The sequence below is a fragment of the Ambystoma mexicanum genome, chromosome 7q (assembly GCF_040938575.1).
Source record: "Ambystoma mexicanum isolate Mex_15411 chromosome 7q, UKY_AmexF1_1, whole genome shotgun sequence".
In the NCBI taxonomy this organism is placed as follows: Eukaryota; Metazoa; Chordata; class Amphibia; order Caudata; family Ambystomatidae; genus Ambystoma; species Ambystoma mexicanum.
The window spans coordinates 413,520,211-413,664,389 of NC_090941.1; positions in this window are offsets into that span (position 1 = coordinate 413,520,211).

Sequence of the window (144,179 nt, forward strand, 5' to 3'; positions counted from 1 at the left end):
CATACTCCCCACCTGGGAAATACCTCTCACTAGAAATTTGGCCACACAGGTAGAGTCTGGGTGCGTACATGGACCTGCTTCTATCCATCTAGAGAATGGACACACCACAAAAATTAGATACCTGTACCCGTTACATACTTGAATCATATTAAGGTAATGACATGCAAGTGCTGAAAAGGTCCATTGGGCCTTGGGATGACTCCTCTAATTACTTTTACTGTGTGCCCAGCCGTGAACTGTTGGCAAATTATACAGTTCACCATAAAAAATGCAAAATGCTCTGCTAAATTCGTTATGAACCAGTCTTCAGCAAGTGTTGCTGCTAGATTCTCCTTTGTCATGTGTGCTGGATAGTGTAATTGCTCCACCGCTATTTCTAACAGGGCTATAGGCATTACTGGTTTACCAGTGCTGTCTTGTCACCACAAGCTTTCGGAGGGTTTAAAGAACAACCTTGCCACTTCCAGAGGTTTTTCTCCTCCCGTGGTGCCTCCCCTTGGGATTCCAATAACTGTGTTTGTCCCATATTATTGCAGCTCTCAGGTTCACTCCGTGCGACAATCATTTTTTCATTCACATTTGTGACTTCTACATCCATGATCATCTCACTCTTGGATGGCATACGCTTGGCTTTTGTGTCTGCTGCTTTATTTCCTCGTGAGATAAAATCTGTCCCTTTCGCGTGGGCGGCGCATTTCATGACTGCTATGCCCACTGGGAGCTGTAGTGCCTTAATGAGCCTGTCCAAATGAGGCTGCGTGCTGCACTGGCGTACCGTCCGCTCAGAGGTAGCCCCTCATTTTCCAGCGCACTAAGCCTGCGTGTACTGTTGATTTCACATAGGCAGAGGCACTGTACACCGTTACTTCCTGGTCCGTGTAATTCTCAATCGCGAGCATCAACGCTAATAATTCTGCAGCCTGTGCTGAATAATGAGATGGTAATCGTGCACTAAGAAGCACTCGAAATTCTCCATTTGCTGTGTGTTTCATTACAGCAGCACCTGTATATCGTTGTCCATTGTTTTGATCAATTCTCGGGAAACCATCAGTGAAGACAATTTCTCCTTCTGCCAATACATTTTCTTTCACTCTGGGAATCTCATCTTAGAATTCTTCATAATTTGCCCAGTCATGTATTGGCTCTCCTTCAGTGACTGGTTCTGCTATGAACATAGCTAGGTTCACTATCTTGCATCAGACTATCTTAATCGATGGGTTCGATATGATCACTTCATAAGCAGAAGCTCTCTGAGATGTCAATGTGCCCTTCGGTTTCTATAGAATAGCGAATAGCGAGTGCTCGACGTACAATGTCATTGAATATCCCATCACAATGGTTGTAGTCTTCTCGATGGCGAACGCTGCAGCAGCTAAACTTTGTTCGTAAGAGAAATTACCTCGCATCACTGGGTCTAAATTTCCACTATAATATGCCAGGGGCTTGTATCCCAATGTGGTTTTCTGTGTGAGCACTGCCATCATAACGCTGCCATTCGTGTGTGAAAACAGGTAAAATTTCTCTGCATAATTGGAATCCCTAAAACTGGTGCCGTGCAAATGGCTCTCTTGAGTTCAGCAAATCCTTCCTCCATGGTCTCAGACCATTCAATCTTTTCTTTCATCACTTGTGCCTTCTTTAGGGCCTGTAGCAACAGCTTGGTATGTGAGCTGTTGTCAAAGACCCATGCCCTGAAATAATTGCAAATGCCTAAAACGCTCTGCATCTGCTTTATCGTGTGTGGCTTAGCCGTGTTCAGTATGGCTTCAGCACTTTCTGGGGTAACCCTTTTCCCCTCATGCGAGATCAGCTGGCCTATGTACTGCACTTCTTGTTGACAATATTGTAACTTCTTTTTGTCAACTTTATATCCTTTTTCAGCCAGTATAGTCAATAGCTGAATAGAATCTCATCTGCATCTTTCCTCTGTAGTGCTGCAAATTAAGATGTTATCCACATATTTTAAGACAACACTTTCTAATGCAATATTGCTTGGATCCATCTGCAAGACTGTTGAAAATAAAAGGAGACTCACAGTATCCCTGGGGTAGCCTCGTGCTTTTCAGACGCATTTGCCTGAACGTAAATGACGTCAGATCTTGCGAGTCTCGGTGCAATGGGATTGAGAAAAAGACATTTTTCAAGTCAATCACCGTGAAATATTTTGCCTAAACAGGTATATTACATAGAATTGTAGCCGGGTTAGGGACTAAAGGGAACTCGACTTCAACAATATCATTTATCGGCCTCAGATCTTGAATTAGCCTCCACGACCCTCCCTTTGATTTTTTGATAGGGTAAACTACAGTAATGCATGACGACTCTGGCGTCACTAAGATGCCCTGCTCCATCATAGCCAAAATTGTCTTAAAAATTCCTTCATCTGTCTCCCTGGACATGGGATATTGTCGTGCTTTTGGAAGAATTGCTCCTGGCTTCAGTTTGATTTCTGCTTCTCTGCTCCTTTCAGTAAGCCTACGTCATAGGGGCCTGTGGTCCAAACTGAGACAGGCACCTGGGCCATGTCGTCCTTGAAATATTCAGGACGGTTCTGTGTCAACATCATTCTCTGCGGCACTTCTCTTTTGATCATTTTCACCCAAAAAGTGAGGCTTACCTCAACTGCTGTTTCTCCTATATCTGTTTGTTCGTCAAACAGATTGTCATCAGTGATGTCAGTCAATCTGTACCCTACTTCAATGGTGATTACTGTGCACCTTCATCGTCACACCCATCAATCAAAGCCATTTTCCCTCGTATTGCAGCTGTGTGTGTCACCAAGGGAAATACGTGTCCCTTTTCCTTGTGCATAGGTATTCTTGGCCTAAATAGAAATTCATCTGAGGTCCTCATGGTTTTCTCAGTAAGGCCTGGCAGCACTGCCATTAACACATGTATTCCGTACGCAAATATTTCCGGCTCTAATGGTACAGCCCTCATAGCTGTGTGTCCTGCGTATGCTGTAATCATTTCGCATATGTTCAAAATTATTGACCTGCTGCATGCTCGATCCGTCTGTGCTAGTTATCATTGCCCCTTCAAGGGTGTATTTTGACAATCTCTTCTGCACTAATTTTGCTTCTTCACCCTTTCGTGCAGCCTCTTTTTTGCGATTCCGTTCTTGCAGTAGCCTGCAATAGTGTGCAATAGTCAGCTGAATTTCCGACCACAGTTTGGCCTTGATTCCTACCAATTTCTTGATCTGTTTCTGTACCGGCTCTGGCAGCCCTTGGTATAATATATGGTAGAACACAGGTATGGATTTCCCCAAAGATTCACGGGTCTCGAGTACCCACACATCTTATAAATTCTGGATGTAAATCAAAGGGTCCTCTGACTCCTTCATTTTACATGTCATTATGGCTCCCATGTTGGAAGTATCCGGATATAGCAATCGTAATGCTTTCCTTACCGCGGCTCTGCAATTGTTAAATGGAGCTCCGTCATGAGCGTTATTAACTGTGGTCACACAAGGATACCCTGCCCGTGTCCACGCATCATCTGCTCTATCACCAAGTATGGCGATTAAGAGATCTTTGATATCCCCTATAGCTAATGTACTCCCTCCCATAATTTTTTCTAGCTCGTGTATCCATTTTCCGGCTCCCAATGTCAACATTGGAAGCTTATTTATCAGGTTTTCCCGATCCATGTGTGGCCATGGAACATACTGTGGTCTTTTTCCACCTTTCTCGAGCAACGGAAATTGGGACGCATAGCTCTCTCCCTCTTCTCTCATTGTTCTCCTGTCTATTGCAGGAGTAATATTCCTGCATCGCCGCCTACCGGGCAATGTCCTTAGCGGGCTCAGATAGGGTGGTGGAGACAACCCCCTCTGACCATGTGATACTTCTTCGTGTCAGTCTGACTGTGTGGCTGATTCTGATGCCCTCGGTGCAGACCCACTAGAATCCAACCATCTTATCCCTTTCCCCCCTGAGAATCGTTTTTCACATCTTCTCTCTTGCTCCTTTTCCTCGTGCTCCTCTCTTTCGGTGTCAGACATTGTCTGTGCCCAACTCATGCAACTTCTTGCATCCTCTTTGTTCCTACTGATTTCCAACCTATTTAGTGACAGTTCTCTATTTCCACTGCTTTGGGAGACGTCCTCAGTGTCGTAAAGCTGAGTGCTCTCCAGGCGCTCGTCTTCCCCCTCCAGTTGGGGTACTTGTTCTAGCCCCATTTCATCATATATTCCATCAATCGTCTCTCTGATGCTTCTGGTGTTGAGGTCATTCTCAATATTTGCCCTAGATATGCCTGTACTGAATCGTACTCAGGTAAGAACTCTTCTATATCTTCCCAGTCTACTACCGGCTCAGGTTTTTTAACCTCCCTTTCCAGATATTCGAGATTGCGTGCTCTCTGTCTTCACTTACATTCTACGTCGTCATTGAATTCTCTGCGCCTTCACGCTTCTTCTTAGACCCTATCTTCTTCCTCTTTCTTTGCATCTCTACGTTCATTTGCCCTTCAGATTTCCTCATCCCTTTGTCTCTTTATTCTTTTCTCTCATAACCTTTGTTCTTCTTCTATCCTTCACTGCTCTTGATCATTGGCTGCTCTCTGTTTACGATCGCGTTGCCTTTCTTGTTCATCACGATATAACTGTTCTCGTCTCTGCCTATCTTTTTTCTTTATTCTTTCATCTCTCAATCTATTTTCCTTTTCCTTCTCTTTTCTCTGTAAATCGTCTAGCTTCTCTTTTTGTTTCACGTCATCTATGCCTTTACCATCGAGTTTCAATAAAATCTGACCTCCCATCCATTCATTTTGTGCGAATGCTACTCATCAGTTCTGTCCTCATTTCATTTCCATCTTTTGCCATCTCTCTCTGTATCGAGAGATGTACTTGCTTGTGTCTGGTTTTTTATCTTGTTCTCGCATCTCTCCTTGTCTTTTGAGACTTTGGAGGTGATATCTCTATCTTTATCTTTGTCTAGATTTTCATCACTACTTTGTGTAGGTGACTCATATGCCGGGTTGCTATACCCTTGTGGCTGCTTTAAGTTCCCTTAGCGGGTATAACCCTTCGTCCTTACTGTCTTCAATTTTCGTTTCAGAAGGGGCGGGTGGCGCTGTGGGCGTCTCACCCCCCTCAGTGCATACATTAAGTATCCAATCTACTGGTGGCGCCTCCTCTTTATCATGTTGGTACATTTTCCACAACTCTAGACTAGCTAGGCGTTTGTCTAACTTTTTGCCTGTGTATGTGGCGTGCAGATATGTTGTCATGTGCTGTAGGACTGTTTTAGATAACGATGCACCCTGGGGCCAAGGCATAAACATTTTGTTTGCGGTTCCTTTAACCCATTCTGCACTGTACTTTTTCAGTTTAGGAACATGTTTTGGCAACTGTTTGCATAGGTGTACTAATAGAGTTATGTCTTTCATAGTCAAATTTGTTCACTTTCGCTTTATACAACACTTGCTATGCCTTTCGTTACTTAAACAATTCCAACAATATGAGCGAGCACCAATCTTTGCAAGCTACAATGCCGTTTTTCCACAAAATGTTATATCTTCTATTTTACTCAATAAACAACAGGTTGTATTCTACAATATTTCAAGTATCCAATTGTGTAATTTATATGCTAGTTCCTCGAAGGAAAAATGTTCGTCCTATGACGTCACAACAAATAACACGTAAGACAGATGTGCACAGACTAGAAAAACTCCAGCTGGTTACACAGACCTTTGCCTCTAATTTTACCCCGACATGGAGTTTAAACTCATCCCTTTCAAAGGCGTCTTTAATCGCTGTGGTGACCTATTTGTTCCTCTTTATTCAGGACTCTGGATGTAAATTTCTTCTAGCCGCTATATTAAAGCATAGGAATAAGGCAAATCCTCTCTCTTCTCGGGTGCCCTCCCTGGTATCCTCTTTTACTAGCTTTAATCACCCTTTAAGTCACTATCTCCTTCCCCATATATATATATATAAATATATATATATGCATATATATATATATATATATATATATATATATATATATATATATATATATATATATATATATGCATATATATATATATATATATATATATATATATATATATATATATATATACATCCTACTCTACTTCTGCCACCCTCCGTTACCTTTCCCTCACTTGTTCTAAAGCATGCACTTTTGCCAAAATATTTATTTTAGTCTTTTTCACTCACCGTTCGCATGTTTTCTCTCTGGGTGCTCGGGATTGCCGCCTTCGTCACCGCCTCTCCTGCTGTTCGCTCACTCAGCTGCCCGTAGGAGTGGGAAGGGGTTATGTGGGGAACACAGTTCCCTTCAGACCTCTGTCTTCAGAGTCTATTTTTTACTCTAACCACTGTCTACGGGGAGCTTCACGGTCTACTCAGCCAGATGGCAAAGGACTCATGATATTACTGAGGACCTAGAGTTACTTTATGTCGATGGTCAATGGGTGTCTTATTCTAATCGATAATCGATAACCATCCTCTGCTACCAAGGGTGCTCCGGTACCCCCAACCGGCCCATAGAGTCGGGATTTGCCCAGAAGCACTTCAAGACAAGATAGCAGCACCCTAGATATGGATGGGGGTGCAGATTAATACTCCAACACCAAATCAATAGTGACAACTCGACGGTTTGGTAAAGGGAGACCGTTTAATGACAAGTACAAAAACCGGGGAGTCTCATGAATATCAGTGGATGCGTGATCTTCTCTCTCACTTCACAACTCCAACGATGTTAAAAAAAAACATAACATTTATTCTGAAAACTCGTCATCATTGATGCGTAACACTTATAAGTTGGCATGCACTTCTATTGGTTCAGGAAAGGTAACTTTAATATAGGTACTATATCTGTATATGGTAACGGAGTAAGGGGATTGGGTAAACACTGTCAGGTGGGGCTTCTAAGCCCGTCCTTCAAAATGGCTACTGTAGACCTCACTAAAAGTACAACGTCCTATTGGTTCTACTACCTATAGGACCCTTGATTACATAGTCCTTTGTTATTGGGTTGGAACCAACCCCACTCGTACTTTTTCACTTTGCTTAGCAGCACGCAGAATGGTCGGCCAGGTGCGGGGTGCCCCTTAGCTCACCCGGCATTCCTCCAATTACTGTTACAATCAATCATCACTTTGGTGGCCATGTGTCAATTATTTCACTGTGGTTGGCCTCGAGACTGCATTGTTTGTCTAGAAAGTTCTGATATCTTTATCTGGCCCACTGCCATGCATAGGTGTGAAGGTCTTGCTTCTTCTTGCTCGGCTGGTCACGTGATTCAGACACCGTGAATTTGCCTCTTCTTTATGTAATTCGTGTATTTGATTTTCGTTTGACCCACCACTTGCCTTCAGTGTCTTATCTTGACCTTTCTGAAGCAGGATATTCTGTTCTTAGTTTCAATTAATTGTAGCTACTGCTCGTGTATTCCACTGATACAACCTTGGTTGTCCTGGCACGGGCTGCCTCTGTCGAGTTTCGTTTCTGCCGCTTATTCTTGAACTTGCTAAATATGAAGTTCTTCTCATGTGTCCTTTAGTAACCTTTGGTTAATTCTGCGTCTTGTGCAAAGTGGAAGTATACTTATATAACATACTTCTTTTGAGGAAGATATGTATAGGATCTTTCTACTAAGCATAGCAAGTATCTTCACCATGCTCATGGCGTAAACTTCTTACATTTGACATCGTTCATTCACTTTAGGTTCATGATATCCCTGGCCCATGGCGTTTTCATCTCTTTACGTCATTCTCTGAACGCCATTTCTTCAATATATGAGTCAGTCCGGGTTCTAGTGTCGTCACCATTCGTCTTTCATTAAGGCCTTTTTGGTTTCTTCATGGACTGTACTTAGACGACCTTCATTTCGTTCCATTTGTTGATATGGTTTTCGCAATGGGTACTGTACTGTCCATGGTTTCCTTGATATCAGTACTTCAATAGGTGCTCTTCTTCTGATAGGTACTGGGCAGAGCCCCACTGCAGCTCTCTCCTGGTTTATTTGCTCATCATACGTCATATATTTCAGCGTGAACGTTCCTGGTACTTCAAAATGGGCGGTTGGAGTGCGGGCTGCATTTGGGACCTCCTCTACAATAGAATCCCCCGACAGTGCCTGGAGTTCGCTATATACACCAGTTGCGCATTTTCAGGAGTTTCAGCCGGATAGTCCCCCCACCATCCAGCAAATGCGTCACCCATCCTGTAGTACTTCATCAAATCTACAGCCATATTTCCATGTCCCTGCAACCATGTCTGTGGAGAAATAAACTTCCCATCTGAAAACATATCCGCCAATGCACGGTAGCCCAAACCTTCCCATTTTGTTGCCAATATAGTATCCCATGTGGGCCCAAGTCCCAGGAACTTCCAAAGAGGAAGTCATTTGTAAAACAACCGATCCGCCGTGGTTTTGGTACAAATGGTAAACCAGGCATTCACTGTAACCATCCCTGTAAGGGCAGTCATCCCTATATTTCCGGTCCAAGACCAGTGTCGTGGGATCAGTGTCCAACGCAGCCAGCTCCTCAAGTTTAACATGGGGTGGATGAGGATCCTCTCTGTACCAATATGTAGAAAACTGGGCTTAGGCAGCTAGACAGTATATTTCAAGGTGTGGGGCAGCAATACCGCCTTTATCATATGGGAGTGCCATATCTGCCCACTTTTTATGCACTGCTCCCGCATGTCATAGTAACTCTGCTAGTGCGCCATGCATCTTGGCAAAGAAGCGTTTGCTGGGACATCTGGGAACATAAACGACAGCATACAAAAGCTTGGGTGATAGTACCATCTTTACTAAGGCCAGCCTTCCCACTAACGTAATAGGAAGTGACATCCACCTAGCTAGTCTGCTCTCCACGTTTCGCTACTGCGTGATGTAGTTATCTTGCAGAAGGGAGGACTTTTTTCTAGACACCGTCACACCAAGATATTTAATACTATCTGAGGCCCATTAGAGCAGAGCGGATTTTCGCCTCTAGGTTCCTTTGTATACCTCGTCAAGGGGAACATTTCAGACTTTGTGTAATTTATTGTGAAACCCGAGTACCCACCCATTCCTGTAATATCTCGGATAATTGGATCAAGATTCAACTGTGGGTCTCTGACATATAGCAGCACATGATCTGTGTATACTACTTTATTTCTGCATTGCCCCTGAGGTGTATACCCCATTGTCTATGGCGGTCGCGTACCATATCCACCATTGCTTCAATAGCTAGGGCGAACAGTGTGAGGGATAGTGGGCAACCCTGCCGTGTGACGCTCTCCAGCTCAAATTGGTCCAATACACTCAAATTGACAAGAACCCTGGCCAACGGACGAGCGTATAAAAGCCTAATATACCCAATCATCACTGAGCCCAGGCCAATTTTGTGCAGTACCACCAGAATATGTTCCCATGAAACCATATTGAATGCCTTCTGAGCATCTATCGCCACTGCTACTGCTTCGACTTCCGGACTCAGTCTGGCCATGACATTAAACATGCTTTGAATGTTAAGAGATGTGGACCTACTTGGGATGAACTCATCTTGATCACGATGGATCATATGAGGCTTTAGTGGGAGCAAGCAGTTTGCCAGCACTTTTGCTTACATTTTGGTGCACACATTCATTAGTGAGAGATGGCAGTAAGACCCACATTCATTATGGGGTTTGTCAGGCTTAAGTAATACAGTTACAGTGGCTTCCCTCATGGATTCGGGTATCAGAGAATTGCTCAATGACTCTTCGCAGACCTAAATAAGGTGTGGAGCCAGAAGCGCTGCATAAAGGTCTGCCATCAGTCCATCAGGTCCAGGGGCTTTCCCTCTGGGGAGATCCCTGATTATCACCAAGCGCTCTTCGATCATAAGAGGTGTACTTATACTATCCCTAGCCTGTGCATCATCTAGACAGAACAGTGGTACCCCCTCAAGTAAAGAGTGTATGGCTTACTCATCGTGCCATCATCCTGCAGCGTAGAGTGTTCCGTAGAAGTCATGGAAAACCTCCAGAATATCTTGGTCTGACCATTTGGGAACCCCTTGCGCATCCAGGACACAGTCAATTTGAGCCTTCCCACGTTCAGCATTCACCACCCTAGACAAGGTCTTCCCAGGTCATTCTCCTTCCCCATATTTTTTAGCTGCTGCCGGTTCCGCAAAGTATTTGACTTTGCAAGTGGCATGAGCCCTAAATTTCTCCAGCTCAGTACATATTTGTGCCAATATCTTGGGATCTGATGAACGGGCATATTCGGTCTCCAAGGCCTTAAGTCGAATTTCACAGTTTTGTAGGTCCTCCTGATCATTTTTAAAACTCCAGTTTCCCTGGAGATCGCCATACCCCTAATATAGACTTTAAATGTCTGCTATTTCACGTCCTTTGGTGTAGCATCAGCAGCATTACAGTAGAAAGAAATTGCAATATCTGCCTTAATGTCAGCCTTGAAAAGAATATCTCCCATTGCTTCCGATTTGAAACAACATGATCTTCCCCGGGTGAGGGGCTTATCTATGCTCAGGCACAACACCACGGATGGAATGATCAGACAGGGTATGCAGAAGGATGTCAGCCTGCCCACTAGGAAATTGGATATGAAAAAAGTCAATGCATTAGGCCAGATCGTACACTGAGGAATAAAATGTATGTTCCCTGGAGTATGGAAGGAACAGGCGTCATACATCCCGCAAGGCCAGAGAGTCAATGTGATATGACAGAAGGCCCAAAGCCCTAGACTTATGCTTTGGGGCAGTGCCCGTTTTGTTCTGTCCAAGCAACATGTTGGTGGTAGATCTCTTTCTTCGGCTGGGGCCTCCCTTGCCCCTGCCAACTGCTGGCCGCACTTGTTATTGTTTTGATCCCATGTACAGCACTGCCTAATCCCTTTTCCCCTGGCACTTTTCCCTTCCCCCTCTCCTGCACTTTGTCTCTGTCCTCCCTCTGTTCTCACTTCCTTGCCTCGTCGCACCTTGAAACACTTGACTTGTGTATAGGCCCGTTACAAATGCCATATCATATCATATCATATTACATCATACCTCCTTGATCAAGTATTAAATCCTTGTCTAGTACCCCAGCTATTACATCAAAATATTCCAGGGAGTCTACATTCAGACCATATGTGTTCATAAGTAGAAGCTCAATTCTCTCAATAATACCAAGTACAACCACATACCGCCCCTCCTGGTCATTATGCACTATTTTCTCAGTGACCCTCAACGATTTATGAATAAGGGTCATCACTCCCATGACTGAGTCGAGTAGAAGGTGACGTATCTATTTTCACACCAGGAAGGTGCTATTCCACAACTAGTATTCGCCACAGTATGTGTTTCCTGAAGAAGGAGGATAATAGCTTTGTGTCTATTCACGGATGCCACAATTTTCCTTGATTTGGTGTATTTCCCCAATCCTCTGATGTTCCAGCTTAACACTGTGGTCTGCATTGCGTTAACTCACTCCTAAATGTGCCCAATTTGTGTCCCCGTCCAGTCCCCCAGCACACCGCAGTCCCACCCATCTAACTTCACGTGCCCATCTGCCAAGACATTTTTTATAATTTTCCACAAATCCTACCCATACAACCCCCACCAGGGCAAAGGCCGGACTGTAGCCCCAGCCATCAGCCCACCCCGATCCCACCCTACCCACCCTCACTGCCACCGCCCAACCTGCAGTGTACCACCCCCTCTCCACCCCTGTCCCAATGGAGACCAATCCCAAACCACTAACACTGTGGATACAAACAGCAAAATATTCCAAGCAATTGCCATGGGGCTAGCCATTGCTGTTAGGGCACCAACTTCAGGTTACAACTGAATCATATATAGCCTAGTGACAGTGCACATAGAAGTAAGTACTAAGTGCTCATGTGTCTTGGAAAGTGGTCATGTAAAGAAAGGACAGTCAGCCTGGCTGTTGAACCTCTGACGCTTCATTACTTGTGCTGCTCATCAGAATTTTGGCCTCGATGAATTTCAATGCCTCCTCCGATACTGTGAAAAAGTGTAGCTTCTCCTAAAATTGGAAGCGTAGGCAGGCTGGGAACAACATAGCATATTGGATATTTCGCTCTCGCAGCAACTTCTTGACCCCTGAAAACTGACAATGTCCTTGCTGGACTGCCCCTGAAAAGTAAGGAAAGATCCTGCAATTTGAGAGTCTAACAGTAGCTCCTTTTTGTCTCTATCAAGCCTGATCTCTTTCTAAGTAGCTCAAGATATTCACAATGATCCGCTGGGGAAAGCCACCAGGTTTCGATCTTTGGGTCAATGCGCGATGCGCCCTCCCCACCACAAAAAGGGTGACAAGTGTGGTTCATCAAGGAGCTCCTTAAGTAAATACTCGACCGTCTGCTCCATAACTTCAGAAAGACCATCCTCGGGAACCCCCACTATGCAAATATTGCTTCTTCTTGATCGGGACTACAGGTCATCACATTTACTCTTGACCAGCTTCATATCTTTCGTAAAAGTAGTCACTTCCCTTTGGAGCTTTTGTACGTTGTCTTCTGTAGCCCAATTCTCTCCTCAGCTTCATTTATCCGCAAAACCCCCTTCGCCAGTTGCGTACGTATGGAGGTAACATTCTCAGTGATGTCTTCTAGTTTTGCATTCACTGTGGCAAATCATTTAGTCATTGCCTCCATCATTTGTGTGAATGTTGGTGGGCAGCTCAGTGGTACTGGTGTCTTGTGTAAATTGAGGTTGAGATGGTGTCCCAGTCTCCTTGCGGGTGGGCTGCCTTAGTAAATGTAATCACGCCAGTCTTTTTCCCAGTGCCAGCCCCTCTCGGCATGCTGGAAAAGGACAGGGTAGCACAGGGGCAGATGGGAGAAGGAGTCGGAGCGGTGGGCCCAAAGTGCCACAGATCACTAGAGACGGCCAGCCGGGTGCCCCCAAGAGCCAGAAGCCACCAAAGTCGCACTGCTGCGCTATTAGCTGCGGCCCAATGTGATGTCACCTTCACAATTCAGTTCATCCCACCTCTACTAGGCAGGACACTGCGACTGCAGGCCAAAAGCACATAGAGTGATGAGACAACAAAACGCCCAGGGCCAGCTGATGCTTATGCCACCAAAATGCTAAAGATGATATGCTTATGGCAGGAACAACACATCTGGGTGAGAGTCTGCACGTGGGCAATTAATAGTTGCACCCTGGGGCCATGGTATAGCACCCCGGATCAGCACCACGGTCCAGACCAGGCCCAACAGATCAAGCAGAAGATGTAATTTGAGAGGCCAAACCTTCACACGGCTTCGTCAGCAGTTATACACGTATGTATGGGTAGTGCACCGGGTCACGCCAGAATGGGGCAAGATCAACTGGGCCCCAGCTCTCAATCAAGCTCTGACAGGGTAGGTGACAGCCATCTCACCGCTCACCAATATGCAGCGCTAATGTGTGCCCTCCTCGATCGTTGGGATCAGAGTATTTCTCCCTGCAGCCAAGGCTGCCAGTGCCCCAGGCAATTTCCCCAGGGCACTAGTGTCTCACCAAAGCCAGCCTCTCGAGAAGGATATATAAAGGTAATGGGGGAGGAGGGTCACCGCACTGTCACACATGCAGCCTCTCCATCGGAGACCAGCACAAGCAAGGTGCCCGCCTCTGAGCCGGAAGCCCCAATTCGCATCAGCACACCCACGGGCAGGCCGCCAGAAGCTATGGATATTCGCTGCAGGGATCCGTTACCAAGCTTCGGTTCAGCGATGCCCCGGATCAATAGGGGCACACCCAAAAGTGCCCCCCACGACTCTTTGATCTACAGTAGACCGGAGCTGTGGGGAGCTAGCAATAGCTAGGGAGCAAGTGACATAGAAAAGACACATTCTGCCATTAGGAATTACGAATTAAGCCATGAATCACTTCCTTTTATCCTATATGACCTTTTGCATAAATATAAGTATGACAGTGGAAGAAGGATGTCACTTTATTTAAAAAGTGGTGTTGTATGGTTTGGCTTTCAGCATAGGACTTGAAAATACTACAATCACTTGCTTGGATTCAGGTTTATGAGCAGTGAGACCACTTCCCTCTGGTAAATATTCTTGGAGATTAAAACAGTTCAAAGGTTTCTTTCCTTGGGTGAACATACATTCCAGGAGGCATTAAATAGCCTTTCTCTAAAAAACCCAAAGGGAAAGAGAAAACCAAAATCTTGATTTATGCTAAGAATCTGGTACTTAGAATGCTCACTTCAGCTTTTGAGGCAAGCATGCTGCAAGTGACTTTGGCAACCTTCTCTGGCATGGGGAAAGAAGACGAAGAAAGCTCACATTTTCAAGGGAACCTGTTTTGCAACCCTCATCAGTCCTTTGGTATTACCCTTTGCCTTTCTGCTTCCAGAATCTGAGCATTTCTGATTCAAGACACTTAGAGACAGTTGAGCCATGACTGAACCACCTGTAAGAAGCGGTACTTCTCAGACCTGACTGTTGCCTTTTCACTGAACGTCCATTGTTTTTCCGAGCCTCCAGGACCCCACTTGAGACACCTACTTCTAAGCCATTCCTCAGAGATCAATATTTTGATCCAATTCCCTGAATCAAGATGCTGGTACCAAATCACCTTTTTCTTTACTCAAGATGCCCATCGAACCGTGCAACTCACCTGCTGTATGGGCACCTCATTGAGCTGTCGCTGTTCATTGATGTGGTGCTCAAATCCTATCGACAGGAGTGCCTGGCCCTGGGTGACGGATGGTGCACCATCCGACCCAGGGCCAGGCACACCTGTCAGGGACACAGTGTTCTTCCACTAGGGACAGCCAGATAATTGTTCTCCAATCATTGTTTGAGTCGTATGATAGTAAAAACGACACTGATTTGTTCTCCCAAACAACCATTGTTGTTGTGCTCAGAAGACTGTTTTTTGTAACGGTTAGGGACTGTAGTTATTTCCTTTTAGTTATTCAACCTAGCTCTGTTGTTGCAATCCAAATCCTATCCAGCCAGATCACAGCATCAAACCATGACTCAAACCACACAAAGTTATGGATGCTGTCCAAACACCAAAAGGAGGCTATGGTAGAGCTTGAATGGACTAGAGGCCTCATACATTGCTTTCAAGATACATTCACCCCATGGCCTCAAAGTCTTGTTCAAACCCTGTACCTTAGCTAATGAATGGAACATTTGTCCCAGTTGCATTATACTTTCTAGAGTGTACAGTCTATATAGCTGTAGCCTGCTTTATCTGTCTGTGTACCTTACAGGTATGGGTGTGCAGTGTTGTTATTCATGACCTGTGCTTAAGTACTTGTTTTATGGAACCTTGCTTGGACAGTCCGATTCTTTTGGAATTTGCTGTACTATTTCTGTTTGGATGCTTCCATTTTGGACTCACATCTCTGAGGAGTTCAGCTCATGCTACCAATATAGAGGTGAAGAGGTAGACTATTTGCTTGCTAACTGTTTTTACCTTTCTGACTGAGAAATCACTTAGCAAAGTGCAAATTCAAATACACACACAGACGTCTTTGCTCTTCCTTGTTGGATTATATCACATATAGAATGTGCAGCAGGTGCCTAATATGAGAAGTCTCTTTGTTACCCTCAACTTGAGACATGGGACTCTGCAGGAGGGGTTCATTATTCTTCAACACAGTCCCTGTGGGAACTGTTGTGGCATAGTAGACTGTGCCCCAGATGGTCTGACAGAGCAAACCTAAGGATGAGGAAGCCATCAGTTGGGCCTGTTAGGCTTGTCCTCAGCACATGAGTGTAGTGCAGGTGACCGGAGACACCCTCTCCGGGGTCCTCACTGTGCAATCTCTTGAAATGGGGCCCAGCAGCCACTTAGGTACCATCTCAAGAGTCATCAATGTGAGCAACATTCAGGCCTTTCTCTCTCTCTCTCTCTCTCTCTCTCTCTCTCTCTATCTCTCTCTCTTTCTCTCTCTCTGTGAAAGAGAGATAGAGCGCGAGAGGGAGAGAGAGAGGGATAGATAGATAGATAGATAGATAGATAGATAGATAGATAGATAGATAGATAGATAGATAGATAGATAGAGTGAGCAGACTGTCTCCCGGGCTCTGCACATTAAGAACTAAGGAGATACATAGAGCTGTGGTGCTTGGTTGCACGGTCCACGGAGCACTGGACTCATGGTTGAAGATCTAACAGTGCGGGTAAGCAGGTAAATGAAAATAAATACGAAATGAATACACTACTTTTTGTCCAAGCTAATTCTTCAGTACCTGCAGCTGAGCGTACCATTGCGTTTCCCATTTTTCATGCATTGCAGCTGGCAGGGAACATTTTCTGGACATAAATTGCCCACGGGACGTGCAGTCAGATCCCCAAAACAGATACTTAGTCAAGTGGGATAGTGACCAGGAGAGGATCTGTGGGAGATCAAATACCCTTGTACGAAAGGGGAGCATTGTTTTCATAGTACATATAAGTGTCAACTTTTAACAATCTTACATAAACAAAAATGTTTATAAACTCACAATATCTTTTGAGGATTTATGTGTGTCCCAACGTTTTCTACATCCAAATTGTATTGGGGGTTTCCGGTTGTTGGCCTCTAAACATACAGGTAAAATCACGTTTTGTTTATTAAACATTTACCTTTTTAAAATACCTGAGTGTGCTGCACGTTGCTCCTGTCAGGATTTCTGATCTAATCCAAAGACTAAAATGGGCTCCCAGGGAAAGGATCTCTGTCTCACTTGCGAGTAGACTGAAGCCAAGGTACACCATTTTAGAATGAAATTATAGACGTATTAATGTGTGCTGTAGCCTTTGCCTACACAGAAACCCTAAACTAATACTACCAAATGACCCACCAGAGAGGAAAACCCTGCACTCTGGCCAGACAAGGGAAGCCTTGGGTGCGAGAAAGGTAATAATTCTTAGGATCTGGAAAATCAAAGAATTACAGCAGGTGGAAAACTAAATAGAGGATTTATCACAACTCGATCCAATGGAAAGAATAACCTTTCAAACTAGGGATGAACTGGAACTCTTTTCGAAAGATATCTGAAGAATACCTCCATTTGTTTAGCTGACTTGGTGATTTTATAAAGCAATGTCTCGGTAGGAAGCTGTAACCTGTATCTGAATGTTTCTGGACATATGGATATTAATTTTCTAAAACCTAACGTCAGAAATAACAATATAATTATAAAAATCAATGCAAATGCAATTTCAATCCCACGTTCTACCTACTGTACAGCTTCTCAAGAGTCTGCAGAAATTAACATGCCAGAATCTTCTTGAATGTGAAAATTGAGGGTACAGAGGCCTACACCAGAAATAATCATTTGTGAAAAAAGAAAAGAAGCAAAATTGACCTCCACTTAATCTGAATTATGTAAAAAGGCAGAGTGTTGCACTTTGCCGCAAGCCCTAAGAAAGCCAGATATCCAGTCTGTAACCAAATTTGACTTCCTTTAAATGTTCGTTTATTGCAGTATTATTCTGCAATCCAATTAACAGTTCCATAGGCCCCTAGTTGAGGAAGGGCAATTTGCCAGAACGCTTCCTGCAGACATGGTCAGAATATGTATTGACCACCCTTGAGAACATTGTGCAACCAAGAGACTGATAATAGAAGATCAAACAGGTCGAATAACATCAATTAAAGACACTCTTCTGCAGAGGCGTTGCTATGGGGGCTGAGGGGACTATAGCCCGGGTCTTTTGATTTTAGCCCCGGATAGAAGCTCAGGGGCTAAAAACAAAAGGCTATGGGCCTCATTACGACCCAGGCGGTAAGGGGTTTACGGCAGCGTTAACAGCGCCGACCCTTACCGCCTGAGTACGAGGTCCCTTAGCGCCATGGCGCTTTTAACACCTGCTTTTAGCAGGTGTTAAAATCCATGGCGCTAAGGGACCATGGAGTTAATTACGCCACCGTAATTTACGGTGGCGTAATTAACGCCTTCCCCACTCCCATTATGCCCTATGGGGCAAAAATGGGAATGGGGAAGGGTAAATGGGGATTGGGGACTTACCGCCCCGCCAAGGTCGGAATGGGGCGGTAAGTCCGCCAACCACCATGGCGTAAACGTAGTTTACGCCATGGTGGTAAAGTCACGTCCCAGGCGGTAACTTACCGCCTGGGTCGTAGCCGGAGTCCCGCCAGTCCCAAAATGAGCTTTGCCCCTGATCTTTTCCAGACCTAACAGCACCCCTACTCTGCTGCACAGGACAATTAGGGGAAAAGGAGCAAAGCTGAGGGCAGAACATATAGGAGAAGCAGCGATCATGAAAAGTAAATAAGAAGCTGCAGCATTGATCTGAAAAATATATGATGGCACAGTATTTAGATATGTGCAAAATCTTCCCTAGATCACTACAAAGGGGGTACCTCTGTGAGTATATTCGATTTTGGTGTCTTTATATTTCCGTCTGCTGGGTATCCATTCAGTAGAACAGTTTCCACCCCGCCCTTCACACGCCTATTCAACTTGGCAAGGCTATTGGCTTGTGGGTGGTAAAGTGCTACAATGTAATGCTTGACATATGCGCAGCTCAACAATCTTTTAATTTCATGTGAAACCAGCTGTACCCCATTGTCAGTTACAATTTTCTCATGTCGTCCTTCTCAGGTAAAGATTGTCTTGAGAAAGTTGACTGCAGTTGACGTAATCTGCTCCACAAATTCCACCTCTGGCCATTTTGAAAAATAGTCTATGAGGACGACAGCAAACCTCTTGTCCCTAGGTAATGCATGGAAAGACCCTTTAGAGTCTAGACCAATTTTTTACCACAGGCCCTGTGGAAGTCCAACTGGGGTCATCGGGGTGACACGGGTATGAGTGTCTTGTCTTTTCCCCAGCACTTCTGGCAGGACTTAATAAAACAGTCAATCTCAGCATCCAGGGCTGGCCAACAGAGTCTTTACAGGATAACCCCTTTCTTAAGGTGATGCCAGAGTGGCCCTCGTGGGTGCCTTGCATGATCCTTTAGTAATAATGCTGCTGGGGGAATGATACAGTGCCTGTACAAATGAATTCTTGTGCTGAGTTTGTCGGCAACTTTTAAGTATGGTTTGAGTTCCTCACTGCCTGCCTTTGCAGGGGGCCAGCCTTTGCATATCCTTTGCCTGAATGCATCTGTTGCCAGGTGTTGCCCGTCTGCCTCGGTCCAGTCACAATCTGAGATGTTCTTCTCATCTACAGCATCAACCATGAGGCCCATGTCTTACTCATCTTCGGACTTCACCCGGTTTATAGATCACCTCATATGTATAGTCCTGTATTCTGGCTGATATTTGGGCGAAATGGGGGGAAACTTTAATATTCCCACCAGCTGTTAGGATTCTAAATAGGGGGCGTCTGGTCCGCATGTAGTGTGAAGGGTACACCCCTTATGAATCGTCTAATGTGGCGCATTGCCCAGATTAGCGCCATTGGCTATTTATCAAGTGTGTAGTAGTGGGTTTCAGTGCATCTTAACGCCTGTGAGGTGAAGGCTACTATGTACTCTCTTTCTCTCACCTTGGTTTGGGACATTGCCAACCCCAGCCCCTTGTTGCTGGAATCCATCATCAGGACAGTTAGTAGAATATGTGTTAGGACTTCCTTGCTGTCCACAAAGGTGTTATACTAGGGGGAGCCTTCTGGAACATTTCACACACATTTTCAACAAGTCTCGGCGGGGTTGGGCTTTGGCTGCAAAGTTTTGAATGAATTGCAAATGGAATTCCCACAGATATAAAAATGACATGGTTTCTTCTTTTGGTGAATGTGCCTATACCGACACCATTTGCTGAGATAGTGTGTCCTAGGTAGTTGGCCTCTTTTCAAAATAGCTTACACTTCTCTTGTGTGCGGGTGAGGCATCTGTTCTACTCGATGGTGAGCACAGGCTTAAGATTGCTTTTGTGCTCCTTCAGTGTCCTCATGTAGACTAGAATGTCTTTTTGGAAAAAGATGACATCTTTGCCTAACTAAATAACTTGGTTACAAGGCATTGGAAAACGGCTGCTGTACTTGCAATGGTATAGAAATGTGAAGGTGCCGGAAGAAGAATTCATGAAGGTTGTCTTGTAATTTGATTCGGGGGTCAGTTTGATTTGATGGTAGCCCAACCTCAGAATAAGTGTTGGGGACACATGTGCACATTTTGTTAGGTTGACCATTTCCTTGATGTTTGGTAAGGGGCAGCTGGCTATAAAGATGTTCTTGTTCAATGATTTAGGTTCAAACATGAGGAATCTCACCCATTCCTAATATATAGGTTGGCACGATGGGAGCGATCTAATCTGATGATTCCATAAGCTCTTTTATTACATTTTCCTCCATTTTGTCCAGTTGTTGTTGAAGTTTTGGTTGGAGAAGTAACAGAATCTTCCTCATGCCATGCTTGATTAGGATGGCAGTGGATTTGAGGATTATTCAGTACTTGAATCCACATAAAATTCCCTCCTTTGTGTTGCAGACTATGGAGAGAACTTGATCCATACAACTTGTATTGAGGCTCATTTTGAAGTCACCTTGGTGCTTCCAGCCTAGGATGAGTACACTGTAGGCTGCTGCAAATGTCATCCTCCCCACCCCCATGATCTGTCTTTCCTTGTATTTAAGTCTGCAACCAACCCAGAAGATTAATTTAATTACAAAAAGGTTGTGTTTTGTTTTCTCCCTTTTTATGTTATTTATTTATTGTTTGCTTGTTATTTTATAGCGCCCACAGGGCAACAGGGAGGGAACATGGGATTGCAATACAATTAAAATATACAAATAAATTACAGTGGGGGAAGGGACGGCCAAACCTACTATGCCTTGTGAGTTTTCAGAACATGCAAGTACAGCAAGGAAGTACAGGAAGCATGTTTGGAAATGAAGGATGCATCGATCACCTCTAGGATTCTTGGGAAAAGAGCAGCGTTTTGAGCTGCTTGCAGAGTGTCCAATATGAATGTTCAAGTCTCAAGGAAGGTGGGAGGGTGTTCCAATTGTTGGCGGTGATAACGGTGAAGCTGGCACCCCCAGCTCTTTGAAGTCCAAATATTTGGGTGTTGAGGTGATTCGTGTGGGACGTGCGGGTAAGTCTGGCATCTGAGGTTTTGGTGAATTTGGAGGCTAGGTATCTTGGGGCAGAGTTTGAGATGCATTTTTGAGTTATGGCTAGTGTTTTGAAGCAGATGCACTCTTTGATTGGTAGCCAGTGTGCATTTACTCTGGCTGGCGAGATATGTTCTTTTTTTGCAATGTTCAGAGCTGCCTTTAGAATCTAAAGTTTAGATCATTGTTTTGTCTGATTGGAAGCTTCTTAAGGTTACCGGCAGATGTACATGTGAATAAGGCATTGCAGTAGTCCAATCTGGAAACTATTAAAGCTCTTGTGATAGTGAGGCAGCTTTCTGTGGAGAGGAACGGTCTACAAGCATAGATAAGTGTTGTGGTGTAGGCTGCTGATGAGGCAATACCATTGACGTGCCTGGAAAGTTATTGGGAAGAGTCTAGCTATACCCCGAGTGTTTTGATGGTGCTGGCTACCTGGATAGAGATCCCGTTGATGTTGAAAGTTTTGTTTGCCAGGTCAAGTTTGTTTAGGAGGGGTAGTGAGCCGACTAAGAGCAGTTTAGTTTTGTAGTTGTTGAGACGGAGCATATGTGTCACCTTTCATGCTTGGATAGTTTGGTATACTCTTCTCAATGAATCAGAGTCGGTGGGGTAGACACCCATGATGGCTAGGAGTAGCAGCATATTTTTTGCGTACTTTGTGTAAGAAATTCCCTGGCCGTCAAGTAAATCAAACAATGGCTTGGTGAATATATTGTACAGTGTGGGTGATGAACAAGAACCTTGGGGGACACCGCAAGGGACAGGGGTAGAGGAAACTGAGGCAGAAGTAGAAAGACTCTCATGGTTCTGTTTGATAAGAAGGAAGAAATCTAAGTAGTAGCCTCAGGGGAGAAGTGGACCTAGGAGTGGAGGTGTCGGCATAGTATTTGGTGATCTACCAAGTCAAAGGCGGCTGAGAGATCAAGCAGTAGGAGGAGGCTAGTTTGCCATCACCTTTGGATTCATCAAGCTGATTTTCTAAATTTTGTAGGTCTGTTTCAATCCTGTGGCCTGGTCTAAAACTGATTGACACAAATCAAGGAGGTTGTTGGATTCCAAGTGTTGTTGGATCTGTAGGTAGGCTGCTCTTTCCAATATTTTCAGAAGGAATGGTACAGTTGTGATGGCGTGGTAGTTAGTAGGGATGTCAGGGTCTACTGTGGGCTTTCTTTTTTAAGAGCGGTAGAACCTGGGCATCTTTTAAGTTGGCTGGCACAATGCCTGAGGAGATTGAAATATTGATGAGGGAAGAAATGAATGACCCTAAGGCTTCAGCGCAGTCTTTGATGACTGGGGCATGGCAGATGTCTCCTTGACATCTGGAGGGCTTGAGACCCTTTATGATTGTTATGACATTGCTTTCTGAGACAGGTTTGAACTTGAATAGCAGGACGGTGAGCTGGTTGACTTGGGGTTTCTGGTCAGGGAGGTCTTGGTGGTGGGAAATGTATTTATTTGTTGCTGGATTTTTTTCTTGAAGCATGGATATTTTGCTCAAGGCATGTTGTATGTTTGTACACAGGGTGGTGTCTTTGGTACAGTTGGTGCTGGGTGGGGCTGGGGATTCTAGTTCTCACAATATGGAGAAGAGCTTCCCAGTGCTAAAGTTCGCTTTGGCAAGTCTGGTGTTGTAGGTGGTGATTTTTTGTTTGGAGGATGGATTGTTTGTAGGCTTTTGTTGTGGCAGTAAATTGGGTTTTGTTTAGCTGATTGCAGTTATTGCTCCATGAAGTTTCTGCTGTGCATTTCAAGGTAGAGTATTTTCAGGTCTGGGGTGAATCATCTGTTGATGTGAGCGATGGGTTTGTCTTTTCAATTGGCCAACGGGGCTACTGTGTCAATGGCAATAGCCAAGGTTTGGTTGTATTTGTCAACTAGGATGGTTGGGTCGATGATAGGTACAGCTTGCTCTCTCAGCGGTTTCAAAAAGGGCAGAATGCTTGCATGGGTGATGTTCTGAAATTTCTTATTGGTATGGTGGGCAGCAGGTAGGGCTTGATGTGCTGTGCTTGCGGTCGGGGTAGCTGAAAGGTAACGATATTGTTGTCAGACCAGGGACAGGATATGTTGGATAGAATTGTGATGCCATAATTCAGGTGTGCAAGCCAATCTAGTATTCAGCCTTTATTTTGGCTGGGAGTTGTGATACATTGTGTGAATCCTGCGGCACCAAGGATGTTGGCTAGGGAGAGGGCATTAGAGTCGGTGTCGTTGTTGAAGCCTAAATGTAGGTCTCCAAGGAGTATGATTTTAGAGGTGGGTTTGGAATTTGCATAGAGGATAAGTGTAATTCCGTTCCGTCTTCAAAGGAGAGTAGAGGGCTGGGGGAGGGATCAGGAGGATGGTTGCTGTGGCTGTGTGTGAGAGAATAAGCTTGACAATTAGTATTTCCCCAGATTGTATGGTGTTGGTATCTGTGATGGTTAGGGAGTCCCTAGCTATAACAGCAACTCCAACACCTCTTCCATTTATTCTGTGTTTGCAGGAAGAGCCAAGGAGAGAGCTGGACCTGAGGCTGCATGAAGCCATGTCTCAGAAATCGATAGCAGGTCTATTTTGTTTGCGGTGATCAGGTCAGCAATGTCAAGTGCGTGGGCTGCCAGAGACCTGGCATTGGTTGATGCTCCTCTGATGATGTGTGAGTGCAGTGTGCTGTCTTCAGGATTAGGGTTGGTTATGTTGAACTGGACTTGGACTGTGGGGGCTATGGTTTTACAGGGTGGTCCAGGCAATATGGTAGTTGTAGGATGCATAGGTGAATTTTGAGTTCCTAGTGAATGAGGAAGACAGGGGTCTTTTCCTTGGTGGGCTGTAGCGTGCAATGGTATAGTGTTGTTGTGAGCCTGAGGCAGCATGGTGCCAGAGAGGTGAATGGCAGGTGTCAGATTGGACTTTGTTATGTTGGATGCAGCAATTAGGGCTGGATTTGGTAGTGTGTAGGGGTCTAGAAGGGTCCTACTAGATGCAGGTTTGGTGGGTGGGTGCCGTAGGTGGCTTCTGCGTGAAGTGTGGAAGGGCTTTGGTGTGCAGTGGGCATAATACTGTGATGTGGTGGGAGCAGGTTGCGAGATAGGGGTGTTTTGTGCTAGTATAGATCTCATTTAAAGAGTTTTTTAACAGCACACATTTATGAAAGTGGAATTTTACTGCATTTCCATCATCAATTTGCACGCACATCCCAACAGGGCTCAATACTGTATTTTCATTGTGAAACAGAGCGCACAGCTCAGCAAGGCATTTTACATCATTGGCATCAGGTAAAGGAACGCACAGCCAGCGGGGCTCAAAACTGTATTTTCATTATGAAATGGAGCACACAGCCTAGCAGGGCATTTTACATCATTGGCATCAGGTAAAGGAGTGCACATCCTGTGGTGCATGCCCCTTTAAGAGCATACACGCAGCAGAGTAAAGCAACTCTGCCATGTGTTTTCTTAATAAACGGGGCGTTGCCATGGCCACGACAGTGAGACCGTGGAGCCCAGACAGCAAGCATTGCGTGCAGTGTGCTATGTTACTTGGGGGCCTCACAGGGGCCGTATGAGTATTCTGGCGACATGCAACAGTGGCGATGAAGTTGAGGGATTGGTCTGACGCCGACCCGCTGGGCGAAGGTGGTGAAAAATGTGGGGGACATTTTCTCCATATTTACATGCTACGGAGCCGGCGAAGTCAATGCGATGGGCTGCCATTTTGTCCATGTGGTGGTGAGGGTTGTGACTCATATTAGGAGTGCTTGTGCACCTCCACTGTGTAATTTTCGGAACCCCCTTGCGCCAGAGGCTGCATTGTGCTGCTGATCAATCATTTTGGAGTGTTTTGGACACTTTCTACTGGTCGAGTGTGAGGTGAGGAGAAAGGGCAGGCCTAGAGTTTTTTTATTCTTTCAACTCTTCCCCTGGGACCCACCCCACTCAATTTTTGCAACTTTTGGCCTATTCGGCTAGGAAGGCTTCCCCATTTTTCATGGCTGTTTGGACATTGGTGGAGGGCCTATCAAAACAGCAAGCCCTATGGTGCAGTGGTGGCAAGTGACTGCACGTCCAATTTTTTGACATTCTGGACAGGGTGCTAGAAGACGCATTTTGTGACTGTGTGGATTTGGTGGAGGGGCAATTACCAGAACTAGCTCGAATGGGAGTGATGGCTAACATTGGCACGCTCAATATTTTAGTGCATTCTGCCTGGAGGAGGGCCATTTGTGAGTTGCGGCACCAGTGCTCACATGGGGTGCTCGCGCGCTCAGCACCATGGGTGACCAGGATGGCGGTGCAGGAGCACAGGCGGCGCCAGCAGGACCAGCAGGCCCAGTGGATGCTCATGCGCTGAGACAGCAAGGGGCGCTGACACCAATGGCCGAGTTTGATATTTCTGAGGCCCTGTCAAGCCTTGGACCAAGGTGGAGGCTTTGGATAGATCAGCTGGACATGTACGGGTAAGACAGTTGATGACAGCAAAGTGGCCACACTTCTATACTCGGCAGGACAGTGCATGACATTTGTCAGTCCCTGACACCAGCGGATGCATTGTACATGGGAGCTACGAATGCACTGAGCGAGCACTTCATGTTGTTGGCCAACGCAGACTATGAACACTTTGTTATGTGCAGTGCAAGACAGAAAGACGATGAGCCTCTGGACACATTCTATGGATGTGTGCACCAGATGTCGCTGTCGTGTGCCTGGGAGAACCCCCAGACCATGGTCATGAACCAGCTCATACAGGGCTGTTCATCTGGAAAGCTGAGAAAGCAAGTGCTGCGGGAACCGGGACTCACGCTGCCCCGCATATTGGAGCTAGGTCGGTGTCATGAGATGTCAGAGGTGCGGGTGTCAGAAATTGATGGGGCAATTTGACCAGGGAAGACAGAGGAGGTGTGTGCAGTGGGCCGAGATCAAGGAGGAAGAGGAGCCCGCCGTCCAAGTGGTGGCCAGCATGACAGATGTGCCAGAACCATCGAATCCTGCCTCAAGTGTGGGTATGATCTTCCACACCCTGCAGAGTACCCTGTCGAGGGGAAAGCCTGTGGACATTGTGGGGCACTCGACCACTATGCCCATATGTGCAGAGCACTGGTGCCAGTTGTGGTGTAGAGGGGGCCGGTAAGGGCAGGTCTCTTCAGACCACAGCAACCGCCCAATATTTCCCAAGAAGACCAGGGAGATGATGGTGTGGCTCACGTAGAAGATGAGGAGGAGGAGGAGGAGAACATTTTCTTTATCTCCAGCATCAGTGTGCTATGTGCCTCCATTAGAAGGCCACCACAGTGCCTCGTGAAGGTCAATGAGTCAACGGTACCGGTGTTGGTGGACACAGGGGCATCAGTCAACGTAATGGCCAGGGTGCACTGTGATGCCATGGTGGCACCGCCCACACTACAGAAGACCAAGTCGTGGATCTTCACTTTTGGCATTGAGCAATCCATTCCATTGGCCGGAGCATTTGTGGCGAAAGTTGTGCATGGAGGGTCGTCCATCAAGGCGCGATTCTATGTGATTAGCATCAGAAGCAACACTCTCCTGAGCTGTGCGGCAGCAGAAGCGTTGAGCATTGTGAGTTTCACCTATTCAGTGTCTGTGGAAGATGTACAGGGGCTTCTCATGAAGTACAGCCAGCTCTTTGAAGGAATAGGGTGAATGGCCGGCGAACCTGTGAGGCTGCACATTGATGAGTCATGCAGCCAATTGCACTCCAGCATCACAAAGTCCCATTCAATCTGCGGGACCTGGTAGACAAAGAACTGGACAATTTGGTGGCGTTGGACATCATCGAGAAAGTGGATGGACCTACCCCGTGGGTGTCACCAATAGTCATCGTAAGGAAGCCAAAGCAACCAGATTCGGTGAGGATCTGTGTAGATATGCGGCTCCTGAATAAGGCCATCAAGCGAGAAAGGCACCTCATGCCCACAATCGACAATATCATTGCAGAACTGCAAGGAGCGCGATTCTTTTCAAAGCTTGACCTATGGGTGGGTTTCCATCACGTGATGTTGCACCCGGACTCAAGATACATTACCACCTTTACCACATACAAAGACATGCACAGATACAAGTGCCTGAGCTATGGGGTGTCATCGGCAGCAGAGGTGTTCCAAAACATCATCTGTGGAGTCCTGGCGGATCTAGAGGGTGCCCTAAACATCAGTGATGATATTGTGGTGTTTGCAAAGATGAAGGTGGAACACATGGAGCAGCTGGTGAGGACTCAGGAGTGTTTGCAGGTGTTGGGGCTGACCTTGCATAAGGAAAAATGTGAATTCCTCAAGAGAAACATTGAGTTTTTTGGGCTCACATTCAAGGAGGGAGGTGTGTCACCTGACCCCCGAAAGGTGAAAAACATTGTGGAGGCAAAGCCCCCAGAGAATGTATCTGAAATCCGAAGCTTCCTGGGGATGGATACCTACTGTGGCCAGTTAATCCAGAACCTAGCCTCCATGTCGGAGCCCCTGAGAAGTCTCACCAAGAAAGAGGCATCGTGGCAGTGGGGTCTGCTGGAACAGGCCACATTCGAAGATGTGAAGGGAGCGCTGATGGCTGAGGACACCAGGGCTAGATTGTGGTAGATGCAAGCCAATTTGGTCTTGGTGCAGTCCTAACTCAAACGGACGCTAACGGGGAGATCAGACCAATCGCCTATGCGAGAAAGGCACTGTCATAAACAGAGCAGCGCAACTCAGAGATCGAGAGGGAAGCCCTAGCAGTCTTGTGGGGGTGTCAGCATTTTCGACTGTACGTGCTGGGATGGCCGGAGACAGTGGTGATGGACCAAAATCCCCTGCTGCCGATCATGGCGGGCTCGTCATCCAAACCTCCAGCCCGGATTGAAAGGTGGATGCTGGCGCTCCTGGAATATGGGGTCTCATTGGTGTATTGGCCCGGCAGTAACAAGGCCGCAGACTATCTGTCTAGGCATCCCCGAGGCAGGGCGAAAGGACATGGGGACATCAGTGGGAAGGAGGCTGATGAGCATGTGCGGCTAATTGTGGAGGCAGCAACCCCAAACGCAGTTCCGCTCCAAGAGCTGGAAAGGGCGGCAGCCGAGGATGAGTGCTTCCTAATCCTGAAGGTGGTTATTCGGCAAGGGTCATGATCACTGCCCCAGCACAGAGAGAGACACCCTTATTGAGATGATTCCCCTGAGGAATGAGGCCTTGGGAGAACGTACATGCAGACTTTGGGTCCATGGGCCGGAACACTCACTTCTTGGTGGTGGTGGATGAGTGGTCATGGTACCCCGAGGTCAAATTTATCAAATTGGTGTCCTTTGACAAGGTGGCCATTGCCCTAGAAAAGATCTTTGCCACCCACGGCCTGCCTCAGACCCTATGCTCTCACAACGAATCGCTGTTCCACGGGGACAGCTTCACCCAGTTGATGGAGGATTACGGCATACAACACCGGAAAATCACACCAGTCTAGCCCCATGCAAATGGCGAATCGGAGAGGTTCAAAAGGACTCTGAACAAGGTTTTCTGCATTGCTCATGGCCAGGGCCACTGACTGCAATGGGCGCTGTACCATTTCCTGAGGGAAATTGGGCCACCCCTCATGCATCAACTGGAATGGCACCAGTGGAAGCAATGTTTTGGAAGTGTCCGAGGGGTCTAATCCCTGAGGTGCGGGAGCGAGAACCGGACGTGATTGAGGATGCTCAGGTGGAGCATGAATGGAGACTCTGGACAGAGGTAGAGAACATCAAGAGAGGGCTCTGGGCCCATCAGCTGATTCTCGGGGATCAAGTGCTTGTGAAGAACGGGCATTCACAAGGCAAGCTTTCACTGACTTATGAGCCTGGTCACATGGACTGAATCGGATGGGACTGCCAATGTTACCCAAAATGCCTGTTTCTTCAAGAAGGTCATTGAGACCAGGCCAGAGGCGATCCAGAGAAGAGACGGTGTCGAGGTAGCAGACGAGGGCGGTGGCCTGGATCACCTTCCGAGTCCCCTAGGTCAAGGGGACGCAGGTGAGGAGCGCCCGATCCGGGAGGCGGGCAGGAGGCATCCCAAAGTGTCAGGAGGGGGAAGCCTGCCCATCTCAGTGACTATGTGTTGGACCCTTGAACTGGTGGGCCCAGCCCACGGGCTGTGTAGTGACTTGTGGGACTGGGAGGGAAGCAAATAAAGGGGTGTTTATTTCATGTGAGGTGTAATGTTTTGAAGTGTCTGTATTTACCTCTTTTGTTGTTTGTTATGAAAAAGGAGGAGTGTGCCCCTTTAAGGGAACACACTTGGAAGAGTGACGTAACTCTGCCACGTGTGTTCCTAATAAACGGGTTGTTGACACGGCCACAACAGTATGACCATGGAGCCTGCACAGCAAGCATCACATGCAGTGGGCTCTGTGGCTGGGGGGGGACTTACGGGGGTCGGATGAGTATTCTGGGGACATGCAACACATCCCAACGGGATCAACACTGTATTTTCATTATGAAACAGAGCGCACAGCCTAGCAGGGCATTTTACATCATTGGCATCAGGAAAAGGAATGCACAGCCCAACGTCGGCTCAATACTGTGTTTTCCTCATCAATCCGAGCGCATGGCTAAATGAGACTTAATACTGCTTTACATCAATGAGGCTCAATACTTCAATACATAATCCATGTGCATGCCACTGTCACAGTTGAATTTGATATTGTCTAACACAACAGGCCATCCCACAATGTTATGTTACAAGGCTTTTATACTGCACTAAATCAACACTTTAGTGGTCTCAGAACACCTGATGTCTGAAGGCTTGAGTGGTGTGCCCCCACCTGGGGAATTTCGACATTAGTCTGCAGAGGAAAAGAAGTGAGTGAAAATGAGAGGATTTTCTCTTTCTTCTTGTTTTCAGGCAGAGTTACAATCTTAATCCCTCTTCAAATTCACCATCTTGCTGCTTGGAAATAGCATCCACGACCTTCCCTGTACTTCTTACCTGCCTGCTGTGCAGCTGATTCTGAAAGACTGGAACGAGTACTGCCTTGTTATTGCCCATTTTTATTATCTGCTTCCTGTTGAATTAATTCCGGGTTAACATGGTAATATAGACCAGTTGCTTGGACCTCCAATTGCCTCAGTTCTCAGAGCAAAGGACAGACAGAGGTAAGGTTAGGAGCATATATATTTCTCTATTTTATTACTGTGCCCCCTGTTAGCATTTGTTTGCCAGTGGGGGCCACTATCATGACGCAAACGCAGCACACAAACACAAAATATATTCAGATCGAAATCCAACACATAGCTTCATTGAAACAGCTAGTTACATATACCTGCATACTCCTCAACTGCCAATCTTCACCTACACACACGCACATGAAATAAACAGCCTCATCAACAAACATACCCCCTGACATTCTCTTTCCTGCAGAGACATGGATAAAACCCCACAATGCACCTATGGTCCCTGACAAGCTCTCCCCATATTACCTCACCTAACATAGGAATGGGAAACATTAAAACCGATGGTAAAATAATTTAAAATGATTCACTGACACTTAGCAACTGCACCCACCATACACATTCTTTGATGCACTGGCAAACAGCTTCTCCCCTCCATCAAACTCACATCACGCACTGTCCACCTAATTTACCACCCCAAAACACAATACCAACAGTCACAGTGAATGGTCCAATTTCACTTCTAGCAACCACAGCTCCTCCTGAAAAAACATCTACCGTGGCAATTTCAACCCTTGTAGTTCCCAGCCAGAAAAAAAACATTCTGAACAGTATCATCATGCCACTCCCCCCACCCTCACCTAAAAAATAAGCTATCCAATACACATAACAGGCAACACTGTTGAACCTCTAATGTCCTGTGAACATTTGTTATCTGTGCAAAGATGAATATCGGTACCCACTTTGCCATCCCCTGCACACTCACTCTGCCACACAACATCCTCCGCCTGCCATACATCCTCAGAGCCTCAGCCAGCCAAATCAAACACATCAAAGACACAGCTCTCTGACCAATCATCCCCGTCACTTCACATCTATCCCACTTCACCTCTAAGCAGTTACAACACAACAATCACATAAGCATTGCACCAAATAGCACCCCTCAAAAAAACAGAAACCTTACAACTACCACCTCCCATGCATGGTTTAATGGCTCCCTGCTCATGAGCAAACAGAAAGCAAGGTGCCTAGAAAGAGACTGGCATAAGCACCCATGCCCCTGCAGCAGGACACCCCTGCTCTAGATACAAGATGATCACAGGCAGCCACAAATCTGACCACTAAGTCAAAGAGCTCCAATCAATGACCATCACACACAGAAGCATATAATATCAAGTCACACTCCAAAGCAGCATCCACCCTTACAACATCCAATAAATCTCAGTATGAAACTCTCTCATGGACTACTTCAGCTCCAAAATACTCAACATCAGACAATCCCTTCCCTCCACAGCGCCCCCTAATCTCAAACACTGAACCACATGGGACGCAATGCACACCATCAACAAAGATACCCCGGTCACCCTCACCGCCAAAACTAAACCAGCCCACTTCCTCAATGACACATGCCCAGCTCAGGCTGCATCAAACATGATCAACACCCTGGCTCCATACTGGGTCAATGTCATCAACTCTTTTTTGTCACACAACGTCATTACCTCTGTGCTGGAAACAGGTAAGATTCCCCCCTTTTCAAGAAACACCCCTCAACCCCACACTCCCTCGGAAATATAGCCCCATCACAATCCTGCTATATCTCCACAGAATCATGGAACGATTTGACACAAGCCAACTAGAACAGCACATCACCACAAATAAAGTCCTCAAGTGCTTCTAATCAGGTTTCTACCCCAGATACAGCACATAGACTGCAAATATCCGCAACCTGGATGATCTCCATAAAATCACAGACAAGGGACAGATAGTCCTTCTAGTCCTCCTTGACATTTATTCAACCTTCAATGATATTGGTCATGCCATCCTCCTAAACATCCTCTCCCACAGGATGAAATTGTCAGGCACTGTTCTCTACTGCTTTGTCTATTTCCTCACTGACGGGACCCAATTTGTCTCCATGCCCCTCTATTGATTAAACCCCATCCATGGGGTACTAGAAAGATCCTCCTGGTCACTCCTTTTTTTCTACCTATATGTTTCATCCCTTGGACACACTCTTAGCAACCACAAAATCTATTTCCACCAATATGCAGACGACATGCAAATCCTCCCCCTCACAACTCTACACCCGCAAGAACTGTCTGTCTGCCGTCATCACATAGATGGCCACCCACTTCCTCAAACTCAACCCATCCAAAACAGAATGCTTCCTCATCGGCCCCCCCAAGACAAAAACTTGACCTCACCTCCTGGATCAAAGAACTCACCACAGACCACCCACACATAATCCTGTCCAAACTAATCAAGTCTCTAGGCCTCGCCATCAACCCTCACCTATTCTTCATGCACCACATAGCCATTGTTACTAAATCATACGAGCTACAGCTACATCTCCGACGTAAGATAAGGTGCATCCACCTCCCTGATGTCTTGGCCCTAGTCTAGGCACTAGTTTGTTTTCTCTAAGCTGTAATAAAGAGAAATGCTATACTCACTGGGCTCCCCAACAACACCTTCACCCCACCATCCCCTGCAAGCCATGCAGAACTCAGCAGTCTGACGGTTCTACACTTAGCAAAACACTCACACATCATGCCCCCTCACAACTCCACTGCCACCCAATAATGCAGGGAATCACTTTCAAGGCACTCTGCATTGGATAAAAGGCCATCCACCACAAAACCCCTCCCTACCTTCAAAACAACCTGAAACCCATAACCCACACACACACCAGACAAACCAAAAATAATCTCCTACGCATTCCTCTCTGCAAGCTAATCTACAAACAAAAATCAAGCCTTCTCCCAATGGGGGCTTGGAGTCAAAAGTACCCACCCACCCCACATTCATGTTGCACCTTCCATCTTCACTCTCTGGAAAAGCCTCAACACTGACACCCCCTCCGACCCAACTCCTAACCAGCCAGACCACCTCCCCTGCTATCCTTTGCCGATTCGAATCTTTCTATCCTGTTCTGAAAACATTGTAACTTCTTTTCCTACTCCTCCCTTTTGAACTTTGTAAGGCATTCCAAGAACCTCGAGGTAGGAGCAGTGTTGTATACATTTTAAATATAATAAAATAAAATACATGGGAAAGAGTGTGAAATGCCACAGACATAGGGATTGGGTGATGAACAAAGTAAAAAGGAATATTTTGTGATCGCTTGGGTGCATGTGAATCCATTAAGATGTTCCACAGATTGTGACTGCAGAAAGAAAGCTTGCTGTAAGCGTGTCTGGTATCAGATTGTCTATGTGTAGTAATTTAGAAGAGCAATAGGCAGTTACTAAAACGTTGGTTTTTTGGCTGTGTGATGGGCTCAACATGTGCATCAGCCACCTAGTTAAATAATGATTGCTTTTTGACACAGTTTTACCTTTTACATTGCCCAATGGGGCAAACTCTGGAATTTTAATTTTGGGCTGCCAAGGATGCCAGATTTGTCCAGAGCAGACTGTGGTAGGTAAAAGTAGTTGGAAAAAAAAATGTAGGGTGGCCTGCTAAAAAATGGTTACATTCTAAGATGTGTTGCAAGCTTGCAACTAAGAAAGAGGAGGGAATAGTGCAGTCGTTTCACAGCCCAGGCTTCCAGTGCCTGTAGCTGCATGTCTTACATGACTATTTCTACATAGGGCTATGGAATGCTTGCTAATTGTTTCACGCCTAGAAACACTTGTGTACAGGCGCGTTATAAATGACTTATCACATCATACCATATAACGTCTTATGCCAGAGCAAGTTCACCTCACAGAACTAAGGTACAGCGTGGGATTCGCTCAGCCTACTGTATAAGCACCACCACACACAAAGATTAACAGGGAAGGACCACTTAGCCACACATGACAATGAACAGCCAGCCAGTAGTCCATCGGAGATAAGTGGATGGCCATGAAGATGCTCTCAGGTTAGGGCCTTTCAGTATGAAGGTTTCCTGCTGAAGATACAGCCATGGGGAAGCTGCTCGTCACTGGGTCCTGTCAGACAACTTTTGAGGATTCCTGGGACATTGCGGAGACTGTGTCCCTTGTTAGGTCGGCGCTGGGCTCTCTGGGGAATGATCTTCATACAAATCACCCCTTTACAACCACTTCTCTGAACTGCAGTTCACTAGTTAGGTTACTTGGTGGCAGTAGGTGAACCAGGAAACGGCTCAGTTTACTGGACAACTTCTTCTCTTTTCAGCATTGCCCAGGCTTTAGACCATTGGAAACCCTTTTAATAACAAAAGGCCGGAGTGAATGTATTTTAGAAATGCCAATTACCCATTTTTGCGACACCGTCAAGAATTGGCTAAATGTTTAATCTCTATTTTGGAAACATTTTCCTTACATTCTTTTCTTCTTTCGCTTCCAGACTTTTTTCCGTTTCTTCACCTTTTTTCCCACCTTTTATTTCCTTTCCTTATTGAGCATTCATGTGTATAGTCGGGATGGATATCCATAAGAATGTGGTCGAATAGGATTTTCCCTCGTTTTTCAATGTAATGACTGCAAACTGATGGGATAGCATTATAACCTGTCAAACCACAAATTAATTACACCCAAAGATGACTCCCAGATCTTTACCAGGAGCAGCACAAATTAGTATTTGGGCAAAGCCTTCGTAAACACTTTCAATACATAGGTGGGATTACATTAAAACCTATGGAAACCTACATTATTTAGCACCAAAATGGACTCCGGATTAGCCCTTTTTCGAGCAACAAGAAGTGCCTTTCAGTTCTTTCAGTGCAAACATTTCCAAATACATCTTTTCTTTAAGGGGGTTCCAGAGAGACCCAGAGGGAGTAGGAATCCATCACTGCAATGTTTCTATTATGTTGGACAGACATCGCAATGACACTTTTCACTTTGAATCTGCTTGGTGAAATCCATGGAATTTTGCACCCTGAACCTCCTTCTCCCTGATTCCATCAGTCCCTCCCCTGGTCTAAAACCAGTCCCTATGGCGGATGATATCCATGCATCCAGAGGCAACTACTGGTGTAGTTCCAGCTCCTGAACGGCCATCATGTCTATCCTTGACTCACACAAAGATACTGCGCATGCAGTGGGCTTCCCCCCCACCCCAATCACTAGAGTCATGATGAGCATGAGGGCCTCACATGATAGGAAAAGCAATGCACTTATTTTTATTTTTTTTAATTTTATATAGTTCATTACAAACTTTTAAATATTCAAGATAATCAAAAAGGATTAAAATACAAAAGAAAAACATTTTCACATATTCATAAACTTTCAAAACAATTCAACAAAGATTCAGATTTAACAGAAATCGTGTATTATATCGTTATCTTTCATAGTCCCCTGTCAAGGAGCTCAGATATATTTTTGTGAGCGAAAGAAAGTTTAGCTCAAAGATGGTCCGCCATGGTACTTTCCAGTTTCTCTAAATGAAATGTTACGGCAAAAATTAGTTCAAAGTCTGTTCCTTCTGAAATTACATTCCACCAATATTCGCCATTTAAATGCAACAGTTTTAGAATTTCCGGTCCCAGGTATGTTGTTCTTAGGTCTCTTAATTTTTTACAATGTAGTACTAGGTGTTTTAACGTTTCTTTTTCTGCCTTACAAAATCAACAATCTTCATCTGAATCTTTGTCTTTCCTTCTTATATTCATAATTGTTTTGGTTTGAGATAAGTTCATACGAAATTTCAAGAAGATGTTTCTTCTTTTATTGCATGGAAAATTTTGGAGATATTTTGGGAGAGTATTAACTGCCCGTGCTTCAGGAGCATTTTCGAGCATGCATCTGTGGAGTGATCTTTGGTCTTGGTTTTCACACCAGTGTTGGTCCCATACTTTTTTTTTTACTGTGTTAGGATTTGAATCAATAGCAATTGGTCAGCTTGCAATTGTTTTAACGTGTTCACACAAGTTTGTTTCCACATACTCAAAATTGAGACATCAGAGTTGTTTTCATCATTACGAAGAATTCGATATTGAGGAAGGTCATCCGCTCCCAAAACGTTCCTATATACTGGCAGCATGTTCCACATCCCCATTGCATTGATTGAAGTAAAACCAAGCTCATATCGAATACAAGCAGTTGGGGTCCCTCTGGGCAATGATCATACTTTATCCCAGAATGTGTTTTCGCACCAGGACCATGTCCCAGCCAGACAGCCTAACATTGCTTCGGCACCAAAAATTAATGCTGGGATAACCTTTGCTTTATAGAATTCAATAGTGATTTCAAGGTGAATTTCCCATACTTCTTATTTAATAAGACACCTTGGGCTGCTAAAGCTTTACACTTCCCGACGGATTTTTGCAACCATATTGTTGTCATTAATACAGGAGTTTATCATCACCCCCAAGTACTGGGTTTCCATCGTGAGTCGGATGGGTTTATTTTCCAATTTTTAATTGAATTTTCGCCGATTGCCTGATCCGACTAGATTTTGAAGTATCAATATCTCGGTTTTCGTTAGATTAATCGTGAGACCATTTGCATCTGTATACTCTTTTAGAGCCGTCAATTTCCTTTGCAAACCAGTCAGGGTTACATCCATTAAGACAATGTCGTCAGCATATAGTATGTGACCATGGTGATTTCCATTTATTTTTGGAGCAAAGGATCTCGTTGTTTCAAATGCTCTTTCTATATCAGAAATAAATGCACTGAACAGAGTGGCTCCAAGAGGACACCCCTGTTTCACACCTCTTGTTGTTACGATGGCTGCTGAATGTGTTCCTTGCAGATCTAGTCTAACTTTTATCGTGGTGCCAGAATAGAGTTCTTTAATCACAGCAAGCAGGCTACCTGGACACCCCGTTTGCTAAGTTTTGTCCACAGAAGCTCACGATTGATACTGTCGAACGCATGGGCCAAATCTATGAAGGCTAAGTATACTTTTGATTTTTTCCTTACAGCCTCCATTTTTAGTAGATTGATTATCATTATATTTAGTCCGCATCCAAAACCTTTCACAAAACCAGTTTGGCGATCATTGGCCACTCCTTCCACTTTTATCCAATCTGTCAGTTGTGATAACAGTTGGGTTGCAAAGATTTTTCCCACAACATCTAAAAGGGTGATTGGCCTGTAGTTTTTTGGGTCTGTTCTTAATCCCTTTTTAAACACAGGGGCCCTCATTAGGACCCTGGCGCTAAGTGTTTAACGGCGCCTTAAAAGGCTGCGGCGCCGTTAAACACTTAGCGCCTTACTACGAGGTCCCTTTGAGGGACCTGTCCTGAATGGCTGGTCTAGACCAGCCATTAAAGTAGGGACCCGCATAGGGACCTTGGTGCTAAGTACCGTACCGCAATTACCGTACTTAGCGCCTTCCCCAGTCCCATTGAGCCCTATGGGGCAAAAATGGGAATGGGGAAGGGCCAATGTCCAATGAGGAATTACCGCCCGCCAATCTTGGAATGGGGTGGTAATTCCCCATTGAGCATTGGCAGACCCGTTACTATACTGGCACCAACCATGGGGTTGAGCATTTCCATGAGTCCGGAATTCTTCTTTCCTCAATGATATTTTTAAATAGGATGTAGCAGAACTCCACCAACGCATCAGGATGTAATTTTAATGTCTGGTTTGTGAGGCCATCTGGCCCGGGAGCTAGAGACGAGCTCAACCTTTTGATGTTTACAAGGATGTCTATCTTAGCAATGGAGATGTCCCTGGTTAAAGGTGTGTTTAGTTCACTATACACCCTGTCAGTATGTTTAGTAAACAGATTCACAAAGTGCTCTATCCATGCTGCTTCAGTCACCATGTTAGTTTGAATTGCTTGTTGAGGGACTGCCAAGTTGTTTATCACTTCCCAAAACTGGCGGCCGTTTTTTAATGATAAGATTTGCAACATTTTTTCAGCATCATTTTGAACCATCATATATTTGTGCATTTGCAGCCAATTTTTATAGCTTTTTTGAGCTTTGCTTTTGTGTTTCAAATAATCTTTAGCTGGGTTTTTCTGTAAACTCCTGATGATTTTTTGCAGTTCACATTTTTTGCTGACTACTTCTCTATCATACACGTGAATCTTCTTAAAATTTTAATTGTTTATTTTGGTTCAATATAGGCTTGCAGTAGTGCAGGGTATTCTATTTGATCTATAATGTCTTTTCTTTTTTCTCCTGTTAACAATTTGTCATTGTTATAATCTGTTGCTCTTTTAGTCTTGGACGATTTCTACCCGGTGTACTGGATACATCGTTGTACCATCTCAACCCATTTTTCATCATTAGTCCTTGCAGGGTGATTCTTATCAGCTCATGGTCACTGTATTGCATGTCAATTACATTTAGATCTTCAATATTTCCCAGCAGATTTTCCGAGACATAGAAGTAATCGAGGATGGTTTTAGAGGTCTCATTTTGCCAAGTAGGTTTGGGGGGGATATCCCCTTTCATGTTTCCATTTAGCATTTTCATTCCTCAAACTTCCATCTCTTCTTCCCATGCTAAAAGCAACCGATTTTTCTTTGTGTCTGATTTTGTATATGGTGGGGCTATCGCATTTTGCACTTTTAAACATTCTATGTTGAGATCACCACAGAGTATAATCGTGGCTTTCTTCTCGCTAGATAGTATTGTGTCTATTAAATCTCCTATGACGTCGAGATATACACATTCATCCGAGGCGTTGTGCTGCCAATGTAAATTAATTATATGAACTTTTGCACTGTCTTTCGCTTTCTCGTTCTTTATTCCAACTGTCACATATTGGATGTATGGGGTCACATTAACAGAGTTTATTATTCTCAAGCCATGGTTTCGTTTTACTAGAGTCAATAACCCCGCCATTGGTCTTCCTTTCGCTTGTTTTATGTCCGGGTTCCAGGCTGTTTCATAGCCTTCCACAAAGTGCTGATTTAGAAGCCAAGTTTCTTGGAGGGAAATAATGTGTAATGTTTCGGTGCCTCCAAGACTATTGTTGAACAGGTGCATGAAGCCTCTTGTGTTGCATGTCCCTATCCTTAAAACCGGCAGTATCCTTCTCAACTGGCATTATTTGTTTTGTTGAGAATTTAATGAGCTGGCATCCCAGTTCCAACAAGTCTCATCGTCGTTTTTGTCCTGTCTATTGTTGATGGTACTTTGACTCCGATCATCCTTCTCTTTACAGGCAAAAGTGATTTTAATTTGTTTTTTTGGTTCAGGTCTGGCTTCGGCACAGGGGTGCACATCATAATCTTCGTCTGACCTTTTAGTCACTCTTTTCAAAATTGACTCTTTGTTTTGCGATTTGATTCTTTTGTAAATTAATCAGTTCCAGTCTTTTTGGTTGTTGATTTCCCGGGGTCTTTGTATTTATGTGTGGGAATCACCACATGGTTCAGTTATTACAAATCCCATGGCGTCAAAATCAGAGGTGTATTCTACAATAATATCTCTGATGGCTCTTGAATAGATGTGTAGCAGTACACGATCAGTTATTGCGTCATGTATGAATTCAACTGTTTTTATATAATTTGTTGTTATCGACCGTAGCTGTGGGAGATGGTTCAAAAGTTTCAACACGTTGTACCTATTTAGAATTAGCCCATCATTTGATGGAACGTTTCTTTCTAATAAAAGGCAGAGGTTTGAAGTTATATCCTGCTGTTTCTTCGTCAACAGCTTCTGTCTGTCAAATGGCACTCTCTTATCCTCTATCCAATCTTCCCTAGCCTTATCATTCCACATCATTACTGTTTCTTTGTTTTTTTGGGCTGTTTTTTCGCCCAATGCTTTCTCTGCTCTCTGTTGTCAGATTTTACTTCTTGAGGTTTAGCATGCAGGAGGTTGGAATTCTCGGCCGGTTTGAGGTTTGCTACGGCCCATCTTTCATCAAGTATCAAACATTTTTTTTGGGACTTTTGTTTTTTCCTCTGGCTCTAGAAATTGAATACTCCATTTTTTTTCCTTCTCAGGTGAAACCTCGATAGTATAGGTTATTAACTGGCTGGTTTTTCCATTTTGTATTATCCTCGGGTCACTATTACTATGCCAGCCTAGAATTAGGTTTTCCTCATCATATTCTTCTTCGTCCAATGTTACGTCATCACTACTAGACTCATAAGTGGACAGGTTTGCCAGTTCCTCTATCATAGGATCATCATCAACATCCTCAGTTTCCGTTATAATCACTTGCTTTTTTCCGTTTATCTGTGCAATCTCTGCTTTTTCACTCATGGCTACTGTTTCCTTCACCTGAGGACTTTGGGTTAACTTACTCAGTGCAGTTTGAATCATTAAATGTAATGATTTAATGTTTCTTAGAAATGTACACACATTTTTAGAGTTTGATTTTTTCTTGTTAGGCATGTTTTTAGTTTTCTTTGTTTGTTTCATAGGCAGGTTATCTCCTCGTTTGATCATACTTTCTCGTTTATTTTTGTCAAAGATTGCAAATGTTTCATTTTTTTCTAGCACTCGCTCTGAATTGGTTTCTGGATTCAGCGATAACGGTCCTATACGGCCTTCAGCGTTTGCCGAGGTCGATGGATGGCTAACTTCGGCCTCATCCTCGATATTTTTAATAACTTTACTCTTAATTCTCGATGACGTCCTTACAGGTACAGCGTCTGACTGGTTCTCATTTGGACTCTCCACAGCGTCTAATATAACAATAATAGTCGATGGTGAGGACTCACTTGCAATTTCGGGGTTTATTTGTTGTTCACCGGCAGCTAAAGAGCTCAGGGCTGATGTTCCCTCTACCATTTGTTCGTTATTTACCACATTTCTAGCTCTTGATCTATTGGGAAGTGCTGCTTCAACTAAGGTCCGCTGTGGCTAATTTTCCTCAATAACCATTTGCTGTTATTTTAGAATAATCAGTGCTTCCCGTGCCACCTCGGCTTAGAGTCGTTTATCTTCTGCACTGTTCTTCAGTTGTTTCTTTATTTGCGCAACAAAGGCATAATTGTTCCTCTGGTTATTAACAGTGTGAATTTTCACTTCCTGTTTTACATGCTCCATGTTTGATAATTTCGCGTTTACTAAAGCAATCAAGGTAATTTGGTCTTTGAGGCTCTCATTTACGTGTTTTTATAGTTTGATCATTGGTGCCACAGTTATTGTCAATGCAGAGATTATATTCGGTCTAAGCTGATTCATCACTTGTTCTACTAATTCATAGCAATCTGTTTGAGAATCAACCGAACATTGCAAACTGCCTTGTTTTCTCATGAAATTTTGCTGTCGCACTTTAGAAAAACCTCTTGCGGGTCTGGATGCATCTGAATCAGAAGAGCTATCTTCACTTGTCTCGGTAGAATCAGATATGGGACGTCTCCTCTCAGTGTTCACACATTTTCTTTCATCCTTAGATTTTATATATGTCGTATTTTGTATCTTTTATACCGAGGGGCTGCGTCTTTTTCTGTTCTGTGAGCAGGCTCTAGTCATTGGACTAGTACCAGATGCAATCCGACTCTGTTTATTTGGGCGGTAGAAATTCGGAGGTACTCTTTGATCTTCAGCGCTCCTTTGTATACCGCTTATGAAGGTATTTACTTCTTTCGAGTTCAATGGAGCCTCTGTAATTTTATCGTTTTCATCAATTGTCATTTTGTTACACTGTAACGACGGGAGGGTCAGCTTTGCATTTATGTTTTTAAGATCTTCAATTAGCTTGTCAGCTAGAAATAGCGAGTTTCGCCTTTCATTGTGTGGATCACTCTTTTGTTTCCTCCCTACGCCCAATCGGTCACTGTCATGAAATGTTACGTCATTTGCTGTGCCTACAAAGACTTCCTCATCTAGTTTCTGGATTGAATTTTCCTGACCGTCTGTTAGTGACTCCGGTCTTGCATGGGTAATTGCATCACTGTACGGACATTCTTCCACCTCAAAGTTGAATTGATCATTTTTACAGGATATTTGATGATTTTTGTGGGTCTTTTTCTGCCACCTCCTCATGTTTATCTAGTTTGTGTGCTCTTTTAATCAATTGTAGCACACGCCACGCCAGTACTCTGAGAGAAGGCGGGGTGCAGTTAAGGAGCCTGTAGATTGTGCACCTAAGAGCTGATCAGTATCAACATTGGAGTGAGAGCTTGTGATTAGATTGCGTTTATGCAACTCTGTCTGAATATTGGCGTCCCAGACAAACTTTAGGGTGTTTGCATAAGACACATGTGAGTCCTCGCATAATGCAGCTTGTGCACCACCATCTCCTCCTTCCAGGAGATGGGGCGCGTCAGCTGTCACACTGAAACCTCCCAGTTCGCGGCCCGAACAATGGGCCACGCATGCGCTGCAGCGCCCAACATCAGCTCCTCCCCCACACAAGCAGCAGACACCCGCCGCACCTGCAACCCCGAGGACAGCGACACCCAGACGCGACTCAAGCACGGTAAGACCAGAGCGGGTCGGAGCAGATGGGGTTGGCGTTGAAAGTCCTGGATGCACTGCACTGGGTCTGGACAAGTCAAAAAGCGTTGAAGGCGCAGTCATCGTCAAAGCAGACATTGGGGTGGCGGCGGAGGAGGAGGGCGGGAGGGGGTATACTCAGATGTCAACAGTGAGGGCACAGGAAAGGGGCATCAATCAAAGTTATTAACCCCCCTCAAAACAGATACCGTATGGTCCGTAGGGTCCATTGCAGTCGGATTGCAGATTTGTAGACCACCCGCCCTTGCGGGTGCAGACTGCAAATGCCGTAACCCCACTCGTGGCAAGGGAGTCAGGGATTGCAGACGGAGCGCTATAGGAGGGGGCGAATCCATCTTCAACCACCCACAACCACACACTCCCGAACACTCCCAAACACTCTGTGACGCTCCGCGTGAGTAGGGGGTTTTTATCAGTATGTTCCTCCTCTTCTCCAGTAGAACTGGTAAAGGTACTCCACTCCTCAGCAATCCAACAGAGTACCAGCCACAAAGAACACTCCCAAACACTCTGCGACACTCCGCGTGAGTAGGTTTTTTTATAAGTATGCTCCTCCTCTTCTCCAATAGAACTGGTAAAGGTACTCCACTCCTCAGCAATCCAACGGAGTACCAGCCACAAAGAAAACTCCCAAACACTCTGCTTAACTGTACGGTTGAGGGCAGGTAAGGTATTGCACTTGGATGGATCGCTGGGGGTGGGAGGAGTCTCGCACTTGATGAACCATTGGGGGCAGTAAATGCACTTAAGTATGCCAGTTGCTAGAGGCAGGAATTGTGGAGCACTTAACCTAATTGGAGTGGTGGGAGCAGGAAAGGTTGAGCACTAAACTCAACTAGATTGTTGGGGAAGTGTGTTTGACTTATTCAAACTGAATGGTTGAACCCTGAAAATAGCCCTTAGACTGAATAGCTGTGCATTGAAGAGTCCCTTGAATCAGGGCCGGTCTTTGTGTCAGGCAGCTCAGGCGGCTGCCTGACATCAGTCAGCCTCTAGGGGGGGCCACACAAGCAGTCTGCGGCGCTAGTGGTACTGGCGCGGCGGGCAGGGGGCCTTCTGAGCCTTCAACTCTCTCCCCCATTTCCCGCTCCAGCATTATAATAGTTTTGTTCTGGGCGGGGTGGCGCAGAAGGCAAGGTCCTTGTTTCCCGACCATGTTAATATGCAAGAGCACATGGGGAGGCAGGCCCAGTGGCTATTATCCTAAAAGTCCATTGGGTTAACATGTGAGCACTATGGAAGCCGGTTCGCAGCAATTTGCCTTGGAAGTTAGAGAGCTTTATTTTGTGGCGTGGCAAGGGTTATCTCAGCTGTTTTTCCACTTCAAAGCATTTTGGGGCTGTGAAGCCAGAAAGCAGGGCGGCAATAAAGGCTCTAATCCACAGTCATTTAGTTTGTTGAAATGAAAGAGTGGGTCACGCGGGAGCAAGCCGACATAGTAACAGCATTTTAATGTTAAAATTTTTTGCATTCATACAGCGCACAAGCCCTCATGCATCAGGGCGCTATGATTCATTTACATGAGTATCCCATAAACTGAGAAAAGTCATTAGATTGAATCCTTAGCTAGCATCATGTTTTAGAGATCTATTTCGATGGGTAACACTATTGGATCTGCACAATCACAATACGACTGTGACATGCATCAATGGGTGCGATTTAATGAGAATGGATGCAATGTTTCATTTGGTGCGCTGAGTTTCGCTTAGGAGCAGCGTAAACGGAAAAAAGCTAAAGCATGCGTGGCAGTGGGTTTTTAGCAGATTGCTCTGCTTATCATTAGATTACCTGCGACCTGCATGCTAACTTTGGCACAAGGAGTGGGGAGCTAGGGAGGTTTGTTTTAGGACGTAAATCTGGGCGAGCACGTCCATTCAGCCCCTGCATCACCCAATCACTGTGTAGATGGCTCATCACCTCCACCATTGTTTCCGCCTACATGCAGCATGGGTGGGAGGGGCTGCAGGTTGGGAATAAGGAGGTTTGAATTTAGGGCATTTTGTTTGTTTCAGAGCAATTAAGGCCTTTCGTGTAACGCGCTTTTGGGGCAGGTACTACGATCCAGGCCCCGCAAATTGCATTGGCGAGCTATGATAGTTTGGGCTTCAATGAACGCTGACAAAGCGTGCACGGTTGTTGTTTGTAACAGGTATGTGTACCAAATAAATAGATAAAAATGACATTGGGCAGTCAAGCACTTTCCTCTTCCACAAACGAGAAGTCGGCCCATCAAGTACTTGCCTCTTGTGTTTCCCACTAGCATGCGGAGCAAGGGAGGTAGAAGAGAAGGTTGCTTGTTACCGGGGAAAGACAATTGGCACAGCCACCCGGAAGGGTATTGCTAGCAGTAGCACACTGGCAGGGCAACAATTAGCAAATTAGCAACATCTGTTGCTTTATTTCACTTCCCCCTCTGCCCCCAGGGTGGCGCCGCTGGTGCCAGCCAGTCCTCATGTCTTTGCGCACGTGCCCTCCTCCAGGCTATGCGTGTGCACAGTGTGCACTGACACATGATTGATTGGGGCTGGGCATGGGCAGCCTGCCTTTCCTTGACCTGCTGTCCCGGGATTGCGCAGAATTATGAAACGGATCAGAAGGCCCAGGTGCAGCCAGACCCAGTGAGCCAGAACCTGCTGACTTTGACATTGGGACACTGTGACCCGTCCGTGCAGCCCGCGGGTTCCATGTGCTTCTGCCTTCAGTTCTGCCGATCAATAAGGTAAGTCAGTGAGTTGCTAATGCTGCTGCTAACCACTGTTGTGAACGTGCTGTGGTGATAAAACGTTTAGGCAATGGCCCAGCACATGTTGCGCCCCAACGTTTCATAGTATAATGAAAATAACTTGGATCAATCTTCTGCATATAGGAACCTGTTTTATAATGGCTTCCGAAGACTCCAGTAGATTACATCAGACAATGGAATCTTCCTGTAGCGTTCTATCTTTATGATAATTAGACTCTCACAGGCCATGATTCTGCTCAGAATGCAGAAGTAAATATCAAATTCTGTAAATATTTCCTTCTCACAACCATATTTCCCATGGATGTCAGGGTATATGAAGGAGGCAATTTAGGATTCAGGTGAGCCTTGGGATGAAGACTCCTGGACTTGTGTACATAGTCAACCATTCACTTTCACGTTGGCATTATAACACCACGATATATTTCAGTGGCGCTTTCCTAAATAAAGGCTACTTGGAGGCATCCTCCCTTCCACTGTGAAACTCTATGATACAAACTGCAAGGTTATCAAAGAAAAAAGAGCATGGTTCTAATCTCTAAATTGGAAAAGGGGTGCAGTCGCGTGCCAAGATGCAGGCATGTGGGCTGCGGTAGTTCGCTTACCTTAATGTAGTCCAGACGTGATAATTGCACTTTGTACTGTATTTGGCGAATTGGCGGCTAAGTAGTGCATTTCCACTAAGCGTCTCAATTTTAACAACTTCTGCGCAGGTCATATATTTCTCCTTTTGCCAAATGACATTAGGCTCGTAGTTGGTGCCAGGCTGATTCCTGACTAATTATAATTCAAACAAACAAGCGAATGAAAATCAAAATTATTATTTTTTTTTCTCAATATATTTTTCATTATTATTGTATGGATAATTGTCTATTGTATCTCTTTGTTACACTGATTTCTTCTGTTAATATTTAATAAATTGGTTTAAAAAAAAAAATCAAAATCACACAAAATGTATTTAAAATGTTAAATACTATGTTTGAAAACTGCAAATATGGGTCTATGTATGCAGATTTCACCTTTTGCACTTAACATCACTTTGAGGACTTTGCTAAGCGCTGTAGGGGAAGTGACTAAAGGGTGGCACTGGAAGTGACATTAAGGGGTGACACAAAGTGCCTTGCAATCCTCTTTCTGCAGACGAACCTTCCGGATAGACGTTGTTTCAGCAGGATGTAAATTCAAGGGTGTGGGGGCATCTAACTAGTCAAACAAGAATATCTATTTGGGGGGCTGGTCTAGGGATCATAAATAACAAGGGGGTGTTTCATACATTCAATGGACACGTACATTCGGTATTAAAATCAATGGCATCAGCCAATGCATCTCGCTGCGACTCCCAAAGTAGTGATGGCAGTCCAATTATCGAATCTAGTGGCCACTTGAGGGCACTTCCTCACAAATGATTGAGTGTCCAGCCCTTGTAAAGATTAGGGTACCTGGGCATGTCACCCCACTCTCTACCATTGATATGAGTTGCAGGGTGTTTGGTGGCAGTCTCATGCTAAGTGGTCTTAATGAAGTGCCCTATTTACAACATTTGCAACACATTTTTATGGTTGTCATTTTAGTGGTCGGGGTGGAGGGGGGCGCCAACGATGCTTCCGGCCTGGGGTGCATTCTGGTGTAAGACCAGCCCTGCCTTGAATCAACATTTATCTCTAATGCTCAAGAGTGGATTCGGAACCTAGCCTAGCCTGGACTCATGAAAAAGGTAATATACAGCCAGCTTCTTAATGAAGTAGATTTCCGGCAGGCATTTCTCACCTGATCCCAGGAGCCTTAGATCTCTAGCCCAGCAACAAAGGTAGTTGTCCTAGCGCATAGCCAGCATACAGTTCCGGGGTCACTGTTTAGAAGGTTAATCATGCATTAACCTCTACTCTGCTTACATAAGGACACCAGACACCTTCCACGCCACTAAACTCTTAATTACCTCCCTCATCTTCTCCAGGCTCTTCTACTGTTCCTCCCTTCCCTTCGGACTCCCCTCCTCTCATCTCTCCCCTCTTAAATCCATCTACCACTTTGCTATCTGCTCCCTATGCCTTCTCTCACCTCTTGATTCTATCTCCTGCTCCCTCACCTCTCTAGGCTGGCTCTCTTTTCACTCCCAGCTCAAGTTCAAGTTCCCCGGTCTTGTTTTCACTCTATGGTCTTACCCCTCCCCCACCTCTCTTCCCTTCTTTCTTTCTGCACCCCTTCTCGCTCTCTCCGCTCTGCTATTCTTTTCCTACTCTCTCCTCCTCCACCCTGCGCCCCCTCCCGCTTCCGCTCCTTCCAACTCCTTGCTCCCTTCCACTGGAACCGCCTCCCCCTTCACATCCGCTCTTCTCCCTCTGACCCTTCCTTTCGCTCTTCCCTAAAATCTTATCTCTTCCACTCTCCTCCCTAACGCCCCACGTTCCTTTCCTCCTCCCTTCCCCACTACTCTCACCTCTTACTACTGTTCTTCCTTACCCTTTGCATCTAAACTATCTCCTTCCTCCCTTCCCCCTGCTCGCATCTAGCCTCTCGTTTTCCTCTCTTCTTCCTTCACATTCCTGCATTCCCTCTTTCCCCCGTCCTTACCTCCTCTAACATCTACTACTCCCTTGCACACCTCTCCCATCCCTTCACCCTCCTCACCCCTGCAATTTTGTAAGTTGTTCTTTATACTGTTTTCAGGTTGTGGTTCAATTGTTATCTCATGCTTGCTGTATTGTTTACCTGTTCTCACGTAAAGCACTTTGGAGTAAAGGGCTATATAAATTCAATAAAATACAAATACAAATACAGTTGAAGGCACGGCTACAAACCAGCACGCATCCGCAACCATACACCTTCCAAAAATACTTTGCACAACACCTCTAGCATAAGAATGCATATAGCATTCACAACAAACATTTGATACGTAGTTGCACACATAAGCCCTATCCCACTCTATTACCTCTTCCAGCCCACATATCACCACTCATTCACATGCCAGCCTGACATGGGTGGTTAGCAGGGACTTGGTCACCCCTCTTATCGTAAATACTGGCCATCAGGCACTCACGCATACTAGCACCTACTTGAAGGTTCCCATACCTGGACTCCGATCCCTCAGGGCGTTCAATCAACAGCACGTTAGGACCATAATAATGGTGAAAGGCGCTATACAAATGACGTATTACTATTAACACTACTACGATGAGCTAGTCAAGCCCTGGTGCATCAAATAACTGTGATGAGGTTATAGATGTTCCCCTATATCCCAAGGTATGAATGTAATGTTTCTTTTGCTGCTGTCCTCTAGGAGCTAGATAAATTGTCTAGAGGAATGAGCAACCTTGGCATTGACATTGCTAATGACTCGTGTCTAGACACTTGTAGCACTTACCCATTGAGTGAGAATTGTTTGCGGTCTCTACGGAAGGTCCCTGTCGCAGAGTGATCGATGGTGACATGTTTACAGTTTTGTCAGTTCTTTGCTGGGTTCCCTTGGCTCTCTGTTGTTAGTCTCTGTCCTTTTCTGCATTCTCTTTCATGTGCAGCAGTTGGAGCAGAATAGTGTCACTTTTACTTGGCTGTTTGATAGTCGTGACCTCCTGTGTGGAATTTCTACGAAAAAGGCAGTAGAGCAACAGCAACTTACATGCAAAGGCCAGGCCCAAACCACCAACGCATCGTGGTGGGATGGGAGCACCTCATATTTGGCACATTACCTTATGAGGCTACATACTCCCTTTCTGGTCTTTTTGTCTCACATGGTTGTAGGGGCCTGGAATTCAGGTGAGGCCCTTGCGCAAGCACCTAGCTGTGCAGCAAGAAAAGGATGGACACCGAGTATGTCACCCAACGTCCTTCTTTATTCAGGTCCCAACTGTAACTAACTTAACCCGCCCTCCCACGTCACTTCCCTCCTTGCCTCCCACATCCCTGATGCCCCGGAAGTGATGCGTCAACATGACAATGGTGTTCATCTATCTGCTCACCCTTTTAGGAATGTACCTTTAAACCTGTTTTTAAAAGAGCATGCGTCACCAGCATGCCCATCGCATCTATACTGCATAATGGCCACTGCTGTAATTAAGACCTGGTTCATGAAAACTGGCTAATTTAGGATTAAACACAGAAAGCAATGTATGCATTAGGCCCACTTTGGCCCAACCTAGCATTAATTACCCTGGCTCTCCATCGCAGCCAGGATATGGTTCAAAACCGTGCTCCTCACCTACTCGGTAACCATTGCTGGCATGCCGGTCTTCCTGATGGTCAATCTAAAACCATCGGGCAGCAGGCAGTCATCTTGCACTTAGCCCATCTACAGACTGGAAACCACACTGGCTCACAAGCAGACAACTAGGAAACGATCCTTCTCATGCTGCACTCCGGTCCTCTGGAACTCCTTCCCGCAGAGTGCTCCAAGTCTCTTTAGGAAACAGCTCAAGACCTGTCTCTTCCAGCAACACCCTGTTCACTCCCCCACCCTTATGCTGTACTTCATAATTATTATTAATATTTGCTTGATGACTTTCCCTATTCTCACTACCAATGCGTTGCTCTATGACCTGTACAGCGCCCCGTTGCTCCCAAGCTAGGTTCATGCTATAAAAGTATATAATAATCGAGATTGCCATGTACTGAGCGTGTATCATTTATCTCCTCTATCATTTTAAACCATATATAGCATTGTGCTTGGACTTGTGTGCCTCCTATTGACATCACTGCACCAGTCCACGGCATTTGGTAAACCAGTTTCCCTTTTTAACAGACATCTTTGCCTCTGTCCTACACCAATAATGTGTTTGTCATACTTGCAATTCTACTGTGGAGATGTATTTATTTATTTTTGGAGACGACGTAAAAATGATCCTTTTATCTACTGATATCATCACCTTCAGAGCCACCATTTTCCACAACGAACATAATTATTTGTAATTCCCCCATGTCCCTTTGCATGGACGCCATTTCACGCGCCGAGGTGATACGAGACGCCGGCGAGAGCAGCCTTGTTGTTTTGCAGCGCGAGCTGGAGTTCTCCATGCAAGTCTCATGCGCATTAATACAAAAGCAGGTCTACTGTGAAGCCATTTCACATTCATACAGAGCTTGTTAAGCATGACATAAACTGTCACCTCCTGTTAGGTTCTGCTCTATCTGACAGTCGCTAGTTTGGAACCTCCCTTCCATTTGTTCAGTGGGCTTCTGAAATCCGTCCCAGACTGTTTAGCAATACGACTGCACAGATTATTCAAGTCGCTGCCTAAATTGCTGGCGTTGTTTGATGCAACCAGTCCCTGCACAATTATTCCCCCCATCTGTTGAAACATGGCATGCTTTGCTTCTGCTGCAAATACATTATCGGCGGGGAGCTGAGGGTGACGTACCGCGCTGCCACATCCTCTCCGTAAGCAGGTGGGTTTGATGACAGCTGGCACAACGTTCTTTTATATTATGTTATGGATAGAAATGTAAGTATTATGTATATTTGCTTTGGAGGTGCAGTATATAAAAACTTCTAATACTACTCGCGCGCTCTGCGGGCTTTTATGTGTGCATTCTGGTTCGTTGATATAACTATGCGTGTCGTAGGGTAACTCCCCACCTCTCCAGAGGGATGAATTATTCATTTGAGCCGGTAACTATGCTTTAGGTGCAGCCATCTTGAAATGGGTCCTGTGCCATAGAGCACACGCCCTAGAGGGTTTCTCCTGCCAATGGAAAGGTCTGCGATGTTGTTCCCTACAACATAAAGGCAACTTGCATCCGAAGAGCAGTAAGGATTTTTTAAAGCAGACAGCGGCAGGAAATTTGGAAAATAAAGGTACCTACAGCGAAGGAAACAGTACATGGCATGAACTCTTCCGATTATGCACCTTTTCTTGTTTTTAAAAGCAGAAAGCAAAAAAAAAACACAACCTCCGGGAATCCCTTGTGACAATACACCTTCAAATGCGGATCTTCCCCTCTCTTCACCAATGGGTGACCACCCCGCCCTATAAGTTCATCAGAGAGAAATAACAGTCCTCTTTTCTTGCTGCTGGCAGTTCCTTAAATTATCTTAATTTGGCCTTTTATTGATTGCGCTGCAAACGGTCCTGCACAGTGCTATTACTGGATGCATAGCTGTTACACAGACTGCTGCACATTTTCAGGGAGTCACAGACACGTCCTGTGCTTTCCAACATTGCATGTTTGGTATGCAGTGTGTAAGGCTCTGAGGGGGAAACTTGCGGACCTTTAGGGATCCCCAGTGGACCATAGCACCATTTATCTTCAGGAAGTGAGAATTAAGCAATGCTGCTTTGCCCCAAGTGCTAATTTTAAAGGATAGTTCCGGGACTTTTTTTTTATTGTTCCTATGGTTCGGCCATGTGTTTTTAAGCATAAATCGGTAGATCGTAGAAAACTTTCCTATGGACCTTACCCGACTTTTCGTCCATTAACGCACTCGAAAACATCTGCCATTTTATGATAATCCTATCATTTCCCCCCATCGCCCTGGCTCACCTGCTTTTGCGGCACTAAATCAAATCCCCCGCCCCTGAGCCTGACATCAGCAGACGCGTACCGCCCATTTCCCGTTTCGTGTCAACAATCGCTGCGCCTCAGCTAATGAAGTGTCGCCATGGAAATGGCAGGACGCCTCTTTCCTAAATAAGTATAAACAGACCGTTTCACAAGACACAGCAGCAGATTTTCGAATCCATTCCTCTCTCTGTGTTACTTTGAGTATTCTGTGACTCGTTTCTGTGCTCTGGTCAGCTACCTTCGTTGATTGTAGCCCGTGTGAACAGATACCAGTACCACCGTTATAAATTATTTTACTTTCTTTACCACATAATGGCTACAATAATGCCGTATATGTACGAGCCCGAGTACACCGAGGAAGAACTACTGGAAAGGCAAGCACGCGAAAATGATGGGGATTCGGACGGCAGTTGGGAGGACCAGTCAACGGATGAAGAGCCTGGACCATGTCGCATGGACGGCGTCTCCACCTGGTGCACGTGCAATCGGTGCGAGCTAATGCCAACTGAGGAGGAGAACTGCTGCTGCCGAGAAAACTCGGGATGCCTGGCCTACATTTCGGAAGGAGAGCCAAGTCCGCAATGCATCACTGAGCTGCCAGAGTTCAGGGAAGCCTGCCTCTCACGGACCGTGTTGAGGATGATGATGGTGCTTATGCACGAACTTCGCGGCACTGTTCGTCCGCGTAATCCGAGTAACGAGTAAGTATACTCTGTTTGTGATGCCAGTGATGCCACTACTATGACATGGTCGTCTCCCACATATAAAATTACATCTACATATCATTCGAATGCATGTAAATTGGTTCCATATTGTGCATTTTCTAGATAGAATTTTTTTCAAAGCAGAATGACATTTTTTACCTGAATCGACAGTGATAAGAAAGTTTTGTCATTTTAATACAGTTTGCATCTTTCATTTTCACAGGTGGTACAGGCTGGTGGCCTATCGTTGCTTCACTTGGTGGCTTGCGGGAGGCTCGGACACCGCGTTCGGAGAGTAATACCTGCCTGTGCGGTACTTGCCATTAGACAACATTTCCCCAGCGACAGTGGACAATACCGCAGATTTTCCCTGGATGTGCTGCAACCGCAAATTTACAATGTGTAATGTTTATTATTTATGTTCAATTGAAATTAAGATCCAAAATAAAACCCAATATATATTTTAACAATGGTTGTTTTGATTTGTTCAAGCGTTGGCAATAAAAGGAAGGCCGTTGTATTTTATTGATACAAAACATGGTTATAGGTAAATATGGTTGATCATAATAAATCATCCTTTTGGGCACCGGGTACAGAGATGACCACCTCTGGCCCGTGCCGCCTTGCCACCACAGGCCAGCCTGCTGCTGACTAACTGCCTAGGCATCCAGGGTCTCCAGGGTGAACTGCACCCATATATTCTCCTGGGAGGGTGAGGTATTTATAAACTCACCCCCCTGCCTTCCATGTACTAGATCCTGCAGCCAGCCTCTTACATGCAGTTAGATGGCCTCTCCTTGGTGAGGCCCTGCGGCAAATGAGTCTTGTCTGCACGACCACCGCCCCAATCCACCCCCGCCCTATCAAAGGCAGTTCGCACCGGGGTACTTGTGCTGGCAACTGGAGCAGTCAGGGAGCGATAAAGGCCAAGAGGTGCCAAAGACCATGTACACTTCAAAGTGGTCTACAGAGCATGGGTTGTTGTTCCCATGTCTACCTCCAGACCCCGTGTCTCCTGCCAAGCATCCCCCCTCACGCTGGACGGCCCCCTGCAATCCACATAAGTGTGTCTCCATTCACGAGTCTTCCTGTGTCTTGTCTGCACGACCACCGCCCCAATCCACCCCCCGCCCTATCAAAGGCAGTTCGCACCGGGGTACTTGTGCTGGCAACTGGAGCAGTCAGGGAGCGATAAAGGCCAAGAGGTGCCAAAGACCATGTACACTTCAAAGTGGTCTACAGAGCATGGGTTGTTGTTCCCATGTCTACCTCCAGACCCCATGTCTCCTGCCAAGCATCCCCCCTCACGCTGGACGGCCCCCTGCAATCCACATAAGTGTGTCTCCATTCACGAGTCTTCCTGTGTCTTGTCTGCACGACCACCGCCCCAATCCACCCCCCGCCCTATCAAAGGCAGTTCGCACCGGGGTACTTGTGCTGGCAACTGGAGCAGTCAGGGAGCGATAAAGGCCAAGAGGTGCCAAAGACCATGTACACTTCAAAGTGGTCTACAGAGCATGGGTTGTTGTTCCCATGTCTACCTCCAGACCCCGTGTCTCCTGCCAAGCATCCCCCCTCACGCTGGACGGCCCCCTGCAATCCACATAATGCCACGACATATACACGTCATTCATTCACAAACACACCCCTGTTTCGAATTCTTTATAACCCACTTCATATTTCTAATGAGCACTTCTTTGCGCTTTGCTAGTCAACCCGTGAAGGTGCTGGTTATCTGCTCTTCGTCTCTGTGAACTTCCGTGACCACTTCGAGGAAACTCGTCAGTTTGCAACCTGTGAACTGCTCCCTCTTCTACGACAAGAAACTACTCTGATCCCTGCATCTAACTGTTTGTTCGTCAAGGTAAGGCCATGTACGATAATCATTTTGCGTCCAATTTCTTTTCGTTCAAGACAGTACATGCAAGGAACTAGTCACATGTTCTGAGTTTACATTGGTATTCATAGAGAATTGTTGATCTTTACTTTTCAGAACTTTCCACAATGCCTGCCTGTTCCATTGGCGGTTGCCCTTCGAAGACCCATAATAAATCTGAAGGTACTATAATGCATGTTTTCCCTAAGACAATAGATCAGATAAGAGAATGGGTCCGATATTGCGATTATCCACCGTCTGAGCATGAAAGTAGAGTCCTAGACGTCTTTGCGGACAAGAGGGGTGATCGATACCGCATCTGCAGCAGGCACTTTACCTCTGACATGTACTCCACATCATTGCTAATAAAGAAGAACACACCGCGAGCAAGGCGAAAATTGCTCTCAACCGCTATTCCCACTCTATTCGTCCACATCCCTACACTGGTGAGTCAAGTTTACGTATTTATCTCTTGGCCTTGCGGTAGTGTGTAGCATTAGCTAACAATAATTTCCCATTTATGTATCCACTCAATATGAAGGCGGAAGATTCTCCATCCGTGTCGTTATTGCAGTCATCAGCCACTTCAAGCGCCTATCGGGTAATCTTACTTGGCTATTCTGCCACTGACTTGTTTTAGGCATGTAAATCAATAGTTTTAATTTATCGTGTAATTATGTTACCTAATGGTACACCCTTGTACTCGTCCTCTAGTCTTTGTTTTCAGTTATAATTATTGTTATCCAAAATAATGCAAGTACTGTCTTTCAGGGAGATGCTGAGGAGTCCAGCGTATTGACGACTACCGTTGATGTCACTCAGATGCTCGAGGTACGTTTCAGGACAGTTCCGTCGCCCTCCTATGTGTCTTCTTTTTTCAATTTTGTGTTCATTACTAATGAAAGTCCTATGTTTCAGGGAGTCGATGGAGCATTAGTCCAAGAAGAAGGGGGAGCATGCAGTTACGGGTCGGCGCAACAGCTTGCAGAAGTGTGCACCGCAGTTACATCGTCCCTTGATGTTCTTATGCATTTCGAGGTATGGATACTGACAGTTCGATCAAGCGAAATCATATGACGTGATTACATCCGCTATACTTCCTTCTTTATTAACGCAAGTACTATGTTTCAGGGAGATGACGGAGCTTCTTCTACAAGAACATCACCCCTAGTAGTTGATGCAGATCTCTGGGTGGTGACACTTCCAACGATCAAGCAAATCGAATCATATTTACATATCCATTATTTATTTTAGACAACTGATCATTTGTGCAGGTCTATTTAGATGAGCCGTTCACGCCTGCACAAAGTTTCTGTTCTTTTTATCAAAATAGAAAACCATACTAATGCAATTACTGTGTTTCAGGGAGTCACTGAAGCATCATCTTCAATAATATCATCAATGGAAGTCTATGAGGAGCCCGAGGTATGGATCTTGACAGTTCCATCTAACTAGATCAACAATGCGTGAATAATTGTCGTTTGAATGTTCTACACAAAGCGTTCATTCGTGTTTTGCTATTGAGATGTACGTGGGTATTGGTCCCCAAGTACATTTTGTGTTTTCGATATTATTATACATACTAATGAAAGTTCTATGTTTCAGGGAGTCGATGGAGCGTTAGTGCGTGATGGATGTGCTTATCATGAAAATGTAGTCGTTGCAGCGCAAGAGGAAGTGGAGACATGCACACACGAGTCGGAGCAACAGCGTCCTGATGTTGAAGTTCGAGGCAAGAAAGTTTCAAAGAAAAGAAAGCAAAAGAAGGTTAGTGTCCTGGTCACTATATTATGTTGTTTTTCACTGTTAATAGTTCAATACTGTAAGTTGTGTTTAAACTGAACATCCCTTTTCCAATCTGTCCTCTAGTTGCGAGTGGGTGTACGAACTAGATCTACACAGACAGTGAAGCGAACGAGAGATGTTGCTTGTCAAACCTTTTGGCAGGGACTTGAGACTGGAGATGCATCGTGCCAATGGGAAGAATATGAAGTGATTGACAACGGAGCTATACCACCACCAGCCATTGATAGTGAATGTCCTCCTGGTAGTTCGGATGCAGTTGGAGATAAATTCACAGAATCCACACCCGCAAAAACTAAGACCGCGAGAAAGTTGAAGAAATTGTCCTATTCACCCATTGCCGGAGAAGGAACAGATGTTGCAATGGAAGAGAATGAAGTGGACTACAATGAAACACCTTCAATATCACTGAACATAGCGGAAGACGATATCAGAGATTCTACCTTTCATGTGAGTGACATGTCCTCAACGTTACAGGCCGAACCAGCTGGGATGCAGAGTGACAGTATAAGGAAAGAGGCCAAATTCATTGTATTCGATAGTTGTTTGATTGATATTATTATTCGGTTGAAATGTGGGCATTCGGTAGGTGGGGAAGTATGTGGGGAGCCATTGATTAATGTGACTCGTGCAATTCGAGGCACTAACCTTAAAATACATGCCACCTGTACAAAATATCATCCTTTCTCATGGTCTGCACAACCCACGCTGGGACAACTGCCAGCAGGCAATCTACTTTGTGCAGCGGCTGCACTTTTTAGTGGTTCAAGTTTTAAAAAATTAGAGTCTTTCTTTCAGTTTGTGGGAATCCGTTTCATTGCGAAAACTCAGTTCTACAAATACCAAACCGATTATCTATTTCCAGCCATTAGCGAAGCTTGGAGAATGGAAAAAATGTCTATTGATAGTACATTCGCGGGCAAACGGTTCAGGCTAGCCGGTGATGGACAGTGCGACAGCCCAGGATTTTCAGCCAAGTACTGCACCTACCACTTTCAGGACATGGAAAGTAAGAAAATTGTGAGTTCGGTGGTTGTGCAGGTGTCACAAAGTACATCCTCAGTGGCCATGGAGAAAGTTGGCTTTGTAGCATCATTGCAAGAACTACAATCGCGGGGAATGGTGATCGACCTGATAGCCACGGACAGACATGTTTCAATTGCCAAGACAATGAGAGAAGAGTACAAAAATATAAATCACCAATTTGACGTTTGGCATCTTGCAAAAACAATCAATAAAAAATTGTCGGCTGCAGGTAAAAAAAAAGATATGCAAGGTATTTCACAGTGGTCCAAGTCAATCAGCAACCATCTTTGGTGGAGCTCAAAAACATGTGGAGGGTCGTTGGAAATTCTACTGGAAAAATGACGGTCAGTAATGCTACACTGTACAAACGTGCACAGCTGGAACACGAACAAACATTTCCACAATTGTGAACATGGCCATTTGTCCACAGAGGAGGCACGGAAGAAGAAGTGGTTGATTCCTTCATCACCCACTCACAAAGCCATTGAAAAGATTGTATTTGATAAAACTATAACAAAAGCTTTGAGGGGACTCACGGAATTCTGCCACACAGGAGATTTGGAGGTGTTCCACAATATGTGCCTAAAGTACAGGCCAAAACGATTGCATTTTGGCATGGAGGGCATGAAAAATCGGACTCTTTTAGCGGTCTTGGCACATAACCATAATGTCGGCCGTCAACAAAGTAGGACGACCGGAACTTTAGGGACGCTTCGCTACAATAAGGCCTTCACTAAAAGAAGTAAACAATGGGTGATCAAACCAGTGTTTGAGGATATGCAATATGAGTTTATTGAGAGACTTATTGTTGACGCCCTAGATAGGCACATAAATGGAGTTGTGAACGAACCTGTGCAGGTGACAACTGCATTGCCACCCAACATTGCCTCTGTTCCATGTCCACCTAAAGAAGAGCTCATTGAGAAATACACATCACGGTTTAAATGATTGTAATTTGATTGTCTGTTCTCTCGAGTCTCCTCATGTCGCAGGCCCATTGAATATGTTTATATATCCAACCTTGTTCATTTGCGCATTAAATTAAACCAAACAGTAATATAAATTATTTTTCCAAAAATATAGAATGTCTCCGTATTTATGGTTCTGTGGGGCAGCAAAGCAAGCAGACAAAATGCAAAGATGGAGTGTAAATTTCAAGTCCTGTAAGACGGCCTTACACTGAATGTAGCTAACTAGGAATGTGTGTTCGTTCAAAGTGAAGGTCAGCTGCTTTGATTTTTTCTCGGGTGCCAGAATGGCCCACGACTCAGTATAAGGTTCTATTGTTATTTGACCTTGACAGGCCGGGACCACGTAAGAAACAATAATGAATATAATTTCAGAAACGAAAGCCATTTCATGTTCGTTCATTAGAAGAAATAAAACGTCGGCATAGAAGGAGTGGTATTTCGGGGCTGCCCTACGCACAGACACAATGGAAAATGCAAATATAATGTAAGTAACTCTTTAGATGAGTTTATACCGCAATTTAATTACTATACAGTAGCTTTAAAGACGGGTTAAGTTGTACTTGTTCATTCTATGTGGCATATTGTTTTGTACCGCGCACTATCTAACTTGTCCACTGTCTGCGACCTCGGTCCTGGGCCCTTCCACTCTCCACCTGCACTCCCTGTCAACCCCTGCACTGGGGGACTGTCTCAGTATCCTACAGCCCCCCTTGACGTAGAAAACCCAGTTGCACTGTCCTAGCTATGAAATAATTTCCAGACCTAATATATAAAATGAATAATTTTAATAAAGATCTGATGGTGAGACTAATTTCCTTTTTTTATGTTTTTCAAATAGATACATCGTCCATTATTGTCTGTGTCACGAGTACCAGACACCGGCGGATGGGTTTTTCAACCGCCAGTTGCTTCTCCGCGTGAACAACGTTAGCACCCTGACCATTTTGTGGGACGATCGCCAAGTACAAGTATGCCCTTACGCGGTACTAACGGCTAGATGCAACATACAGACCGTTGTGGTGCCCTAGTGCCTCGTTGTTGGAATAGCCATGCGATTATCAGTGCGACCGAAGAGCTTATTTTATCGTAAACCAACACCCTGTCTACTGCACACGAACATCGCTTGCCTCAAGACGAAATATTTTGGATCGAGAGCAACTAAAAATGCAAATCGCTGAATATTCTCAAAACATTTGATGTCAAATAAATGTACTTTGCCAAATGTACAATCTTGCCGTTTGCTTTTAAACCACTGTTTCATATTCCGAATTGTGGCGCTGTATTGTGAGATGATCTAAGACCCTGTGTACAGCAAAGGAACATCGTGTGCCTCGAAACGAACTTTTTGGAACGTGAGCAAATAAAAATGCTAATCGCTGAATATTCTCAAAACATTTGATGTCAAATAAATGTACTTTACCAAATTTACAATCTTGCGGTTTAATTTAAAAGTACAGTTTCATATTCCCAATTGTGGCGCGCTGTGTTGTGAGCTGATCTGTGTTGGTTTCCGGGTTCTGTGTGGAGTCGCGTAGAAGACGCCTGGGCGCGTTTGCCTACGCAGCTCAGTCACGTCACGGATAGAGGCGGGGAATATGAATGTTTTGATCAAGTCTGTTTCAGGGGCATGGGATTTGATTTAGTGCCGCAAAAGCAGGTGAGCCAGGGCGATGCGGCAAGTGAGAGGATTATCATAAAATGGCGGATGTTTTCGAGTGCGTTAATGGACGAAAAGTCGGGTAAGGTCCATAGGAAAGTTTTCTACGATCTACCGATTTATGCTTAAAAACACATGGCCGAACCATAGGAACAATAAAAAAAAAGTCCCGGAACTATCCTTTAATCATCAGCTGATCCTCAGAGGAGGAATGTGATGAGCCCATCCATGATGGCTGCAATATAGATGGGCCTGGAAACGCCAATTTGCTGTATAGAGCGCCTTATAATTAATCAATCAATAAATAAATACAATATCCAAAAAACGGGCAGGGACCGCAGAACATGACTACATATGATGCAACCAGCTAAAAAGCTTAGCAGCAGGACCAATCCTACTCAAACAGTCCTCCAAAGCGTGGCTGCAGACTAGCATTCTTAGGTAGTTTCAGGACCAAACATACTATGGGCCTCATTAGGACCCTGGCGGAGAGGGTCTTACGCCAGCGTAGTGCATGGCGTACCTCTCCGCCATACTACGAGTTCCCGTAGCGCCATGGAGGTTTTCTCCGCCTGGTTTTACCAGCCGGAGAAAACCATGGCGCTACGGGACCTCGTTGTTAATTACGCCACCGTATTTTACGGTGGCGTAATTAACTCCTTCCCCACTCCCATTATACCCTATGGGGCAAGAATGGGAATGGGGAAGGGCAGAATGGGGATTGGGGATTTACCGCTCCGCCGAGGTCGGAATGGGGCGGTAAATCCGCCAACCCCCATGGCGCTATCGGCGGCTTTCCGCCATGCTTCGCGGTGCATTTAGCACCGCGAAATCCGCCTGGGTCCTAATGAGGCCCTATGTCTTGTATCTCAGACCTCACAATCGTATCCAGTCCTTCCCAGCACAGTTGCTATGTACACCCCAAGAGGGTACAGAGGGCACAAAAGAAAATAGTTCACTGCCACAGGCTGCAAACAGAGCACTGGTAATCCCCACTTTCAAATCAACCAGAATAGGAGGCTCCACCTTCTCCATCCAAGCCTCCGCTATCTGGAATTCAATGCCGCACAACATCCAATGCATTGAGGACCACTTGGCATTCCGGAGGGCCCTTAAGACATGGCTATTCCCCCTTGTAAACAACAAAGTGTAGAGACACGCACCAAAGTTACTCCTCCTTCGAGTGTGTTTTCTTATTTATTTAAATCAGTAATTTCAATTTAAAAAGACATTTCAGGTGCTCCGGACAAGCCCCTGTCTTCATGGACTTAAATAAATGTAATACCAAGTTCTTCGAATATTCGAAGAAATCCCCAGGCACTCCTGTGGGGGAACCCTCAAAAGAGAAAATACATTCAGCAATGAATAAACTGCAGGTACTAGACATTTCTTTCCATCTTTCACAATTTGTATTCTATGAAAAATAAAGATAAATCCACAATTGTGTTCACTTATGACTTCAGTGTATTAATTATACAAGCTTCAATTTCCTTTATACAGACACATGTTTCTGGTAATTAAAACCGAGTAATCAAGGCTGCTGAGGTTCTTAACCACTGCAGGAGATCCCACAAGGAGGATCACGGTGTTATCGTTGTTCAGACAAAGCAAGTGGGTTGGTTTTCATTCCTGAATGGTGTGGTATTGCCAATAACATGGCCCAGTCGACTGTGTAGTTGCCTGAAACGGGAAGGAGCATTTGTGTGTCGTCAGCGTAGTTTGTGTTGGAGACGCCACAGGAGTCCAGCAGGTAAAATAGGGGTTTGGTGAAAATGTTGAAGAGGGTTGGGGAGACAGTAGACCCTTGAGGGGCTCCGCAGGAGACAGGGGATGGAGGGGCAGTCTCTATCGGTTCTGTGTGGTATGTAGGTCAGGGAGCTGATATGCAGCGGGGTGTGGCTGTGTGCACTGACTGTGTTATTTGGATTATGGAGAAGGCTGTCTGTTCTAGTCTTCTTGTGACACAGTGAGGACCAAGGGCTGCTCCTTATTCTGCTGCTGGCAGGGCTAGCTGTGGGATTGCATTCAGGGCAGTGCATGAAGGGTGCATCATGGCTGCAGTGCGGGAGGCTTGATCCACTGCAGGTTCGGGTTGAGTGACCTGGTCTACCTGACTGAGTTGTGGGGTGGAGGTGGTGTGTTTGCTCCAGTCGTTGGACAGGAAGCTTGCCGAAGTGGTAGGCTTTCGTTGTGAGGACACATTTTGGTGTGACATCAGGATTCTGCAGTGAAGCTTTGTTGAGCAGGCTAAATTCAAATGTGGCAGGGTTTCAGGCTACCTTTTGGCAATGGGTGTGTGTCAGCACTAGGGGCAGACTTGGCTGCAGGGCAGACATGCGATAGTTGCAGGCAGAGTCTGATATTTATGAGGTGCAAGGGATGAGGTGAAAGGGCATTGGGATGCAGGCATTAGGGGAGAAGCCAATGCATGGTACGTTGCGACACACATTGAGGTGAGCAGGTGCTCTGTGCTTAACAGGCTTAAACCGCTTACATATAGGGGCATGGTGAGCAATGGTAGCTGGGAGAGCTGCTTGTAGGGAGGATGTGAGGTGGATCCGCAAGTAGTGTTGTACTAAATACAGCAGGTAAGGCATAACACAGTTGCAGGTGCCTATGTGAAGCACGTACTTTGAGGATTTAGCTTTCAATCGGCCCTCATGGCCTGGACAAGGCCAGACGGGGGCAGCAGCCTTTGTGTGCAGCCTTCATTGGAGGCTGGCTTTGACGATCGGCTCCTGGGCTGCCTGCACTGGTCACCAGACAACAGTCAATCATTTTCACTGGCAGGCGTGGCAGCATAGCAGCATCTCTGTAATGATGAGAGCCTCTGCATGAGGCCATATTGCTATTGGTGGGATCACCCGATCTCCATTCATTCAGACCAGCAGGGCTTAACTATAGTGATTTGTGGTGCGCAGTCTAGCATGGTACATAAGGAGGGCAGAAGATCACCTTCACTGCTTCAGGCCAGATAGGGGACAGGAGCCTTTGTGTGTGGCCTTTGCGGAAGGTCGGCTTCACCTGCATGCATTGGTCACCAGACAACGGCCAATTGGTGTCACTAGGAGGTAGGGCAGCAGAGCGGCATCTCTGTAATGATGAGAGCCTCTGCCTGATGGTGGCCATATTGCTGTTGGTCAGATCACCCAACCTCCATTCATTCAGCCCGGCAGGGCTTAGCTTATGTGGTTCAGAGTGCGCAGTCAAACGTGGTACATCAGGAGGGCAGAAGATCACCTTTGCTGCTACCGGCCAGACAGGGGACGGCAACCTTCGCCTCATAACTACCAGCCCCATAGCTGTTGAGGGCATAAGGGATTTTCTAGCATCTGGGTGTCAACATTCTAGTTACATTGACGGCTTCTGTGATCAAGAAAACATCGTGATCATGCATTGCTTCCTCTACCCCACAAACAATATCATACTTATTTGGAATAATATTTCACTCCGCAATATCACCCAGATGTTTTGCAACTCTTTTCCAAAACTGGATAAAAGTTAATTCAGAAAAAACATACATTCCCTGCCAGCGTCAAGAGCGCTGGATCGAGGGCAGTCAGCAAGCATATATATAGACCAGAGATTGAGTTTCAAAGTTTAATATACATGTGAAACATTACTTTATTATGAATTCATATATTTTTTGAAGCAGTATGTAAATTATCAGATACCTCTAACCCAGCCAAAAATCCTCTCAGCAAGATAAGGACTGGCCAGTGCTCTGCAGCAATTTCCTGGACTTGACATGATTGGTTATTTATAACGCTCTCAGTACCCAGAGGTTTCTAAGCGTGGACCTTGGGATCGAACCTGTGTTGCTCCGTGTCATCATGCTTTCAAGGCGAGCATGTTGCCGTTGAGCTATCCTCCCAAGACTTGTGGTCTCCCCCTCCCCAATGAGTGGATTATAATATTATGAGGTAACCCTAGAAGTAGATAGTCTTGAAGGAAGCTAGCTCTGGCATTTGCATTGCTTGGATATTATTAGGAACCAATAGGAAGAAACAGCTTTGAAGCTAAGTGTATTGAAACAAAAGGTATATGGCAGGCCAGACTGGTGTTGTCAAAAATATCTGTAGGGCACAATTAACCAAGGTACTGTACCCCTACCCATTCCCATGTGTGCAGTACACTGTCAGATTAAGCCCAAGGAAGGGCACCGTTCGTCCACAGCATAAAGAATCCATGTACATTTGCGATATGCATAGTCTTCATTATGGAGACCCACGCAGACAAGAATTTACAATGTCTGATACTGGTTACACATTGAGCATGAAGGAAACAGTAGTGTCCCTACGTTCAAGAAAGTTCAACAGTAATTGAATGTGTACAGCGATGCCAGCAACTAGTTTAATGTGGCTAGTAAGTGCTGCCCAAATGTCCAACTCGGTATACGGCACTGAAAGTCCCCACACGTTGATACCCAAGTTAAGTTGATGCTCGTCTTGGGCAAACAATTCCCCCAAAGAAATGGGTAAATATCGAATTGATACTGATAAGGTGCTTCCTAGTACGACGCTTGGGTAACTCTCTTAAGAGATATAAGTATCTGGGTAAAAATAATAATTCTGATGATTTATGATGCTAATTCTTCGCATTAAAGAAAAAGCAAAAGATGCCTTCCTTTCCCACATTAATTCTGCAGATGTTCAGTAAGAGGATTTGGAAAGGGCACTGCACGAGTGCAATCTCGAAACAAGTAGCGGGGGAAGTGGTTGGTCAATAATAATCAGGGATGGCCCAGATCATCACCTGAGGTTTTGTTGTATTGAGCTTGTATTCTGATACAGACTCATAGCTCAGAGCGAAGTGCTGGATCTCAGAAAATGCCAAGCATGGATTATAGGTAATTATTAAATTATCTTTCACAAAAAGTGTTGTGGTAATATCGTTGTTCAGAAAAGGTCAATATGGCAGTATAAGCTGTGAGTTCTTAGGTTGTATTAGTTCTCACAGAAAGAGGACTGGACTTCTTGAACTCCTAGCCCACAAAGCAGCTTCCACGAGGCACACAGTAGTCCCAGGAACTCCAATAGATTCTGCTGCTAGACTCCGCGGCCCGCTCCGCGGATAGGCAGGGATTATATTAGTTCTCACAGAAAGAGGACTGGACTTCTTGAACTCTTAGCCCACAAAGCAGCTTCCACGAGGCACAACAGTAGTCCAAGGCACTCCAATAGACTCTGCTGCCCAGACTCCGTTCTTAAATTGTAGTCTGAATGGCTCAACAGGCAGTATGAAAAAAAGCTTACAAGAGACACCCCTGCATGTTGATTCTTTGAATTTCATATAGAGAGGTCGTTTTCATCCTAATAATCAACCTAGATATTACAGAGCCTGGACGGAACGTATACTCAATAACATTTCAAATGGAGAATTGACTGAATCTTTTTTGCAAAATGTTGGGACATATTTTAAAATGTAGGTGTGGGTCGAGGCAAGGGTAATAGTTAAGGTGAAGGTCTCCCCCCGCATTATTAAAAAATACAAAAAAAGATGGGGTCATTTCTCCATTTGAAATGTTTATAATGGACATCCGACTGTATTGTACTGCCAGTAGCTACTATGGTTAAATTAGCATAGGCAGAATATGACCTACCAGGAATTAATCCATTTTCACTATCCGGGACAAAGCTGAGGCCCACATTTAATATCTGAATTTTATGCATCCTGGAAAATATTTGTGTCATTGATGAGTGCACAGGGTTTAAAGGACAATGACAATTAATTATCCTTACTTTTCCAAAGGAATACTCAGATATTTAAGGATCAACAGGTGTTTCAAATTAACTGGTCAACTTGAAGGTGTCTAACCAGTTGGAAAAAGACTACGACTAACTGCTTCCCATAATTCCTTTGTTTTAAATCCTGCTTGGGAAACTTCCATAACCACCCCAGCAGGGAGAGCCAGCCAATCATGTGGCTAGGAACGCAGGCTTGAACCGCCGGTGAAAGCCAGCGTTCCATCCCACCTGACAGCTGGCTCCCCCCACCACCATCTCCCCCATCCCCTTATTATTATTATTTTTTAATTCCCCTCCCCTGCTCACCTTATTTCAGCCCTGCGTGGCAGTCGCCGCTACCGCTTCACCTTCCGCTCTGCTCCTGACGTCCGTTATGGAAAGGGAAGATGGGCTCCGTACAGAGCCCTGCCTTCCCCTTCCATGGCGGCCATCTTTAGACTGTATTTTCAGTCATTGAACGGATGTACGAGGTGTCCCGTTCAATGACTGAAAATTCAATTTTTCATTAGCACCACGGGTTACCGCTTTGGTAGCCTGGAGTGCTAATGGCCTTAAACACCCGATCAAAGTGCTGGAAGTCAGGGTAACGGCCCGAAGCCCTTGTTAATGGTCCTCGTTTCGCGCGGGCCATTAACTTGGGCTGCCGACCCATTACCCACCGTTCCAGCCCTTGGATGGGGGCTTAACACCACATTATGTGAGCTATTACATGTTGTATTGGGTCCAAACGTTCTTTCATGATAATTACTATACCACGCAGGGAGCAGCCATTAATGCAGTGACATCACAGTGGAAGCCTCTCTTACAGACGTGACATCACACTGCTGGATGCGCTTATCTTAGTGATATCACGGTGGGAGCAGTCCTTGCAGCAGTGAAACCCCATTGCAAGTTGCTCTTTCTGCAGTGACATTTCACTGTGTGTTGCCAATACTACTGTGACATCACATCAAAGTTAGGGCTGCCCTTTATGCAATTACTTTACATTTGATCATGCAATTAATGCAACAACATCACAATGGAAGCTGTCAATACTGTGGCAATATCACAGCAGGAGAAGCTGTTATGACAGTAACATCTTATAGGCACATACACTTAGTGCACTGATGTCAGACTTCGAGTTGCTCCTATTGCAGGAGCCGTACAAAGGGAGCTGCTCTTAATGCAGTGAAATCACACTAGCTGTTGTAGTAGGGCAATGACTTCTCTCTTGGAAATGTACTTAATCGCAGTAACATAACACAGGGAACATCCGTTAAATCTGTGGCATCACACCAGTGTCAGGAAGATCTCCCAGGTATACCAGAGGTACACTGTAGGTCTTCAGACTCTTGGAAGGCCCAAAACCCTCTTCAGCATAAACGGAGGACTCAGTCAACAGCAAGCTCAAACTGTTGTTTACTACAGACAAAACCAATAGGCATCAGCACAGGAACAGGAGAAACCCATGCACATCTTGTTTGTTCTCGGCTCGCAGGCCGGTTTTACTCTAGAGTGGCTTCAGCTCCATGTCATAATCTGCGCCCTTCTCCAGAAAACCTATCGGCCCTCCTTATTGGGTTTTGAGTAGTCTACTACCTATAGTGGACACTGTACGTGTTATTCTACTGGCCCTTGCTTGTCAGGTGGTTGGCCTGGTCCATCCCTAAGTCACTATCTATAACAATGTTGTTGTGTGGGGGTCTTACCATTGGTTCTTGTCCATTGCTACCCACCCCTATGATACTGAATTATGGTTGTCTAGAGCTGACGTCCCCAGGCCTGGGATCTGCAAAGATTCTCAGCTCTCTGTGTACCTCTTGAAGGTAATAAGAATGACCATGTGTCTGCATTGAAACTTGTTTGTGCCACCTTATTCTATGAGAGTGCTCTTTTGCTCGGGGCAACACTTGTCTCATATTGTAGCATATTTTTTGCAGTCCTCTGTCTGGCAGCCTGAGATCAGCTCTCTTTCCCAGCGCTGGTCGCTGTCCATTATCTGCTTCAGCGGGGTCACGTCTTCCGAGACACGGAATTGAGCTGTGCAGCTCTGAATTATGAGGAATGATTCATATTTGCTGCAGCTGGTACCTTTGTCATCTATCGAATGGAATGTCATCCGTATCTTCTGGCCTTGGCTGAGGATCCTGTCTCACACGTCTTGCTCTCTGTCCAGCCTGAATTCAGCTTAGCTTGGCTTTGCTGAGAGGCATGTGACCTGCTGTAATTTTCCTAAACCATTGTAATATGGTTTCTACAATAACCATGCTAAACAGCATTCTCCATAGGTTAGTCACATGTGGTTCTGTCAGTTCCCATAGGTGCCCTGCAGTTCCAGAGGGTTATTCGCATGTAAGCATCTGCACGTTTTACTCAGAATCTCATACTTCTTGCGGTTTCTGCATTGCTGCATTTGGCTAGTGAGAAATATGATAAAAACAATGACAGTATTATTATTTTTTTAATTAATGCTTTTTGTTTATATTCAATCAAGAACAAACTTTTGCATATAAAAATCACACAATTAAAATGAAATTTCCTGAATCAAGTAATTAAAATCAGTTTCACTACAATATTAGTAATAAAATAAATTCATCAATGTTAAAATTACAAACAAAGAAAAAACCTCTATATATATATAGATATGATGGCACATTTCAGCTTACAATGTCTGGGTTTGCCATGTGGGTACCCCTTTTATTGCCAACATTGTCGGATCATATCTGCTTCTTCGCCTTTAGCCATATGTGATAGACTGCAGCATTATGAACTATAGATTCAGCCCCAATCAAGTCGACCAGAACTGATCCTTGCTTGTGATCTCCATGTGCGGAACACACCCTCCCTAACCTTTGATATAGAGGGGTTTCAAAACTGCGCAAGCAGTCAATAGGTGCCAAGTTGTTTCCACTTCTGTATCACAGTGCCTACACATTTTATCTTCGGCTCGGTGATCAGCTCTGTTCCACATGTTCATATATTCTTTGGTCCCCAATATATTAAGGCTTAATTGCAATATAAATCTCTGCAACGATGGGTTACACCATTTTGTTAAGTAGGTTCTGGGTTTGCTCCTATCAAATCCTTGATGAGAGTACTCTCTATATCTACTCAACTTGTACAGACTATCTATGTCTTTTATCTTGTCCACCTCCTGGCTTTCTTTTTGATGACTATCTCGTAGTCTGGTCATTCACATATTGTTTCTATATTTAGACCCAAGGAACGCAAGTAGGCTTCTGTAAAAAGGCTCTGCTCTTTGCTGAAGTAATTGGAACGATCACCATTTGTTGTTTTTCCCATTAACTGAAGAAGAGGATTTGTCCCTGCTACCCCTTTACTGATTTTTAAATGCAAAAGTGTTTTTTTAATGGACCAACTTGAAAGTAAGGATTCTAATCCATACTCAAGTCTCAAGGCCGCCACTGGCACTCCCTTAGGCATATTTATTATAGACCGAAGGATTTTGCCTTCCATTTTTGGTAATCACCCGATTTCCTCATCTGGCAAGGTCTCAAGTGCATACAATATCACCGGGCTCACACTAGATTTATATATTTGTTAAAATCCTTCTATATTTCCACCAACTTTGTGCTCCACATAACATTTTATAGCCAACAACCTTCTCCATATTTTGGTCACAATATATTCTTTATGTTGCAATACCGATGGTGGCGCCCAGATGGGAAAGCCCAAATATAGCACTTCCGTTGCCCTTTCCCATTTCGTACCTTCCAAGCTCCATGATATCTTTTTTGACTGTCTGTTGGAGTCTTTCAGACACATTATCCTTGTCTTGTTCTTATTCTTAAGCATGAAGTTCTCTTCATTGAGCACTGCAGGCCAATTTGTGTCTGATCAAAGATGATTATATCGTCAGCGTAAGCCATCATAACCACTTTTACGCCATTTATCGTAGGTGGAACATTTCTTGTGTCCAGTAAGGCTTGGTCCATATCCGCCATTTATAGATTATACAGGGTAGGACTCAATGCGCAACCCTGTTTCAGCCCCTCCAAGGTTGCAATGAATTTTGTCAATGCGCCCTCTTGGTTTAGACGTACAGCCACTGTGGTGTTTTTTTATAAAGCTCCTGTATAAAGTATAGGAGCACCGGGTCGATGCCCGAGACCTTCAGTTTGAACTACAGTCTGCTTCTAGACACCAGGTCAAAGGCATTGGAAAAGTCCACATAACAGCAGTATAATGTATTTTCACCTTTTGGGCATATTGCTCTCAGGAACTGCAGAGCTGCGATGTTGGTTGTTGTTCCGTAGTTCTTCCTAATACCTATGTGAAATAGGCTAAATATATTCTTGTTTTCTGCCCATGCATTCAATGTTTCAAGTAGGACTCCCGCAAAAGGTTTCTGACTGGCGACCATCATTGCCAGCATTCTATAATTAGATGTTATCATTCTGTCCCCTTTTTTAGCACTGGCACCAGTATAGCTTTTCTCCAACTCTCAGGTATTTGGCCAGACCTCAATATTTTCCCAAATTGCTGTACCAGTATTCTCGCCCATAAATTGGCGTCTGCTTTGTATAGCAAGTTTGGGTTACCATCCGGCCCCGGTGCACGGGAGGCTTTTGATTTTGTTATGAGTCTTTCTAGCGTTGTTTCAGAAAACTCTTCTTCCGTTTGACTTTTGAGGATACATCAAACATGTTCCAATCCGTTTTTGCTTCTCCTCCTGATTTTGTGAGTAGCCAATCCTTTGGCGAATAAAGATTTTGGATGTGTTTTACCCATCCTTTCTCTGATATAGGATTTAAGTAAATCTTAGATGTCCGGTTTTTGAAACTGTTGTAATTTCGCCAGCATTTTGCCTTATTATCTTGTCTTAGCCATATAAACAGATTTTTCCAATTCACCGTCCTGATAGAGTATCTGTGTGTTTTTTGCCAATTTCTGTATTTTGTGGCCAAGTTTTGTGTACAAGACATTTTGGCCTCTAGTGTTAGGACAGAATTACATTTCACATCTGCCTTGTCGTTTCGATATTTTCTCTTTCTTTCATGTACAATTGGGTCAAATAATTTATGAACTTGCTCCTGGCTATTATGAGACCTCCCTTTCTTGTTTTTTTAGATTTTCTTTAGATAGGGTGGAACAATCTGTTTTGTTATCTCTTCCAGATTCCAATCACCTATATTATGCAGGGAGTTCAGTTTTCCTTTGTTATATCTTATTACTTCATTAAGCCTTTCAATGTCCCTATGTGACCATATCAATCTATTTCCAGTGTTGTTTGTGATAACATGTGCACTTTTTAGTTGTTCTTCCTGGCTTCCATTTTGCATCGACGTCCATCATAAAATTCTGTGATCGCTAGCTGCGCTGTGAATGACCTTTATCTGGCTACATATTTCCCAATTAGCCCTATTCATTACTACGTAATTGATTGTGGAGGAGGTTATGACAGTATGTATATGTGGTTGTCCTCTAATTGTAGAACTGTACTCTTGTGTTCTTCATGTAGCTGAATGTGTGGTTGTGTCCCAAAGTGCGGATGGCACGTGTGCTTCAATGCCTAACACAGCTATGTCGTGGTGTCTCTAACAACGTCAGTAACATGGCTTCTTGGGGCTTTTAATTGAGACTGTCAATTAAGGTGTCTTTAGTTATGGCCTGATACTCCTTATCCACGCTGGGGTATATTCGTACCACACCTGGTCCGTAGGGCTGGTTGAGGGGGTATCTCTCGACATACTTGACAACAATTGGTCCTTTGGGAATTCATGTAAAATAGAATGGGTGATTGCAGTGTTTCCTGGCTTTCTTCCACATCATACATTTCATAGGAGGGGGAGGAGAGGGTAGGCTTTCCCATCCCGCTTCAGTCCCCCCTCGGGTAGACCTGTTGACCACATCCTTATATGACAGTCCTTCAGCTCTGGGCTGCCATATGTCTGTTATTCCTCTGAGGTGTCCATAGTAGTTTAAGTGGTCGTCGAACAACCAGTGCATGTAACAGCACACTCCTTTGGGGTTGCACCAAACCCGCTTCCTTCATAGTATTTTGGATTGTGCGGATTGTCCAACTTCATGGATTTAGTTGGGAATAGTTGACACTGTGCAATTTCCTCTCCCTTTTCCTATGTTCACATCCATCAGGATCTGCATTCCGATAGCCTCTTCTGCTGTTTTCTTGCATCTTGCCATGCAGATTTTGATCCCACACATTGATGCTGCTCCCAGCATGAGAGCTCCCGCTATCACCTTCAGTCCGTCTGACAGCCATGATGGCATCCATGACCATATGTTTGCTAGCCAGCTCTTGTCCTTCATTGTTCCTCATGCTTCATCTTCCTTTTTGGTATGCATCTGTACAAGTTGTGCCACTGCATCCAATAGAGTTCTGTTGTCTTCGTCGTTGGCAGGTATGAATGTGCAACAGGAACTCCTTATCTTTGCGCAAACTTCTCCTCCCATAGCCGTGAGGAGATCCAGACCATATCTATTCTGGAGCGCCACCAACGTTATTGCTCTGAGCTCTTCCTTTATTGTGTTGCATCTATTCACTGTTGAATGTATCATTACCATCAGCTCCCATCGAGTGATCTGTAACCACTTGTCTTTTGTGTACGTATGCACCGAAGGTATTATTGATGCAAAGAACATTTGTGTCCTGCTGAACAGCCTGTGTTCTGCTGGGAGCTCATTTAGTGCTGTTTCGGATGCTTCTGAGAAATAATTCCCTCCCCTCCTCACTCTGCTCAATCCTGCTTGCTTATCTGATTTCTTTGCCTTGGCTGTTGGTGCCACCTCGATCGATCTCTTCTTTCTTTTGTTATTGTTCATTTTTGGGAATTCATCAAACTTTACATCCTTCCTTGACATGAGCATTGAAGGCATATTGATGTGCACTAACAAGCAAACTCCTCCCCAATCAGGTGGCAGCTTCTGATATGCTTTCGATCTGCAAGCCCAATAGTGATCCATCAGCACAGCTGTTCCCGCCCCCATAGCTGCAAGTTGTTCAATTGTTTTGCACCCAACATTCTCGCCAATTTCAACTTTGCCATTGTTCTGATAGAACAGGGCTGGTGTCTTCAGAGTGATTATCGGCATCAGGCCAGCTTCGTTCTCCACCCATGTCAGTAACTTCGCACTCGCATCCCATTCCTTCAGACACTTGTCATTTTCTTCCTGCACCTTGTTCACTGATGACTGTGCTAATGTCAGTGCTTTGCTTCCCACCACTCCTTCCTGCCATCCATCGTTTGTGTATACTCGACCATACACAAGTATCTGCGGCCTTTCCCAGCACCCAGGTTCTCCTCCTGTCTCCCTTACTCTCGTCCAGGGACATGGCATTTCCTTCAATGTTATAGTATTTGTTTATCCCTTCTCAGGCCTGTCAGTTATGTACTGTAGCTCTACATCTAGTTGCCAATAATTGTTCATCATATCCAATGTCTTTATGTAATTGTCTTCATACAGGAATGATCCCTTGGACATCCATCTCAACGTGGCTGTCTTCCCTTGAAATCTTCCTCAAGTTTGCACCATTGAGAGGTGCATCAGGCATTGTGCTCTTGCTGACGGTGTTTCAGTTGCTATGATCGTCCTAGAGGCAATGATTGCATAGGGGATAAACGAGCAGACTTAACAGCTCTCCCCAGGGGGTTCCTTACCTACTTTTGTCATGTGTTTGTACCACATGTTGTTAGACACTCATGCAGTGTCGGTGAGATAAATGTCTACTCCCTTCATGTCTGTGTTAACATTGCTCTTACCACTCCTTACCTTGTCAGCAGTGTTCTCTCGTCCACCTGACATCGTTGTTCCACCTGCTTGAGTTGGGGAATGTTAGTAGAGGGTACAGTGGTAGTGCTAACAGCAACATATAATTGCCAAAATATGAATCCCATCAATCCACTGGGAAGTAATAGACACAACATAATGATAATATTCTTTATTGTTTCCCTCATGACCACTTATGCTGCTTGATCCTTCCAGCTTGAAGATAGAGTTGTCCGCCTAAAATACCTGAAGAAAGCTGTTATTTTGTTAGCATTGTTAGAACACCCTTAAGCCCTGCGGACCAAGTAATCACTAATTGCAAAGGCAAACATCACCTCCCAAACCTTCCTTACTGATTGGTCTCTTAACATGACCAGTACTGGGGATTTTCCGTACTCAAGTTGTGGGTATGTTTGGGCCAAGTACTCTATGAAGACATGATAATATACTCCAGGGGATAGTGCCCTGAATCTTTTGGATCTCCTTACAGCGTGGACAAACTGGTTAGAGAAAGTGTCTGGGTGACAGGTGGAAGGTAACATGGGTGAAACAAATAGTAAAATCCCCATACCATTCACGTAGGCCCTGTGTAATGATGCCAACCCCCGGGCATCCGGACCAGGCCCATCAGTCCCGGGAGCAGGCATCCAGATGCTTAGAAAAAGACCAGCAGCCCCGGCAAGGGTCTATCTGGGTACAGTCCTGGTGCCGTAGGCACAAGGCTCATAGAAGGGGTCAGTCCTGGCGCCATAGGCGCCAGGCTCATATGCTTACACTTACCTCATACAGACCATGCTGCTAAGAATCCAAGCCAACGTGAAGCCTGAAGGTAACTACTTTGCTTCAGGGACTATTTTCTTACTCGGGTGTGGTCTTGGGGGAACTTCTTACCTGGGACTATTTTGAAGGCTATTTAAACCACGCCCGAAGAGCAGCACACGCTTCGCGTTATTCTGCATCCAGCAGCGTAACCCTAACCGTGCCTGCAAGTCAGCATCCAGCCTTCTGCCACGCCCGCCTCGAGTCTGGAGCTCCTAGAAAGAAGGAGGAAAGATTAGAACAAGAACATTACTTCTATTTCTCACCTGATTCCGGATCCATCGCGCCTTCAAACAAGGAAAGAGACGTTAATTCTATACGTGTCGCATCGCCCGCTGTAGCGCTGCGCTATTCTCACCAGCCTTCGCAGCACCTCCACGATCCGCCGCATTCTCCATCACATCTTCGCCAAACTCCGGCACCTAAGGGGGACAAAAGAACTGCAAGGTGAGACGAGAAAATAAACAAAGGCAATCTCTGTTACCAACATAGACTTACCTGATTTTACCGCCGGAGGCATTTTACATCTCCACGGTCCGCCGCAGTCTCCATCTCATCTTCGCAGAACTCCAGCACCTAAGAGGAACAAAAGAACAGCAAGGTGAGCCGAGAGAATAAACAAAGACAATCTATTTACCACCATAGACTTACCTGATTTTACCGACGGAGGCATTATTCATCAAGATGTCATAATTTCTCACGCTGCACCTGTAAAAGGAGGGAAAGCAACAGATTAAACACAGGTATCATTTACCGGACAGTGTTGGGTAATACAGACTCTTCCCTGAACGCTACCAGCTGCCACGAGGCAACCTTCTCTCGGGTCAAGCTGCAAGATAAAAGGAATCGGACAAGAGTGAATATCAGACATTTTTGAACTCTTACGAACTATATACTTACAGTTCCTCGCTAGGGACCTCAGAGTCAATATTGGTCTGGAACTCTCCCAACTCCTTCGGACCAGTGAAGTAACTGGTTATCTACGTGCCCCTGCATTCCACGCAGGATGGAGAGCTCATCTTTTATAAACTTAAGGTGAGACTATGAAAGGAGATATCGGAGGTGATTAGTGGGATGAACAGTGGGGTGTTATCACTCAAATCCACGGGTGGCTAATTCCCTTTCTCCACTTTCAGGAAAATACTTCTACGGATCAAGCAGAAGAAATTAGGCAGGCCAGTCCAATCTGTCCTCTCTGCACTACGCGTCACGTTGGTGGAGACCCCAGCTGTCCAGTTCCTATCAACGCCCCTGTGGGAGCCAGGGGAGCGTAACAGAACACAAAGTATCCATACAAATTCCCACCCCGGTGTTACAGGAGACCTTTGAAACTGACCAACTGGCCCAATTATTAGGGGAACTTAGGGCTGAAGTACATTCCGCTCGCCAAGAAACTAATGCCCTGAGGAGAGAACTGATTGTATCAAAGGAGCACGCTGATGACCTTGCTAGACAACTACTGCAAAGCCAGGCTGGGCAAACACCCCTACCTGGACTCGGGGGAAACCCAACTTCTGTTTCATCAAGCAACCCTGTGCAAGTAATTCTACCAGGAATTATTCCTTTAGCTCCACCCGAATGCTTTGCTGGGGACCCCAAAAGGTTTGCCGTGTTTATGAACCAATGCCGCCTGCACTTTTTATGGAGACCTGGAGCCTTTCCAAATGACCAAGCCAAAGTAGCCTTTGTACTATCATACCTCAGTGGCAGCGCAGCTGATTGGTCAATTCCACTAGTCAACCAGGATGACCCTCTTCTTCGCAGTTTTCAGGGTATTCAAATGAGCATGGAAAGACTATTCGCCCGACATTCACAGGGACAGGCCCTGGATAACGAACTCTTGTCCCTGCGACAGGGTAACCAGGATCTGCTAACCTATATCGCTACCTTCAATAGGCTGGCGGTGGAAACCGGATGGCCCGAGGTAAAACGAATTACATTATTCCATCGTGGGCTGCAAGGAGAACTCAAAGATTTTTTGGCTCAAGTTGTGAACCCACCTCAGGATGGTGCTGAATATCTAGACTTAGTGGTCCAGATAGATCACCGACTTCAGAATAGAAAGGCTGATCGAGCTAGGTTCGAGAATTGAGTGTTGGTTAAACCCAACGTTACCCCCAAAGGAACAGATGCACCAGAACCCATGCAGATCGGGGGGGTTAAAGGACCTTTAACTCAGAAGGAAAGAGAAAAAAGACAGCAATTGCACTTGTGTCTGTACTGTGGAACCTCGGGACATTTTCTACGGGATTGCCCGGTAAAACCACCCAAAAAGGTGGTAGGAGTTGCGGACAAAAGCCATACAGAGTCTGATTCGGGAAACGACCACGCCCAACAAGCGTAAAAGTCCGCTTGCTGAGCTTAAAGAAGGACACTCAGACCTTGCATCTAATCATACCAATGGTCCTTATAGATCCAAGGCAGCCATCACGTATGCACGCAGTAAGAGCGTACATTGATAGTGGGGCCATAGGAAACTACATGGACCACAAACTGGCTTCAAGGATGAACCTATGTCTTTGCAAAAGGACCACTACAGACGTCATCACTTCCGTCGATGGAACTGAAATTGCCTCTGGGCCAGTAACTCATTCCACTATAGAGATGACACTGTTGGGTCAAGATGGGCATCGAGAAAGTATTGTGTTTGACCTAATCAAGGCTCCGCAATTCCAAATAATTCTGGGAATTTGGAAACACATAATCCTTGTATCGAATGGCGAGAGAAGAGAGTGACCTTCCCAGATTGTGCACACACCTGTTACCCGGTAAAAAACCTTGAACCAAGGCCTGGCCACAGTCACTAATCCAGTCGTGCAGTTACCTCAGGAATATCAAGAATTCCAGGATGTTTTTCAGAAAGAACAGGCAAACACCTTACCACCTCACAGATCTTACAATTGTCAAATCGATCTCTTACCCGGTGCAAAACCCCCATGCGGCAGGATCTACGCCCTTACGGAGCCCGAAAACCTTCATCTATGGCAATACTTGGACCAATACCTTGCTAATGGCTTCATTCACCCATCCATGTCTCCTGCATCCTCAGCTCTATTCTTTGTGCCTAAAAAGGAAGGTGACCTTAGAATGTGTATAGATTACCGCGCATTAAACCAAATTACGGTAAAAAAACAATACCCATTGCCTCTGATCCCCGAATTACTGGACCAAGTTAAGGATGCTTGTATCTACACTAAGTTAGATCTCCGAGGGGCATATCATCTGGTACGTGTGAAGAAAGGTGATGAATGGAAGACTGCCTTTCGCACCAAGTACGGATTATTCGAATATCAGGTGATGCCTTTCGGGTTGCGCAATGCACCTGCAGCCTTCCAGTATTTTATGAACAATGTCTTTCGTGAACTCATTGACATCTGTGTTGTCGTATACATAGACAATATTCTAGTGTACTCCTCCTCAAAATCAGACCATGTTAAGCACGTTTGTGCAGTCCTTGAGAAATTACGCCAGCACATGTTATATGCAAAATTGGAAAATGTGTCTTTCACTCTACAGAAGTCGAATTTCTTGGATTTATCCTGACCCCAAAAGGAGTCCGAATGGACTCTCGGAAGGTGGACGCCATTCTCAAATGGCCATCACCCAGTTCAGTCAAAGGAGTACAAAGCATGCTTGGCTTTGCTAATTTCTACCAATGATTTATCCCTGAATTCTCACATACTGTACATCCCATCACAGCACTCTTGCAAAAGAACAAGCGCTTCTTGTGGACCGAAGAAGCTGAAAGAGCCTTCCAAGATCTAAAATTGAAATTCACGTCTGCACCTGTCTTAAAGCACCCACGCCCCGAGCATCCATATGTAGTTGAAACAGATGCATCCAGTTTAGCCATGGGAGCTGTCTTGTCTCAGAAGGATCCTGAAACCGGCCAACTTCATCCAGTAGCATTCTGGTCCAGAAAATTCTCGCTGCCCGAATAAAACTATGCAGTTACTGATAAAGAGTTATTGGCCATCAAATCTGCCTTCAAGGCTTGGCGGCATTATCTTCTCTGCGCCAAGCATACCATCACTGTAATCACCGATCACAGGAATTTGCAATATTTGAAGACAGCCAAGGCCCAATCATCACGTCAACTTAGGTGGGCATTATTCTTTGCAGAATTCGATTTCGTGATCACTTATCGACCAGGTTGTAAAAATGGCAAGGCAGATGCCTTATCCCGAATAGGAATGGCAGAAGCATACTCGAACCCAGAACCGGTACCTATAATTTCAGAAGAAAGAATTCTTGGCATAACTACTCTACAGACTCTAGAAGATATTCATCTAAAAATCAAGCAACTTTTCGATCCAGCAGCCCTACAGGACTGGGTAAAGAAAGGCCAAGATTATTCAGTCACCAATGACCTACCTTACTATCAAGGTCGTCTATTCATACCACTCAAAGAACTATAAGAATTGGTTATCTCCAATTATCACTATGCGCAGATTGAAGGACATCCAGGAGTCGCAAAAACTGAAGCTAAAATTAAGAGACAATTTTGGTGGCCCACATGGCGAAAAGACGTAAAGTAATTTGTGCTATCTTGTGGGATCTGTGCCCAAAACAAAAGCCTGAAGAAAAGATCAGCCGGTCTTTTACAACCTTTGGATATTCCACCTACACCATGGCACACTTTGTCCCTAGACTTCATTACTGATCTGCCTCCATGTAGTGGATTTAACACCATTCTAGTTGTAGTGGATCTTTTTCCCAAGATGGCCCACTTTATTCCTTTGAAGGGATTACCTTCCGCTTCGATTTTGGCCAAGGAATTTCTTGAAAATATTGTTCGACTACATGGATTCCCTTCCGTATTGGTCTCAGACCGAGGTAGTCAATTCATTTCGCAATTTTGGAGGAAATGCTGTCAATTAGCTCAAATCGACGTGAGGTTATCTACCGGTCACCATCCCCAGACCGATGGTCAGACAGAGAGAACCAACCAGACTCTTGAGCAATACCTACGTTGCATGCTACACCAAACCGAAGGCAATTGGAAGGATATTTTGTGGATTTCCGAATACGCATACAACAACTCTGTACATTCAGGAACCGGACAAAGCCCCTTTTATACCATATATGGGCATCATCCTCAAACTTCAGAACTCGATTCGCCCCAACACCTAGAAATGCCCGCAGTGAATCATCTGCACTCTACTATTACACAAGCCTTTAAGGAGGCAACAGAACATTTAAGACAAGCAAAAGAAAAATACAAAAAAAAGCTGACCAACATAGGAGTGATGCTCCACAATACCAGATTGGGGATCAAGTTTGGCTGGCTACAAAACACATACCCCTAAAAGGAACTCGGACCTTTAATCCTAGATATTTGGGACCTTACACTATTAAGGCCATAATCAACCCAGTGGCCGTCAAATTGGAATTACCTTCTAACATGCAAATCCATCCCGTCTTTCACGTTTCACTTCTGAAACCAGTTCAACCCGGGACAAGATTAACCAAACCACCTGACCCCATCCTAATAGATGGGGAACCCGAATTTGAAGTTAAAAATATCTTGGACTCTAAGATAGTGAACTCAAGACTTTTTTATTTAATTGACTGGAAAGGTTACGGACCACAAGAAAGGTCATGGGGGCCTAGTGACCACGTTCATGCACCTCGATTGGTGAAAAGATTCCATCGGAACTTCCCAGACAAACCAGGGCCAAGAGGAAGAACGACCTTAGGAGGGGCCTTGGGGGGGAGTGCTGTCATGATGCCTACCCCCGGGCATCCGGACCAGGCCCATCAGTCCCGGGAGCAGGCATCCAGATGCTTAGAAAAAGCCCAGCAGCCCCAGCTAGGGGCTATCTGGGACAGTCCTGGCGCCGTAGGCACCAGGCTCATAGAAGGGGTCAGTCCTGGCGCCATAGGCACCAGGCTCATTTGCTTACACTTACCTCATGCAGACCATGCTGCTAAGAATCCAAGCCAACGTGAAGCCTGAAGGGAACTACTTTACTTCAGGGACTATTTTCTTACTCGGGTGTGGTCTTGGGGGAACTTCTTCCTGGGACTACTTTGAAGGCTATTTAAACCACGCCCAAAGAGCAGCACACGGTTCGCGTTATTCTGCATCCAGCAGCGTAACGCTCACTGTGTCTGCAAGTCAGAATCCAGCCTTCTGCCATGCCCGCCTCGAGTCTGGAGCTCCTAGAAAGAAGGAGGAAAGATTAGAACAAGAACATTACTTCTATTTCTCACCTGATTCCGGATCCATTGCGCCTTCAAACAAGGAAAGAGACGTTAATTCTATACGCATCGCATCGCCAACTGTAGCGCTGCGCTATTCTAACCAGCCTTCACAGCACCTCCACGATCCGCCGTAGTCTCCATCACATCTTCACCGAACTCTGGCACCTAAGGGGGACAAAAGATAAGCAAGTTGAGCCGAGAGAATGAACAAAGGCAATCTCTGTTACCACCATAGACTTACCTGATTTTACCGCCGGAGGCATTTTTCATCTCCATGGTCCGGCGCAGTCCCCATCTCATCTTCGCCGAACTCCGGCACCTAAGGGGAACAAAAGAACAGCAAGGTGAGCCGAGAGAATAAACAAAGACAATCTGTTTACCACCATAGACTTACCTGATTTTACCGCCGGAGGTATTATTCATCAAGACGTCATCATTTCTCACGCCGCACCTGTAAAAGGAGGGAAAGCAACAGATTAAACACAGGTATCATTTACCGGACAGTGTTGGGTAATACAGACTCTTACCTGAACGCTACCAGCTGCCATGAGGCAATCTTCTCTTGGGTCAAGCTGCAAGATAAAAGGAATCGGACAAGAGTGGATATCAGACATTTTTTAACTCTTCCGAACTATATACTTACGGTTCCTCGCCAGGGACCTCAGAGTCAATATTGGTCTGGAACTCTCCCAACTCCTTCGGACCAGTGGAGTAACTGGTCATCTACGCGCCCCTGCATTCCACGCAGGATGGAGAGCTCATCTTTTATAAACATAAGGTGAGACTATGAAAGGAGATATCGGAGATGATTAGTGGGAAGAACAGTGGGGTGTTATTACTCAAATCCACAGGTGGCTAATTCCCTTTCACCACTTTCAGGAAAATACTTCTACGGATCAAGCAGACGAAATTAGACGGGCCAGTCCAATCTGTCATCTCTGCACTACGCGTCACGTTGGTGGAGACCGCAGCTGTCCAGTTCCGATCAACACCCCTGAGGTAGCCAGGTGAGCTTAACACCCTGCTTGTGTGGAAAGGAAAAATAACAAACAGACAGTGTTTCCCTAATCGATTTCTGCAAGTGTTCCAGTCACCGCTTCTGCTGCTTGGGAGCGAGTGACCATCGGCTGTCCTTGTCTCCCTAGTCATGTACTTTCAGAACACACTTGTAGCTCTTCTAGGTGCTGAAGGTTGGCCCTGTTGGTCATGGAGACTTTGTTGCCATCTGAGGCCACTACTTTGTAGGGCTTGACGTCTTGCAGGTGGTTTCAGACCACCTTCCCTACTAACGTGACAGCACAGTCGGCCACCTGCTCGACCACACGAAGGCTGGTAAACCATGGTACATTCCAGCACCTTATAAAGTTCCACAAGAGAATGATGTCACCCACTTTTACAGAGTTTTTTAGTTCACAGTCTTGTGGTGCATTATCACAGTAGATCTCTGCACTGTCTTCTGGGTCCCCCTGGATTTGCTGTATCTGGCAAGAGATAAAAGAAGCACTAGCCACCAGAGAAGTAATGCACTCATACATTTCTTGCCCTAACACCTCTGCACTACTCTCACAGTCCTTCAGTGCTCTTGTGGAAGGAGCGAGGGTAAAATGCATGCAACATCCTGTCACCACCTCATGGGGTGTTGAATGGTGGTCGGACCCTGGGTTATTGCGCAGTGCAAACAGTGCAAGGGACAAACAGTGCAACCAACTTTTCTTGGTGCCTTGCTGTGTCTCGTCTATGCACTCCTTTAGGAGTCCATTCAGGTGTTCACATGCTCTATTTGCTTGTGGAAGGTATGCACAGGCAAAAGTATGCTGAATGCCTAGCAGGTTTGTGATGTGCTGAAACATTTTGTTGTTGAAGTGAGGGCTGTTGCCAGACCGCAGGACCTCACACACCCCCCATCTCAGGAAAACCTCTATTACCAAGAACTTGGCCGCTCTAAGGGCATCAGCATGTAACGAAAGACCTGCCCCAATCCACCTGGAGAATGGGCAGACAACCACTATCATGTAGCGGTATCCTTGGCAGACTTGGATCATGTCCATATAATCCATGTGTAGGTGCAGAAATGGGCCTGCTGGTTTTGGTATGGCTCCTCTCACAAATCTCAAAGTATGTCCTGCTGTAAACTAATGATAGGTCACCAGTTACTCACAAACTCAGCCACATGTTCATTTAAATTGGGGCAGGTCCAGGTTTCTCGATTGCTTGTTGCAATGATCTCCTTCCCTGTGTGTGTTGGGTAGTGCAATTGTGCTAATGCTGTCTTCAATAATGCTAGTGGCATGACCACCTTCCCTGTGTTGTTCAGTCACCATAAGGTGTCTGTTGGAGACATTGAGCACCCTCTCCTCACCCATAGCTCCATCTCCTCCTTGGGCGCAGCTCCCTGAAGCTCCATAATCTGTCTCTCTGGTAATACATTGTAACCCTCTTTCGGCACCATGTTTCTCGCCCCTCCTTGGGCCTATTGTCTTTCTCTCAGTTCCCACAATTCCCCAAAATACACTGTGCATTTTGCCTCAAAATCTGCTGCTTCATTTCCTCTTTTGTGTGGGCCTGGCACTTCACTATCGCTACCTTCGTTGGATAAGCAATCAACTTGATCAATCTGTCCAAAAATAGTGCATGCAGCACTGGTGTCCCATCTGGTCTCCTTAACCCTCTCCTGAGCCAGTGTGCCAATCCTGGTGTACTGTTGACATCACAATAGCAGAGTCAGAATAGATTGTCACCTCTCTCTCTACACTGTTTTCTAGTGCTAGTATAAGAGCCACTATTTTCGCTGCTTGTGCTGATTAATGAGATGGTAGTCACATACTTGCAACCACCTCACTCATCCTGTACTCCTTCAGTCTTATCACTGCAGTCCCAGTATGACTGACCCTATCAGTTTGATCAATTGTTGAAGAACCATCAATGTAGAACACGTCTCCCCCCTCAAGTATGTCCTCCTCTACCTTGCGTGTCTCACTGAACATCTCTATGTTCTTCGTGCAATTGTGTGCATAGTTTCCTACTTGTAGGACATCTGCCAAGAATGTTGCTGTGTTTACAGTCTTCCAACTTACTATCTTCAAGCCTACATTTGATAGTATCACCTCGTACCCTGATGCTCTTTGTGTGGTCAGTGTGCTCTTTGGCTTCTGCAGCATCGCAAAGAGGACATGCTCCACATAAAGAGTGGTGGTGCACCCCATCGTTATGGCTGCTAACTTCTCCATCATGAATGCAATGCTGCAGCTGCCAAAGCTTGTTTGCAGGGATACTGTCCTCTCACCACTGGGCCCAACAGCCCACTGTAGTAAGCTATTGGCTTATGGCCCATGCTTTTCATGTGTGTCAGTACTACCTTTGTCACAGTACCATCAGTGTGTGAGAATAGGGAAAATTCCTTTTTGTAGTCTGGGATCCATAACACTGGGCAGTGCTTATGCTTCCTTCAGTTCCTCAAAGGCCTCAGTCATCTCTGTGGTTCATGTCAGTGCCTTTGTTCCCTTCTGTGCCTCTTTCAGGGTGCACAAGAGTGGCCTTGTGTATGTGCTGTAGTTGAAGACCCATGCTCTGCAATAGTTACTGAACCGCAAGAACTGTTGCATTTCCCTCACTGTCGTGGGCTGAGGTGTTTTGTGTATTGGCTCTGCTCTCTGTGGAGTGATCTGTTAGCCATTCTGGGATATTATCTGTCCAATGTGTAGCATCTCTTTCTGACACTACTTTAAATTGTTCTTGTCCACCTTGTACCCCTTGTCAGCTGGCACGGTCAGCATGTGCACTGATTCCTTCCTACACTGATCTTCTGTCTCAGTGCAAATCAAAATGTTGTCTACATAATGTAAAACTGTGCTTTCCATCTGTATGTTACTCAGGCCGAACTGTATCACTCTGTTAAAGATAGATGGTGACTTGCAGTAACCCTGTGGGAGCCACGTATGTTTACACTTTTGGTTTCTATACATAAAGCTGTTCAGGTCTTGTGAGTCTGGGTGAAGTGGCACTGAGAAGAATTTGTTCTTCAAATCAATGACCATGAAGCAGGCAGCTTCCACCGGAATGCTGCACAAAATTGTTGTTGGATTTGCAACTAAAGGATATTCTGCTTCTACAATGTGCTAAGAGGCCTTAAATCCTGTATAAAAAGCCATGATGCTCCCATTGCCTTGAGCACAGGGTACACCGCTGTGTTGCATGGGAAGTCTGATGGTACCAGGATGCCTCACTCAATTAGTGCTATGATTGTCTAATAAATTCCTTTATCTGTTTCCTTTGTTAGGGGTTAGTATTTTACTCTTGGCAAAATCACTGCTGGCTTCAGTTTGATCTTCACTCCCCCTATGCTCATTATGCAACCCACGTCATAAGATCTTGTGGTCCATAAACTGCTGGGTGCTTTGGGCATGTCCTCCTCCCAGCACCATCTCCATTCTCTGTGGCACTTCTGTATAGTGTATCTGTAACCAGTAGGTTACATTCATCTTGATCACCATCTCTAATTCCTGTCTCTCCTAGTTACATGTTTTGCCGTCTATCACTGTGGTTAACCTGCACCACTCTGCAACTGTGATTATTGCTCTCCATGCTTGCCCTTTGTCATCCATCCTGTGCACTGCAATCCAATCCTCTCTTGCCACCACTGACTCTATTTCTATGGGCACTATTGTTCCTTCTGGTTCGTCCATTGGTGTTTCTGGCCTAAATAGGTACTCGTTTGAAACTCACCCCATTTTCCCTGCAATGCCTGTAAGCCATCTAACAGCAATGTCAGTTCCATATTGTAACATCTCTGGGTCCACGGGTACCCTGCGCTTTCTGTGCGTCCACAATATGCTTGGACAATCTGCCTTACATTTAGCATGTATATTACCTGGTGTTCAGCACACTATGCCCTTATCTGTGAATGAGGTGGTCATGTTTAGTCTGCTCATGATTTCTCTTCCAAGTATGTTTACAGGTGTCTGTCGAGAGGCAGTGATAGATTGTGATCTCCTACAGATAGTGAGATATTACCTGTAAAAGGAACCACTTCTAGAGCCCCCGAAAATCCTTGAATGTTCATGGCATTGCCTGGCAATGCAAATTCTCCTTCCCTAATGCCATGACCTAGTCGCCCCTGTGTCAACAAGAAAGGAAAAGGTTTTGTCACCTATTGCCACCCCTATGCAAGGTTCCTTCCGCAGGGTTGGGTGTGATAGACAGGATGGGACACATCAAGTTAGTCTGTGGGCTGTCCTATTGAGGGTACAGAGACAACCCATTCCCTGTAAAGGGGTTGTTTCCTACCATGATATCTCCTCCCAGTCGGAAGGGTACTGTGTCCACTGTGTCCACGTGTGCTGTTGTGTCATGATTCTATATCAGTGCTAGTTGCTGTGTGTTCCCTCGAATCTGTGGTTCTGGTAGATACTGTGGTACTGGTGTTGGCATCTGTGGTGCCTGCATCTGTGCTGGTGGTGCATGTGCTTGTGGCATTTGTTGATATGTACTCTGCATCTGCCCTTGTGGTGGATGGTCCTATGCATAATGATCGTCCTGATCCCCTTGATATGGTTGTTGTCCCTGCCCTCGTCAATTCTGTTGCATCCCCCTGAACCGACATACCCTTCAGATGTGCCCTATCTGCTCACAGTTTCAATATCATGGTGGATCACTCCCTTGCCCTTGGAATCCCCCGGAAAGTCTCCTGGGGTCTGCTGCATCTGTTGCCCGAAACCCTCCTGGAAACTCCTTTGATTGTGATGCATGTGTGGACCGAAGCCATGCCCTCTCTGTTGGCCTCCACTTCCGCAGAACCCCTGTTGCGGGCTGCCCTGCCCCCTATACCCTCCTCCCATGGGTGGTGCAAACTGCTGTGGTTTTGGCTGTTGCTGCTGCGCATGTGCGGTGGGGCTGGTTAATGCTGCCCCTTCCATCACATACTTTGATAGTTTTTTCTGTACTAGTTTTGCTTCGTATGCCTTCATGTACTCTTCTTTTTTCTTAACTTTCTCCTGCCACAGCCTGCAATGGTGAACTATTGTGAGCTGCATCTCTGGCCATCCCTTAGGCTCCATTCCTACTAACTTTCTTAGACTCTTCTGCACTGCTTCTGGTGACCCCTGTACTAGTATATGATAGAATATTGATACAGTTTTATCCCAAGGCTCTCGATATTTGAGATGCCAAAGCTCTTGAATCTCCTGAATGTACTGCACAGGATCTTCATCTTCCCTCATTTTGTGCGACGTAATGGCCCCAATGTCTGATGTGTCTGGGTATTGTGTCCTTAATGCTAGCCATACTGCCACCCCGCAGTTTGCAAATGCTGACCCGTCATGGGCGGTGTTTTGTCTCGTCATCCCTGGGAACCCTGCCCTCTTCCAGAGGTCATCAGCTGTGTCTTGTAATATTGATGCTAATAGTCCCTTTACGTCCCCCCTGCTAGCCTGTGGTAAGCTGTCATTTTCTCCATCTCATAAATCCACTTCCCCGCTCCCACACTCAATGATGGTAACCTACACTTCACATTCTCCTTGTCTGTGTGCTTCCATGGCACATACTGAGGTCACACCCCTACCCTCTCTAATAAGGGCATCTATGTGAATGCTTCCTCCTCCTCCTGTGTCCTTCTGGTCAGTCTCACTTGGCAGTCACTGCTCTTGCTCTCGATACCTGCGCACACATCTATTGGCTCTAGTATGGGCACTCTCCCCTTGGTCTGTCAATATAGGCGCTGTATGAGATGCAAAAGTCATGTGCCTGCTGTACCTGTTCATCCGAGCTGCCTCTCCCTTCTCCCTGTACATGCGTTCTAAACTCCCATGACACCAGTTTGTCTGTCCCCACCCCACTGACTGGGATTGAAACTGCTCTCCTCCCTCATCCCCACTGTACTTATCCTGATTTTAAGATCCAAGTTGCTACATAAATCCTCTGCAAAACTCAGTGCCTACTTCCTCCTGCCCAGTCCCCTAGGCCTGCTCCTTCTCCCTCAGTTGCGCTACTGCCCTGAGAGTTGTTGCTGTCCAACTGTCCATCTGTCCTCCACATGTCTGTCCTTTCCCCTATCTAGTGCTACTTGTATCTTTACTGCCCTTATTGCTTGCTCGTCTTCCTCCCCTAGCTAGTCTGTCCAGTTGTAACTTCCTCTGCTCTCTCTCTGTTATCTTGTGTTTTTCTTGCTCTGCTATCGCTCTGTCTTTCTGCCTTCTCCAGCTCCCTTTCCCTTTTCTCCCTCATCTCCCTTTCTGCTTGCTTCCTTTCTTTGAGATCTCTCTCAATCCTTTCTTCCCATTCCCTTTCCATGCATTCCTTTTCCTCCTTCCTTCTTTGCTCCCTATCCTCCCTTTCCAACTTTTCTTCTCTCCTTCTTTCCCTGTTCTTGCGCTCTAATCCCACTTCCCTATCCTGTTCCCTTTGGTCTTTTTTGTCCATTATCTCTGCCCAATCTGTTACTTCGCTGCTCCTCTTTGGCCCTTCTTTCGCCTCCCTTTTCCCTTCTGACGCTCCATGTGTCTTTCCTTGAAGTTTCAGGTGTACCTGTGCTGCTATTTACTTGTTCGTGGTTACACTCTCCAGCCCTTCCTTCGTGCCCTGCTGTGCCTCACTGCTTGTCTCTTTGTAAAGAGTTGGCTTCTCTTCCTTCGAATATAGTGGTGATTTATATGTTGGGTTTGAGTACCCCTCTGTTGCCCTGAGTTTCCTCATTGGGTACATTCCATGTTCATCGTTTGTATCATCGGGTGCTACACTCGGAGGGGCAGAGGGAGGTGCATAGGGATGGGTATCTGGGTCCTTCACCTCCTGTTGGCTTAGCATCCACTGACGCCTCGCATCCCCCTCGCCCTCCTGAAACATGGGCCCTTAGCTCAAATATAGCCATGCTCCTGGTCAGTTTCTTACCCTGTATGTGTGTAAATAGTGGTTGCTGCTCGACTTTGAAGAAACTTCCACAATGTGGACATGGTTTAGTCAATTTCCCCTCGGTACCCTTGGACCATTCTATGCTATATTTACAGATCTTTTCGCTATAAAGTGCTAATGTCTTACACAAGTGCTGAAGGGGCGTGTCCCCCCGCACTTGCCCTGATAAATCTTAGTAACTTTACCTGACCTCAAGTTGAGGTTTTCGATAGTATACTGTTTTAGGGAAAAAGGTACAATACAATAACAATACTTTTCAATTTCTACGAGCGTCTCAAGCTCCACCACTTAAAAATCGTGCTCTGCACATCGTCCTTCCTTCACACTGGTTGCCTCCTAAGGCAAACCCACAATCTTGCGCATGCACCTTCCATGCACCACCGCTAGTTTGCCTCGTCCGCCTATCCCATGTTTCCAATACTAGCTCCTCACCATCTGAAGCTCTCTGTGTTCTATGTGCAAACCTGAGGGTGATGTCACCATGCTAACAGATTAATATAGGAAGATCAAAAACTGCGCGCACACTGCAATAGCCCGTTACTCCCAAACCACACAAAAACCCCACAGCTGTCTTCCTGTATTCCAGGCAGGGTATACCAATATTCTCTTATGATAGAACTGCACTCGCTGTGTCGCCTAGAGTGTGAAACGTCTCACTCCAGGAGACTTAACCAGTCAACTCACCTTCTGCAATCTAGGCCACCTCCCTTGCTAACCCTTACAGGGATACCGTCATATGTGACCTGAGCTAAATGCCCAACCCACAGTAATACCAATATTTACATATCTTCTGTCATCCAAGCCCTCGAGCCAATAGTATAGGTCATTCACCAGAACCTTTTACCTCTAAGACTGAATATGCTATAAACATACTAGACAATACTTTGATAATACTCAACGATACTAGACAATACTCAACACCCTCCCTTAAACTCACAGTTGCCATTAGACTGGGTCAATACTTACACTCCGTTGTTTGCTGGCACTGCTCGGCTGCCGGCTCCTCCTCAAGGCGCTCACCTCCCCATTTTGGTCTGCCTGGACAACTCACTGACTTCAGGCATGATTCACAAGGGGCTTCTGACAGCCTGTACATGGGCAGCTGTTTTCCCATCTTCTCAAAATATGCCAGGGTCCTGCAGTCTCTCCGATTCGGCGGCAAAGGAGACAACCTGGTGCCGGGCTGGCGCAGCCAACCATCACCTCTGCTACCAACTTGTTGGGAAGAACTCTGAGGTATACCAGAGGGACACTGGAAATCTTCAGACTCTTGGAAGGCACAACACCCTCCAAAGCATAAACGGAGGACTCAGTCAATGGCAGGTTCAAAGTGCGGTTTATTACAGGCTAAACCAACAGTTATCAGCATAGGAACAGGAAAAATCCATGCACGTCTCATTCATGCTCGGCTCACAGGTCGGTTTTACTAAATGGTGGCATCAGAGCCACGTCATAACCTGGGCCCTTCTGCAGAAAACCTATCAGCCCTCCTAATTGAGGGTTGATTAGTCTAATACCGATTGTGGATACTATATATGCTATTTTACTGGCCCTCACATGTTAGGTGGCTGGCCTTATCCATCCCAGAGTCACTATCTATAACAATGTTACAGTATGGGGGTTTTACCATTGGTTCTTGTCTGTTGCTATCCACCCCTAGGATACTGAATTGTTGTTGGCTAGAGCTAACATCCCCAGCCCTGGGATCTATAAAGATTCTCAGCTCTGTGTGTACCACTTCAAGGTAATAAAAATGACTATGGGCCTCATTACACGGACGGCAGTAAGGGTTTACCGGTACCGGTATTTTACCGGTACCGATAAACCCTTACCGCCTTACTACGAGGTCCCTTTGCGGGTTGGAGAATTTAACGCCTGCTTTTTGCAGGCGTTAAAAACCAACCCGCAAAGGGACCAGGGAGCAATTTGCGGTGCCGTAATTAGCACCTTCCCCATTCCCAGTATGCCCTATGGGGCAAAAATGGAAATGGGGAAGGGCAATGGGGGAAGGGGGAATTACCGCCCCACCAACCTTGGAATAGGGCAGTAATTCCCCTTTCCACCAAGGCGGCGCCGGTATTTTACCGGCATGGACCAAGGTGCTAATAGCACCTTGGTCCACCGCCGTCCGTGTAATGAGGCTATGTGTCTGCATTGTAACTTGTGTGGACCACATTAGTTTATGAGCGTGCTCTTTTGCTCAGTGCAATACTTGTCTCATATTGTAGCATATTTGTTGCAGTCCTCTGTCTGGTAACGCTGCCCATTGTCTGCTTTGGCCAGGTCATGTTTTCCGATACCACAAATTTGAACTGTGCAGCTCTGAATTATGAGGAATTATTGGTAATTACTGCAGCTGGTCCCTTTGTCATCTAGGGAATGGAATGTCATCTGTATCTTGTGGCCTTGGCTGTGGGTCTTGCTCTCTGTCCAGCCCGAATTCAGCTCAGCTCGGATCTTGCGAAGAGGCCTGTGGCCTGCTGTAATTTTCCTAAACCATTGTAAAGCGGTTTCTACAACAGCAATGCTAAACTACAATCTCCATAGGTTAGTCACACGTGGTTCTGTCAGGTCCTATAGGTGCCCCTGCAGTTCTGTAGGGTTATTCGCAGATAAGCATCTGTAAGTTTTACTCAGAATCTCTTGCATCTTGCGGTTTCTGTGTTGCTGCATTTGGCTAGTGGCAAATATAATAAAAGCAATGACAGTATGTATATGTGGCTGTCCTCTAACTGTAGAACTGTACACTCATGTTCTTCATGTATCCAAGTGCGTGGTTGTGTCCCGAAGTGCGGATGGCACGTGTGCCTCATATCTAACGCAGCTATGTCGTGATGTCTCTAACGACGTCAGTAACATGGCTTCTTGGTGCTTTTAATTGAGACTGTCAATTGAGGTGTCTTTGGTTATGGCCTGAGGCTCCTTGTCCACGCTGGGGTACATTTGTACAGGATCTGGTCTGTAGGACTGGTTGAGGGCATTAGGCTGGCTGAGAGGGTCTCTCTCTACATACTTGTCAACGATTGGTCCGTTGGGAATTCGTCCAAAATAGAATGGGTGATTTCCGTGTCATAAATTTCGTAGGAGGGGCAGGAGGGGTTTCCCCATCCCTCTTCACCAGAGGCTGGCATTATTGCAGTCATGACACACTGGGAGTTATCCAGCACTGCAGTCATGTCACATTGAAAGCTGCCATTAATTTAATGACATCATTCTGAGAGCTGCACCTGCTTCAATGACATAACATGAGCATTGCTGTTGTAGCAGACCAGAAACAGCGCACCAGGATTTGCCCTTACTGAAGAAATGAAACACAGGTAGCTGTCCTTAATGCAGTGACATCAGAACAGGAGCGGTACTTACTGGAAGTGTCCCTTACTGCTCTTACATGACATCGAGATCTCCTTACTGCAGTGACATCGCACTACTTGCTTCCCTTAATACCATGACATTGCGGCTGAAGCTGTTCTTATTAGACAGATATTACAATGGGAGCAGCCCTTACTGTAGACAAATCTCTCTAGGAGATGCCTAGATCGAAGTAATATCCCATTAGTAGCATCTGTCCGTAATGCAGTGACATTGAAATCAGTGCTACGCAACTTATGTAATCAACAAACTGGGGGTTGTCCTTACTGGCATGGCCTTACTGGCATGGCCTGTCTCTGGAAGTTGCCCTTACTCCAGTGAAATCACAATGAAGGTTTTCCTTACTGCACTGACATTACTCTGGAAAATGCGTTCATGACAGCAACATCATAATGGGAACTAACCTTACTAAAGTAACATCATACTGGGATCTGCCGGTACTGATGTAGCATCCCACCAGGAGATTCCCTTATTGTACTGACATCACACTGAGATCACCCTTGCTGCAGTGACACCACACTAGGAGATGCCCTCACTGCAGTGATTTCACGCAAGCTTATATTTTGCTGTACATTTAAATAGCTCCCAATGCCAGCACTCTTTCTAGAAGTAATTTGCTAAGTATTCCAACAGTAAGGTTATTCAAAGATAATTTATTGATTCCAATAAAAGATTCCTCACAAATTCATGTTAACGTGTCTGTGTGTTAGTAAAGTGACAGCAGAAACTCAGAAGTCTTGATAGGCCCAAACTATGAACATGTTCATAACAAAAATGCAAAATGCCGACTACATGGCCATGGGTTTCGCCCTCTAGGACTTTATCAAGGTTATTCACAACTCTTATTGCTTGGAAATTATTGTAGAAATTCATCGATGTAAAGACTACTAACAAATATCAATGTCCGTATAAGCCAACTCTGAATTTAAACTTCGATGCCTTTAATTCTTGTAATTTAATCTTCTAAATTGTATCATTCGTCTGTCCAGAATTAATGTTGAAACTAGATGAAAAAACAATCCCTGAGTATGCCATGCACGGCCAAAGTTTGCGTTCTGTGTGGTGACGACTGATACATTTTTAAGTTACATTTTGTTGTAACTCTCAACCAATATTTTAGAGAGCTCCATTGCTCCCTAGATGGGTGTGCGCTATATAAATCCACGTACAATATAGAATACAAATACACCAGGAGCTGCCCAGACTGCAGTGCATGACACCAGCAGCTGTATTCACTGTAGTGACATCACTGGGAGCTATCCTTTCTCGTGCGACATTGAACTGGAATCTGGATCTTTGACAGTGGCATAAAAGAAGGATATGCTCTTATTGGAAGCAGATCACACGGAGGCTGCCAATAATGTAGGAACATTACTGTGAGGCCTTATGACAGTAACATGTGACTGGGAGTAGAATTTAAGAGGGTGGCATCAAATTAAGAGCTTTCCTTGCTTTGTGTACAGGCTACATCTTTAGTGCAAGACCATCAAAGTGGCATGCGGGAGATGCCCATATTCCAGTGACATTACACTGGGTCTTGCAATTGCTGCAATGATTTCACACTGAGAGCTGACCGAACTGGAGTAACATTATAAAAAAAAACCACTTAGGGGGCCATTCATAATGTATGCTTTTTACATGCAGGTGACCACCAACGCTTAAACTTACGTGTGGCTTGTTCCCTGCATACAATTATAAACTCTCTCAAAGTGGAGTGTAATTGTGAAGACTAGATCATGGCAAAAGCGCATTTCCTCTTCACTTTTACTCTGCTATGTCACAACTGAAACAGTGTGACAAATCCACTTCTGGAGCACCAGTGGTGCAGGGATGAATATCGGTTTCTAAACCATCAATCAACCCCATACCTCTAGTACACCAGAAGGGATGTGAACAGATTGGAATACAAGTGAATTATAAGACCTCCTTGTCCAAATTTTGTAAAGTGGACAGAACGTTGGTTAGTGGTAACACAGCAAAAATACAATTATTTCCCAATGATAAAAGGGAATGTCCAGTCAAGGTCGTATAAAAAATATCTACTTTATTATAACTACAACAGACAGTTATAGCACACTACAAATACAACCACCCTGTAAAGGAATGAAGAGGACAGTTTCACGAAGGAAAGGGATGCACTCTGGATTCTGATAGGAGGGTAGTTGGTGAAGTAATCAATCTTACAGTTCAAGGTTATTTGGTTCCAGCACCAAGGGGGAAAAGGGTTTTAACTGTCTCTAGGGGCCTTTGGAGAAGGACCAGGGGGGCAGAAACACAATGTACCTTGTGCTGAACAGGTTCTTGGAGCTCAGCAGCGTTGAGACAGTTCCAGGGTGCTTTGCAGCCCCTGAGACAGAGTTAGTGGTGGGAGACAGCTACGGGTACCAGACGGCAGGCAGTTCACCAAGCGAGGTTGGACGGACGTCTGCAGGCTGGCCGGCACCGCGACTTGGGGCCAAGAATCATTGTCTTTGTGCTGGTTGGCAGATCTGGAATGCTGGCCAAGGTGGCTCGGACGGCTCTTGTGACTGTGGTGTGACAACAGACAGCAGTGTAGCCTGATGCGGTTTGAGGATTCGACTGTCTCGAAAATGTCAATGTCCTTCAAAGATGGGCTCTGGATGATGCTGTGTGGCACTCCTCCTAGCTTCTTCGCAGGGCTTGTATCATCCTTTCAAGGCGGATGGCCCAAAGCTCAGGAGAGTGTTTGTAGGTAACGGCCTTGTCCTTTGTCCAGAAACTCTCTGGCACTTATCACCTAGGAAGCTTGCTAGTACAACCTAGCAGGGCACGCTGTGTGCTGGCTGGTTACCAGTTCTGGAGCGGCTAGATGGGTCCTCTGAGTCCGGTATCTCCCTCTGTCCCCTGGGAGATGTTTAGGGGAGGGATCTTGCTTCCCTCTTGGAACTACAGGCCTTCCTTCACTGGTGGAAGATGTGAGGTAGACTGTACCTTCAGCTCGGGTCTAAATTAGTCCTTCTTCTTACTCCTTTCGAAATCGTCACATGATCTGCTAAGGGAGGGGTTCAGCCCTCTTTTAAAGCCAAATGGGCCCCAGTGATTGGTGCAGGCTAAGGCTTCCTTAACTAACCAATCCTGGGTCCCCACCAACAATCTTCTGTTATGCATGCCACCAGCCGGAGTAGACAAAAGGAATGCAGATCCATGGAGCCTTTGATATTTAAAACAGGCTGCTCATGGCTGGAGGAAGCTGTGCCTTCCTCCTTCTGGAGATACTTTGATGTGCCCGGGGCTGTCACATTCCAGGTGAATATGACAGGGGAAGACGGCGCCTGTAGGCTGTGTCTTCCCGGAGTGCATGTGACTATGCTTGTGCAGGAAACAGATGAAATGGGTGCAGAATGGCTGCACACATTTCTCGGAGTTTGGTCTCCCATTATTCATTTTCATTATTAAAAAATATAAAAAGCCCAGGCGAACACACTCTCCCCGTGGGGATGGTGGAATTCCTCACATGCCCCCCAGCCTCAACATGTGAACCACCACCCTACTGAGGGTCTGGTTCATAATCAAGACGAAAGTACTGGCTGATGCCATCTGTATTTCCATGCTGGGAGCCTGGCTTGTGCTGGATGTCCATATCTAACCCCTTTAGGGATATGGCCCAAAGCAAAAGCTTAAGGTTCTCCCCTTGCATGGCCATTAACCACTGCAGAGGCCTGTGGTTCATCTGGATCATAAAGCGTGACCCAAAGATGTAGGGTTTCAGCTTCTTTATGGCCCACATGACTGCATACACCTCTTTTTCTATGAGAGCCCAGTTCCTTTCCCTTTTTGTCAACTGCCTGCTAATGTAGGCGACAGGTTGCTCTACCCCTTCAGAGTTCAGCTGCGCTAACACTGCTCCAATCCCAAAATCACAGGTATCTGTCTGGATAATGAATTCCTGACCATAGTATGGCACTTTCAGAACTTGGGCCCTGCACATCCATCCTTTAAATTCTGAACAGAGGTTTGACAGGCGGGGGTCCAAGTTACCTTATTTGGCATCTTTTTGGACGTTACATCATTCGGTGGCATGGCAATGGTCCCATACCCTCTAATGAATGACCGGTAGTACCCGGTCAGATCTCGGAAGGCTCTCACCTGGGTCTGTCTGGTGGGGATATCCCACTCCTTCACAGCCTGTACCTTTGCTTGGAGAGGTTGTTTCTTGCCTCCACCGACCAGGTGGCCTAGGTAAATCACGGTACCCTGCACATCTGGCACTTCGTGTCCTTGAGAGTCAGGCCTGCATTCTGCAGCACCTGAAGCACTTGTTTCAGGTGGGATACATGATCCTCCCAGGTGTGGCTGAACACAGCATAGTCGTCTAGATAGGCAACACTGACGTTTTCCAGTCTAGACAAAACCTGGTTAACCACACTCTGAAATGTGGCTGGGGCATTTTTCAATTCAAAGGGCATCACATTGAACTGATAATCTCCTTCTGGGGTTGAGAATGCTGACCTCTCTTTTGTTCCATCTCTCAAGCCGACCTGGAAATAGCCTGCTGTGAGGTCAAAAGTACTCATGTACTTGGCAGTGCTGAGCTTGTCAACGAGCTCATCTGCCCGAGGAATGGGGTGAGCATCTGTCTTCATAACAGAATTGAGCCCCCTGTAGTCCACACAAAAGCAAACTTCAGTCTTCCCACTACTGGTCTTTTTAGGGACCAGTACCACTTGGCTAGCCTAGGGGCTGTAGGGTTGCTCTATCACTCCTAGGGACAACAACTTGGAAACTTCCACCTTGATGGTGTCCCTGACCTTATCAGACACACAGCAAATTCTACTCTTCACCGGCTTACTGTCTCCAGTGTCTACATCATGGGGGCACCAATCTGCACGACCACGGGTCAGAGAAAACAGACCAGCAAACTGTCCCAGTAACCCAGTAACCAGCGACAGTCTGTCAGTTGCTATTCGGACAGGTCAGTTTGCAAGTTTGACACCTTGAACTGACCCATCTGTGGCTTCAGTGTGCAGGAGGTCTGTGAGAGTATCAGTCTCCTCCTCAGTCTCTCTGTCAGTCACTAACGTCATGACCGAGTCATCCCCGCTATAACGGGGTTTTAGCTGGTTGACATGAAAGACCCTGCACATCTGTTTAGGTCCTTTCACGTCAATGAGATAATTCACCTCACTGACTTTTTCCAGCACATAGTAAGGCCCAGTCTATTTGTCCTGAAAGGCACTGGGTTTGACAGACTCCATAATCCACACCCACTGGCCTGGAGAATAGACTTCCACTGTGGCCTTCTGGTCGTGTCAGTGCTTCATCGGCTCCTGACTGGCTTTTAGATTCATTGTTGACTGTTCCATGTACTTTGCCATTCTAGACCCAAGGCCGAGTACATAGTCCACCGCATCTTGTGAGGGTGATGAGGGTTTGCTTACCCATCCCTCCTTCACTAGACTGAGGGCACCTTGTACAGGGTGTCCAAACAGAAGCTCAAAGGGGATAAACCCTAATCTGTTTTGTGGTACCTCCCTGTAGGCGAACAGAAGGCATGGCAAGAGAATATCCCATTTTCTCCTCAGGTGCTCCTCCAAGCCACCTATCATGCATTTCAGGGTCTTGTTGAACTGCTCAACAAGTCCAATGGTTTGTGGATGGAAGGAGGTAGAGAACCGGAATGTGACTCCACACTCTTCCCACATAGCCTTCATATATGCTGATATGAAGTTTGATCCACTGTAAGAAACGACTTCCTTGGGGAATACAACATGGAACAATATCCCAGAGTCTTCGCAACCATGGGGGCTGTGATGCTCTTCAGAGGGACAGCCTTAGGGTATCTTGTACCGTGGTCTACCACCACCAACATATATCTGGTCGCTGATCTTGTTTGAGGATCCAAAGGACCCACAATATCCTTGCCTATTCTCTCAAAAGGCCACCCAACCGCAGGTAGTGGAATTAAGGGGGCCTTTGTGGCACCACCTGACTTGCCAGAAGCTTGAAAAGTCGAGCAGGACCGGACAAATTCCTTAACTTTTACACCGAACTGCGGCCAGTAAAAGTGTGCAGACAACCGGTCTGATGTTTTAGTCACTCCCATGAGACCCACTAAAGGAATTTGGTGAGCCAAATCTAAAAGGACCTTTCTCTGGCATTGGGGAACCACCAAACATCTAGTGTCCTCGCCCTCAGAATCCTTTGGAACACTGTACAGGAATCCATTCTCCCAGTACACTTTGAACAGTGCAGGGGCCTTGCCATTAGCCTGCTCCTACACCTGTTTCCACAGACCTGCTAGAGTGGGACACTCTTTCTGGGCTGTGTAGAAGTCAGTCTGATTTGGGCCCCCAACTGATGTGAACTCATCTAGCTTGGGCAGCTCCTTCAGATCTGTGACCACCTGGTCCTCCACCTCAGGTTGCTGCGCTGAGCCAGGCAATTCTAAAGTCACTGGGTCCCCTGCTACCAAAGTAGGGTCCTCTGTGGCTACTAGTCCCTCTCCTGCAGGAGTAGGCGACTCAGTAGTCGGTGGAACTGGACTAAGGGCTACTGGCCACGCTGGTCTTTCCAACACGACCTCTGGAAGCATGCCAGGCCCGAAAGCTCTGAGAGCGCTCAATTTGGCAAACTCTTTGGCCCTCGATCATCTAGGCGCTGCGACTATTTCAGGATCAGGAAGATCATTACCCGACAGACATGGGACAGGGATGGAGTCTTTCATTGCTACACGGTGCTGGGTCGTCTCCATAATCCACACCCACTGGCCTGGAGAATAGACTGCCACTGTGGCCTTCTGGTCGTGTCAGTGCTTCATCGGCTCCTGACTAGCTTTTAGATTCATTGTTGACTGTTCCATGTACTTTGCCATTCTAGACCCAAGGCCGAGTACATAGTCCACCGCATCTTGTGAGGGTGATGAGGGTTTGCTTACCCATCCCTCCTTCACTAGACTGAGGGCACCTTGTACAGGGTGTCCAAACAGAAGCTCAAAGGGGATAAACCCTAATCTGTTTTGTGGTACCTCCCAGTAGGCGAACAGAAGGCATGGCAGGAGAATATCCCATTTTCTCCTCAGGTGCTCCTCCAAGCCACCTATCATGCCTTTCAGGGTCTTGTTGAACTGCTCAACAAGTCCAATGGTTTGTGGATGGAAGGAGGTAGAGAACCGGAATGTGACTCCACACTCTTCCCACATAGCCTTCATATATGCTGATATGAAGTTTGATCCACTGTCAGAAACGACTTCCTTGGGGAATACAACATGGAACAATATCCCAGAGTCTTCGCAACCATGGGGGCTGTGATGCTCTTCAGAGGGACAGCCTCAGGGTATCTTGTGGCGTGGTCTACCACCACCAACATATATCTGGTCCCTGATCTTGTTTGAGGATCCAAAGGACCCACAATATCCTTGCCTATTCTCTCAAAAGGCCACCCAACCGCAGGTAGTGGAATTAAGGGGGCCATTGTGGCACCACCTGACTTGCCAGAAGCTTGAAAAGTCGGGCAGGACCGGACAAATTCCTTAACTTTTACACCGAACTGCGGCCAGTAAAAGTGTGCAGACAACCGGTCTGATGTTTTAGTCACTCCCATGAGACCCACTAAAGGAATTTGGTGAGCCAAATCTAAAAGGACCTTTCTCTGGCATTGGGGAACCACCAAACATCTAGTGTCCTCGCCCTCAGAATCCTTTGGAACACTGTACAGGAATCCATTCTCCCAGTACACTTTGAACAGTGCAGGGGCCTTGCCATTAGCCTGCTCCTACACCTGTTTCCGCAGACCTGCTAGAGTGGGACACTCTTTCTGGGCTGTGTAGAAGTCAGTCTGATTTGGGCCCCCAACTGATGTGAACTCATCTAGCTTGGGCAGCTCCTTCAGATCTGTGACCACCTGGTCCTCCACCTCAGGTTGCTGCGCTGAGCCAGGCAATTCTAAAGTCACTGGGTCCCCTGCTACCAAAGTAGGGTCCTCTGTGGCTACTAGTCCCTCTCCCGCAGGAGTAGGCGACTCAGTAGTCGGTGGAACTGGACTAAGGGCTACTGGCCACGCTGGTCTTTCCAACACGACCTCTGGAAGCATGCCAGGCCCGAAGCTCTGAGAGCGCTCAATTTGGCAAACTCTTTGGCCCTCGATCATCTAGGCGCTGCGACTATTTCAGGATCAGGAAGATCATTACCCGACAGACATGGGACAGGGATGGAGTCTTTCATTGCTACACGGTGCTGGGTCGTCTCCATAATCCACACCCACTGGCCTGGAGAATAGACTGCCACTGTGGCCTTCTGGTCGTGTCAGTGCTTCATCGGCTCCTGACTAGCTTTTAGATTCATTGTTGACTGTTCCATGTACTTTGCCATTCTAGACCCAAGGCCGAGTACGTAGTCCACCGCATCTTGTGAGGGTGATGAGGGTTTGCTTACCCATCCCTCCTTCACTAGACTGAGGGCACCTTGTACAGGGTGTCCAAACAGAAGCTCAAAGGGGATAAACCCTAATCTGTTTTGTGGTACCTCCCAGTAGGCGAACAGAAGGCATGGCAGGAGAATATCCCATTTTCTCCTCAGGTGCTCCTCCAAGCCACCTATCATGCCTTTCAGGGTCTTGTTGAACTGCTCAACAAGTCCAATGGTTTGTGGATGGAAGGAGGTAGAGAACCGGAATGTGACTCCACACTCTTCCCACATAGCCTTCATATATGCTGATATGAAGTTTGATCCACTGTTAGAAACGACTTCCTTGGGGAATACAACATGGAACAATATCCCAGAGTCTTCGCAACCATGGGGGCTTTGATGCTCTTCAGAGGGACAGCCTCAGGGTATCTTGTGGCGTGGTCTACCACCACCAACATATATCTGGTCCCTGACCTTGTTTGAGGATCCAAAGGACCCACAATATCCTTGCCTATTCTCTCAAAAGGCCGCCCAACCGCAGGTAGTGGAATTAAGGGGGCCTTTGTGGCACCACCTGACTTGCCAGAAGCTTGAAAAGTCGTGCAGGACCGGACAAATTCCTTAACTTTTACACCGAACTGCGGCCAGTAAAAGTGTGCAGACAACCGGTCTGATGTTTTAGTCACTCCCATGAGACCCACTAAAGGAATTTGGTGAGCCAAATCTAAAAGGACCTTTCTCTGGCATTGGGGCACCACCAAACATCTAGTGTCCTCGCCCTCAGAATCCTTCGGAACACTGTACAGGAATCAATTTTCCCAGTACACTTTGAACAGTGCAGGGGCCTTGCCATTAGCCTGCTCCTACACCTGTTTCCGCAGACCTGCTAGAGTGGGACACTCTTTCTGGGCTGTGTAGAAGTCAGTCTGTTTTGGGCCCCCAACTGATGTGAACTCATCTAGCTTGGGCAGCCCCTTCAGATCTGTGACCACCTGGTCCTCCACCTAAGGTTGCTGCGCTGAGCCAGGCAATTCTAAAGTCACTGGGTCCACTGCTACCAAAGTAGGGTCCTCTGTGGCTACTAGTTCCTCTCCCGCAGGAGTAGGCGACTCAGTAGTCGGTGGAACTGGACTAAGGGCTACTGGCCACGCTGGTCTTTCCAACACGACCTCTGGAAGCATGCCAGGCCCGAAAGCTCTGAGAGCGTTCAATTTGGCAAACTCTTTGGCCCTCGATCATGTAGGCGCTGCGACTATTTCAGGATCAGGAAGATCATTACCCAACAGACACGGGACAGGTATGGAGTCTTTCATTGCTACACAGTGCTGGGTCGTTTCACCTTGCAAGCTGAACTCTACTATCGCCAAGGGCCACTTACTCTTACCATCAAAATCCACGTATGCACAAATCAGGCCCAGTAATATACTGGTCTGGCTGTACCCACTGGCGGGTGACAGTGGCCCATGCTAGCCACGGTGTCTCAGACCACAGGAGTTTTGTGCCCATTGATGTACACGTGCTCTAGATAGAGTTAAGTATTATTGGGAACTGGGGTCCCTTCTAGAGATCCGGTAGAGTTCCCACTCACTGTAACCAATACACATTCGGCCACTCCCTGGCGTAGCAGGAAAACCTCCTCTGAGAGGCTCACACTAATGATTCACTATGGCTTGCTTGGGTAAGCCCTTGCAAGCAGGAGCCCCTTTCCTATGGCCCGGCTCCTTACACACGAAACAACCTTTGGGTGTTTAGAACGCAGGTGTCCCAGTGTTAAGGGTTCCTGAGCTCTTCTTTTCGGTGTACATGGCTGAACTAAAGTTTGGGGGTTTACCTTTGTTCTTTTGGGGACCTGACTTCTAAGCAAATTGGGTTGGACTTTTGTCCTTCCCATCCTTGTTTACTTTTTTGTCCGCCGATTTATCTTCTGGTTTGGGTGTGCTAACTCCACTTTGCTGCCCTCCTGCCACGAACAATAGAGAGATCGGAAAATAAAAACCTAACTGCACTTTTACACTTTAATTTTACGCACAAATAATTCTAAAAGGACCCCTATAATGTTATTCTTCTCGCAGTGAAAATACAATGAATACAAAGTAGAAACCACAAGAAAACATTTAAACCATATAGCAATCTGCATTTACAACACCGGACAGGCACATTGAATGCTGTGTCAAAAGAATGAATATGCACCAACCTCCAGCTCGATAATGCACCACTGCTGCTCTACAGTGATGTCTACCTCACTCCACATGGTCCTCCACACATAGCAACACAAATCACATGTTCCTCCACAAGAGCATTATATCATAAATACATCGCCTAAACCCATGCCACAACAAAACCACCATCTAACAATGGACTCATCAAACCGGGCATCAATCCAACCACCGACAGCTGCTGAAATGTGTAACATTAGAAACGTTGGGGATTTTGTTATGCAAGACATTTAAATGAATAAATACATACATGCATCACAAACATTTGCAACCTACCTTGTGACTAATTCTGGGGGCTTCATTCGGAGTAGGTGTTCCTGAATGGGGGATGAAGGGGGGCTCGTCTAGGTTACTGGCTCCCATTCTGAGAGAGTTCTTTTAAGTGCATTGCCCCTCCAGCATAGTGTAAAACACCTGTAGCAAGTGCACACCCCCTTTGTCAATCAATAACACACTCGCCGCAACTGTACTGCACCTCTTTACGAATCAAATAGCAAGCTCAAGGGAAGCACAACACGCTTCTTTACACGCACAATTTCACAATGTACACAAAAAATATCCTCACGTTCAACACACAAACAGATTGCAAAACATGAAAGCCAGAACTATTGGCTTTACCAATGGCTGTTCTCATTGTAACGCCCCCATTGCCGAGTGTTTCCCAATTCATCAGCAAAGTGGCAACATCTAAATATAAAAGAATGGTTCAGAGCTGCCTCTTTTCATGAGCCTGTCCTCCACAGAAGGGCGACAGGCACAGATGGCGGCCTTCACGGCAGAAGGGGGACAGTTCCACCCGCGTTCACCACTGTAAACGCTTCTAATGTTATCAAGTTGCAGGAGAGACAGGAGCAGGACTGCGCAGTCCCTCCGTCAGGTTTGACCTTCAAGGCTTTATTGAAGTACCTAACATGCAATCAACTCCCATTTCTTTCCACAAGAAGTGAAGACACAACTGGTCCTAGAACAATTGGATTAGAGGTAAGCGGTGCACATCTCAATTGATTTGACTTTGGCAGTCTATGGGCGCCTTGTGCAGCCATGTAGGTAATCCTTGTTAACATCTCCTCTCAGGGACTGTGACCCCGGCGCCATTCAAACCTTCTCGAAAGGGGATTCATTGCTTCTCGCTTTCCCAGCTGTTTATCTGCCTTTGGAAAATAAATGCTCCGAGCAGAGAAGCCTTTACACACGTCTGGGCAGATTCTGCTCCATTTTCTGTTTTGGCCACAAGTCAAAGGCAACAGCTGCACACTTGCGGGTTCAGTGCACTTTACGTGCCCGTTGGCTGCACTGCTGACTAAAGGGAATAACCAATAATTAGAGCATTTTAGGTTAGAGTGAGAAGAACCGAGTGTGCGCGTTGTGGGGAGGGTCGGTCAGATGACCCCCCTGTCTCTGATTTTCCCAGCCGTGGTTGTGTCGGCCATGCAGGTGCACCGTACACAAGTTCCGCTCAACTGCGCTTTGTGGCGAGGGCGGGGGGATATCGCACAAAGGATAATTGAAAACGTATTTGAAGAGAGGTCTGTTGCATCTCAGTCACAAAAGCTATTCTGCTTTCATCAACCTGCGCGGGCCTTAAAAGTCACAAGCTGTGTTAACAAGCATCCATTTTAGGCATCCATTTCACACCGCCAGCTGAGGCCATCATGTTCTGTGATTCTGACCATCTGTAAGTGGAATGGGAAGGAAATAGCAAGCAATAATAATACCTATTTTAATATCACCTATTCCCAAAGTTTTGAAATGTTGTAGCACTGTAAATAACAGAGGCGAAAAATATTGTGTTTGTCGAAGTGCATCGCAAGACACCCGCTGCAAGTGTGTCTTTAGCGGGAGCCAGTGTGTAGCAGAATACTTACTGTGATGTCTGTCGTGGGAGGAGTTCATGCGGAGTTTGCCCTGCTTCTGTACACAGAAAGCCGAAAGTAACAGAGAACATAGAAAATGATATTGCACAGGTGCAGCAAACTGCACATGTGTACCTTCTTTGACTGAGGTCACAGCCACTATTCTTGTGTGTGCAGGCACGTTTGGAGCGGAAGCATTGCAATGTGTCCAGCGGAAAAGTACCAGCATGTATTATTAGTGTGACACCTTTTTTTAAATTCTTTTTGTGATTGTGTTATAGGTGAAAGAACTTTTCACAAATGTATATACAGAAATATAAAACAGAAAAAAATCATACACAAATATATATATATATATATATACACACATTATCTCAAAATAACAAATTCCGATAAAACATAAAAGAGAAAAAAAATACAAACTTAGGTAACACAAAGCATACAAAAAGATCACTAAAAGGCACAACAGATATATATATATATATATATATATATATATATATATATATATATATATCCCAATAGGTAAGAATTGAGCCACATACAAATACAGAACTAATTACATCACTTATTCAACGGTCATATAAATCACAGCCAAGTTCAGGTCCACTCTCCAGATCCAACATCATTTTAACATCCTCTTCGAATTTCCATAGGCGTTCATTAGCCACCTTCCAGATCTGGGTAATAGCAATGACCAGCCTATTACTCCTCCCTGATAGACATCTCAGCCAGAAAATGTCACTTTCAATGTACATCTGATCATAATCAAATCTAGCAAAATACTTGTCATAGATCGATCTCATCCCCTGGCAACAGCTGAGAACATGTCTGACTGTTTCCAATCTGGAATCTTCAGCAAATATTCTACATATCCTTTTCTCAACAGGTACACAGAGAGCCGTAAGTAACAGAAAACATAGAAAATGATATTGCACAGGTGCAGCAAATTGCAAATGTGTACCTTTATTTGACTGAGGTACAGCCACTATTCCTGTGTGTGCAGGCACGTTTGGAGCGGAAGCATTGCAATGTGTCCAGCGGAAAAGTACCAGCATTTATTAGTGTGACACCTTTTTTCATCTAAAGCTCTATTAGAAGGGGTTTCATATGATCTGGTCCACAAGTCTTCCTCACCACAGTTTTTAGCACGTGTGTGCCATTGCAGATGATGACCCGCCATATGCAAATCAGTATTGGAACTGACACCAATGGGAGGAGAGCAGCTGCAACTGCTAGACCACATCCCCTCTGCACAGCAACACACGCAACGGTAGACATGTTTCAGCCTCACTGGGCCTCATCAATGAGTGAAGCTTGATTCTCGATAGTACAGGGATCAAAAGACCTCTCTCACTTAGGGAGACCAAAAATAACCAGAACGAATGATGGTTGGAAAGTTTTAAATTAATCTTAACCATCATTTTACCATTCAACCTTCCACACCACCGATTCTTCGCACATCTGGGCCACTGCGGAACAGGACACAACTAGTCTGTCTCTGGAATAGCTTACTTCAGAGGCAGTGAACTATACAATATAAGAGCAAGACTGTTACTGTATGCTTGGCATCTGCCGGAACATGTACAAGGGAAACCCCTTTTGTCCTGGGACCTATTCAGTTCCTCCCTTATCCAAATCCCAAACTGCTTCCTGATGCCCCAGTCACCTTTTCCCTTACATGCGCTTCACTGTCAGTCCTGAGTGAAACATCCTGTCATCGGCTCCATAGAAATTCGTTCATTCATCTTTAATACCCAGTCTCCTAGCAATGAGTCCTACACTGTTTCATAGTCCCTGGACACCACCTTGCCTAAGCCTTGGGGAGGGCTCTGTGATAGCATTTCAGGCAGGCTGCCCAATCAAGCACCAGTGATGTAATTTCAGGTCCATTTAGTCAGGGCAATTAGCTCCTGTTACTTAGTCCACAGCTCCCAGGGGAAACTTAATAATCACCTCCCAGGGGAAAACATTAAATGAAACAATACAAACAGACTTGGCTGGACCCAAAATGACCAGGGATTTAATCGATCCACAATAGATTCACCTTGGAAAGAGAACGCTCAACCAGTATAAACGAGATTCACACCTACGACCTTCAGAGAACACTGATCTCAACAGCCAGTGCTGAAGTGCTCAACTCACTGCATGATACACACATTCATAGAGCTGTACAGTATGAACATCCGCTCTCAAGACTTACGAGTACCATGAACCACGTCAGCACACTAATATGAGTCTGTAACTATGTATCGTGCTAATGCAGTGCACCTTTGAAATGCACCGTCAAGCATTTCAAGATAGGAAACGAGTGTTATGGCTTTAATTCCAGCTTTCAGTTTGGAGGATCACTGTATAATGCATGCAACAGTTCATAGTGATAATTTCGAAAAAAAGTTTCGACAAACAAAAGTGTCGAAAACAAAGTTTCGAAAAACAAAGCTGTGACAGCCTATATTTAACATGCAAAGTGCATTTCTTTTGAAACCAATCCGTCGACAATAGTCATGGACTGGTTTCAATTGAAATGCACTTTTACATGTTAAAAGTAGCATTTCAATGCTTTTTTTGTTGGTGTAACTTTGCAACGTTAGATGCAGCTGTCCAGTGCTGAAATTACAGCACTGGACAGCTCCATGTAACGTTTCAAAGTTACAAAAAAATAATAATTAAAATGCCACTATACACAAGAACTTTCAAACGTTACATGGAGCTGCCCAGAGCTGTCATTTCAGCACTGGACAGCTCCATGTAACGTTCAAGGTTTTAGTGTACATTAGTGTACGTTAGCCACCCCAACCCCCACGCCACCCTCCCACCACCCAACCCTAACCCAAGCCCCAACCCTAACCCATGTCAATGGCACTTTCACATGTTTTTCAAAGAAATTGTCATTCGAAAGAATGGCATTTTGACAAAAAAAAAATCGAAAGTTTGCCATTCGAAACTTTTACATTCGAAAAAATGACAGGACACCCATGCAACCATCACCATGTCAAACACATCTAGACATCTAGATATCAATCAGCCTTGTTCGTTAAGTCAGAGTCGTGCTTTCTATGTATGTCCTGCTTGATGAGTGGGAGGGTTGTTTGGGGGTACAGTGAAGCTCAGTGTGTGGATTAGTCAGTGATGGGTTAGCTCAAATAACCAGCCTAGGGAAATGTTTCGTAAGTGGATGGAGTGAATTGAAGAAAGTAGACAGGGCCAAATTGGTTGGTAGATCTGAAAGCAGATGTAGTCCCATCAGTGGAACTATTCATCCCCTTATGCAGCAGCTTGCATTCATGCCAACAATATCCATTGGGGAGACCCTAGACCAGCTCTGGTTTTAACTTTGAATTCTGGGACTTGAAATCCTGGGTTTATAATGTGGAAATCCAGGACTACAAGTCACAGAATGCAAAGTTAAAACCTGGACTAGGCTAGTGTCTTCCCAATGGTATGGGTAATGCTGGTATGTATGAACTTGAACTTGTACTACTGTACATTACACAATTAGGATGTAATGATTTAAACATACATGCAGAGAACTCTATAACATTCTTCACATGCTGCCATGCTTGAGATCAGGATATGCTATTTCTTGATCTCATGTAAGCCAATATTTGAACATAGCTCTGAATATAGAAGGACAGGTTAGGTTAGAGGAGCACAGTGCTGGGCTGCAGTTTTGGATGGGCTGTAAACATGCTTAGGCTGCTGGCATGACCGGGCTGGGCCTCAGACAAGTCAGGGCAGGGAATAAGGCAATACAGCGAAATACTGCACAGATAAATGTTGTTTAATGGAGGCCTGATTTATGACAATCATAACTGAATGTAACACTTTTTACCTTAATACTCATTAATAATGTCACATAAAATAGAGGAGTTCATCTAACAACAATAAAAGGCCAGATGTATGTTTGTCTGATGTCCGATGAAGTCATGTGCAGTGGAGACTGCTCACTTTGCCTGTTGTCACCGCTAGAGGGAGCTGTTGCCTTAGGAATGAATTGGCCCGTCTACACAGGCTTTTCCACTAGTTTTAAATAATAGTTCAACTGAAAAATTGTGCTCAGCAACAGGCCAGTGTATGAATGTTTGCAAAGTCAGCTGGTCATTGTATAGACCTCCTAAAGTACACAGAATGGCACTATGTCAGTTTTCACTCAAAATGGAGTAGAACTGTGAAGATAGAAACATAGGCGAAATTGCCTTCAGCTTCACTTTTCCAATCCATTTTGAAAAAATTTAAAATGCTGCCTGCAAAAAAAGCTTTGCAGGCAGCATTTACAATGGATGAGCATGTGCAAAAATCAAGAAAGATTTCATAGGAATCCTTGAGTTTCCTGCCAGCATGTAATTATATGCTGGCGGAAAACATGGTGCTATTTGAAGTTGTGTAGGAGAGCAACACTGATGTAGACATCCCACTCCAGCTTCGAAATGACTATCCCCTTGATCGGTAAAGTGAAACGTAAACAGCAGACGCCTTGCTTTTTACGCGTCACTTTAATTATCCAGGGGTTTAGAAAATGTTAGAAAAGTTAGCTTTCAACTTGGATTTCAAAGACATGATACATGTGTCATGGCTGTCCGCAGATGAATACAGAGCAGGACCTCCCGCTGTTCTCAGCTAACTGTTAGTTTTCCCCTAGCAGCACAACTAACTTTTTTTGTATCGTTTTTTATCAATAAATTGACCAAGGCTACAGGCCAAGGTAAGTTAGATACTGAACAGTTATCAATGGCCAGAAATCATTATCTGTCACAGGCGGGAGAGGTATTAAACACTGTAGAATCACTAGAGTGATAAAGTTAAAGTAGTGGTTATCCCTAAATCCGACCCTGCTCACTTTCTACCATCCCAGCTCTACAAACATTTTGCATTCAGAACATTTCCTGAGTTGCCTAAAGCTAAGTCCACCTCGGTTTGAAATTAAACCCACAGGTAGGTTAAAGATAGTTTGTCACTTTTGATATGATGGCACCATTGCTGGCCCTCCTTAGACCTGCGCTGAAAATGTAGGAACATGCCTAGTAGGGACACTCAATAAATGTGTTGCATGGGAAGCTTGAGCATTTTTAGGTGGTTTCTACCCACCCCCTGGCATTCTGGCATGGTTTCGGATGTGTTGGACCCCACCTCAGGTCTCAAAGTTTGACTTGGAATATTTAAATCGACCAGCCAATCTGAAATCTCAAGCCATTGATTAAAGGTTTAAGCAACTTCTAGCTCTTTGCATGTGTAGTCTTTTGTTACTGTAGAGATACGAGTGGACAGGACAGGCTCACGATGTGGTGGTTTTGGAGAGGTGTTTCAGTGCATTTGGAAAGTTTCTGAGACTTTTGGAGGAGTTTGCTAGTTGTTTATAGTGTTTCGTTATCACTGTTTGAAGCCCTTTCGTCTGTTTGTATTTGTTTGTGGTGTTTTAGGTGTTCATTGCTCACTGATTCAACCCCTTTTGTCTCCTTATGTGCTTTTTAGGCCCCCTCTCTAATCTTGACTTTTTTTTTTAACCTTTCTTCCTTTCTTAAAAATGTGACGAATAAGAAGTGAGGAGATGAGGCACTGCACTACTTCTTAATCTCCGTGTCAAAGGTTGAGGTAGTCTGCTGGGTGGGGGAACTTAAGTTGGGGGAGACGGTGGCGTAGTTGTGCGAGGGGGAGATAGTGGATGAGGAGCAGCAGATAATAGACCATGAGATGGGCCAGAATTAGCATGAGCGGGGCAGGTCGAAGAGGATGGCCTTTTTTGTAAGAGAGTAATATTAGGGTACAGAGACCTTTCGCCAGAGCTAGTGAGGTGAACGCCGGGTGAATGTGCTCACCAATCAGAAGGATGGTGTGGTATCTTCAGGCCCACTGAAAGAGTTCCTGCAGAACATAAAGCATCGGATGTACTTTGGTGTTTGGGCGAAGCAGTAGCAGGGAGAGGTAGCCACAGCAGTGTAGGGGAGAGGAGAGATCCAGAGGGGTGGTCCTGCAGGAGACAGAAGAGTAGTAGAGAAAGTGCACCAGCAGATGGCTCAGGAAGAGGAGACTGGGGCCACTGCATCATTGCCTGCCCATGAAGAGGGAGGGGTAAGTGGGCGAAGGAAACTTAAGATTTTTCTTGTGAAGGTGGCTCAGAAGAAATACCCAACCATGAAATCCCAAATGTTGACAGGGGTCTGGGATTCGTTATGTTTGCTGGAAGTTAAGACTGCTATGGGAAGGAATGCATTGTAATTTGCAATCTCTGCAGGAAGAGCGGCTCATCACTGTGCAAGCACTGTAAATTGTGGCACAAGAATGCATCTATGGAGCGTACATTTGGAGCCACGGAGCACACTACAGCAGCATGCGCCTCCAGCACGGACAGCGAAAAGTGAGTGTGAGATAACACACTTTATCATAAGTCACACTGTAGCGCATGGCCCTCATGTGATCTCACTCTGGGCCAGTTCAAACATCTCTCCTGCCTCCATATCCACTTCAGCACAGCCTGATCCTATGGCAACACTATTGCAACCACAGCATCTTGTCGGCAGTGATTGAGTTTAGAGTGTGGCACCATTTGGGCAGGAGTGGAGAGAAAGTGTGATGACGAATGCCAACACGTATGGCTTACAACACCTGTTGTTTGTCACTTGGGAGACCTGGATAACATGCAATTGTGGATGCTCTGGGTAAGCAAATTCTCCAGAACCACCCTCTTGTTGGTGACTGGGCAAAAGGATAAAAAAAACAGGAGACATGGCTGTGGCATGCTTGGATGGAAACAGAATGAAGCATGAGCTCAAGAAGGGGCGTGGAGAGAGAAGAGAACGGTTGTGGGTGGAATCAGTGGTGTGACATAGAGGCTGGTGGGGCGAAGCATATAAGATACTTCTAATAGAAATAATTAAAAGAAACTTGCTTGCTGTTGTCACATACTTCCATGACGACGAACAAACCCGGCCCCACCAGTGAGGAGCATGGAATGCGGGTTATCGCTACTGCAGCACAGAGCTGTCCGTGAATCCAGTTGGAGTTGGTGCACTCAACGATGGATGACGCCCTGCTTTATATTAGAGGCAGGTGAGACCAGACATATCAGTGTCAGAAGCATGGCTATGATATGACGTAAATATAAGTAAGACTAAGAGACCGAGCTTGCACTGATCCAATAGCTGCAGTTAAAAGAAAGGAACTCAGTGTGCAAGGACACTACACCATGGTGAAACTATAGGCTTGTACTGTCTGCAGGCAATTAAAATAATGCCCAACAAGGCTTTACACATATAAAGTGAATACCTAGAGTGATAAGCCAAGTAATAAAGAAACAGAGCACTATAGCGGGACAAAAAGACAAGGGAGGATACATGTGCCACAGAAAAGAATACAAATAAAGTTTATCCATCAGATACCGGCCAGGTCTGACAATCATTAACCATTAAAAGGGGGAGGTACCCTAGATGATAAGCCACACAATACAGACCATTGCTCCACCAATAAAAAACATTTCCTCACCAGGGAATCCTCAGATTTCATGGAAGAGGTGGATAAAATAATGTGAGCACTATGCCAGTGCATTGTGTGGGCAAGCTATGGCACTGAGACAAAAACATAATTGCTTATGCGTTGCCTGGAAACTGCTGGACAATATACATTCTTTGATTTAATTTCAATGAATACAAGACATGCATTACCATGTTGGATAAGCCTTATGAAACAAAAGTAAGCATAATTCTAGAAAGGTTCAGAATCGGCAAACTGTCACAGGAAGAAGAAGAGACAGTAGAACAGTTTGTAACAGCCTTTAAGGGATTGGCTATAAGAGATGAGAGATTACAAGATCTGTTTATTTTGGAGTGCAGAGACAGGTAAGAAAACAACTGTGGTGAAAAATGTTCCCGAACTAGATGAAATACTGCAGATAGTCAAAGAAGGAGAACACATTAGCAAATGCATGAGAACCCTGGATAAAAAGTATGACAAATCATTGGGGGGAATTCATAGAATTTAGCGCACAAGTGGTGCAACAGCCTGTGACAGCCGCGTGCGCCAAAACCCATTTTAGCGCACAGCGTATTCATGGATACTAACATCCATTACCAGCCGTGGCGCAGAGTGGTGCAGCAACCCTGCAGCAGTGCCAGTTATGCCCCCAACCCCGCCCTGTGCGCCAAAAACATCACACAAATCCCCTACATGGCGCAAAGGCCAGTGGACCAGCATACAGCTCCCCAACCATGCAAACGCTTGTAAAACTCCCCGCGCACCCCTCGGAATACGTGTACCCCGCTCGCGAAAACGCCTGTAAAAGTCCACGTGCACCTCTGGAAAACACGTACCCCGCTCGCGCTAGTGAAAACGCGTGTAAAACTCACCGTGCACCCCTGAAATACACGTACCCCGCTCACGCTAGCGAAAACGCATGTAAAAGTCCACACGCACCCCCGGAATACACGTACCACGCTTGCGCTAGCGAAAACGCTTATAAACGTCCACGCACACCCCTCAGAACACGCGTACCCTCTGCGTCAGGTAAAATGCTTGGGAAAAGTCCATCTTGTGGTCTGGCCTGCCTGCGGGCCATGGACTGGGGTGATGGGCTGCCTGTGGGCCATGCCCACGGGTGATGGGCTGCCTGCGGGCCATGGGCAGGGCCGATGGGCTGCCTGCACATATTCCGGGGGTGCGCGTGCACTTTTACGCGCGTTTTCGCTAGCGCGAGTGGGTTACGTGTATTCCGGGTGTGTGCATGGACTTTTACATGCGATTTGGCAGTGTGTGCCCACCTGGGTGTGCCCCCGTCCCCATGCCCCGCAGGCAGCCCATCACCTCATACCATGCCCCACAGGCAGGCCACATGGCACCATGCACTCCGGAGCACCGACTCATGTTCCCCCGCCCCCCATTGACAGGCACCTGCCAGCAGGCCCCGACTCAGGTCCCCTCACACCCTCCCCAGTGACGGGCACCTGCCAGCAGGCCCCGATTCATGCCCCCCCCATTGACAGGCACCTGCCAGCAGGCCACGACTCATTTCCCCCCACATCCCACCCAGTGACAGGCACCTGCCAGCAGGCCCGACTCATGTCACCCCATTGACGGGCACCTGCCAGCAGGCCACGACTCATTTCCTCCTACATCCCCCCCAGTGACGGGCACCTGCCAGCAGGCCCGACTCATGTCACCCCCATTGACAGGCACCTGCCAGGAGGCCCCGACTCATGACCCACCAAACATGTTCTAACAAAACAGACCTATGGCCCCAATCCCAGGCCAAATCCCCCTTGGCCCCCGGTACAAGCATGCAACCATCCACAGCACCCACTCCCAAATTACCCATACCATGACAGTATCAAAAGAACCACCATGCCAATGCATAAATGCACAACAGAGCCACACAGTGGCAACACATGACAGAGGCAATGTTCATTGAGACGTGCACAAAAGCAATGATAGAACTCAACACCAATCATGAAGTTAGAAAAAATGTATTAAATGTATTAATAACATAATGAAAAAACATAAAGAAAATCAAACTTGCAAATTGATAAATAATGAAAGCTATTACCAAAAAAAATAGAAAATCCAATGATGAACAAAAATCCCCGGCATGAAAAAAGAAAAGTGGTCCATCGCCAATGTCAATATGATTTAAATAACCAAAAAGAAAGAAAACCATTAATCCATGAGAAATGTTAAAAAAGAAAGTATGTGCAAGTCTTCAACTATATACAATCCAAGTCCAAAGGGTCCATGATCCCAAAACAAAAAGAAACCTACAAAAAAGTCCTATGAATAAAAAACTATATACATAAGGTGGAGCAAAGTCCATTAACTCCAAATAAAAATAGAAAACAAAGGAAAGCTAACCCTAAAGAACTATGTACAAAGGCGGCGGGCAAGTCCAATGGCTCACTTGTTGATGTTCCAGGCCAGGGCATCATCGAACTCCACGTCAATGTTCCGGAGGCGGGCCTGTTCCCTGGCCTCCAGGTATCGAAGGGATGCATCCATGGCCTCCTCCAACTCTCTGCGAGTTGCCTCGAGGCACTCAGCCCACCTCAATGCCCTGCACATGGAGTTCTCCACCCTGACCATAGTGAGCCATGTCCTCTCTGCCCGTTGCCTCTCCACATCTATTTGCCAGCCCAACCGCTGCCACATGGAAGACACTCCCAGTCCGGGTTCCTCCTGCCCCTCGGCCGATGCCTGCCCTTGGGGTGTTGATGGCCCCGAGCCATGATGCCTCCCATGCTGAGCCTGCTGCTGCCTCCGAAGCAACTGCCTCTGCCACCACGACGGCCTCTGGGCTGATGGAATCCACCGGCGCCTTCATGCACATGCCGTGCCCGATGATGCTGCAGACAGCCTCCGACCTGCAGCATATACAGGCAGAGGCTTTCCCTGCATCATACGACCAGGCGCAAGTCGATTAGACCCGTCCACCTCCAGGTCCCAAGGTCTGCTGACAGCCCGTGCAGCAACTTACTGCAGGAACCAGGAACCGTTCAGTGAAGCGGTGCACGGCAATAACCGGTCAGCTAAGCGGTGCACGGCACCCGCTCCATCCCCAGACGGGTTTCACCTGTCTGCCGCTGCACAATAGCAAGGCTCCAGCAGTTTATTCCACCCTCCCGGAGGAAATTTGTTGGATTTTCCTCCATCCTGCTAGACCTCTCTAGCGTTCCATGTCCATGGAATTGCTCCTAGTGGACACCCAGAACACACCAGCCCTGATGAAGGCGGAAAACTAAACTGGTCCTCATGTTTATGGAACCAGTCACCGCCGAAACGCACACAATAGTGAGGTTTTTGTGGGTGCCATCACATCCTCCTACCCATCCTGACCATTCCTTTGCATCAGGATCCCCCACTGCGTTGGCAAACTTCAGAAGACGTCATACCTGAAAAGTAATACCAGGACTTCCTCTGTTTACTTTTATTCTGTCAAGATCCATTTCTAGATCAGAGGACTATTGAACATTGAGGACTCGCCTCCCAATGATGGCAGTACAATACAATGTTGACCAATTCTGATTTGTTCTGATTAGCTTCAGAAATTGTGTTAGGCCGGACAGCTACACCCCAGTCCTTTCGCTCACTGCCTACTTTCTCTGTCCTATCTATACACTTATAATTTCAGCTTTCCTGTTTCTATTTTCCATTTCTGTTGTTCTTTGGACACCACTGTTTTGATTAAAATGTACCTTTTCTGTGATTAGACAACAGACTAGATTCAGGTGTGTCTCACACTACACTAAATTGTTCTATATGAATTGAGATTTATGTTGCTGTTTTTTTGTTTTTATTTTGTTGTTTTTTTCTTCATTTCTGTTGATTGTTTCTTTATTACTTTTTATACATATTAATAAATACATTTTATTGAGGTACCTGCCTCTTGTTGGTACTTTACATGTCTAGTCAAGAAGATTAGATGTGACTTAAACCATTGCAGCATTTATTGCTATATCATTGTGCTCAATAGTGGAGTTTTAGGAATCAAAGGACCCCCATGTAAGCCCAACACTTATGGCACAGCGACACTGCTTTTGTTATGTTATATAGTGCCCGATGATGCTGGCACATCCTCCATCTGCTGGGGTCCAGTTGGTGGGGTGGCCACCCCTGCTGGACCTCAGACTCCTGACTGTGGCAGGGATGGGATCTCCACCAGGCTGGCTGCGTTGGTTGGGACAGATCCACAAGGGGCCCTGGTGGCATGTGGGCGGGAAGACGGCATGGAGAATGGCTGGCATATACATATATATATATGTGCACAGAGGAGGAGAGAGCCGCAAGACTGGATGACACATGGAGGAAACCCCCGACCATGGTCTCTCCCAGCTGGGCCACGTTGGTACACAGCTCTTCGTGATGACGTGCGTGGTCCTCCCATGAAGCACGCACATCATCACGAATGTCACGTGTGCGCAACGCGACACCAACCAGGACAGACTCAATACGTTCACGGGTCCCCATGTCCGCAGGTAGAAGAGTGCCAGATGATGTGGACCTCCCCCCTACCTGCGGACGGGCCTAGGATGGGGCATCCCTGCTGGTGCATGGTGATGCAGTCACAGTGTCAGGGACAGGGACATGCACAGGCACTTCCGCAGTGACCTGTGCTGCCTCCTGCCCCTGGACTGCACCACTTGCACCAGTGGTACCACCTCCACCAGGCCCCATGTGCAACTCTGTAGCGGCCTCCTCCTCCTCTATTCACACCACCAACCTGGATGGCTCTGCACCGTCTTCCGCCATTGCAAGTCTCTGTGGGGGCTCATCCGCCCCTTCCGCTAAAGCCATAGTGGCAGACGCGGCACCAGTCCCCTCGCTCCCGGATGATGGAATGTCCTGGGAGAGTGACTGGGCCTTGCGTCGCCGGCAGGTGGAGGCATCCCTGCCGCTTTCCTCCACAGTGCCATCTCCGCCCTCTTCTTCACTCGCCGCTGTGTAAAGGGAGACATTGAACACAAGCATCAGGGTACACCCTGGACACAAAGCAATAGCACATGAGTGGCACCGTCAAACGTCACTTCCATCATGTCCCTCCATACACATGGGTCAGTGCAGGCAACACACATGCAGGAACAGGCATGGCACATGCAACAAACAGTGGCACCCATGTCCAAGGCACCGTAGATTCATCCAATGGTGGGCTGATACTCACATGCATCATGGGACATGCTGGTCACATGCACACACATCACCGGAGGGTCAAGCATCTGGTCCCGTAAACCCTCAGACACAGTGGATACAAGGATGACTAGGCTGTATCAGTGAATCAACACATCGTCACGGACATGTGTCATTCATCCATGGCACACACACTACTCAGACACACGGACATGTACATCATGCATGTCCATGACAGCAGCACACATCTCTCACACCCCAAACATGTCAAAGTACAGACACAGGCATGCATACATGTGTGTATTCCGCATGCTGCTCCGCATGATCATTGTAACACATACACCATCCATGTGGGTCACGCCTGACTGGACTCACATGCAGCACCATCATGTCCCTGCACACACACACATCCAAACATGACCCATGTCACACATGCAGCCAAGTAGCTAACTACCAGCACACTGCAAAATGCCCTTTTTTAAACATGAATGCATGGCCACTTACCGCTCGACTCCAGACTGGCTTGCATCCTGAGGATCTGGTGGTGAAGCACTGGGCAAATGCGCTCCAGGACCCTCATCTGCTAGGTGGTAAGCTGGACCCGGCTTCTTGAGGGTCCTGGACTTGTAGTCCTCCCAGCGCTTTTGGATGTGTTTGATGTCACAGGGTGCCACCCCCTCCGCGTTGATGGCACCCAGTTTGTCCTTCCAGATCCTCTTCTGTCCTTCCTTGTTGGCGCGCGATGGTGTGAAGAGGGCATCATAATGCCCCAGGACTTGCTCCACCAGGATACCAACTTCCTTTCCACTGAAGCTGGTAGCCCTCTGCCTCTCTGCTGGGGGGTTGCCATTGGTACCGGAAGGTGTTGTGTCGGACATGGCAACCCCTGTGGCAGGTGTGGGTGGGCAACTGGCTCTTGGGGCTGGGCTGTGGAGTGATGGAACACCAGTCAGGAGTCTTCTGTTCCAACAGGGGTGGTCACAGCAACTGGACCCCTGCAGATAGCAGATGTGCAGGCACCAAATGGCAGGTCAAGGTGGCAGCAGGCAGGCAGCAGCAGATGGCTCGTGGTAGGCTGCTTAGGGCTCTGGGGGGCAGTAATTCGGCCTTCTGGGCAGGAGCGTCGTCTTCCATGTGTTGTCACGTGGCCAGCTTGATACGAAGTGATTTGGCATGTGAAAAACATCACGTTTGCATGAATTCCGAGGAAAGGCCCTTAGCGCGTAAGCGCGTAGGTGACGTAACATGCACACAGTCGTTTCCCTCAGCACGGGTTGAAGGTCCCACATGGGTTTCCATCACTCTGTATGTGCTTTTCGTGGAAAGCGGTGCGTGTGTTTTCCAGACGTTGTGGTTCACACGCGATTAGTTCACAGCGGCTACAGTGCATACTTCTTCTTTTGGCATGGGTGTTGGCTACGCATTCTTCTTCTACACGCAAGGCAGACGGTGAGTCACACATGCTATTGTTCCTACTGCGGGTGTCCCTGTTAGTCAAGTACCCCTTTTTTTCGGGCATACTGGCCTGTGTGTTGATCACGTGCACATTTTTTGTGTTCCTGGCTGCCACAGAATATTGCATGTGTTTTTTTACACGCACGTGGGCTACAGGGGTTGCGTATCTCTTTTTCTTGCTTTTTTGGGGATGCCTGAGCGTTGTGTGACCCGTCATTTCTCCTAAGGGGCCACAGAATGGGACATTCATCGTAGCTGTATATACGTGTTTGTTGTTTGTGTGCCCTTTTATAGTGCGCGTGGATGCTTCCGCCTGCCTTCGTGTGGCGGACGTGTTTAGACCTGTGCGTGTCTATTGGCGTGTGCGTGTTTCCCCTATTCCATTCCATGAATACGTGTAGTTCGCGTGCGTTCCATGTATTTCCCAGCAGTACTTTCCCAGTTACGCCCTTATTTTCACACGTTGTTCCCCATTCCGTCTGTTACGCCCCGTGTTCTGCCTCCTTTTTGGTGTGTGCATCACGCACGCCATTTGGGATGTTGCAGTGACTTGTGCACCCGTGTGCGCTACGTGCGGATTTGGCGCACATCCCAGGAAAAACACGCACAGGGCCATCCATGAATCGCATGCGTGCGATTATAATGCATACGCCGGCTTTTTCACGCTTGTGCCAGCTTGAGCCACTAATTTCGGTGAACATTTATTCCATGAATTACCCCCTAACAATTTCAGAAAATTAGAAGGATCATTAACAGACACATACACGGTTCATACGAAGCTACAACCCAATACCTTGGGGAGAGCACAGAGTTTGCAGAGAACATTTTGCCCATCCACATGTAATACAAAACTGGGAATTGCGAGAAACCAGGACCTCAGTCGGCAGAATTGTTACAGATGTGATGCTCCAGGAGACATAATGAGTAGTCCACTGTGTCTGGCCATAAATACCATCTGCTACACATGCAAAATACAGGGGGCATTTAGCGATATGTTGAATATCCAATACAGCAATCAACTTGGCAGAGGAATTGTGTGAGGCACCAGAAGAGGTAGTTTTTACTGTAGGTGAAGAAGAAGGATAGGATGGACAGAAGGACAAAGTGTACATAAATAACATTATGATTGCGATTATGATAGACTCAGGCACAATGTATACCTGATTGCCAAATAAGACGTTCCATTCAGCATTCAAGAGCTAGACACTCAATGAAACTGATATCATATCAAGCCAGTAGCGCATAGAGGGGTGAATATATACATCATGGTGTTATTTTTAGCTTTTTTTATATTCTAAGGTAGATGTGCCTCAGAAAAAGTCTACCTCATGAATAGGGGTTCACTCCTCCACTTAGCTGGCTGCACCAGAAGAAAGTGGACAAGAAACTAAATTCAAATAAGAGACAGTACTAAGTTGTGAAGATTTGAATGACATTGACATTTTCAAAGGGGAAATTGGATGCCTTAAGGGTTTTGTGGATCAAATTAGAATACACTCTGGATCAACGCCAGTAGTCCATTAGGTGTGAAATATTTCAATATCAACGCAGAATAAAGTAAACGGAGCACTTGACAAGCTAGAAAGGCAAAGAATAATTCAAAGAATAGAAGCTGATTAATGGGTGTCCTCAATGGTTGTGGTAGTGAAACCACAGTGAAATTGCTATTATGCATCAACCTGAGGGTGCTCAATAGATGCATTATACCTGAACTTTACCCATTGCCTTATATAGCTGAAGTACTTAACACCCTTGGAGATGCACAAATCTTCTCTACACTCAATCTGACATCGACATATCATCAAGTCAAACTGTGCCCAGCATCACGGAAACTAACAGCCTTCATCGCACCAGAAGGTCTATATCAGTTCATACATATGCTGTTTGGCCTGGTGTCAGTAGCCTCAGTTTTTCAGGGAATTATGTACAGCATCTTTCAATTGGAGTCAGGAGTGCTATGCATTCCGATTTATGGGAAGGACTGTAATAAACATGACAACACACTAGCAAAGGTGCTGGCAATGCTAAATGAACATGGATTACCTTTGAAGAAGGATAAGTGTAAATTCAACAAAGACATATGGGCCTCAATACAAGTATGCCGGTCTGGAAAACAAGCCAGAAGAAATTCTGATAATTCCATCACCAGCATTTTTTACAGACCAGCACACTTCAAGTTTGCCGGTGGGGCCCACAGATCTCCCAGCAGGCCTGATCTGCAGGTAGATGAGGCCCCTACCAGTAAAGAAATGCCTGAATCAACAGCAGAGGTAATACTGGTGCCAGTAATTCAGGCAATACCATCCATGGAGTCCAATAGGGCTCCATGGGAACGTACTGGCTTTCCACCACCCGTAATATCCCCGTAATACCGGGATATTGGGTGGCGAAGACAGTAAGGGCAGTTTGCCAGTATCCGAAACCAGCAAACTTATAAAGAGGCCTGTAGAATATCTGGGGCACGTACTTGAATGTGAAAGAATTAATCTGCAAAAAGATCTCATGAATGTGATAAGGAAGACACCAGTACCAAAAGACAAGGAACAACTTTGTTCACTCTTGAGTATGAATGACTAATAGGCATGATTCCTTCTGAATTTTGCAGATGTGACCATACACATGAGGTCCCTACACAAGTGCAGAGCATACTTTGAATGGTCAACAGCATGCAAGGAAGAATTTGAGGTAAATAATGTGCCTCTAGAACTCCATCACTGCAGAAATTAAAAGGGGGAAGGATGACCATCTTATCTGCAGATGCTAGTAATGTAGGCCTAAATTCTGAGTGTTCCAACACCAAGGTGGAAAATAATTGTTTCAAGCTTTTGCATCAAGACTGCTCAAAGGGGGAGCATACACTTGCTCAATGATGGAGAAAGAATATCTGGCAATCAAATGGGCCATAGGCAAGTTCAGAACCTTTGTATGGGGATTCTCGTTTGAGTGACATACAGATCACAAACCGCTAAAAGAAACCCTCATGTTTAAAGGCCTGGACAAATTCCAGCCAGAATCAGAAGATGGGTGACACTGTTGCAAGATTATACTTTTGATGTTGAAAATGTGCCTTGGAAGAGGAACATACCAGCATATTGATTGTCACTCCTGACTGTAGAAGAAGGAAAGGGAAGGGAGAAGGAGAAGGGAAATGTGTTAGTTGTTGGGTAATCTTTATATCTGAGGAAGTGTGGGGTGAAGTATGTGTGAGCACATGCCACCCAAAGGAGTGAGGGAGGAAATGCAGAAAACGGGGTGGCTAACTAAAGATACTCTCACCAAGTGGATTTAGAGGGGTTGTAGCCAGTGGGCATAGGCAAATAACTGAGATTGGAAAAAATCCTTCTCAGAGACTCACAAATTCTCATCCTACACCACAATTGAGGTATCTCTGTTTGACAACACGGTTTTGGGTTTTTTTGTTTGTACCAACTTAAAACAATCCCATGCGCCTGGTTACTATTCCAAAATGGAACATACACGTACACACTTGTTACCTGGGATGTCCGAGCACTGTATACATCTATTAAACATGAGACAGCCTTTGAAACCATATAGTACATATTCCATGGGGAAACAGCTTCACACTACGTAACTATGTTAAAGGAAATGCTGACAACAACCTTGGAAAATAATATCTTCCTGTTCGACAAAAGATACTTCAAGCAGAAACTTGGAGTAGCGATGGGCATCAAATACGCACCTGCTCTTGCAAATCTCTTCATGAGTATGTTCGAAGACAAACACGTGTACACGGACCAAGATGCACAAGACAAAATTGTGATGTGGACTAGATTTATTGATGATATTTTACTAATCTGGAATGGCAATGACTAAGAACTCACTGAATTCAAAGACCGTCTAAATAATAATGAAGAATGGATCTACCTGACAGGACCATCTAACAACATTAGTTTAGACTTTTTGGATCTCACAATATATTTGATGGACGACAAACTGTTGACCAAAACTTTCCGCAAACCCACAGAAGCAAACTCAACCTTTTTTGCAACGAGTTGCCATCAGATATCAGTGATCAATAACATACCAAAAGGGGAATTTGTAAGATCTCGAAGAAATTGTACTAATACTACTGATTTTTTACAGGAATGTGACCTACTGAAACACAGATTTCGCCAAAGAGGCTACAACAAGAGATGTATAGAATTGGCATATGGAAAAGTCAAAACAATGAATAGGGATGTAACTCTCACACCCAAACACCCCAAACGAACAGAGGAACACAACACAGTGAGCTTTATTACAACCTTTTCTCAGAACAATTTTGAAATTAGAAAAAATATTGAACAGAAACTGGCATCTGCTCAACCTAGACGAGCACCTCAAAGAATTCATTGATGTTCAACCCAAAATAATTTTCAAAAAAGCAAGAACCCTGAAAACAAGCCTTAGCCCATCCCTACTCCCGAAAACCCCAACACCAAGACCAGAACTATGGTTACCGATTGCAACTAAAGGATTCAGGAAGTGCGGATCATGTGGCATGTGCAAATTAGCACACTCAAACACCGAGACTTTTTCTGACTCCAGAGGAACAACTATCACAATCACTGATACCATCAATTGTCGTAGTAAATACATTGTATATGCTAATATATGTACATGTGACCGAATATATATTGGAAGCACTATAAGGGAACTCAGGTTCAGAATACGTGAACACTTTTATGGCATGAGTAAACCTGATACAGCGGTGCCACTTGCAGAACATTGGCAAACCAAACATCAAATGGATGATAAAACGAACTTGAGGTTCGTCGGACTTAAACAGGCAATTTTGGGCGAGAGAGGAGGAAATAGAGAGACCCTCCTCCGTCTGCAAATTTTGAGAAACGGAATTTGGCCTAAATCAAGACCATGAGATGGCCTATTTTCTCTAAAAACATGACTTCAAACTAACTACAACTATACAACTGTATTACATGTAATACACACTAATTTTTGACATGCCACTTCTTGCATGACCGTTATATGTATAGCTATAGTACCAATTCACCTAACTGTCCGGATGCACCAAATATAGTCGTTTTAATACATGTACCATTTATCTGTCACCCAAAGGAAAATAAGCGTGTGGCAACGCTATGACCAGGTGTGCCATAATAGCGTATATGGTATGAGTGTAGCTTGTCCCCCCTTTAATAAGAATGCTGTGTTGACATTTTTGATCTATGGCCTTTTTAGCTATCTGGCCATTTGCTAACTTAACTTTACCCATGTCTCACCTAGAATTGAAAGGGAAAACCAGGTGGTGCAATTTACCGCACAAATTATCTATATGCAGAATGATTGATATTTAAAATGTGATCATTTCTATTTAACTTAAACGATATGATGCTAATAATCATACCTTTCATGACCATGGGAACTTGCCGTGTTTTTCCTTGGCTTACACTATTTGAAATACTGAAAGCGAGCCCAAAACATGGCGCTCGGTTTCTTACACGTAGAACAGGACGGTAAATCATAATAGAAATAGGACTGGGCCGCCATGACAAACGTTGTATACACTAGTTAGTGCGGTTAGTCTCCGAACCCGACGGCAGGAGATTCTGAGCAATCCTAAGGTAAGCTTCAACATTAGTGGACGCCCGACTAAGTGGGCCTAGTACCTTTAGACAATACTGTATCACGGATTCTCGTGTTTAGATGTTAATATCTTTGGAGTGTTTGGGCATCTGCAACCGTAGCGTTAGAGTGTACGGCTGCAACCAAATCGGTAATTCCTTCTAGGTCGAGTACGAGCCCGCATTCAGTCAAGTTGAAAGTAGACCATAAGTCCATTGAAAGTGACAGAGTTTAAGTGACCTTGTATGTTAGACCAGCATACTCCTAATAGACCTACATATGTGTACCCTCATCAGGGGAATTATATATGACTGAGTTTATGCAAAAGGCTCTATTTTTAATTAAATAAATGATGACTAAGTGCCAAAACGGATATTAACCTGTGATTTTCGACCTAATCTCTAATATGGGGATTCATTCCGTGATTTTTTGATTCAACGTTTTGGAACCCTAGATTTGGAACATAGGTAAGGCTCCCATGGCTGAAACTACACACCATATATTAAAATGACCTATCACACTAAGTTCAAATGACTTGTTCATTTTAAGCTAAAGACTTACATGATGTTTTTAATGTTTTTCTCCCCATTTTATTATCTGTTGTACATTTACCTTAAACCTCCTCCCCTTTCACCTCTCCAAACTGTCTGTGATTTTACAACATGAACATTATCATTTGGGTTTTGTTACTACACCAATGTGATTATGCATTTCAATTCTGATTTATTACACACATTTGACTTGTTGATATCATTGTATGTATGTACTGAATACTTGATGTAACTTTGATATTAGCCCTGATTTGAAAAGGACAATGGTATGTCGAAACACGTGTTATCCTAAAAGGGCAAGTCAATAAACACAAACCAGTTCATTAATACCAAGTGTGGCGCAGTTCCTCAAGTGTGTGGCAATACTCTCAACTGTATCTCTGATTGAGATGAGCAGAGGTAGGACACTCAATAATAAACTCTGCCCTCCAAGGAGGCACATTGCAAGCAAAGCTCTGGCTCATTTAGTAACTATTATGATCAGGATCAAGTCTCAACAGAAGGTTAATAAAGTCCAATACAATGTGAGGAAAGCAGTGAAGGAACATATTGGTAAGGATTAAATTACCCTGAGAGATGCAGGAAGAATCCATGAGATGGTCCAGGATATTTAGGATTGTTCAACTACACCACAATGCCATTCACAAGGAGGATGGGAGATAATGCAGTATGAACAGGGTGGCAGCCTAACCAGGTGTGAGAGGAAGAAAGTCCTATCTGGAGGGAGTGTCTGAAGACAGGGTGAGCAGTCTAGCCAGCAGAGCAGCCACTCTCATGAGCATAGGCTTAGGTAGGGGGCACGGAAGAGGAGAGTCAGATGAATCACCAGCACCTAGGGAAAAGTCAGGCAGACCTCACCATGTTCCACGTCATCTGGAGGAATATGTGACTCATATGTTAAAAAGTCAGAACATAGGAGAGTAAGGGCAGCTGAGCAAGTAAGGCTCAAGGGTGCATTGAAAAAGGATCACCAGACAAGTTAGGTTTTCCACACACTTGAGGGATTTTGTCATTAATGGTTTAGAGAGAATTGTGTTGCATGCTTAGATCGATGGAATCAGAATGCATGCATGAGCTCGAGGAGGCATGTGGAGCGATCAGAGGGCGGTTGAGAGTGGAAGCCTTGGGGTGACATGGAGGCTGGTTAGGCTGAAAAAGACAATTTCTCTAATAAAAATAATTAAAGGAAACTGGCCGGTAGCAGTCACGTACTTCAAATTGTGAACTTGGGGAGTCAATAAAAACATCAGGAGTGTCTCTGCTGGAAGGTAGATCCAAATAAATTTAGACAGAACCCCCAATTTGCAAGGATGTTTATAGGACTTAGAGAGTGTTTCAACAAGTTGGTAGATCCAAATTATTTCAGGCAGAACCTCCAATTTAAGAATGGCACTTTATGAGTATGAGAATTGCTTCACTGGTTGGTAGAGCCCAATAGATTTAGGCAGAACCTCCAGTGAATCCACAACTGAAGAAGACAAAAAATAAAATAATGTGTAGAGGATGTTGTGAGTGCAATATAATGACTTAGAGAATGGCTCCACTGGTCGAACAAAATACTTGAGGCATAGCCTCCACTCTGTGGGTGTGGTATTTTGGGTTAAACGGTGGTTCGCTTGTTGATAGAGTAGAATATGTTAAGGCCAAGCCACAAGTGAATCTAGGACTAAAGAAGACAAAAATGTAAGAGAGTGTAGGGTATGATGTTATTGCTATTCTAGGACTTACATAGTTTCTCCACTGGTTGCTAGAGCCAACTAAATGCAGTATTGTTATTTAAAGACTGGCTTTGTTCATTGATAGAACCAAATAAATTAAGGCAGAAGAACAATCAAATCAAATGTTGGAATTAACTGGACTGAAGAAGTCACACATCTATGTAGAGCATGTTGTGTGTCTGATATGCAGTAATTTCAAAAGAGGATTTATGTTTTCAAGGCACCAACCAGGTGTTAGCCTCTTGGTTAGAAAGTGCGGGTAGCTTTATTATATATCTGCTGTTACCTTTAAGTTCCAATTACTCTTCAGTATATTCCAGGAGAAACTGCCAGTCAGCCATCCTCATGCACTCCTGCTCAAGCCCCCAATTGGGACATTCAGAACATGCACACACCAAGCATTCATTAGCATTCTCCAGCTGTCATTCAAGGGTTAATCACCATATTCTTTGTCAGCATCTCATATCAGCTGCTCACTTCTCAGACACTGTAACCTTATAGATCAGATCCTTCTTAAGCAACAGATTCATGCAGGTTTTCTCTCCGTCAGCATCTGCGGTGCCTGCTCCATCAACTGTGGTGTACCTCAGGGGTCCTGTGTGTCATAACATGTTTACTAAACCTCTCTTTGATGCTCTTCACTATCTGGGTGTCTCGTACACTAACTATGCTGATGACACCCAGATACTCATCCCCATCACAGGTGATTATCCAGTGGACATGAATGCCTTGAATGACGTCTACTTGGTTGTTCAGGCCTGGATGGCGCAACATGAGCTTTGCCACAATGATGACAAGATGGAATTGCTTATTCTGGGTTCACACCAACATCTGAATAAACTTGACCCTTTCTTCAAGTCTTTCATCATTTACAGCAACATCATCAAGGTCACTAAGGACACCAAAACCTTAGGAATCTACCTCCATTCAACACTTTCACTATGTAGACAAAGCAAAGCTGTCACCTCAGCATCTGCATACACCTGCAAACTTATTGCGGCTTGTAGACCATTTTTATCAACTCCTAACTGCATTACCTTGGCGAGAACACTTGTCATGTCCAAGATTGACTATTGTAGTGCCCTCTGCCTAGGGACCAGTCAATCTAACCTCAACAAACTACAAGTCATTCAGAATAATGCCATTAGAGCAGCATTAAACATACCGAGAAACCACCATATCTCGAACCACAGACACAACCTGCACTGGCTCCCTGTTACGCACAGAATCTCCCTGAAAACACTTTCCTTGACCCACAAGTGCCTTACCCACCAGGCACCTATCTACTTAGCCAACATATTCACTCCACACACGTCCATGCAGCCCATGAGAGCTACCCAAACATACAGTTTACACATCCCTAGGTTTAAAGAACATAAAGCGGGTGGCGCCAGCTTTCGGTCCTTGCCTCCAAGCTATCGAATACTCTTCCTAATGATATTAGAGCCGAGCCTTCCTTCCAAGTCTTCAAGAACAAAACCAAAGGATGGCTCTCAGCACAAAACATATGAGACTTCTGATCTTACGCTATAGCTCTTGCCAATCTGACACACACTGTAGAACTTTGTTGTATAAATATATTATATGTGTATGCCCCTTGCTTCCATTTCTTGTATGATGTTTTTTTAAAACATTTTGTGTATACTTCCTTGCTGTATCTCCTTGCACTCCTATGATCCTTTGGCTAGAGGAATTCTCTGCTTCTCCATTGTGCCTGTACTTGCTATATTGTGTATTTGGCACCTGTACTTGAGCCCTACCTGCATGTTTCTGTAAGCAGGCACTGTCTTCTCTTCCATGTATGTAATTGCAACTTTGCCTCCTACGTTATGCGCCCTGATGCCTTAGGGCCTGGCGCGCTATACAACTAAACAAAATAAATAAAGATAAAATAAAAGGCTTGAGCCCACATTCTATCAACACTCACAGATGCCCCCCAGGACAAGGCAACATTTAGCCAGTCCCAATATGGTACCAGGGGCTAGAGAGTAGCTTCGTTGGTGGGTAGAGCCAAATAGATTTAGGCAGAATGAGAAAAGGAAAACAAAAATGTAATGCTATGCAGATGATATTAAAACAATAATTTGAGGCAGAGCCACCAATTTGTGAGTGCAGTATTAAAAACTAGCAAGTGGCTCTGCTCCCTGGAAGAGCCAAAGAAAAGGATGCAATATCACCAATTAATTAATGTGCTATTCAGAGTTAGAGAGTGTCTCCAATGGTTGGTAGAATAGAATAGGTTGTGGACGATGAAAAACAAAATGTTCACTTTTAGAATGCTTTCAACCACTACTGTCACAGTCAAAATCACAATCACCTTTCTCCCTAGCCTTTCCATTCATGTGTCTGTAGCTGTTTTGCAGTGACATCTATTGTTTTGTCTTTCAAGGGCCTGGTGTTTCCTATTGGCTTAGTCTTTGGCAATACAATGCTCATTCATGTGTGGTATTGAGGCATCTTGTGTAATCTGCAGGCACCGTTGCTACCGTACCGCCATACTACAAGCTGTGCTCGCGGGTGCCTGTCAGCCCGCCAGGTCTGCTCTGGTGGGCAGAGCGACACTGACAAGCACAGCAAGTCGGATGCACCGGCTCCGTTGTAAACGGTGCCGGTGCATCCGACGTCCCCATTCCCATTGAGCCCTATGGTGCTCAAATGGGAATGGGGAGGTACCGGTTACGGCACCCCCGAAAGGGCAATTACCGGGTCCAGTGGGGCCGGAATACCCCAGTAATTGCCCATTCGTGGGTGCCAGACCCGATTACCTCCAACCCCATAATGAGGCCCTAAAGTAGTCCTCTTCTGCAGTTTACCTGCGTCCAGACCTCAGTGGACAAGTGTCAATTTTTAGCATTGGTAATGAGCAGCTAACAGCAGCTAACAAACCCACGGAACATTAGGGAAGGGGACAGCCAGTCTGAGAAATCCAGCTTGACCAATGTAGACCCAAAATTATAAACTGGAACAACCAAGATTATGAAGCAGCTTTGCCTATGGTAATTTCTCTTTTTTAACTCTCACCAGCATGAGAAAATGGTGCTGCAATACCTGTGGTAAACAGGAGAGGCCACCTGATATGTTTAATGATCTCCCCACATCTTAATATTGCAATACCTCACAGATAACAATAGTGACTTTACTCTAAGGGTTGGATAGGTAGCCCAAAATGGAGTGACTCCAAGAGATCATGCACTCTCTCCTACAAAGTATATATTGACATTGTAAAAATAGAAATAATGAGAAAATAAACACAGATCACAACACATTCTAATACCTGTGTCAGATATGATCACTTATTGTGCAGGTTCCAAAATTCATTAAAACATTATAACTATTTACATTGTATCTGAACTTAGGGCCCTTGGCGGGTAGTGTGTCATGCAGTTGAATGGGAAACAGAGTAACTCTTTACACCAAATAATCAAACCAACTCAGGAAGACAGCAAAGTAATTTTACTGTTTTATTATCAATAGTCTAAAAAAGGGAGTTGCAATGGACATCAACAGACGACGCATTCATTAAAACAACACTTTTATATTAATAATTCATCATGCGTGACATCATACTACGTGGCAATTAAGAAAAGCCTATGGGGGTTGTGGTTGACTCAAGTGGAACATCTAAATATACTTTCCATAAGGGGTCGGATTGTGATTGGGTCTCTACAGTCAGGTGGACAACTCATGCCAAACCCTAGTGCAAGTCATCTTCAACAGTTATTAGACACACGGAATATCGTTGGCTCTCAAATTATAAGGCCTTTAGTTATATGGCCCTCTACAATTGGTTGGCACTCTTGTGCCCTTCTGGAACATTTGGCTCAGTAGCAGCACATAAGCTCATACCCCAGGTATGATGTGGACCTCCCCCCTACCTGCGGACGGGCCTAGGATCAGTGGTAGCTGGATTGGACCTCCCCACCCAATTAGCCCATCATCTCTCATCACCCATGCCTTCTGGCATGAAGATTGTCTTTGAACTTGGCCTTGCAATGTATTTTCTTTTCTGGGTATATAAAGGAGTGTGAGCACATGCTTTTCATAGTTCTTGAACTGCGTGCCCAACTCTATTTTCATCCTGGGCTCATGTGACAGGAGACTGCAATTCGGCCCATTTTGCAGCATTTAAGAGTCTTGAATTAATAAAACGTGGCACTCATGGTGTTCTTTCCTTGCAAGGGATAATTCAGCTTCTCACGTTCTCTGCTTTCAAAAATAGATAACCAGTCTTGGCTGCCTTTAGTCGTGACACCAGGCCAGACAACCCTTCTCGATTCTTCCATGCTCCAAGCTAATTCTCTGCTGCGACACAGCTTTCAGCCCTTCTCTTTATGGCTTGAACTTACTAAAATTGTGACACCGATGTCCAGCTTCTATATAATGGTGGCTCCACCTGCAGTCTATTTACAACGTATAGCCAGCTTCTAAGATCACTACTTGCGTTGTTGCATCTGTACAGTTATTCAACGATTTGCATTATCTACAGTGCTCTTCATATGTGCAATCTTCGTTTTGCACATGAAAGTTTACTCGATTCTTTACTTCGTCATCAATTTTTATAAGGTCCATATATATTCTTCATCAGCCAGTCTTCACAGTGCGTCACACTCGTTTCTTGTGACGTCACCAACTTCTCTTTCTCTATTTTTCATATTCCTTTCGGGATCTCCTCCAAGAGATTATCGGGGCCTATTCATGGAACAAATGTGCGCTGAAATTAGTGGTGCAAGCTGGCGCAAGCATGTAAAAGTAGGCCCTGCGTGTGTTTTCTCCGGGATGTGCGCCAAATCCGTGGCTGGAGCACACGGGCGCACACGTCACTTCAACACCCCAAACGTGGTGCGCAACGCACACTGCGAAAGCACACAACGTGTAGCGCACACACCAAAAAGGGGGAAGAACACGTGGAACGGGGAACAACACGTGAAAATGAAGGCGTAACTGGGGAAGTACTGCTGGGAAATAGACAGAACGCCCACACGTGCGCAAACAGCACGTATTCATGGATTTGAATACGGGAAACCTGCACACGCCAAAAGACACGCACAGGCGTAAACACGTCCACCACAAGAAGGCAGGCGGAAGCATCCCTGAGCAGTATAAAAGTGCGCGCAAACAACAAATGTATATACAGCTACGATGAATGTCCCATTTCTCACAGCACTGATCGTGGGACACCGCAGGAGGAGGAGAATAGCCAGGCCCCACATTTTTTTGCCCAGAGCCAGCCTTTTTGGGATGCCTGATGACCAGGTCTATGACAGGTATAGGTTTACACCTCATATTATCCTAGACCTGGTCACTGAGTGGAGGATGACCTCACATCACCCACCTTGTGCTCCCAAGCACTGAGCCCCTTGGAAAAGATGCTCAATGTTCGGCATTTTTTGGCCACTGGGTCATTTCAGCAGACAACTGCAATAGTTGCGGGTGTCTCACAGGCCACGCAGTCACGCTGCCTGCACCAGGTGTTGGCAGTCATGACTCCGCGCCCCTCAGTCCGCAGGCAGATATACATGCCCAGAACACCCGCAGAAAGGCAGGCCGTGGTGCAGGACTTTTACAGGGTGGCACACTTACCCAAAGCTCGGTGCCATAGATTGCACCGATGTGGCCCTACGTCCACCTAGGGCCACTGAGCACATCTATCAAACCCGCAAGCACTGGCATTTCATCAACGTACAGGTTGTATGCGATGCTCATGGAATCATCACCTCTGCCTATGCAAACTATCCTGGGTCTACCCATGACAGTTTCATATACAGAATGTCTGCTCTGAGCCGGGACCTAGAAACTGGGAAGCATGGCGACACATGGCTCATTGGTGAATAAAAAATGTCTGTGCACATGCATGGACGTCACACACAGACAAATACACAAACTCAAATAATGACAACCATCCTCACCTCCCCAGGGGACAGTGCCTACCCTCTGAGCAACCACATGATGACGACAATACGGAACCTCACCACACCACCCCAGGTAAGATACAGCGTTGCACATATTGCAACCAGGGGCATAGTGGAGCACACATTCGGAGTGCTCAAGTCACGCTTCCTCTCCCTTGACCGCTCTGGCGGGCAGCTACTATATGCACCCCCAGTAGTGTGCAGGATCATTGTGGAAGCATGTGTCCTTCACAATGTTGCAACACAGCGGGGCGTACCGGTGGACATGGTGGTGCTCCCACATCCGTAACCACAGGTACAGGAGCTGCCCATGGGAGGAGTAAGGGCATGTGGCAAGGCAGCCTGGACCCAGCTTGTGGCCACATTTTTCACCTAAACTCCCACCCCTGCGGAGCGCACACAGGCCTGGCACATACCAGGTGACAATCGATGATGACAGACAGTCAACTGTCACAACCTTACCACCCTGAGAATGTTGCCACGGAAGTGCTACATTGTGGGCATCCCTAGCTACTTAAACATAACCAATCCTCTGTGACAAAAGGGAACACATGCATGGTGTATATCACACCACCCCCCTGCAAAACAGGCCATGACAATGATATGAGATCTCTCTCCGCTGCAGGGTCCTCCCTCTGGAACAGCCTTCCTGCCTCCCTGAAATTTGAGAAGAACCATCTCCGGTTCCGGAAGCACCTCAAAACCTTCCTCTTCGCATCCGCTTTCTCTCCCCCTCTCCCCTGCTAAAGGTACTGAAACTGCACTGAATCTGCAACTGGGCCACTCACCGTTCTCGGTCCTTGGCCCAGCCACTCTCCCCTGCACTGCCTCCCTGGCACCCCCTGCACTGCGGGACTGTGTCTGTATCCCTACAGCCCCCCTTCCGAGCATGTGTCTGCACTTACCTCGCACTTGCCACTTGCTGGCCTTTGTTATTTATCCTGTATGCTATTAACCCTGTACTGCACTTTCCCCTCTCCCTTTCCCCCCTGCACTTTTCCCTTCCCTTCTACCCTTGCACTTGCGCAATCTGAATGACACCTGGCCTAGTAGGATCGTTGTCTGTCTCCCTGTGTTCCCCCCCGCCTCGTCGCGCCTCGAAACACTTGTGTATAGGCGCGTTACAAATGCCATATCATATCATATCATATCATATGGCATTTGTAACACCCTTGTCCGCCACATCATGACATGGCATGCAACAGCAAAAGAGCAAACCAAAAGCACAACACATGACCAATTACATACGAAGTGACACGTGATAAATGGAAAGAGGCCTGACACAATCACACCTGACATAGAATCAGATGAAATGACTGACCAACAACGTCCCACACATACAAAGTCATACACAAATGCATGCCACCAGCGGTACGATCAACAAAAGACAGAATGCCTGTTGGCATGCACATTGGCCAAGCCAAATCCGCAAATCCCTAACCCGTGTGCTGTGTGTGTCTCCTGCAACACACTGCTCAGCACACAGCACAGTGAGCAGCCACTGTGTTGGGTATACACCTTGAGCATCATATAAAAAGGACAAGCAACAAAACTAACCTATTGACGCATGTGCACGATCCCCAAATGGTAAGTGATCATGCGCTGCAGGGACACAGCATGCCAAAGAAGGCAATCTGTGTGCACGTGTGGGCATGGAAGGGTGGTTGTATGTGCGGTGGAGCATTATGTAAGTGTGTGTCTTAGTAGGGACATGCACTCAATACATGCATGTGAAATCAAGTGACCCTCAGTGTCCTGTACACATCACATGTGGTCATTGGGCATGTGTACACCCCAGTATGTCAAACCACAACAATCCCTTGACAACTGAAAAGTAAACACAACACAGGAACACCCATTGACCAGCAGAACACATCGGCCCTCATTACGACCCTTGCGGAAATCGGAAAACGATGGCGGAAATGCAATACCGCCATCGAATAGCGCTCGGTGCGACTATGACCCGTCACCGCAAAGTACGAAGCCATTAGCGACACCGTAGTGAACGCCAACGCTAACTGCACCAAGCACGCGCGCGCGCGCCATGCGAAACCGCAAACACCACCATGGCGCAAGGGTACGCCAATTCCGACCCTAGCGGACATGTACCTAACGCCATCAGGCATGGCGTAATGTACCATTCCGCCATGGTGAGAAGTACGGCATCGCAAATCAACCGTAAACGGCCCCACTGAGTGCCTGTACACCGCTCCCTGCCCACAAAGTACAACTCCCCGTAGGTGCAATGAAGTCACAATGCAACCATTGAAATGTACAAGTCACCCATGCATGGCAACGAACAAAAGAAACACAAGAGGGGCCAATGGGAGCTGCAGGGCACAGATGGCACGAATACAGAAGCCATCCCAATGGACATGACCACAGTCCCCCACCAAGAAACGCACGCAAACACAGGCACCTGTGACCAGCAATATTCCGAGAATCACATCATTCCACCAGTCCACCTGGCTGACCGGCATCTGTTACACAAAACCCAATCCCCCGCCCCTGAGCATGACAACATTCAAACTGTCATATTGGCAGCCCCCATCCCTGACCTCACGGGCTTAGTAGGCAAACGCGCCCAGTACAGTACCACGCAACTAAACTCCGAAGCTGGAACCCAATGCAGATCTCCTCACAATACATCGCCCCCCAAATAGGCATATGCCACATCACTTGCAAAGAAAAACGCTACACGGGCCAAATCAGAATAGAAATTTTATGCACATCAAAGTCACCAAGCCCATACAGCCATCAGGCCATGAACTCCAAAACACTAATCACCATTGTGGGCTGCATCCGCAAGAAATGACCAGCCACTACTTGTGTGTCGCCCTGTTCCCCCATGGTACACAGAGCCACATTCACGTACGAAAAGGCAACATGGAAGCGCACAGAACCGCAGGGCCGTCCCAATGGGGAGGCACTAGTCCAGCTGAAAGGCCGAAATGTTGCTCCGAGCCACCAGTACTGCGTAAGGGCATGTGGGCCATTGGCGATCATCCCATAAGATCGTAATGCTGCTCCACTGATTAACACGAAGCAGCAGGTGTTGGGAGTAAAACCCATCTGCAGGAGTGGCATACAGATGGCAGTGGCAAAAGGGGAGGAGATACCTGTCAACCAAAAGAAAAGAAAAAGAACAGAATGGCCATCAGAACTACATTCCAACAACTCACTTCAATGATCACACGAAATCCACAGCCATATGCATGCTAGCCCACTCCAAAGGATCATCACCACCCCAAAACCACTTGCGACTCATAACCATCTATATCGAGGTGCAAACACCATCACAAACGAGTGTACCTGTGCATGCGTCTGTCAAAACAGAATCCATCAGATGGGAATGTTAACGTACATGGACACAAGTGTCTGAGGGCGCGTCGAGACAGGGAGGGCTCAACAAGGCCAGATAGACGATGGTCCCACTATGGCAGCCCTGCATCACATAGCGTAGGGGAGGCGGATAGATCCCAAGAAGCCCTGTACATGGCAAACTCTGTATCAAATCACCTGCCCATGCATCCATTCATCATTCCCTCATCCCGGGATCAAAACGCCTGAATAATTACTCACATAACATTAGAAACATCCATTGAGTCTGTGCGTTATGCAGCCTGCAAAATCCACAGTGCCCCAGTAACATGTATTTGGGAACGGCCGGCCTCATCGCCCACGTAGCTATTGCGCATCCCAAACTATTCATATCAATCATTGCTTCCTCGCCATGGGCCCTGTCTCAAGGACATTGAACAATAGAACGTTATATTTGCAGTCAGACCTGTGGGCATCTCCTCGCCGCTAGCTGGAAACCGAAAGCGCCGCCCTTCGAATTCCTCATTTGCAACATCACGTCGAAAAGGCATCTGTGGCCGTTTGAAATCACTAATTATTCCATCGAGTGCGGCTGTGTGTGAAAATGGCAACTGCCTTCACCCACAAATGGGACGCCCCGCCCGTCGTTGCAACTCGGTACAGTGATGCATGAGGGCCCACCGTTACTCGAGTACTACGTTCCACTGACCCTTCACAAGTCTGTTCGCGACTGCACAGATAGTATGTGAAACAATGGGACCACAGCAGAATGAACATATCAACCAATCTTACACGGCCATCGGGTACAAATACATGATTGCAATAGCAAGATGCCATTCCCCGAATTGCAGCGTTGTGCGCGGGACGTGCTCGGCCAAAGGGGAGAGCAGTTTGCACAGGTGGAATTAATCACCACAGGTGGAGGCCATACAGCCTGAAAACACATAAATTGCACAGCCAGTCTCCTCCCACAACCACACCGAAATGCTACCGGCAGGACTCGCGATGTTGGCCCTGGGGGACCTGATAGCACTGCAAGTGCTCCAACTCCAAGAAGAAGACGAACACCAACTACAACCAGCCGCACGGAGGAGACGCAGGAGGAGGAGGAGGCCAAGGCAGGGCCAGCAAGGCCCACCAGCACAGCCACTACCACCACGCAGGCAGCCCGCAATCCCACGCCTCCGAGCACATCCGTTCAACCTCACTGATGAGCAGATCCACACCCTCTACCGTCTGGACCTGGACACCATAGCCGCCATTGTGGACATGACACAGGCTGACCTTGTCAGCATGATAGATAGCCCAACCGCCATCCCACCCCTACTGAAGGTGGTGTCTGTACTCCACTTCCTGGCCACAGGCACCTACCAGCACACAGTCGGACAGTTGCATGGCATTTCTCAGCCACTGTTCTCACGGACACTATTTCAAGTGCTCGATGCCCTCCTGCAGCACGCAGACGACTACATCTCTCTACCACGCTCGGAGCAGGAAATTACCAACACAAAAGTGGGATTCCATGCACTTGCCGGCATACCGGGTTGCATTGGTGCCATCGACTGCACCCATGTGGAATTGGTCGTCCCACATGCCATGGAGGCCCAGTACCGCAACCGAAAACAATTTCATTCCCTGAATTTACAAATGGTGTGTGACTCCAACAGGATCATTACACATTGTTGTGCCCGATTCCCTGGATCAACCCATGATTCTATGGTCTTGAGGAACTCTACAATACCACGCTACATGGAGCGACACGCAGGGAACAGATCCTGGCTACTCGGTGAGTCTCATTACATGCATGATTATGTGGGGTATGTGAATTGGCAATGACCTGGCAGGAAGGGGGGGGGGTGTGCGTACGTATCAATGGCATTCCACATCATACGTTTCTCGTCCACATACAGGTGATGCTGGATATCCACTGAAGAGATGGCTCCTCACACCAGTCCGGAACCCACGGGACCAGCATGAGGAGGACTACAACCATGCCCACTCACGTACCCGTGTAGTCATTGAACAGGCATTCGGCCTACTGAAGACTCGTTTCCGCTGCCTCAGCAGGTCTGGCGGGGCACTCCTGTACCGCCATGAGAAGGTTGCAAAGATGGTCATGGCATGTGTCATGCTCCACAACATGTGCGTACGTAGAAATGTGCCCATGCCCCCTGACGCAGAACTGCAAGCACCTGATGATGGTCATGATGAGGGTGGGGATGTGGCTGCACCTCATGGAGTCTGCGAGGCACCGGAGGCCCGTGACATTCGTCAGCATCTCATTGATGCATGCTTCTAGTACTCACGCCTGGTGGCTGATACATGGACACGGGACTCGTGGCACTGCGTGTGTCTGGGACATGCACAATATGGACTGTACGCCTATGATGGCCTAGTACACAAAGATCAATGTCCACACATCTCATTGGTTGATCGTGCACTTTTTATGGCATATGTGATGTCATGTTGAACACCCTATCGACCCGCCACCCAAGTGAGCCCAACACACCCCCTCCACCCTCCTACCTCCCCCCCGAACACCAGTGTTCAAAGATGCTCATTGTCAGTGGGCTGTCGCTATTGCAAGCCTCCTCTGCGGGTATCAGGGGCACCCCTGCCTGTGGAGCGCAGGTTCCTTCCAGATCTACGTTGGGGGCTGCCCTGGACGGAACTTGCAACGGATGATGTGTCTGCCTGCTCACGTCCATGCATGTCCCTAAGGGTTTGCGAGAGCTCAGTGAGCACACGGCGCACTGCGGCAAGTTCGGCACATACGTCTTTGGACGTCGCATGCAGTTCCCCCCTCAGGCTCTCGGTGCTTCTCTCCATTTGGACTCTCAGGCTCTCGGTGCTACTCTCCATTTGGACTCTCAGGCTCTCGGTGCTACTCTCCATTTGGACTCTCAGGCTCTCGGTGCTACTCTCCATTTGTGCCCTTAGCGTCTCTGTACCTCTCTCCATTTCTGCCCTAAGTGTCTCAGTTGATGTTTCTATGTCTGCCTTAGTGCCCCCACATTCATCGGCATGGTCCTTGAGGAGTGTGGCCAGTTGCTGCTGTTGTACGATTAACTGGTCGAGGGACTGTTGCCTCTGCTGGGCCATGGCCATTTGCGGGGGTGTCACAGAGGGGCTGTTGTCCTCATGTTGCCTTGCCACAGGGCTTGTGGGGGATGGCCAGTCGTCGTCTTGTGGGTGCCCCTGCGTGGTATCCTCATGTTGTATGGGATGGGACAGACAGGGGGATTGGGACAGGTCATGGATGGATCTGACTTCGACATCCCCGTTTTCTGTGTCCGAGCATGCTGCCATCAATGGGGTGTCACCTATGGTGCTGCTGCCGCCAGAGGCAGTGCCTTCTGTGGCATCCATTGGGGGGACCTGTGGTGGTGGTGTTGTGGGCATGCTGGCTGCTGGGGTGCCTGTTGATGTTCCCTCCTCTGTGCTGCCACCTGATTTGTGCTGCTGCCGTGTCTTGATGCGTGCAGCTGAGGTGGAGGGTCTCTGGCCGTTGGTCTTGGCCCTCTTTGCAGGTGTGCTGGTAGGGGTGTCCTGTAGCTCGTCGTTTGGATCGGACCCTGTGGTGGAGTAAAGGAGGGCGAGGGTTATTGATGGGTCTGTGGGAATTGGAATGGCATTGTATCACATGCTTTGGGGTGGTACCTGAGGGTGATTTGGGTCGGGGCCTTGGAGGTGCTTTAATTTGTGTGTGGAGTGAGGGTGCAGTTGTTTGGCAGCCTGCAGTTAGGGTGTGCCTGCTGCACGTGTAGTGCGTGTATTGGGGGTTTTTAATTATTTATGTATTTATTGTGGGTTTTAACGTGCGCTATCAGGCCGATGTGTGTGGACGTTCTCCTGGACATGTGTTTCTGTTGCACTATGTGGACGCATGGTACTTCACATGGATGGACTGTGTGGATTTGGCATTGTTTTATCTGGCCCACCTACCTGAATCTTCGGATGTCTGCACTCCTTTCTCCATCCCTCCGACTCCCTCTATGCTCTCCATTCCGATGGTGGAGGCACAGATTTCTTCCCAGGGGGTCAACTTGATGGGTGATTCAGGACCTCCCCCGGTGGCTGTGGCAATGTTGCGGTTGGCAGAGAGTATGCTGCAGACGCGTATCCGCAGGTCGTCCCATCGCTTGCGGCATTGCTGTGGGGTGCGGGGTGCGGTCCCCACCGCACTTACCCGCTGTGCCACCAGAGCCCATATGGTCTTCTTGTTTGCAAGTGCCGTTCTGGTCATTTGCGTGGAGAAGACGACGGCAGCATTCTCCTGGAGGGTCTCTGTTAGCACGGTGAGTTCCTCACGGGAGAAGTGGACCTGCCGCTTGCGGTCGCACGCTTTCTTCGCTACTTTTCCCATTTTTCTTGGTTTCGCTAGGGTGGGTGACGGGTTGGGGTGTGTTTCAGGGTAGTGATTTTAGTGGTTGTGTGGTTTTAGTGGTTTTATAGGTGTACGGCGGGATGTTTCCCGTTCCGGGCCCATGTTTTTACTTCCGTTTCCGTATATTTCCGGTCACCGTACTTTCCGGTAGGCGCACACTGCGGTGACCGCTAAGAGGGGTGGCGGTATAGCACCTAGGGCGCCGTACGGCGGCGGTGTGGGCCGTTTTGGGGTCATTTCCGCCATCGCGGACTTTGCACTTCCGCCGTGGCGTGGTGCTCGTGCCCGATGGGTCGGAATGGGCCGCACTTTGCTCCTTCGTGCAATGGCGGAAACGCTATTTACGCTGTGGCGCTCCGGTCAGTCACTTTCCGCCAGGGTCGTAATGAGGGCCATCGTGTTCATAGTACCCCACAATGACAATGTCAGAGAGTGCCCAAACACTGTAGCCCAAGGGTACTGTGCGACAACAAAAGGCCCTCCCTCATTTACTCATCACCATGACCTTCATAAGAACTGTGTTTGGGGTCCGTTGGCTTCCTCCTTCTATTCTAACTGGCTTCAGGATCCCCCTACCCCTTGGTTTTCTTGTTCCACCTTTCGTGTAAATAGGGTCCAGCCCCCTCAGAGGCCACCTTGACTGGTAAAAATACCAAATCGCAGAGATCTCCAAGGAGCCAAACCCCCAAACCTGGAAAAAAGCATGTAGCCACAAAAAAACCCTGGAAGAGTCTCCAGTTGATGACTTGAAGTCACTGAATATGGCCAAGCACATGTCCAAGCAGAATGATAGAATAACTACCAAGGTAGCACAGTTGAACAATGGTTCAACAGGATGGGGAGCTATTTCAGTACATAACAATCAATGAGGATGCAACAACTGATGGGTAGTGTCACAGCTCCAATCTCCAGGTGCAGGAGTGGCATGAACCAACAACCCCCTCCGCGGTCTGGGTGCCTGCAAGGTAAAACTTACACAGGCCTCCGAGACCCCAGCGGGGAAAGAGGGTTAGGGATCTGTTAGTTGGATAGGCATCGGTATTTAGGATAACTGGAAAGAGGTTCAGGAGAGGGGAGGTGTATAGGCAAGGGAAAGTAGTGAAAATACAAAATAGAACTATTGACAATTACACATACTCAATCAGAGAAACCATGTACTTCATGCACATTGTACAAAATGGCTCAAAGGCGAGCCAAAGAGAGACTTATCTCTGGGGTGAGTGCTGGCCTCGTGCCTGCGCACTCTCAGGTCCAGTAACAGGAGCAGTTCAATGCTGCAAAGAGAGCGTGAGTTACTATTCTGTGTGTGTTTTCCCCACACACACATAACACCATTCATGCCTCGAACTTTGTGACTCCTCCCCAAACAAGAACTCTTGTCTGCTGCTTTGTTTGTATACTTTTGCTTGTCCCTGTGATGGTTCATACACTGTTAATGCGGTAAGGCAGCCACACGTGGCCCCGTGGTAAATGGAAGACCATGTGTTAAGAAACACACATGGTAGAATGGGCCTTGGGTGAGCTGCTAGACGCGTGTGGCGAGGTGCGACTTCAGTACAAGTCGCGTCCTGCCAGCCGTGGATTACTATAGGTAGCGCACGTGGCAATTTGCATATGCTAATAATATGCACTGTACTCGAGTTTGTGCGTCGTTAGGTGCCCCCCTTGTGCTGTACCAGTTTGTGGCTAGGAACGCCACGGCACTAATAACTTAGCTTCTATGGAGCAGGGTGCACTCCAGGATATGGGCGATGCCCCCTGCGCTCCCCAACGCCTGGCTAAGCTCCCCAGAACTGGCACTACTTAGCTTGCATTTGTGAGGGGCCTGGAGGAAGGTCAGCTGGCGCGTGGTCCTTCATGCTGCTCACCTTGCTCGGAGCTCCTGGAAACACGTCTGCTTCTGTCGGACGTCTGAGCACAAGCCCCGTGCTTCAGCTCACGCACGCATGCACACGTGTGCCCCACCCAACGTGGCAAGGGTTTTGTAGTTCTTGGCACGGTGTCTGCTGGGAAAGGTAGTCTGGAGGATCCTTTTCCTGCAGAAAAGGCATAAAAGCCTTTAATAAGGCAGGAAAGTTTTCTGTGTGTTTGTCTTCATGCTGATCTTACTGGGCAATGTTTGAGACCTACATCTGACCTCCTCCCACACACCCCAGGTTCTTTACCCTGACAGGTACAACTGGAACTTGTGTAGAAAATAACCAAGGAGGCTGGCACAACTGGATGGTTGAGCTAAAACACAATTAATCGTTGATAGCATGAAGAAAGAAAGGCAGAGACAGCACAAGTCTGGAAAGGCATATAGAATGCAAGATAGCTGGAAACATCTGACAGCAAGTTAAGAGCCACAACAGTTGAATAGCATTGGTAAAAGCCAACAGTCGGCATAAAAGCATGGTTGTAATAGATGAAAGACAGGAGGAGCGACAGAGAGATGCAGTTGAACAGAAGTGTACTGAGGCAAACCGAGGCAGTGTAAGAGTACGTGAAAAGGACTGCTCGAGAGACGGGCGGACAGATCTGCAACAAGGACAGTAGCATGAAGATAAACAGGGACTGAAGGCACCAGAGTGTGGAAAACAAGTAAATGAGCCGTAGTCCAGTAGGAAAACTGTGACGTCAGGCAGCATCAAAGTCGTATGGGGAAGACGGACACAACGGGGCGTCCAAACAGAACGGAGTGTAGTAGTATTATAGGCGGACATCTCAGGTGAGGACTGGACCATGAGTTGTGCCTCTTGGGTCACATTCCTAATGCATCCTCCTTTGCCACAATCCCCAGGGGCTGTACTCAACATGTACCCACTTCACATTGCCCCCTCCCACCATCAGTGTGACTTTGACAGCTAAAGGGTGCAGGCTACCATCTACAGCATGAAGTGCATCAAGCATGTATACAGGCAAGAAATGAACATACATCCCAATCAACATCAATAAATGGACAGTTCAATAATGTATTCACCAACATTGATTGAAGACATGCCGTGGAGAAAACATCCATAATCCCCACTAGGGGTGTTAACACACGTAGTACAGCAGCAGACAGGCCACAGATATGACAAAAGTCCAATGCCCTTGTGTAAATGGTTGTCTCATCGAACCATCCTTGCGAGCCCATGGATCGGGGAAGCAGGAGTGGCATATGTGAGTCAGGACCCAAAGCTGCAAACACATACACGAGACAAGCTTGAATGGGCCCAGCTGGAACAGACAGTGGATGCTTTCAAAAGCCACAAAGCACCACACAGTCACATGAATGCACAATAGACAATTTTAAACTCTATTAACTAATTAAACTAACTATAAAAATAAAAAATGGCCACATACGACCCGGGGGGGTGGGCGGCACCCAGGAGAGGGGAGGTACAGGGTGCACCTCAACACCCACATGCGATGATGTTGAGATAAAAAAAAAAACTTCATGGGCTCAACGCCTGGACTGCCCGAACTGTGTGGGAGATAAGTCTTCGTCCGAGTCACCCTCTGGATGGAAAGCAGAAGGTGGACGTGGCAAAGTACCCTGACCACGCCTATGCGTAGCTTGCCCCTCGTCGGCAGCAAGTCTGCGGGACTGATAAGCCTGGTCCTGTGCTGTGATGACACGTAGGTCAGCATGCACCACCTCACGTGATACGCGTGCTTCCTCTTGAAAGGTAGCACATGCAACACAGAGTTCTTCCTGCATGGCCTGGCATGACATCTGGAGCACCTCCCGGCAAGCACGTAGCTCAGTCGAGATGGTATTCTCAAGCTGCTCCAACCTCTCCTCTGTCCGCTGCCTCTGGGACATGTTGAGCACACCCAGAGTAGATATGAGGGATTCATGGTCATCCCTCAGGGCATCCCTGTGTGCCTCTGCATGGGCAGCAAGTGCTTGATGCAGAGACACCATTTCAGCCCGGCATGCCCTGTCTGAAACCGCCATGCCCAGCCTGAGCGAGCGGGCCGTGGACTGTGCTGCCCGTTGTTGGGGATCCTCCTGCATAGAGGGGGGAGCACGGATTGGGCCACACGTTCCATGCTCTGAGCGATCTTATCAATTGCTGCCCCCTGTTGTTCGGAATTGGCAACCATGGCTTGCTTCCAGTCAGTATAGCCCGGTGGCGCACGGCCACCGCGTTGCTGGGCTTGACACCCGCGGGGCCCAATGAGCCGTGGTCCTCGTTGGGTTGGCACCGCCCGTGGCTGCAGGACTACATCTCTCCGTTGATGTGATGCTCCAGGCACATCAGCAACTGGTGTGGAGTGTGACCGTGCGACCCGATCCACCACAGGCGGAGGTTACAACACCGTCTGGCCCCTCAGTGCAGGTGTCGCGGACATAGGATTGTCCACATTAGAATCACTCACCATCGACAAATGGACATGATACGCATCCAGCTCAACATTGTTGTCAGAGTGATCATCTGAGCTAGACCCATTGCCAGCCCTAGACACGATGGTCTGCAGCACAAGTGGGTTCTCGTGGCCTACCACCACACGACCCCCACTTGTGCCGGGTTGCTGATGCAATAGCAAACCCGTGTCACGATTGACATCACCATCCTCTGGCTCCATTGCGTCATCATCTGTAATGTTGAAAAAACAAACATGAGTACAATGTCAGATGCACATAACGCACACACACATAGACATCACATCAACAGCCAACACATGAAGCAGACATATCACACACAAATGAAATTCCGGCATGCATCCAGTGGCATCGATATGCAAACGCATCCCAAAAGCAGAAATGGATATGTGTAAATAGCAAAGCCTACACATGTACTGAATGTAGTATATA